Below are 144,179 nucleotides of genomic sequence, written 5' to 3' on the forward strand. Positions count from 1 at the left end.
ATCATGCGACATCACTCATCATGCGACATCACTCATCATGTGACATCACTCATCATGTGACATCACTCATCACGTGACATCACTCATCAGGTGACATCACTCACCATGTGACATCACTCACCATGTGACATCACTCATCATGTGACATCACTCATCATGTGATGTGAATGTTCTCCCCACACTCACTGCCAGGTGTCCACGCCACAGTCACACAACCCCATGTACCCTCTGTACACAAGAGCAGACCCAGGAGGTAAGGGAGTGAAGAGGAAGAAGAGGATGTGAAGGAAGAGACAAGGCCTGGTCCAGCTCTTCCGTTGGCTGGAGCTCCCTTACGCTTCCCTGATCCTGCTCCTTCCCTTCAGGTTACCTAAGAGCAACTACAAACCTGAGCACTGTGTTTAGATATACAGTGATAATGGTCACTGGTCACTTCAGAGTGACAGGGGCACATCCAACAGGCTCCAGAGCACCAGGTACATTGTGTCTACAGCGGGGAGGCCAGGATAGAGTGGTCCGGGGACTTAGGGGGACTTCTGAGATTCCCCTGGGCCCTCTTACCAGCTGAGGTCCTTCTGTTCTTGTCACCATCTGACAGATTACAATCAAAGCATTGGACAACGGACATTTGTGTGCCATCACCCATGTCATGCCAGATGACACCATCGGTTATGACGTCATCTCACGTGATGCTACCTCCCCTGATATCACCGTTTGTGGTGCCGTACCATTTGATACCATCTCTGTGACAGCATCCTGTGTCATATTGTCTTGTCTCATGTGACGTTGCTTCCATGTTTGGTGCTGTTTCGTGCGATGTCATCCTGTATGACATGACTAGTTATTTCTGTGGGGTTCAGACCGTCCTCAGGGTGACTGTAGGATTTCCCTGTACCCCGATGTATGCCTCCCCACTTAGTAACATTTGTGAATGATTTGGTCGCCACTCAAAGACCTAAAGAAATTATTTTTTTATTACATTAAAAAATTTTAGTGTGTGTGTGTGTGTGTGTGTGTGTGTGTGCGTGTGTGTGTGCTCACGCGTGCGCACACATGTATGTATGCCATGCCACATATGTGGAGGTCAGAGGACAACTTGTGGAAGTTATGCTAGTTGGTTCTCCACAATGTGCATCCTGAGGATTTGAACTCAGGGCTTGGCAGAGGTGACTTTACCCATTAAGCCATGTCACTGACTTGGAAAGTCTTTTTTTTTTTTTTTTTTTCCGTTTTTGCATCTGAAGGAATGTTAATTCCAGGTGTGCTTTGATGATAACATTGTATTTGATTGCTGTTACAATAGCAACAATGTACTGGTTAGTTTTTATCAACTTGATACAAACCAGAGTCACTTGAAAAAGAGAGAAACTATAGAATTTCTACGGGACATTTTCTTTTTAAAGATTTATTTATTTTGTTTTGCGTAGTGAGTGTTTGCCCACACACATGTTATTTGAAAGGTCTAAAAGAAGGGATTAGAACCCCTGGAATGGGCTGTGCACTGCCACACAGGTGCTGAGAACTGAACCTGGGTCCTTGGTCAAGAGCACCAACTGCTCTTAAACCACTGAACCATCTCGCCAGCCCAAGTGAGGCAGCTTCTTAATTGCTAATCGCCAGGCCATGGTGGGCAGGGCTCTCCTCATCAGGCAGTCCTGGCTGTGTGGGAAAGCTCACTGAGTGTGAGCTGGTGGGTGCAAGCTGGTAAGCAACTTTCCTCCACGGTTTCTGCTTTGAGCTTCTGCCCTGGCTTCCCTGATAAGCTGTACTGGTGGCTGAAATAAGCCCTTTACTCCCCAAGTTGCTTTTGGTCAGAGTGTTGTGTTTTTGTTTCTTTGTTTTTTTGAGGGGGGTTGTTCTTTGTTCATTTGGTTGGTTGGGTTTTGTTGTTGTTCTTTAATCATAGCAAAGAAAGCCAGCTGGAACAAGCAATGAGTCACTCTTTTAAAAGACCACAGTGGGGGTCCCCATTGGAGGAGTTCGAGAAAGGATCGAAGGAGCTGAAGGAACTTGCAACCCCATAAGAACAACAATACCAACCAACCAGAGCTCCCAGGGACTAAGCCACCACCCAAAGACTACACATGGACAGACCCATGGCTCCGGATGCATATGTAGCAGAGGATGGCCTTGTTGGGCACCAATGGGAGGAGAAGCCCTTAGTCCTGCCAAGGCTGGATCCCCCCAGTGCAGCGGAATGTCAGGGTGGGGAGGCGAGAAGGAGTGGGTGGTTGTGGGGGGACACCCTTATAGAAGAAGGGGGAGGGAGAATGTCCTAGGGGGTTTATGGATGGGAAACCAGGAAAGGGGATAACATTTGAAATGTAAATAAAAAATCTAATAATAATAAAAAGAAGAAGAAGAGGAGGAGGAAGAGGAGGAAGAGGAAGGAGGAGGAGAAGAAGAAGAGGAAGAGGGGGAAGAGGAAGGAGGAGGAGGAGAAGAAGAAGGAGAAGAAGAAGAAGAAGAAGAAGAAGAAGAAGAAGAAGAAGAAGAAGAAGAAGAAGAAGAAGAAGAAGAAGAAGACAATGACAGTGTTTAAGAAAACCAGAATGGTTTCCATGAAACCCAAGGCAGGAGCTCTTTGACTCTTTTTGTTATTTTGTCTTTTTTTTTTCCAGAGCTGAGGACAGACAGGGCCTTGCACTTGCCAGGCAAGCTCTACCACTGAGCTAAATCCCCAGCCCCACTCTTTGGCTCTTTAAGGAAACAGCATCACCAATGGGTTTAATATGAGGACTGGCCTGGTGGGCCATGGACACAGCCTCAAGAGCACATGTTGATGGATTAATAATGGCTGAGCTCTGGTTAAATGCACTGAAGAGGTTTTTCTAATGGGAAGAACTGAGGGGTAGGCTTTCAGCAGGCATCTTTGAGGAGTGTAAACCATGGTCAGTCAGGAGGATCTGCTGATTGGGATCATAAGCCCCCAGGCAGCCTATGGCTACAGATCTTGGACAAGCCAGGGCCTTGCCTGTTCCTACAATGCCTCTTGAAGAATCAGCAACAGCAGCGATGGTTGTCTACTGGGCAGTTTCGGTACCTTGATTCTGACAAGCACTGCTACCACAGCGGTCCCTTGGATATGAATTTAGTTTGAGCATCTGAGTAGCTGAGGCTTGGACAACCCAATGAGCTACCCACAGCTCACAGGCAGGAGGAACAACTCCTCGATGGAGAGTCCAGCCACCATCAGCGGGAGCACGAGGAAAGCCTTTGTTCAGATTGGCCAAGGGTTGGTCATCTGCCTTCTTGTTTCCTCTTCTAGCAAATGGTAATCAAGACCCCCTCCTCGCCATGCCAGGCCCTGTGTCGCCTGCTGTGACTAATTTGGCCACCAAACAGTAGGCTGTGTGACCTTAAGGGCTTGGCTAACAACAGGTCAGTATGCGGATTTTGAAAATGTTTATTTTAAGAGCAGTTGTGCGGCTAGACAGGCAGAGTTCTGAGAGAGAAAAGGACCCCGTGGCAGGAGGGTAGCGCTTAAGCTTGGATTGTGACCCGGCTTAATTGTCCTGTATTTGCAGTGGAGCGGCTGGAAAATTCCTTATCCCTCAACACCTACAAGCCAGAGATTACTAGGACCAAAAATAAAAAGACGCCCCACAGCTTTCCAAACAGGTACAACCTTGATTGAAGGCTCCCCCGAGACTCCCCCAGTGTGCCTGGCAGGAACTCCGAGAAGACAGCCGCAATTACAGAAGCATTTGCTAGCGAGAGGAAAGAAAAAAAATCAAATGCTGCTGGCTTTAAAATGCTCTTGTCAGATTGGATTCGAGCCAAGTTATAAATGTGTGGATTTGGATTTTAGAAGGAAATTCAGCAGCCCAGGGCTGCAAGAGTAAAAGCCAGTCCCACAGAAGGGAGAGTGTGGATATCAACAGGGAGAGGACGTCTTTCCAGATATAACGAGTACACACACCCGGCCTTGAAACACGAGGGAGAGTCTTCTCAATGGGAGACGGGTCCAGAAACTGCACCTCCCCACCAGAGACAGACCCGGCCAGCCCAGAGCAGCTGCTGTTACTCACAGAGGCCTCTGGTTTCCTTCAAGGTAGAACAGGAGTTTGTCCCCAGCTGAGGTACTGTCCTACCTCTTACACTCCAGCAGAGGACAAGGCTGCTCGCACCCCAGCCACATGGAGGGGTGAGCCTGGTGTGCGGGCCTGGATTCTTCCCAGCACAGGAGCTCAGCTGTCATTGCTGCTGCCTGCTCTCCACACAGCTACACAGCAGCACCGTGGAGAAGGGGCTACCTCTGGAGAGAAAAAGTCAGAGACCAAGCAGCCCAATACTTAGGACAGTGGTTCTCAACCTGTGGGTCTTGACCCCTTTGGGTCAAATGACCCTTTCACAGGGGTCGCCAAATACCATTCTGCATATCCAATGCTTACATTCTAATTCAAAATGGCAGGAAAATTACAGTCATGAAGTCGAAATAAAAATAATTTTATGACTACAAAGCTTCTGAAAGGCAAATGACACTGTTGTTAGGACAAAACGGCAACGAACAGATTGGGAAAAGATCTTTACCAATCCTACAACTGATAGAGGGCTTATATCCAAAATACACAAAGAACACAAGAAGTTAGACTGCACAGAGACAAATAACCCTATTAAAAATGGGGTTCAGAGCTAAACAAAGAATTCACAGCTGAGGAATGCTGTATGGCTGAGAAGCACCTAAAGAAATGTTCAACATCTTTAGTCATAAGGGAAATGCAAATCAAAACAACCCTGAGATTTCACCTCACACCAGTGAGAATGGCTAAGATCAAAAACTCAGGGGACAGCAGATGCTGGCGAGGATGCGGAGAAAGAGGAACACTCCTCCATTGTTGGTGGGATTGCAGACTGTACAACCATTCTGGAAATCAGTCTGGAGGTTCCTCAGAAAATTGGACATTGAACTACCTGAGGACCCAGCTATACCTCTCTTGGGCATATACCCAAAAGATGCCCCAACATATAACAAAGACACGTGCTCCACTATGTTCATCGCAGCCTTATTTATAATAGCCAGAAGCTGGAAAGAACCCAGATGCCCTTCAACAGAGGAATGGATACAGAAAATGTGGTACATCTACACAATGGAATATTACTCAGCTATCAAAAACAATGACTTTATGAAATTCATAGGCAAATGGAGGGAACTGGAAAATATCATCCTGAGTGAGGTAACCCAATCACAGAAAAACACACATGGTATGTACTCATTGATAAGTGGATATTAGCCCAAATGCTCGAATTACCCTAGATGCACAGAACACATGAAACTCAAGAAGGATGACCAAAATGTGAATGCTTCACTCCTTCTTTAAAAGGGGAACAAGAATACCCTTGACAGGGAATAGGGAGGCAAAGTTTAGAACAGAGGCTGAAGGAACACCCATTCAGAGCCTGCCCCACATGTGGCCCATACATATACAGCCACCAAACTAGGTAAGATGGATAAAGCAAAGAAGTGCAGGCTGACAGGAGCTGGATGTAGATCGCTCCTGACACACACAGCCAGAATACAGCAAATACAGAGGTGAATGCCAGCAGCAAACCACTGAACTGAGAATAGGACCCCCGTTGAAGGAATCAGAGAAAGAACTGGAAGAGCTTGAAGGGGCTCGAGACCCCATATGTACAACAATGCCAACCAACCAGAGCTTTCAGGGACTAAGCCACTACCTAAAGACTATACATGGACTGACCCTGGACTCTGACCCCATAGGTAGCAATGAATATCCTAGTAAGAGCACCAGTGGAAGGGTCCTGCCAAGACTGAACCCCCAGTGAACATGATTGTTGGGGGGAGGGTGGTAATGGAGGGAGGATGAGGAGGGGAACACCCATATAGAAGAGGAGGGGGAGGGGTTAGGGGAATGTTGGCCCGGAAACCCGGAAAGGGAATAACAATTGAAATGTAAATAAGAAACACCCAATTTAATAAAGATGGAGAAAAAAATAATTTTATGGTTGGGGGTCACCACAACATGAGGAACTGTATTAAAGGGTAGCAGCCTTAGGACGGCTGGGAGACACTGCTCTAGGAGGTTTGGAGAGAGTGGCTGAGCAGGGGTTTGGCACGTGGCAGGGAGAGAGGCATGGTTTCGCTTGCCAGAGCCCTTTGCTATATTTTGGTGCCAGGCATCCACGAGGGATGTTGCCCTCCCAGTTCTGGAAGCAAAGACATTTGCCGGTTTATTGGCCCAAGGTGACGGCCAAGAATGGGTGCCAGAGGGCAGTAAGCCTTGGGATTGAGAGCAGCTGTCTTAAAAGTGTCGCCAACACAGGACAAGGCTGCGATGGCAAATTCTCACTATCTGCAGAGGCCTGGAGACCCCGTGCCTGTGGGATGTGACGCGTGGGGGATCACCCTCCTTAGCTGTTCTTAGCTGTTTACCATCATGGAATTAACCAAGTACTGTGGGGCGTTTTGTCCATAGAGTGATTCCTTACGGTTTATTTAACACGCATACCCACACGTGCATGTGCAGGTCAGGGAAATTCCAGAGAACCTTCATCGAATTCAATAGGAAGAAAGCTATCCCGGTAGATGGATGCAAGCTCACAGGTCTCTGTGAGGAACAGTGGATCCACCAGCACTGCCCGTGGGCTGTGGAGGCTTGGGGACACCTTCCTGAATCCTCAATTGCAGGCCTTTAGCCGGTTTCGCTCCTTGCAACGTGGTCTGGCTACTCCTGTGGACAGCGTTAGGAATGCAGGCTGAGTCCCAGCCCCGCCCCCTCCATCCCCTCCCCCACCCCTAATCCGGGATCAGGATCTCTGGCTGATTCCAAACAATGAAGGTGTGAGGAGCTTGAGCTCAGGGTCTCCGAGGGCTCATCTGACTGTGGGTTCGTTTTATTTTTGAGAAAGGAGGGGCGGGCTCTTCAAAGGCCATAAAGGGACCTCGCAAAGCTCCACGGAGTGGTTCTGGTCAGTGAGCAGAGGGCTGTTACTATTGGATGCTAGCTCAGAGGGATACACAAGCGGCTAGGGCAGGCGCGGTCAGAGTGTTGGAGGCTCTCCCGAGTCAGAGAGCTATTATTATTAAAACTGAGCACTCATAAACTTCCAATTAAATATATTAAGAACAAAACTCATCGATTCCTAATTACTCCTCTAAGCCTTCTGAACGTAGCTACACTCCAGGGGGTCACTGAACAGTCGCACCGGTGTATGGAAGCTATGGAGTATGAACGAGGTTGGCTGCAGGACCCACGGGCGCCACCAGGCATGTGAGGTGCTGCCCAACAATGTTTGGTGAAGGAGTCTTGTGCATACATACATCTCGACACACACACCTACCTCCGATATGAGCAGTGACCAGCCACCCTGTGTTTTCTCTGCATCCATGGGATATGCTTCTAGACAGACCTGCTACGGCCTGGTGTACTGGCTGGTTCTGTGTGTCAACTTGACCCAAGCTGGAGTTGTCACAGAGGAAGGAGCCTCGCTTGAGGAAATGCCTCCATGAGACCCAGCTGTAAGGCATTTTCTCAACTAGTGATCAAGGGTGGGAGAACCCAGACCATTATGGGTGGTGCCATCCCTGGGCTGGTGGTCTTGGGTTCTATAAGAGAGCAAGCTGAGCAAGCCAGGGGAAGCAAGCCAGTAAGTAACATCCCTCCATGGCCTCTGCATCAGCTCCTGCTTCCTGACCTGCTTGAGTTCCAGTCCTGACTTCCTTTGGTGATGAGCAGCAATGTGGAAGTGTAAGCTGAATAAACCCTTTCCTCCCCAACTTGCTTCTTGGTCCTGATATTTGTGCAGGAATAGGAAGCCTGACTAAGACACCTGGGGAAGAGAGAAAAGCTCTCCTTTTATTGCTGAAGTCCCCAACCATGGCGTGGGCACCTTACACAACCAAGAATGTCCTCGAAATGTTCAAGAGGGTCATGAGTACTTGGGAGAGTGTGTGGATGGCCACAGTAGAGCAATTCAGAGGTCACAGGGACAGGTCGACCTTATGGCCTGAGCTCTACAGGTAGGATAGCATCTGGCATGGGACCCTCAGCTGTCTCCGTTACATGTCCCCACTTCCTATCAGTGCCACATACTCTCAACTCCATGGGTGAATATAAATGTCATGTTTCCATCTTCAATAGACCATGTAAGACGACTTCCTCATGTCTAGCATGCCAATGGCAAAGGAAACAATTGGCTGCTTGTGATGGTTTGCATATGCTTGGCCCAGGGAGTGGCACTATTAGAAGCTGAGGTCTTGTTGGAGGAAGTGTGTCACTGTGGGGTGGGCTTGCAGACCCTCCTCCTGGCTGCCTGAGGATGCTCAGCCTGTTCCTGGCTTCCTTCGGGTGAGGATGTAGAACTCAGCTCCTCCTGCACCATGCCTGCCTGGATGCTGCCGTGCTCCTGCCTAGATAATGGACTGAACCTCTGAACCTGTAAGCCAGCCCCAATTAAATGTCCTTTATAAGAGTTGCCTTGGTCACGGTGTCTGTTCACAGCAAGAGGACCCTAACTAAGACACTGCTTGGATCCACGAGGACAGACCTGCTCACAAGGACAGTGGGCTTCCCACACCGAGGGCTGAGTGCTTCTGAAGCAGAGAAGCCAGGCTCGGGGGGGTATCCTCCCGTGTACCTGCTGGTGGGCAAGCCTGTTCACTCATCCTTTACCTGAAAGCTCCTCAGGCTGTGTGAGTGAAGCATCCTCAGAGAGCTCATTCCGCTTGCCCTGTGCCCCTCGGTGTCGAGCAAAGCTAGTCCCATCAGAACTCTTGACACGGCACAGTAAGCATCATGGCCCATCCCTGGGTTGTTAGAAGCCATGTCCTGCAAGTCCCGTGCCTGGACTGACCTGGTTTCACTGGCAGCTGCAGCTCCTAGGAAGGACGCAGCCTGGAGCCCAGCAGCTCCAAGAGCATCCAGGGACAGAGAGGACCACAGATCCCACCAGAAGCCAAGGGAGCCTCCTTGCTTTGTACCAGATATTAGCCCAAGCCAGCAGGGTGAGGGCAGGGAGTGAAACCGTGCACATGGGCTTCTGAGCCTCCCGCATCTCTCAGTGGAAAGATCAGAAGGATCTTCTGCCCCCTGATGTATGTCTGGGGTCAACTTCGTAACCAGCACTAACTGAACCTGTATTAAACATGCTGACGAATGAGACAGTAGCCTTCTGCAGAAGCCAGAGGCCTGAATGTAATCCGGTGTACACCAGCCATTGAACTTAGAATGTATGCAGTGCACAATGCATGAAGCCACTGGCTTGGCCTGCCAGTCAGGCTGGGTGAGCAGGGTCTAACACAGTGAAATCCTAGCTGAAGCAGGAAATGGCTGGGGCTAACACCGGGGTTGCTGAGCACTGAGATGCAGGCTTCACGCAACTCTACCTTTTTTCTATCATTGCTATTGAACTGGAACCCCTGTGTGTGCCAGCGAGTGCTTGCCTGGCTATCCCCCGGGGCCTCTGGCTCTGGGTGTCCTGAAGTGGACTCTCTTTCCTCGGTAAAGAGCAAACTCGGGATTTTTCTCCCTTGGGGTCTCCTCTGACTTCCACGGTCGGGTTGTACATCGTGGAGCGGAGAGACTCCGTTTTTTTCTGACTCCAGATCATGCAGGTATTGTAGCATCCGCACTACTCCTAGGGGAATCACATCTCCATCAAACTGTGTATTTACACCGGCAGAAAGTTTCTCCTTCCTGGGTGGGCATGCTTACGGTCAAAGACCAGACAACAGACAACTATCACTGAGGAAACAAACTGGGATCTTCTGTTGAAGGTTTAAGACATCCGTGGGCTTGGTTCTATTTTATTCTGCCCTGGAAGAAGTGGGGCAAACAGAAAAAGAGGCAGTTTCTATGCAGAAACGCAAAGGTGCTTGAGTTGGATACGGCCGTTCCTGATGCTCACCTCAGACTCTCTCTGTCTTTTTAGCTCTAGTCATAAGGTAAGAGCGTCTCTTGGCTTAAACTAAGTACTGTTGGGTCCTGGTTCATCATCTGGTGTCCTTCCTCTGAGGGTGAACAGCTGGGCACGCTTGTGGAGTTAGCATTTGACACTATATTCAAATCATTTCTTTTGTCCCCAGCTCTCCACTCTGGCTCTCGAGTTTCTCTGGCTCTTAGCACGGTGCCCAGGAGTAATCATATTTTCTGAGTGTGCGGAACTCCGTGTTGGCACACACATCTCCCTGTGGAGGTCATGGATCTGTGTGTCCAGAGAAGGTAAGAGAGCTCTGATGTGACAACAGCCACCTCAATACCCTTCCAGCCGTATTCAGTCCAAATCCCAGGCCTTGGCTATGGTTCCGTCGTCACTGTGGGATGCCTCCAGTGGAGCTGAGGGTGCAGCCTCTCTTGAGCAGCATTTTTTTTTCTCCTGCTCTCAGCACTGACTTCCTGTAGAGGCCCATGCAATTCAGGGCTAATCCATGCTGCCACGCTGGTTGGCAGGCATGGACTCCACTTCCCAGAAGAAGAGCCTAGTGCCAGCTGCAAGTGGGAAGTGGACCTGTTATCCACACTGGGGGATTCTGGGTCTTGTAGTCTGGTGTGGTGGCCATGGGTATTTGTACCCCAGGATTTATCCAGTGAACTGGGACACTTCAGAAGTTGTGGGTCACGGTGAGAAGGAGGTCCGTGGGACTACACATGCTGTGCTACTTAGAGGGGGTGTTGCCCCCCAGCCCACCATCGATTGTCTTCAAAGCTGGACATTGTGTTTCACATTATTTCCACTGCGTACGTACAACCAGAGGCCTACCCGCCGCCTGCAAGGATAAAGGACTGGCATTGCGTTGACCTCAACACTGTGGGAGAGGACTAATCCATGTGGATAAAGTAACAGATCATTTAGATGCCGCTGGTGGGCATGGCTGGATCCAGCGAACGCTTTTTCTCAAAATGCACAAATGTGTTTATGAAGGAATAAATGCAAACGAAAGGCAAGTCCCTGTGCCTGTGCGTTTTGTATTTATATCTTTTTCTGTGGCTGAAATGGAAAAACCACGGCTAACTGTACATGCATGATTTGTGTTGTATACAGTGTGCATTTTTCATATTCAGTTTTCTAAACGGGCTGCAAATATTGAATGTGTTCACTGGCAAACATCAGGATGGATGTTTGCTGCTGCTGCATTTCTTAGAGCTCATTCTCTCAGCTCAGAAGGGGCCTCTGATTCTGTTTTTTCCCCTCGGTTATCAGCCCCAGTGGTCCCCAGAGTGGACAAACAACTCTTCCCGTCTAGGGCACACGGAGGGTGTACAGCATTAGGCTTTCCCTACGGGATGTTTTCAATAAGACCAAGGGCCACAGCTCCAGGCAGGATGGAGAAGCCCCTGGGCCACCAGCTACTGGAAGGAAACGAGAAACCCAGACGGTTAATGTCATGACTCGTAGGTGGCAGTCCCATGAGCTCCCATAATAACCAGCAGCAGGTCTTAGGCAACGTGATCTAAAAGCTCAGCCCTTCGCCGCACCAGCCTGCCCTTGGCCGACCCTCCTAGCTGCTCCGAACCCCTCATCACTTCATTATATAAAATTTACAGAGAGCAGAGATCACTGTACTGCGCCATCCCTCCTGGGAGGGTTCAATTACCGGGTGAGCAAAGTCCTAAATGTGTGCTGTCAACATGGGCACGGCCATGAATCCCATAACCTCAGACTTCACAGGCAAATGGCAGTCTTCCCCACAGAGTAAGAGGCTCAGAAACAGGACAAAGCTTTCCTTCAATTCATGTATGGTTGTCGATAGAATATGCAGAAAATGTCAGGGTAGCTTGCTCCACTGTGTTTACTGCTCCAAGAACGCTCGCCTACAGAGATAGCCCTGCACACATTTGATAAACTTCCCTCCTGACCCAGCTATCACAAGCCCTGCCTCCTTGTTTATCTGTAATAACCGGCTTCCTCGTTCAGCTGTGTGTAATGACTTCCCCGTCCCCACCTCTGTCCAACTGCCTAGAATAAACACATTAAGCTTCTGGGGTTCCTCAGTCTATCAGGGAGCCCAGAACATGTGACCCCAGTTTTTCCTTTCCATCTGTCTACCCTCGTTCCCTCCATACCACAGTCAGATCCAGCCATGGTCCAGGGCTCAGCAGGAATGTCCGCCCAGCAATGAAGAAACAGCTACCCGGCGGAGGCTGGTTATAAACCACAGAGGCTTGGACGAGAGAGAATCCCGTTGGCTTCCACAAATGGAACAACACACTGTGTCCTGATTGCTTCAGCTGTCAACTGGACACAGCCTAGCGTTGGCCTAAGGAGGGCCCAAGTCATATGGTCTTGTCTGTAAGGAATTGTCTTGATTGTTGGTGTGGAAAGGACCGTCCAGCCCACTGGGCGTGGTGACACTGCTAAGTGTGTTGTCCAAGAAATCTAGCTGAGTGTGGGCCTGGGAGAAAGTCAGTCAGAGCCATTCCTACGTGGCTTTTACTTTAGCACCAGACTTCTCTCAAGGTTAGTTAGATTATGACCTGGACTGGTATGCCAAAATAAAACTCTTCTTCCTATTTTAACTAGGCTTTCTGTTGCTGTGGTAAAACACCCTGACCAGAGGCAACTTGGGAAGGAAAAGGTTTATTTTACCTCCAATTTCACATCACAGTCCATCACTGAAGGAAGTCAGGACAGGAACTCAAACAGGTTAGGAACCTGAAGGCAGGAGCTGAAGCAGAGGCCATGGAGGTGAAAGACCCCCGGAGTGGGGAGACCCTCACTCAAGTCTCGGGATGACGCGACCCCCCAAGAACTCACACAAGACCGCCCTTGTTGTAATCACATGAGGTTTATCGATAGCAACCAGTGCACTGGGGTCGAGACTCGTATCCCACGCAGGGGCAGTGGAGTTCGACCCTGAGAGGCTGGGAGAAAGGGTATTTAAAGGGAGAAACCACAACTTGAGGGGGCAGGGATGGCGTCATTGAAAGGTGTGAAGAATAACAGTGAAAAATCGCAAGGAAAAACTCTCTGTTTTTCAAGATTGTTTCCTAGGAGAAGCTGTCTCCTACTTCTCAGATTGTTTAACTTCATTGTCCGCTAGTTCCTAGGAGAAGTTGCTTCGTGCTTCTCAAGATCGTTCTCTAAGATTTATGGTCAACTAGTTTCTGGGAGAAAGCTGTTGAGCCGGCCAATGTAATTACCCATTCTATAGCCCTAGGAGAGGCTTCTTGGAACATACAATTCTGGGGCCTAATCTGTTTTTTTTTTTTTCTTCTGGTCTAAACTTTGTGTCCTGGGTTGCTCTCACAGTTCGCTCAGCCCTCTTTCTTGTAGACCACAGAACTGCCAGTCAGGGAAGGCACCACCCATAAAGAGGTGGGTCCTCCCACATCAGTCACTAATTAAGAAAATGCCCTACAGGCTTGCCTATAGCCTGGTCTCATGGAGACATTTCCTCAGTTGGGGTTCCTTCTCAGATAACTCTAGCTTGTGTCAGGTTGATGTAAAAACCAGCCAGCACACCTCTTGTACTGGCTGGTTCTGTATGTCAACTTGACACAAGCTGGAGTTATCACAGAGGAAGGAGCCTCGCTTGAGGAAATGCCTCCATGAGACCCAGCTGTAAGGCATTTTCTCAACTAGTGATCAAAGGTGGGAGGACCCAGACCATTGTGGGTGGAGCCATCCCTGGGGTGGTGGTCTTGGGTTCTATAAGAGAGCAAGCTGAGCAAGCCAGGGGAAGCAAGCCAGTAAGTAACATCCCTCCATGGCCTCTGCATCAGCTCCTGCTTCCTGACCTGCTTGAGTTCCAGTCCTGACATCCTTTGGTGATGAACAGCAATGTGGAAGTGTAAGCTGAATAAACCCTTTCCTCCCCAACTTGCTTCTTGGTCATGATGTTTGTGCAGGAATAGGAAGCCTGACTAAGACACCTCTCAAGTTGCTTTTGGTCACAGTGTTCACCACAGCATCAGAGAGCAAAATAGAACAGATTGGTTTTGTTCTCCACTTGAGAAAAAAAAAAAAGTAAAGCCAAGATTATTTAGATTATTTATCACTACTAATACTATTATTATTGTGAATTGCTCAATAAAGTGTGCTGCCATTTTATCAAGACATTGCAAGCAAACATTACCGATGACCATGGTTGGTAGTATGCTCTCACGGATACAACATTAACTCTGTCACAGATGTCACAAGGCTGCTCCAAGATGTGTAAAGGCTCCTGCTCTAATGACAGCTGCCTAGCATTCCAGATGTGAGAAGACCTGTGTGAACTGAAGTTCCCAGAAAACACACACATGCACGCACCACACAGTACACACTACGCACCACACACACACACACACACACACCTCCACCTCACAATACACACACACACACCTCACAATACACACACCTCCACCTCACAATATACACACACATACACACTCACACACTACACACCACACACACACCTCCACCTCACAATACACACACACCTCCACCTCACAATACACACACACACACACACACACACACACGCACAGGCACAGGCACACCTGTATGATAGCCTCCATGAGAATGAGCAATTGATTAGAACTGTGTTGTTGTGGAGAGTTGAAAGGTCGCAACTCTGAGCCAATTATCTTGGTTTATCTTTAGTCCCTTCAATGACTGTTCATCAGACATCTAGGTGTCTGACCTGCATCCTTTAAGAACTATCAGGTAAAACTTTTGGAGTGCACTAACTTAGCAGTCCACTCGCTTCCACCAACCCAAACTCTAAAGTGTCTTTACGTAGCACCTGAGACTTAAAGCAGAGTTTCCCCAGCTTGCTTGAAACCCGTCCACCTGACGTCCCCACAAAGGCATTTGGAATTATGATTTTTGTTTTATAACATGTGACCACCTCCATGTTGGAATGTGCCATTTGGTACACTCTCACCCAGGTCCCTGGCCATGGCTACTTTTATTCAGCTGGAGATAAGCTGTCTTGCTCCCTTTGACAGCTGCGCTGGGCTCGATACCTGAAAGCGGCTCACGCCGGAGTCATCCTCTCCCCAGGGAAAGCCACCTACCGCCCAGCCATTGATTTCGAGGCTGGAAGGTAGGGATTTTTCAGAGCACAGCACACTGCCATCCTGTAGAAGCAGTTCTCAGGCTTTGTTGAGTAGGTCAACCAGCAGGTAATAACTTTCTTCTGAAGATGAGCAGGTGTAGATCAAGCCACAGGCCCTACACTTTCAAGCAGGATGGGGGAGGTTGTTTACAGTTAGAGACAGCCTTAAAAGTCAGGACCCCTGTCTCAGCCTCTCTCATCCACCCACCCCCACTCACGACGCCTCTCCTAGCGTACGCTCACACGCATATCCCTTCAGCACAACCACAGACGCTCAGGGGTTTGGGAGGAAGAGAGGTAGTGTGTATCTGCCCACTGCCCATCCTGGGGGCCCATCGCCATGCTGGAGCTGAGCCAGGTGTCTCAGCTGTGGTCATGGACATGTTGCATTCACCGCTAGGGGCGTTCAGGGCATGTTCAGTGGCACCCCTGCCTTGCAGGATCCCTCACCCCAAAATGAGACCACCAGATATCTGTTCAGAATACTAGCTGCCCCTGAGGAACAGAGTCACTTTGCAGTCTCAGGGCTGGGCATCCGGGCACATAGCTTGGCAGCAGGGTGCCTGCCCATCATGTGTGAAGCTATGAGTTCGATTCCAGTGCCCCTCCCGCAAGGGCATAAAAGAACAAAATGACCACATACACAGTTCTGCTGGATCCCAAGAAGGAATCCACTAAGGTTGGGTCACAGCAGAGTAGACTAGTAGAGTGTCACCACCCTGGGAAGTAGACATGAAGAGCACAGTCCTAACAAGACTAGACCCAGGCTGGTGACAGATTTACCTATGGGAAGGTTTGGTCCTGGGAAAGAAGCCAGCCATCAAGGGGATCTTACCCCATCTACAAACCTACTGACTCCCATGCCTTCCAGCTTCGCCAAGGAGGAAAGTACATGCTTCATCTGGCACAGGCCTCTCTGCATGGCACCTAGTAATAAGCAAGCCCAAGGCCACCATCAGGCAGCTGGGGCGCAGTGCTTGGGTGGCCAGAGCAGGCTGGAGCATTTGCACGTAGATGTCAGGAAAGAGATCCCAACACTCACCCCGGGATTCTGAAGAACAGGCTCGCTGCAGGGCTGCTTCTCACCAGGGGGCATCCAGCCTTCCAGGCAAACATCTCACTCCCCATAGAGAGGCTCCTAATTCTACCCCACTCAGGCTGAGGGAGGGAGTGCGTGGGATGCTTCCTTCCTCATTCATTAAGTGCCTGTGGTGACATCCTGAGACTGAGCTCCCTTACCCTGTTTACAGGGAGGCTCCCACCTGCCGATGCAGATTGACTTCTTTGTGTCAACTGTGTGTGGGGGGATGTATGTGTGTGTGTGTACCTGCGTATGTTTGTGTATGGTGTGTGTGTGTGCCTCTGTGTGTTTGTGTGAATATATATGTGTGTGTTGGTGTGTGTGTGTATTCGTGTTTCTGTATGTGTCTGGTTTTTGTTTGTGTGTGTATGAGTGTGTATATGTGTGTATATGTGTGTTTGCGTGCATATATGTGTATGTCTGTGTGTATGTGTGTGTAGGTGTATGCTTGTGTGTGTGTCTGTTTGTGCGTATCTGTGTGTGTGTTTGTATATGTGTATCTGTGTGTTTGTATATGTATATCTGTATGTTTGTGTGTTTATCTGTGTGCATGAATGTGTTTGTGTGTGTGTTTGTATGTGTGTATGTGTCTGTGTATGTTTTTGTGCATGTGTTTGTATTTGTGCATGTGTTTATATGTGTGTGTATATATCTGTGTGTGTTTGTGTGTATATGTATATATGTGTGGTTTTTGTGTATTCCTGTGTGTATGTGTGTGTTAGGGTGTATGTGTGTTTGTGTGTATATCTGTGTGTGTCTATGTGTGCTTGTGTGCATATCTATGTGTATGTGTGCGTTTTGTGTATACATCTGTGTGTATGTGTGTGTTTTATGTGTATATCTGTGTATGTGTGTGTTTGTATGTGTGCATGTGTGTGTATTGGGAGGGGAAAGTGTGGAGTGTGTGTGTGTGTGTATCTCTGTGTGTATATCTGTGTGTGTGTATGTGTGTGTGATCATCATTTTCTTTTTCCCTGTTAGAAGCGTCATATTTAGCCCCATTCACCTTCCGATCTTATGACCTTCATCACTGCAGTCACTGTTTCTTTTATCTTCAGGAAACTGTCAAATGTGGAAGTGGGGTGTGTTACAGAGAGCTGCCTCTGGTTGAGTCTGAGGGGTCTAGTAGAAGAGGCCCTTCCATCCCTGTCTTCTTTCCTGCGTCATGCAGCCCCAGGGCTGTACCCATCATGCTCTCTTGAAGTCTGGAACACTTTTGTCCCTGCAATTGAGGGGCAACTGCTAGCACCTGCTGAGTGCAGGACCACAGGGGCCACTACTGATCACTCAGTAGGAAAGCAGGCTGGAAGATGAATGATGCTGCGTGCTCCATGAGGAGGCCGGGTCCCTCAGGAAGACCAAGCCTGTGAGCTACAGGAGCATGCAGGGATCACCACAGCTACAGTCTCAGGCCTGTGCTTCCAGGAGCCTGCTGGACTCAGGATTAGCATGTTGAGCCTGACCTGGGCCCAGCAGTCAGGGTCACACTCATTTGAATCAACTTCCGGAGAGACACACCACTGCTCCACACTGAAGCCTCCCTAGCTCTCAGAGCTTTCCCAGGAGAACGGCCTCGGTGGCTTTTCACAGCCCGTGTCCGCTGTATCACACCACAGTGCGGACTCTGGCTGCAGAGCCACTGCACAGGGGTATGTATATGTAGATATGCACACAAGCACACATAGACACACACAGATATACACACAAACACACATACACCCTAACACACACATACACACAGGAATACACAAAAACCACACATATATACATATACACACATCATATACATATACATATACATATACACAGGGGCATGACCCTCTCGCTCCAAGTTTAGAAACCACCAATGTGAGTATTAGAGGGAGAATTGACCCTGACGAATCTAATCTGTTAGAGTGTCATCATCCCAGGCCACGCGATGGGAGGAAGCACAGCCTTCAAGAGTAAAAGTGATCCAGGGGGTGCCCAGCTGTTAGGGTTTAAATCTCAGTCCATGCCGGGACAGAACACACCGAGCCAACATGGTTCCACATGGAGAGGTTTAACGAGAGAAGAGTGGAGGAGAGGAAAAGAGGCCCACCATGGGCATGTAGAGGGAAGGGGGAGGGTTGGGGAGAGAAGGGACAGGGAAAGAGGGGAAGAGAGAGCAAGAGGGGAGTAAGAGGGAGAGGAGGGGCAAGCAACTCTCTTTATAGTCAGGTCAAGCACAGCTGGCTGTTGCTAAGCAGCCGTGGGGCGGAGCATACCTGGCTGTTCCCAGGTAGCTGTGGGGGTGGAGCTTAGACAGATTACCAACACCAGCTACTTTTTAAAAAAGTTATTAATTAATTAATATTTATTTATTTATTTATTTTTACCAGGCAGTGATGGTGCAGTCCCAGCACTCAAGAAGCAGAGCAAGCAAATCTCTGAGTTCAAGGCCAGCCTGGTCTAAAGAGTGAGTTCCAGGACAGCCAGGACTATACAGAGAAACCCTGCCTCAAAAACTCTTGTTGTTGTTATTATTATTATTGTTGCTATTACTGTTACTGTTATTATTTTTTTACAAGTATTTTGTGTGTACTCATACCCACACATGCCACAGGACATATGTGGAACTCAGAGAACAACTTGAGGCAGTTGGCTCTCTCCTTCCACCACACGGGCTCCAGGTTTGGCAGGCATCTGTGCCGTCTCACCTGGCCCCCCAAACTACTCTTCGTCATGCGAACTGAGCCTTACCATTCAGTGAGGCTCTGAATTCCAGAGTTGTCTGTGGGTCAAGGCTGGTGGCAGCCAGTCACGGAGATGACAAAGAGCTGTTAGCACTGCGGTCAGCGCCGAGGTCAGTGAGTAGGAAGGAGAGAAGACCTCTTTGTCCCTGCTGGGAAAGGTTACCTCACGGCTGTCTGACTTCTCCGAATTGTGTACGGCTTCGTATTAGAACAGGCAAACACCTTCAAGATCATGCGACACCCCACCCCCCACTTTGAGCGTCTTTACAGGAAATTTGCACACAGAACCGGGCGCCCGTGACTTCATGGTGAGAGCTTCTAATTTGTTATCTGTTCCCTGTAGGTTTGGGATTCAGGGCATGTATGAAAAGACACACAAACACATTCCCACTGAGACATCAGGGCTAGCCAGCCAGCAGAGTGGGCCCTTCACTGAGCTCCCCGTGCAGCCCACGGCCGGGAACAAACACCGCCACATGGCGTTCTGTGAGCAAAACCGACACATGGTGCAATCTGTAGTCGCCGATGCCAGCACTAATTGAACGGATGCTTTCCGAACACTTGTTCACGAGTCACAGATGCCACAGAAAAACATTCCTTACGCTCAGGCAGTGTCTTCAGGAGGCCTGGGGGCGGGGTTGGGGGTCCTGAAGCTGAGAGCAGCCATTACGTCATCACCCCTTCGCCTGGCCTTTGTGATGTCAAACAGCCACGTGGGGTTTCCGTTCGATTTAGTCTTTGAATGAGCCTGCATTGGTTCCCTGGTGTGCTGGCTCTGCAGCTTTGGTGTGTCTGGGGCTGCAGCTCCTCTAGGGTCTGGGTGAAGGGAGCTTCCTTTCCCGGTAAGGGGATCTCGCGGTAGATCGGTCTCCTTCTCTTGAGCTCTCGGCACTTGCTCCCCAAGTGCCCCAATCCACACACCTCTCGTTACGTCATAAACAGTGGCTGCTCACATGGATAGCTTCGAGGTGAAGACACACACACCATGCCTATTGGGTGACCAGTGCCTCGGGCAGGGGTATCGATAGGTGGTTTCAGGCTGACTGTGCACATGGGACCTGCCCTCCAGAAGAAGAGTAAAGGAGGCTTCCTCAAGGCCCCTCCTGCCCCAGGGTGACATGAGACCAGGCCTGAGCCCTTGGCCAGCCCTGACCTTGAGGCCCATGCAGCTAGGCCTGTGGTAAGCAGGAAGCCACGCCGTACCACGTCCTTGTTCCCCAGGTACAAATCTGGACTGACTTTTCTGGAACACACCGTCATCTCCAGGGAAGTGGGAAGTCAGGAAGCAGCATCCTGGAGAGTGACCAGGATTCTCTAGAGCCTCTCCAGGGACAGGCTGACGGGGTTTATCCCGTCATCCCACACTGTGGTGAGCTCTCAGCCTAGAACCAGTCCTAGGAAGACGTTCATTTCATCACGTGTTATTCCAGTGTAGAGAACAAGGAGCCAGACAGCTCCAGGCTCTGTGTCCTGGGGCGGGACACTGGCCAGCTTATATCGTGTCAGCATTGGCCACAGAGTTCAAGCTCCACTGGGCCGTCTGGGGTCAGAAGCCAAGAGCAATGGAAAAGTGAAATTATCAACACGGGAGAGGAGAGGCACCTGCCTGTTCCCTCCCTGAGCAGACACCTGAGGACACTGACCTAGCTGGTGCCATGGGCTCAGAGTCCGTGTGCTTAGGTGCTGTGAGCGCACACTCTAAATACACACACACGCACACGTGCACACACACAGAGACACATACACACACACACTCTAAATACACACACACGTACACACACTAAATACACACACACGCACACGTGCACACACACAGAGACACATACACACACACACACTCTAAATACACACACACAAACACACACACGTACGTTGGGTGCAGATTCCAAGAACAATGTCCCACGTTGGACGTTTTCCAAGCCAAAAATAAAAATACTAAAAGAGACTAAAGCAAGGAGACCAAGCTTGGATTTGCGGTCAACTTCAGTGAGCCAAGGTATGGGAGGTGGATGTTGGTGACTAGCGTGCACCAAAGTTTAGATAGATGGAACCAGGACTTGAATTGTCTTTTGGGTCCTGGTCTCCCTGGGTGTCATGTGCCCTCCTGTGGTCAAGCCTTGCATCTATCAGAGACCACAGTGTCTGCGGCTCCCCTGAGAAGGAGACCTGTGGTGGCAAGTTTGGCGTTTAGGTTTCTTAAAAAAAAAACAAAAAACAAAACAAACAAACAAAAAAACCAAGAAAACCCAAAAATATTATAAGAACGTTTTCACTTGAACCCCAGGTGTGGGATACGGGGCTGCTTCAGACCGTCCACAGCTGCTGACTGATTTGCCTCGTGCTCTAACAGGGGTGTGATTTGGCCAGCTGCAGACAGCTTCTACGATTGGGTGATGAACCGTGGGACTTTTCAGAGGGTGTATACATGCTAGGGCCCCGAGAGGCACCGTGGGTTGTTGTTGGTTCACCGTTGGTCATGGTTTGTTAAGTAGTCATTTACAAAGAATAAACAAGAAGAAGTTAGATATCCTGACAATGAAGATTAAACTTGCCCCAAGGAACTCAATGCCCTTCGCCAGTCCTCTCCTATCTAGTGTTAGGGGGCTTGAAAGGGTAGAAAAGGATGGTGGTGGTGGGGAGGAGAACCTACAAAGAAGTAAAAGACAGAAACACCCACCTTCTTCTGCAGCTACAGACCAACAACCTGCAGTCATTCGCGTTTCCTAGCAGAATGCCCAGGTCCCATGGACTCTTAGATTAGTCCAGCTAGTCCTAGAGCTGGGACAGCCAGGGGCTCTGTGTCCCTGGGTCGGGGGGGGTGTCTTGGGTATGAAAACAGATCCCCTGAATCCTGCCTTGGGGGCTGTGTCCTAGGACCTAAGAGGTATACATGACGGGCGGCCTGTCTGATGGCTTTAGAAGCAGAGGAACGGAAGAGGCCGCCCGATTTTGTGTTACTGGCCTTGTGGCTTAGTTGTTGATCAAAGACTAAAGAGTCCTCACCCTGTTCCTTCAGGATACTCTGTGCTAGTGGCCCTAGCGCCAACTGAGTCCTGAGGGAAATACAAACCCTCCACCTTAACCCACTGATGATTCATGCACAGGTTTGAGAAGCCGTGCCCCATAACTAAACTCACCTTCGTGAAGCACAGATTGACGCCTGAGGGAAAATATCTGTGGAGCCTAAGGTAAATCGAACCTCTCCGCTTTGCCTTGAGAGCTCCACTCCTGGGGTCTTGCGCCACTCCTGACTGGAGAATGCAGTGACCTTTGTCCAGCCTGTACAATGATGCCAGTCCGAAGGCCGTAGTTTCTCTGTAGTCTGCCACAGAGAAGAGCACATCACTGTAATGGTTGACTGTGTCTTGCTAGATGTGGCAGTAATGGGGACAAGTGTCCTTAGCCCTGTAATCAGACTTCCAGGAGGACATCCACAGCTCCTCGCTGGCCTCCTTGAAGTTACCTATCTACTTCAGTTGTACGTCTCTTCCACTGGCTGACCTGTTGTTATAGCTTCTTTATATCCTTGAGGGCAACCAAAAGTGAAGTCCCGTGTGAGAGGGAATAGCAACTTTCTCCTCATGGGGACATCCTGTGTCCCTGGACTCATGCTAACACAGCCTCTGATCCAGGGGTTGGGTAGTCTGCCTACAGAGAGCTTTTGTAGAGATGTTCAATGTCTAGCCACAAGCCAGGGTTCCCTCTCTGGCCCACCCTCGCTGTATGTTTAATGAGGAGGGCAGTGACTTAACTGTGTGGTGCCACATGGCACACAGGTGGCATACTGTAACCAACCGTGCCCACCTAGAGCCTGGCGTGACTGGACTTAGACCAGTCCTGGCTAGAGCTGACTGGAAATACCTGGCATGGGACTGCATTTGTCAATTGCTCATGAGAACTTAGGCTCCTGGTCAGTACTATGTAAGCTTTGAAGCTTTGGATGGATAAAATTATTTCAGGGTCACTCATCCATCAAGTCGTCTGCCTCTCAAGAGCTGTGCTAACTGCTTTGTTTGTGACCTATAAAATACTGCACATGTGGTGCTTTGAATGAGAACAGTTCCCATAGGCTCCTATAGCTTATGTATCTGAATGCTTAGTCTGGAGTTGGTGCAACTGTTTTGGAAGGATTAAGAGGTGTGTCCTTGTTGGAAGAGGTGCCACTGGGTATGAGTTTTTGTGGAGGGGGGATGTAGAGGTCAACCTTGTGAAGGAAAGAAGTGGGATGGAGAACGAGGTGCCATAGGCTCTTTGAAGAGGCCTGATCGGCCATGCATTAGATCTAAACTAGCTCCGAGCACACTGGTGAGACAGCAGAAGGGAATCCAGGCCAGGGAGGTGGCTGCTTCCCGCATTTTCACAGAAGTCCTCCCAGGTGATGATACTCCCTACACTCCTGAGTTACCTCATTAGGCAGGGCTTTCAATGTTGACCTATGATTGGCTAAGGATTTAGGGACTGGGCAGTACACTCAGATCTGCACTCTGATGTCTCTGGGATACATCACATGACTCTGTCGCCTCTCACCCTCCACCCTCGGTCCTATCACCACAGGCTTTGAGGTTCTAAGAGACCCTTGTTGTTCCCAGTGAGCTCTCATTCTCTGCCTCATTCTTTGCCTCAGCTACTGTTCGGGCTCAACGTCCGCCTGCTGCCTTGCTGCTCACCAAGATGGTTGGCCATGGGCCTTACCGCCCGCCGGAACCTTGAGCTCCAGTTAAATACTTTGTTGCTGCTGCTGCTGTTGCCTTGGAGATGGCCTCTCTTCACAGCAACTGAAAAGCGAAGGTGGAAATCCTTATAAACAGAAAATGGAGTTGCGCCCATTGTTCCGCGAGGCTCCCGGGGGCCACCTGAAGTCAGATCCTGAAAGCTGGGCCGTAGCTTTTCCAGCTGGAGGAGGTTACCACATCTCAGTAGGTAATGGCGCACTTGGGAGTATGGACGTACAAAGCTGGGTGCCACTTCAGGGGACCGACCAGGTACTGGGAGAGAAGGACGGAAGGAGGCAGGAGGTCTTAGGCGATCTTATCCCTGCAGGAAGGGACATGGAGCCACCGAGGGCTGACAGGGTGATGTTAGTGACACAGAATTAACAAGGGTAATGGGAGCAGGTAACATCTGAAATACAAGAGAGAGAAGTCTTGCCTCAGTAGGACCCCAGACTTACGGCCATTGGCATGTTCTCACTTTGGTTCCGGCCAATTTGTGTCTGAAAACCTGGCTGGGCCAGTGAGGGAATGAAGAAAGGACAGACATGTATAGAAAAGCTGGGCTGGGGTGGGTTGTGCTCACTCTGATGGACAGACCAACCACCACCACAACGCAGGACTTCGGTGTGTTTGTTGGGAACAGCCCAGGAGGAGGAGTAGAGTGGTTCTGACAGGAGGGGTCTGTAGGTGAGCAGTCTCAAGCCGTAAGCACCCAGGAGGAAGAAGCTGCAGCTGCTAATATTTGTACACGCTTGTCAGTTGCTCACCGGTGGACCCCAGAGGAAGGCTTGTTACCCCTGAGTCTCACCTGGGGAAGGCTTGGTCATTTGCATGGGTCTGAGGCATTGGGCTGTGCCCAAGTCAAAAGTATATATATTCACACAGGACTTCACTCCCCAAGGGCCTCCTCTGCTCTGTTCTAGGGGTGCCTCATTTCCTGAACTTAGTGGACAGACCAATATTGCTGCTAATGTGCCCATTCTGCAGATTGGAATGTTGTGTGCTCAGTTTCACCCTAGTTCCTTTATTATTTTTTTTTATTTATATGAGTACACTGTGGCTGTCTTCAGACACACCAGAAGAGGGCACCAGATCTCATTACAGATGGTTTTGAGCCACCATGTGGTTGCTGGGAATTGAACTCAGGACCTCTGGAAATGGGGTCAGTGTTCTTAATCGCTGAGCCATCTCTCCAGCTCCTTCACCCTAGTTCCTGCGGAGACCCTTGAGTCATAGGCTGGGAGAAGATGGTCCTTTCAGGACTTCTGGTGTCTAGGGAGACGGAGGCAAAGACTCCATTACCGGAGAGGGGAAATAAACTAATTTGGCAGGAATGGGGTGGGTGAGCTCTGCTAAAGGAAGTACTACTTCTTGTCCCACTTGGCGCAGAGGTAGAGGTCACCTGGGTGTGTGGCTAACTCCCCAACATAACTAGACAAGCCCCAGTGCTTAGGGTAGATCTGGGGTCCCGGGATAGCCTGCTGCCAAGGGTCTAGAGGCATTACCTAGGGACGCTGCCCAGATAGCAAGAGTCCTTCACGGAGGTTTGAGGCTCGTTTGCTGATCTTCAATGAGGCTCCACTTGCGTGGACGCTATTGCTCTAGTTCTGGGAAATGCAGAATGGATCCGCACAGTCTCTTCTTCTGATTGGACAGGCAGCTGGAAAGTCTCAGCAATCTGTGGTGGCGCAGAAGTGACAAGGCATCAGCCACGGAGACAGCTGCTGTGGATGATCAAGGTGCGCCTTCCCGGGAACCGCTCTGAATAGAGACTGAAGTGGCGGCGTTCATTCCCACACTTTCCTCCTGCCTTGGGCTCGAGCTGCGAGTTATCGCTTTGCTTTTCCTCGACTTTTAAGATATCTGACACTTTCTGGAGAACTGAGCCATTTAAAGAAAGCACCCGCGAACAGTTCCCGGCAGACACTATGGTAACCCCGAGGGGGTTTGCCTTTGCCCAGGTGGCCCACTTTGGTACCACGCATCCGGGAACCCCTTTCTGACTGCGGACCTTTCTTCCCCCCGGGCTCCGAGATTCCCTGTGAGCCTCCCAGCCATGCCGGATCCAGACATCCAGAGCCTCCTGGCTTCAAGTGCCCGCTGCCAGCTTCTCCTTTTCCATGGCAAAACATAAACCATGAATTTTTAGAAACTAGTAACAACCAAATGATCTCGGAGCTAAAACGCTGCCAGGGCCTGCAGAAACTCTGGGATGTGGGAGGAACCACCCACGTAGGGGACGCGTAGGCTGAGATGACACACCCTCTGTTCTCAGCCATCTCTCAAAAAAGAAACGAATCTCAAGCGCACCATATATAATTTCATTTATATGACTTTCTGGAAAAAAAATCAAAACAATAAGAGACAGAAGCAGATGGTTACTAGGAGCTGGAAAATGAAAGACAAGAACTTTACTTAAACATCATCATTAAGAAAAAAATCTTAAAGTCTCTAGAATAAAACCACCGGGCAGATGTAACTACTTGACTGCTGTAGCTAAGGTTAAGTAAGATGGCCCATTGCGTTTCTCTGAGGGACGGGACATCTGTATCACCGTTAGCACAGAGTCATTGTACAGCCTGGTCTCTTAATGACCTCATCACCAAGTGTACCGTTCATACTGAGCAGAGTCATCCACTGCTCGCTCCCGTTCGCTCTCTGTCCTCCCGCTAGTCCTTAGCATGTTGTATGTAGGAGAGGGAAACAGGAAATAGGTGAGACTGGTTCACTCCACTCAGTGGGACGGTTTCCAGCTCTGTTTGTTTTCATTCTTGTGTTAGTAAGGTCGTATTCTCTATTGTGAAACGGGGTCTATTGGGTATAACTGCCACACTTTCTTTACCTTTCTATTTTTATTTTATTTTATTTTATTTATTGGTACTTGGGATTGGATCTGGGGGCCATGCATCTGTGTAGGGTACCCAGGTTGACGGCAGTACGTTGGTGTTGTAAATAGCGCTGTAATGTGCATGGGTGTGTGTGAGTATCTCTTGTGGTGTGCCTCCATTTCTTTGGGAACACAGCCAGGTGTGGGATAGCTGAGCCATAGGATATTTAAGGGGGAGAGACCGACATTATGTCCATGGCTGCCACACTACTTTACCTTCGCCCCAACGATGGATTCGTGTGTCTTTTTTTTTTTTTTTTTTTTTTGTTCTCCTCCACGTGCTCTTCAACATTTGTTGTTTCCCTAGGCAAAATTCACTGAGGCACCATCTTGGAGCTTACCCACTCCCTTGTTGTTAGCCGTTCTGATTAAGGTTCTTTTCATGGGCGTCAGATGGCTCAAGACACTGGGCACTGCCTCTGCTTTCGAGAACTGTGCGTTCATTTTTATCTGTTCATGTATTGGACTGTTTCGTTAGAATTTATTTTGTCTGAGTTTTTTTTGGGGGGGGTAGAACTTTTTTTTTTCTGAGTTCTTTATATATTGTAGATACTAATTCTGTCAGACGTATGGGTGCCAAAGCTTTTCTTCCATTCTGTGGTCACTCTGATTTCTGCTGGTTGTCACTGGCTGTGCACAAGCTCTTACACTTCGTGCAGCCCCATTTGTCAACTCTTGTGAGTGTGATAAGGAGTGTGTGTGTGTGTGTGTGAGAGAGAGAGAGAGAGAGAGAGAGAGAGAGAGAGAGATTGTGTGCATATAGAGCCCAGAAATGGCATGGGATCGCTCAGAGCCAGAGTTGCAGGTGTCTGTGAAATGCCTGGTTTATTATGTGGGATTCAAACCAGTCCTCATGATTTTGTCAGGAAGCAGCTCTAACCACTGAACGATCTCTTGAGCCCCCTAGTCTTCTTGGGTTAATGGTATTGAGTCTTGTTTAATCTGTCCATTAGTCATGTGTGTGTGTGTGTGTGTGTGTGTGTGTGTGTGTGTGTCTATTATTTCATATACATTTCAAAAAATACATTTTAAAAATGACTAGATCCATCAATTATTCTTATATTGGATTGCCTTTTTATAGTTGAGTTGTAAGATAGTTCACAAATTCTAGACACTATATTCTTATAAAAGATATGCCTTGCATTCCTCCTGTTCTATAGACTGCGTTTTAATTTCTTGATGGTATATTTTGTACAAATCTTGTGGGCTTGATGAGGCCCCACTTAACCATTACTCTGTGGTTTCAGGTGCGGTAGTAACCACACTTACATCTTTGATGCAGTGCATGAAGGTTTATACCTATGTTTCTCTCACGTCTCGATGTTTCAGGTCTACATTTAGGCCTTTGTTCCATTTTGAGTGAGGGAGAGGTCTTCATTGCTTTCCATATACAGTCCAACTTTCCCAGTACCATTTGTTAAGACCTTGTTCGCAGAGGGTCTGGCTTTGTCATCCAGGCTGCCCTTGAATTCATTACACGACCCAGATGGGCCTCAAGTATGCTCTTCAAGCCCAGTGCCTGAGTGTTGGGATTACAGGGGAGGGCCACCATGCCTCTCACAACTTGCTTTTCTTTTTCTTTTTTTTTTTTTTTTTTTTTTTTTGGAGCTGGGGATCGAACCCAGGGCCTTGCGCTTCCTAGGCAAGCGCTCTACCACTGAGCTAAATCCCCAACCCCACAACTTGCTTTTCTATACTGATATTATATCCTGCAACCTGGCTGAACTTGCATCCATTTTAGGCTACTCAGAATTTTTCCTATATAAAAGTGTCCGGGTTGGGGATTTAGCTCAGTGGTAGAGCGCTTGCCTAGCAAGCGCAAAGCCCTGGGTTTGGTCCCCAGCTCTGAAAAAAACAAAAAACAAAAAACAAAAACAAAAACAAAAAACAAAACAAAAATAAAAGTGTCACCTGGGAAAAGTGTGTGTGTGTGTGTGTGTGTGTGTGTGTGTGTGTGTGTGTGTAGACTTGGTGGATGTTGTCCAGTCTGAATCGTCATGACCAGGGAAGAACACTTCTAAAGAGTTTCGCCTTCTCCACAGGATGCAGAAAGGCAGCAGGAGTGTCATGAAGACAAGGGTGGAGGGGTCAGGCAGAGGGAGCTCCCAATCCTGCCTGGGAGGAAGAGCCCTCATGGCCCTCCCATTAAGTGTAAGGAGAAATGTCCTGGGATGTCCTCCCAGGACCTGGGGGCAGAGCACATGGAGAGGAAGATGTGAGACGTGACAGACAGTGGGAACTGAGCTTCTCCATCAAGGCCCAGGAAAACCCAGCTGAAGCAACGGCAAGGGCAATTTATGCTAAAAGGATTCATGTATGCAGGCTTGTTCTCAAACAAAAATCAGCACGAAGACGTTACATCCAAAGAAATCCTGAAGTAAAATTATAAAAACAATGCTAAAAATGTCCTAGATGATCTGAAACATCATCTTTCACAGTCATGGCACCCATGCTGCCTTGAGGCTGGACTGACGGCTGGGCCGGTAGTCATTCTGATTTGAGAAGACCACAGTCATCTGTCTAGTCCACGGGGCTCGGAAGACAGACCAAACCAATGGCATGCAGATGAAGTGGAATTCCTGTCCCAAGAATCACGAAGTTGTGGCCCACCGAAGAGTCTTCTCTGTGTGGGCAGAACTGTGAATCCTATGGCGGCGGCCACTGCTGAGCCCACCCTCCTCTGCCCCAGCACTGGCAAAGGTTCCTAAGTTTGTCTGTCGGAGACCGTGTCTTTCCAGAAGTCTATCCGAAGGTGGCACCACGTGCTTCCAGACTTCACACAGTTCCAGTGACTTTAAAGGATTATCTGGATTGGCACGGGACAGTCTCATCCATTTGATTGCAAAGGCTTGCTCTTACCTAGTTTTATGAATTTAAAACTCATAGCCCGGAGGTGGTGGCACACACCTTTAATCTCAGTACTTGGGAGGTAGAGGTAGGAGGACCTCAGAGTTCGAGGCTAGCCTAGTTTACAGATCAAGTTCCAGGACAGCCTGGGCTACACCGAGAAATCCTGACTCACAGAACCAACCAACTCACATGGCTACTATCTTCTTCCTATGGATCATTTCAAATCCCAAGATAGACAGGATTTCTGCTGTTCATGAACCAACTTTCAGAAGGCCGGCACTCTGCCTGCTCCTGCGTTGTGTTTTAATGCAAAATCAGACATTTTATCCATAGATGCCTCAATATTTAAAATAAAAACCCTTAAAGTACAGCTGTACCTAAAAGAAATGAACCCTTTTTTTTTTCTTTTTTTTCGGGGCTGGGGACCGAACCCAGGATCTAGCAAGCGCTCTACCACTGAGCTAAATCCCCAACCCCAGAAATGAACTCTTTAATTAATCAAATACCCACCTGCTTAAAATTCTGTTAGTGTGACATCACACTGTATCTTTCCTTAGACATTTTACACACACACACACACACACACACACACACACACACACACACACACACGCACGCACAATTACATTTGGTCTAATCCCCTAGAAAACCCAGGAGGAAGATACACTGCTGGAAGCGAGTGATAAAAACCAGACCTCTTCAAAGATAGTATGTATGTGTGTTTATATATGTAATATTATGTGTATGTGTATGTATACATCCATATTTAAAATATTATAATGGCCTACAGGCTGTGGTCTGGCCAGTTCTAGCAATAGCTGTTCATGGGAAGGCCAAGAACCTGGCAGTTGTTCCATCCACGAGGCTGGTTGTCTCAGCTGGGCTCACAGAGAAGTCATGACTTTGCTAGGGAGCGTGAGGGCAAGCTGGCAGAAGGCATGACCTAGATTTAGGGAAGACCGTCTTCCGTCTTCAGATGATCCAATCAAGAAGAACCCCTTGCAGGTGTGCCGTGCCCTGTGTGGGTTTCAGTTGACTCCAGGTGCAGTCATTGACATAGGGATCCGCAGGCAACTCGGCCTTGCAGGGCTGCTTACCAGAGTTGATTGTTTACTGGCAGAGGGCATGGGACCTTAATCAGATCAGATTCATCTTGTGATTTTCCACTAGGAGGGACACACCGTGTGTTTTTGCTGAAGCTTGGTGCCCAGACTCCCACAACCTGAAGGTGGTCAAGAAAGTCTTCCAACTTGGCCAGCAGTTACACTCCCAAGGTAAGATGAGAAATGTCTTAGTTTTCAAAATAGATTGTTAACCCGTGTACTGAGGGTCCATTCCACCGCGCAGGGAAGGTGTGGTAGCCAGAGCGGCTCCAGCTCCATGGGTAGGAGTGGGGGTGAACCGGTCACATTGCATTAGCAGCGAGGGGGCCCAGAGATGATTTTGGTCAGTTAGTTTTATTTCTCTTTTGTTCAGTCTAAGACCCCAGCCCATATTCAGGGTGGCTCTCTTCTCTGTAGTTAAACCTTTCTTAGGAAAAAAATCCCTCCCCAGGACACTAACAAAGAAGTACCTCCTAGGTAAATTCAGTCTCGTTGAGAATGAAGATTAACTGTGACAGTAGCATTCCCTAAAGGTGAGCAATTTGGTGTATAGGAAAACCACTTCAGAGAGCTGAGTCTCAGGAGAAAATTAGGCTCAAAGCCTCCACTTGTGACTCTGAATGCTCCTTAGAGTGTAAAGGTATGGTTGATGTGATAATTTCAACTCCACTTAGACAACCTGGTGGGAATTGTGTGTGTATTGGGGGGCGGGTGTGGGATTCAGTGGCAGAGTACTTGCCTATCATGTACAAAGCTCTGGGTTTGGTCCTATTACTGAAATGCAACAACAGAACAACGTGGGATTGAGTGTTTTCAGGTGTGACACATTCCATGCCCTTGAGGCAAGGTCTCCTTCATGCAACGTGAACTCGAACCTGGCCTGGCAAGTTGGATGTTAAGGTGGAAAGCTCACCGTGAAGACACAATGAAGTGCAAGGGACTGTGACCGACAGGAAGATCTCCAAACCACTGCTGGGACACAGAGTGGTTTCCCAGCATCAAAACTAAGTCCTTGAAAACCAGAAAAGCAATGCTGAACAATTGTACAGAATACACACACACACACACACACACACACACACACACACACACACGGACACACCTGGCTTGGTGCCAGGCTTTTATTGTTATTTGACAAGTGTGCAGCCAGCTCTAGCTTGGTCTCCAAGACGATTGCAGATCAGGGGACTAGTGGGCAGTGGCACCTACCAGAGGACATGCCTAGTTCTGACAGGTGGGAGTCAGTATGGAATTCTTAAAAACCTTGTGGAAACCACTTTTGTGCTTGGTCCAGTCATGGCATTGATGTGCGAAGGCAGCTAGAACTGAAATGGGCCGAGTTTAAGCGGCTCCAGTCCGTCAGTGTGTGTTGCCTTGGTGTTAGGCCCCACCTCCAATAGGACAGTGAAGCCATGGGTGTAGCTATAAACAGGTGGTGGTGGGCTGAGTCAGCCGTGCCCGGGCTCATCACCTGCGGCAGGTCCATGCTCCTCAGCTTCAGACAAAGCCTAGCCCCCTGCTACAGCAGATTTCCTACTCGCTTTCCTGGGCCAGGAGGGGTTGGGGCCATGTTAAAGGGGTTTTGGTCATCTGGTGCATGCTGGGAATGGATGAAATTATATGCATAGTTAATGTCAACATTTATATACCAAAGGCCCTGGCTTCCGTTTTCAGCTCTAGATTCCTGACCACAACCAGTGGTTGATAGCCAGGACATGGCCTGGGGGTTGGAGTTAACAGTAGCTGACAGCCCAGCTGGGTGCACCAGCAAGGCAGAAAGATACTATGTGTATCAACATGGCACAGAAAGCCAGGAGAGCTGGTCTGGCATGTGCCAAGATGATCTTAATGGTCTGTCCTCACCTGCATCCCAGTGTCCGTCTGCCAACGAGGCTTCCTGCCCCATTTACTGTTTCCTAGGAGGCACTGACTGGAAGACACAAGAGGTTTTGGTACTGCTGTGGGAGTAAACGAAGGCACCCAGTGAGCCGGGCAGGAGGCTCTGGCGAGGGTGAGGCCCACTTCCTTGTCCACATCGCTCAGGGTAGAGCATGGCCATCTTAGCGGGGGAACGGGGAAGCCTAGCAGAGTGGAAGCTAAACCAGAGGGAGCTCTAGTCTGTGACGCCGCCTGGAGCTGGCAGCTTGCACCCTGCTCTGCAGAGACTAAGAGCCTCTCACGGCTGCAGTCGGCTGTCCTTCCTGCGTGGTAGGCAGTTGTCTTCTTGGAGCAAACGGTCCACGGTCTGGAGCATCCACGTGACCTCACGGACACAATGTGCATCTGGACTTCTTCCACGAGCACAGCTTAGCAGGACAGGCTGTGAAGAGACGACCGCGGCTCTTCTGCTCAGACAGCTTTGAAGACAGGGCCGCTGTGTTCTACCAACTCTGACAAGCTCAGGCTTGGTAAACCAACCCAACACGGCATTCAGCTGCTGAGAGAGAACCTGAAGAGAGGGCCGCTGCTCACTGCTGCCACACACCAGACAACACAACTTACAAAAAGGATTTTATTAAATGGAAGAAGAATCTGGTGGGCGGAATATGAAATATACAAAAACTTTACATCAGACCTCTTTCAGGGCGGTACAGACCAGCTCTTATCACACTGCCCGCACTGGCAGGCTATGGATGGCCCAGGCAGCCCAGGCTGCAGACAAGGACGAGCCGGGACCTCCAGGCCATCCGCGGAGCCGCCGAGGGACTGAAGGGGGCTGGGGCTCTCAGGCCTGCCTGTGAGTCTCGGTGTTCTGTACACACATATGTACACTGCTGCTTTACTTAAAAATCCTTCAAAATTCTGACAGCATCAGCTGTGGAAAAGGCCCAAGGTGCCAGGTTTTGCTCTATTGCTCTTTAAATCTTCCTGGGTTCCCAGTCCTCACACTAAATATGCTTAGTATTCAAAGGGAAGCCCCCAAGGCCCTCACCACACGACCAGACATCACATATCCATGCTTGCGTGGGAGGCCCTGTGAGCTCTTTGGCATCGCACACCAACTCCTCAGAACACTGTCACTTAAAAAAGTAGATTTTCCTATAGTAAAACTTCTTACAAACACTTATTTCTGCAAAATAATGTGTTTCTGTATGTGGAGCTCTGCAAAATATATGTTTTTCTGGAGAAAAAGGACCCAAGCCAAGGGCTGGTATGGGGCGGGTCCAAGTCACATGAGGTCATTAAGCTCCGCCTCCAGAGCAGCGGCCATCTCGTCTGCTTCCGAACTGCTGCCCTCCTCATCATCGTTGCTGGACTCCCCACTGGACTCGCTGGCCGCGTCTTCCTCATTCAGTTTTCTCTTGTGGCCTCTGAAGAGAGAAGAGAAGCAGCTACTGTGAGACACTGGCAAGCCTGCAGCCCTTAATCACCGCAGCACAAACAGACGCCATGGCCACTGCCTTGGGCAGGGCATGCTATGAGGACACACTGCACTTGGCTACATCTCGAGGGGAGGGAATGAACACATCTCCATCCTCAGGAACATGCACGGATGCATGAAGCTACGACGCTGACAGGAATTCTGCAGGTGACGGCTCTGGAACAGCAGAGACCACAGCGAGGAGAGTAGGCCAGACCTACATACGCAGCTGCCTCTAACCCAACAAGCCATAAGGGGTGGGTGGCTCCCACACTACAGAGGAGAGAGCACGATGCTTATGAGCATGGAGAGCTGGAGCAACACCACACAGTGACAAGGGATGACACTGTGGTGCCATGCCACGTTCTACAAAGACTGAGTCACAGAAATGGCCAACGCTGTCAGTCGGCGGCCTTGTGACATGTGTAAGATCCACAGAGGAACAACCAGATAAAGGCTCAAAGCCGGATTCTTTTACCACAACCACTCAAGGTGAAGCCACTGAAAAGGAATCCAAAGTCACTCCAGGCAACCAAGTGCAGCCTGAGCCTTGTTTTAAAACCCATTTCCTCAGGCCAGTGACTTCACTAAACAGTCACCCGCACCTTGTATGACTATCCAACAGCAGTGCGTTTCCAAGCCCTGAGCCCTGTTCCCAGGGAGTCTGCAGACCAGAACTAGCGTGCGACTGCGCCCTCAGCAGGCTGCTTTCCTTAGCCTGAGACAGGGTGACCCGATCTCTGAGGTTTACCTCTGTATAGCCTATATACATATATATACATATATACACATATGAGAGACAGACAGACAGACAGACAGGTAACTATAAACACACACACACAGGGACCTAACTGATCTGACCCTGATAGAGGGAACAGCAACATCAGCCCCCAGTTCCATCCCTGGGAGGAAGAGAAAACACGCTGTACTCGTGGCCACAGAACAAGTTTCTTTGAACATCCACACATGTATGTAGCACATCTCTAACATGTACAGTGGCAGCAAACACACCTAGACTGCAGCATGTGACCTTGCTGATGCTAGTGTTAGGGAAGTGAGGCAGGTACAGTGAGATGGTGAGTGGAAGGAGGCATTAGACAAGACCGTCCTTGACTGTCTAAATACAGAGCCCATTCCAGCTGGCTCACAGGATCTGTGTTAGTGACTTCAACACTAACAACCATGACACTTCAGTCAACCGTAAACCTCCATGAGACTCTTGACTTATCCAAGGTCATCTGCCAGTTCAGCTGCACCCTGCACCTCTGGTCCCATGCAGCCATGCTGACTGAGTGACAGAGAAGCCTGCTGTGTGGGCAGGACACCTTGGCAGGGTGGGGTGGGGTGGGGCCTGTGGAGACAAGGGAACACTCGGCCCTGCCGACACCTAGCTGTGTTCTACACATGGGGTACAGCCCAAGAACACAGAGCACTCACTCCCAGGCTCAGGCCTTCGAGGTCACACAGCATGCTCTCAGGTGGTTTCCATGCAGCAGACACAGGAACACAGAGCTGCCAGGCACACCTCAAACTCTGCCCACCTGTGGGAGCTGCCTGATGCTCCCTACAAAACCCACCAATCCACTTCCATTGTGGCTGGGGCGTACAGCTTGGTTTCTGTCTCTGCTATTCTAACCAGTGTGTACCAAGTCTCACGGTGGCTTTCCTGTACCCAGTGACTATGGCTGCATTTCCCACCTCTGCGGATATTAGGCTGTGCACAGGTTCTCAGTGCTCGGGTCTGGGGACCCACCTTGTTGGAAGACTGGAGGCTCTCAGGTCTGCATCCCTGTAACCGTCCATCCGGAGCTAGCCACCTTCTTGGTTTCTTACAGTTCCTTTTTACAAACAAAGGTTACCCATTGATTTATGGCCAGTACTTTCTATGTAGCTGCCAAAGTCTCAGGGTGTAACACATGGCTACAAAGGCTGCCTCCTGAAAGCTTCAGTCCTCTTTAGGTCTGTTCTACTCTGAGTTACTTTTTCCTGTCGGGAGTAAGGTATGAGCTGGGATTTCTTTCTTTGGCAGTTGCAGAGATCACGGCACAGCACCATTTGTGAAGTCTGAGGGACGATCAGGACCCACTGTTCAAAAAGAAACCTTTTGAAGCACAAGAAGAAACCTCCTCAACACCGTATTTAGCTGTAGGAAAGTGAGTATTTGTTTAACCAAACAGATCACAAAGTTGCAAACACTGGATTTACAAGACAGATGGTGCACACTTGGCCATGTATGTGACACAGTATATGAGACACTAAAAATGGCAGGACAACAATTAAGCCAGAGGACAAACACTACAAGTGAACAAAGCCACCAAAATTCAAAGCAGCAGCAAGCATCAGTTGTTGAGAAATGTAAATCAGAGCAACTTAGGCACAGAACACCTCACTCCCCATGTAGGAGGCTCCTCTTCAAGCTGGGTGGAAGAGCTCAATGCCAACAGGCCCAGCGGCATGCTGACACACAACTGCTTTGACCCACGTCTGCTCTGTCCCACCTGCAGGACATCCTGTGATGGAAATGTTGGTCTAGGATGAACACCTAGGAGGCTGCAGGACAGGACAGGTCAGAGAGTAAAGTGCAGAAGGAGGACCTGAGTTTGGACCCCTAGCTGTAGTGTAAAGTTTGTCACAATGGCGCACATCTATAATCCCAGCCAGGGGTGGGCTGGGGAGGAGGACAGGGGATCCTGGGGACATGCTTGCCCACGAGCCTGGCTGAAATCAGTGTAGTGTTGACCACATGTGTAGACACAGGCTAACAGTGGGCATGTGTACACACACATGAAGACAAGCCAGAGGGGAGGTCACTCAGTCTTGTGGCAATAGAGAAGGAGGTACAGAGCCCATGATTCTGAAGTTCAGAGCCGGCAGAAGTTGGCACAACTTTCACCAGATTCTGAAATACATTTTAAACTCGTTCTTGCCATCCATGCTCAAAAAGCTTTAAATAGTTTTTATTCACCCTCACAAGTGTCTTGTTCTTTTCATGCTCCTTGTCCCAACAGCATCTTCAGATGAAGTAAGCACAAGGATGGGCAGCCCCAGCTGTGACCGTGTGGCCAATGACGGGGGCACAGCACAGAACAGCCGCCTCCCCACTTTCAGGGCCTGCTGCATTTTTCTGTTTAAATGAGTGCCCAGTGCTCAGGCAGGAGGAGACGCTGGGCAGATGGGCTGACACGGAAGCCACGTGGCTGTGCTCTGGAGTACACGAGAGCGTGCAAGTCCACTGGTAAGATCCTTACTCTGCTAATGTCATCGGCAGTAAAACTGACAGCTCAGCGCACACTGTCTGCAGCTCAGAGCCTAGAGGGTCCTGACTGTTGTCTATGCTCGGCCCAGGGACTGGCACAATTAGAAGGTGTGGCTGTGCTGGAGGAGGTGTGACACTGTGACACTGTGGGCATGTACTCCCTCATCCTAGCTGTCTGAGAGCCAGTATTCTGCTAGCAGCCTTCAGATGAAGATGTAGAACTCTCAGCTCAGCCTGTACCATGCCTGCTTGGATGTCGCCATGTTCCCACATTGATGATAATGGACTGAACCCGTGACCCTAGAAGCCAGCCCCAAATATATGCTGTCCTTTAGAAGACTGCCTTGGTCACGGTGTCTGTTCATAGCAGTAAAACCCTAACTAAGACACTGAGTAAATGTGAGGGGGAGAGGTCCCTGGTAGGATCCAGGAAGGATCAGGAGAAATAAGGTTAGAGAAATACAGCAAAAGATACAAGAACAGGTCCTTACAACACCTTTCTAAAGCCAGGGAGAGATAGCCTCGCGGCAGGCAAGCATTCTAGTGGTGGCCCACAGAGCACTCAGGAGAACACAGAATGGTCAATACCTCAACATGGCAACTTCAGTGAATCTAACAGACCCAGTACGTCTTGACAGTAGGTACATTAAAAAAACCAGGAATGGCTGGGAAGAAGTCTACAGTAAAAAGCTGATGGCCCAACCCTCAGGTGTTAGAACCTAAGACTGCAAAGTGCCTTAGAGGCCACTGCACAGGCTGAAGCCCCAGCTCACAAGCTACGTCAGGCTCTTTTGAAGACACCGCTTCCAGCAAACAACGCTGATGCTTAACCAGAAGCCGGTCACAATACACTTACATGGAAAGACATTTTACTACCTAAAAACTAAAGACAGAAACATCAAAGATGCGCACGTGAAGCACCCATGCCTTTAATCCTAGCACTGGGAGACAGACAGGTAGATAGATCTCTGAGTGTGTCAGGCAGTGAAGGCTACGCAGTGAGACTCGACTCCAGAACAAAACCCGAACCCAACCACCAGACGAGAATGCCACAGAAACCCACGTCAAAGACAGTGACAAAGTGATCTAAAGGCTAAAAATGTGGAAGGTACCTGAGCCTGTTTCCAGTGTTACTGTCCACATCCTGGAGACCACACAGGGGAGGACAGCAGCACCACATGTGCCTCCACTGGGTGCCTGCTACAGTGAGGGGGAGACTGCGGGAAGCGGGCAACACTGACCGAAGGAGGACCTTCACTCTTTGTGAGAAAAGCTCACACAGACAGAGATGGCTACTGTCAAATGCTGGTGCCATCTGGTGACTTTCCACTGTCAAGCAGCAACACACACTTCATGACTCCTGGACTGCCATCAGTCACAAGTGTAGTTCTGTATGGGAACTGACTCCCAGTGAGTTCAAGGGTCAGCACTGTTGGGCCTCCTCCTTTCTCTAGTGCCAACCCCTATTCCCCAGCCCACCCCCGAGAAGGCAGGGAAATTTGGTTTATACTTTGGAAAATTTTCCTACTTCCTCCTGGAATTTGCTGCACAGACTTCAGCCACACAGCCTGGTTTTGCTGTGGAGAGTTTATTCCCTTAAGCACTTTTTTTTTTTTTTTTTTTTTTAATACAAACTTCTTCATGGGGAGAGGTCATGAGATAGGATATCAAGTAGCCAAGGCTGCTCTGGGACTCTCAGTCCTCTGGCCTTTGCCTCCCTGGAATTACTCATATGCCACCACACTAAGCTTAACTCTGATAACAGTAGGCAGAGTATAAACACCACTTTTTTCTGTCCTTTAGAAAATCCTGTGAAGGTCAAATTGTTTTTTAAAATTTTTACTGTTTTAACTGGTTTTAAAAGTTATGCGTATAAGTAAAAGGAATGTAAAGGTGGAGTACTGTTTCTGACCAAAAGCCAAAAGATGAACTAATTTAAATTTTAAATGAGAAAGGATAGACACTGGAGGCAATCTGTAAACAGGCTTCTTCTCACTTGCAGGGCACTGGCTTGATAAGACTCTTTCCACACAGTCTCTGGGCAGCCTAGGGCGGCCTAAGCTGTAGCACCCACACCACTGGCCCCACGAGAGTGCAGGCAGTCACCGCTCAGCTCTAGTGGGCGCTATCTCCTGTAATGCCCACAGGAAGCACACTGGTGGGTGCTGTTTTATTTGTCTGAATCTCGAGGAGTTGACTCTCATAGGCTCTAAGCACAGGGGCAGTGTCTGAGCCATGGTGACAGATCAGAGGGACTGCATTACCTTTAGAATAAGTGACTCTTCCTGAAACACAGGGATCAGGCAGCACACGAGGACATGTGTCTGGGATGTGACTCCATGGACACAAAGCAGCAGAGCACATGGCTTCCCCAGAGATGGTAAGACCAGAAGAGGACAGACAGATTGAACCAACAAGACCACAAGGGAAACAGACAGGCCCATGGGAGGAGGAGACAGACAGATGGCGAGCAGGTCCACAGTGAGAACAGCAGGCCAGATCTTCAGTGAGGATTCCTAGCATGGACAGCCGGACTAGGCCAGCATGAGAGACCCAGGCAGAGCTTCATAGGAAGTGAAGCGCAGGCTCCACTCGGCTAAAGCAATGTTTGCAGCACTACAGTTTAAAATACACCACAAGAAAATTTAGGTTAATTAAAAATTACCTCAAAAATTACAAACAGACAGCTGTAGGCCACAGCAATAAATGTCTACAACTGAGATGTTTCGCTTCCTCTTAGTGTAACATCCAATATTTATATTTTGTTCTTACAACCAGCTGCACAATTCCATAGAGAAATATTAGCAGATTTAATTCTGGAACATCTGAAAGCTTGAAAACAGCATATCAAATTCAATGTGGTAGAAGGATATAAATATGAATAATAGATGTAAATTTCCTCCCCAATATTTCAGCTTTCTGGATTCACTGTTGTCACAGCATACATGGACCAGTACCAAGGTTTATTATTCAAAAAGATGCAGAACTATTTTAATAAACACAGTGCTGCTTTACAGCACGTCGAATGCTTTAAGAGTCACTGGCATCTCAAGTGTGCACTGACGACGCCCTGATCACACCTTGTGTGGTTTCTTTGGCAGAGAGGGCGGCAGTAGTCCATGGTGGTGTGTATTAGCCAGTTTACTCCTGTCTTCACTGAGCAGGGATGGGTCTGGGCCTGCTGCACAAGCAGATGCAAGGGTTTCTAACACAAATCAAAAGATTGGTTCCTGTGGCTATGCACGCACGAAAGAGTGTGACTTGGCGCACAGATAAAACTTTGTAGAGAACAAATGTGTGCCTTCTCTTACATACACATTCACACACACTTTGAGAGGTGCGTCCTAGCATGTGGAGGTCCAGTTCTGAACAGGTAGAGCATGGAAGCTGCTGTCGGGAAGCACGACATGGTTCGCGTGTGTTATAAGACATTCGCCTTTCAGCTCTGGAGAGCCTGGACGCTCAGACACGAGCGCAGGGGATGCAGGTCTCCTGGGTAGAAGCGCTTCTGAGTGGTTCTTGCCCCTCCTCCCTGCTAGCCCAGATACTCTGACTCAGGCCAGACTTCTCCATACACAGCAGTCCAAAGACCCGGAGCTTCCTTCCGCCCTCCCCCACAGGGGGAGCAACGTGGGCAAGCCAGCATCACACGTGAGGCTACAGCTACGAGCTCATGGCTGCAGGTCCCCACCCACCTCCTCTACGGCATGCAGCACTTCAGTGTGCCGTGGGCCCGCGGGCACAGCTGTGTGCACGGGTAACTGCCAGGGAGAAGGAAGAACTGTACAGCACTCTGACCACGGCTGCCATGTACTTCCTTCTGCCTGAGGGTTTATAATACTGTTGGAGAAGTATGCTCTTGGTCTAAAGGGCCAGGGCTTCCTGCTGGCAAGGAAGTCTTCCCCTGCCTGAAAGCACCTTCACCTCACTGGACAGCTTCTGGCCATCCTTCCTGCCCTATGTTTCCTCCAAATCTTCCATGTTCACACTTTTGCTGTGCTGTGTCTGTGTGGATTTCTTATCTTACATGGGGCACGTTGAACTTTTGGGTCATATAAATCAGTGCCGGCAAGTCTAGGGAAGTCGTTAGACATTTATTCCAGAGAATCTTCTTCTGCCGAAACTAGTTCTGTGTGAGCATCTCCGTAGCAGTGCTTACTGAGGTCCATCTAAATGTGGGAGTTGGGGCTAACGGAAGCCTCCAGAGAAAGGAAGGGATGGGGGAGGCTTGGTCAACTGTCTTAGCCATGGTAACCACATGCTCTCAATGAGGAAGACAAGACCAGGAGAGGGAACTTGTATATGGAATTATTCCTTTATAAGGTAGGGCTATATTCTGTGTTCGCTCCGTCTGTGCTGTCATTCCTAGGGCAGTGGCAGATAAGAAGCAGGGCCTGCCTGGGGCTTTGTGTCCATTTGGCATATCCCAGGCTGCTTCCAGGTCCTCAGAGCCAGCATGTGTGGAGCACCAACAGAGAAGTCACCTTGAGATCAACATGCCCTAGACTCTATCACCCTAGGTGATAACCCAAGGGTTACGTGTGGTCTGCAAAGCTGCTGTGGGCTTTGCCTTCACTTCCCCAGGACCTCCAGGAACAGACTACCATCACGCTGCACTTCAAACCTGACAGCTGATGGCCATAGACCCTCACACACCCCCAAAAACGCTCCTGCTGGAAGGGAAGGGAGCCATGAGGGGCCACACCTGAGAGGTCATGAGAGGTCATGGTGCACCGCGTGATCACCCTACTGGGTGGCAGACACCTAGCAAGCTCGTGCTGGATCTCTCACCTAGGGAATGTGTACAGAGAGTGCAAGGGCCCTGCCTGCTGTGAGATGGGAAGGAGCACTTCTCGGTAGAGAGGAACATAATATGGCCTCCTTCCTCTGCTAGTCATCTTCAAGTTCAAATGGTGCTGATTCTGAACAGCGTGGCGGCATGAGTCTGACAGGAAGTGCTGCCAAGCTGGGAACCACATGACACACCAAACCTGCACCTCAGCTGCAAGGGTTCATCACACACAGGAGCAGAAGTACTAGGACACTGGCAGAGATGTGAGACCCCTAAGCTGATGGGAGCTGGACCCATCCAGAGTGCCACCTTCCTGTCCAGTTTCTAAGAGGCTGGGCTGGCTCTGTTGGCCACCATATCCATCAGAGGCAGCTCGTGCACGATGGCATCAAAGGGAACTTGCAGCGCTCCCTGCAAGACCTGCTGTGGATGACATGGGTCTTGGGGGTGAGGAATGAGCAGAGGAGGTGAGGGGTGTCCTGTGTGTTTGCTAGCAGACTCTCCTTCAGACTGTGGGCTATTTGTTCTTCTGCCCCCTCTAAGTTCCAAAATAATTAGTCACAATCAGAGTAGCAATGACAGAAACAGGAGCTCTTACCCAAGGAGCTAGTGAGTTGACAGGCCTGTTCCCTAGTGATCACGTGAGCAAATGCCAGCCCAGTCCATCTTGAATGCTGTACCACAGGCCAGCTACACCCAAATGCCTTTTCCTAAATCAGGTGGGTTTTGCTTAGAGGACTCATCCTGACCCTGGCCAGCCTGGGTTCATTGAATAATGTTAAAATGGGGGTGTAGAGTAGATAAAATACAGGCAGGGATGTGCCCAAGAGCCCAGTGAGCAAGGGACAGAGCAGGGGCCAGAGCCTTGCCCACCCCACTCCCCCCGGGAAACATTCTGTGGTTCTCTTCAGCTTAAGGGAAGAGCGTCCCCTATACCCAAGACTGAGAATCTAGAGCTTCCTTAATTCCAGATCCACACAGAATTAAGACTAGAGATGCAGCTTGGATGTGACCTCTCTAACCAGAGGTGGCAACCATGAGCAGGACAAGTAGGGAGAGCACGGCTCCAGCAGGTCTATGGAAACAGCTCCATGTCTTTCTGTCTAGACTGAAAGTCCAGCAGAGACTGTTAGAACATGTAGCCCACTTACATTCAGGCTCACCTGGGGGCAAGGGGTCTAACCCTAAGAGCAGACTAATCCGCCATGATTCCCTCCCCACGGCTGGCCCCAACGTTCCCTAAGACCCTACTGTCTTCCCAGACACGAAGACATATCTACCAAAACACATGACTCCTGCACAAAGACCTAGTACAGAACCTGCTCGTCTCTCTGAGTGTGACGTGACTGCAGCATTTCAGTGAGTCTGGAAAGTTCTCCTTCCTAACTGCACAGCCAACCCTGAATCCTGCTCAGCCGAGATCCCAGCTATCCCAAGCCACTAACCATGGGGCTAGGACTAGCCCTCTACAAGCCACCCCATCTCCAGTTGCTGCTGGTAACTGGACCTCAGTCACAGCATTCTTTCTGAGTGCTGCACTCACTACAGAATGGTCAAAGGGCAGGCCAGATGAGAGCGCACCGATGTAAACACCACTACTGCTACTCTCACTCCGCTTTCTCACGCCGAAGCCAGGAGCCTCATGTCAGTCTGCACATCACACAGCCGCTGGAAACAGCACCAGAAACTGAGCTCTAGATGAGAGCCTGAGGATGTATCTCGCTTGCATTTCTTTGTGAACGGAGGCTCTGCCAGACTGCTGAGCTCGGTACTTCTCTCAGATGAGCTGGTTTATGGACAAAGCATGCTGGTGAGGTGGTACAGCCAGCAGCACACTCTGGGCTGTGAGGACCACACAAAGGACAATGCTAGGGATAAGACAAGACCCTGAGAGAGGGGATAGGGCAAGGCATCTGGGTTGAAGGGCCTACTGTAATGGAATTCTTGGACAAGGACACAGGACAGCACGATATTCTCTGCCAGAAAGCAGCTGTACTCACGTGGGCTTAGTGGATTCACATCCAAGGGCTGAGCGCCGAGTGCAGTGGGGCTTAGTCCCTTTGTCCCCTAATATGGTAGCATGCACTTTCACTGGGTATTTTATGGCTATGGGGCTACGTCACCAAGGCTACATGGATGCAGTAGGTCACATGACATCAAGCCCACAGGAATGCCATATGGCTGTGTATGTATACACCGACACTGAGGAAGCCATGTTTTTGTTTTTTTCTATTTTTTCTAAAAGGGCCCTTAGCACATTGTTTCTGAGAGGACAACAGACACATGTGACCTTGTTCTCAGCTATTCTCTGCACAGGCAGGCACACACATTACGCAAATACAAGTCAGAGAATTATCAGGTCAAGAAGAGACCAAAGGTGGTTATGGAATGATTTAGGTCAGAATAAATGCTACACAGTCCCATAATTTAACCCTGAAATGGCTACACTGGCAGGACTGAGCAAGGAAACGCTTAAAGCACAGTCTTTCTCTCTTAACAGTGAAAATGTAACTCAGGAGTTAGAGAATGTCAACAGGGCAAGGCCAGGGCTGGGACACTTGACTTGGTTATCTTCTAGTCCATACCTTGTAGTGTTTTTCTGAGTTTTACATAAATCCACGTCAATCTGCTAAAGCACACTTTAAAGGCTGGCTAACTCGCTGAGGATGCGTCCTACCACCACCCAGTAACAGCATACGAGGCTCAACAGAGCAGACCAGGAAGCCCACCACATATCCAGAGACTCACTTCAAATTAGTGGCGAATAAGGGACCTCCCATTAGTAGGTCCCTCATTTGTTTACTAAAATAGGTGAACTTTTACACTGTGACGCCAGGAACCCAGCTCCCTCCACAGCTATGCACGCGGGCTATTTAGCAGCCGTGCAGTGGAACGAGGCAAACCAGGTGACAGGCTAAAGAAACACTTCGCAGAGATGAGACCATTTTGTCAACTGAAAAAGCACCAACTAGTCATTAAGAGGAGGGTGAAAAGACATGCATGGCTCCCAAACACTTGACCAGGTACCACATGCTATTCTGACAGCAGCAGATGGAGCCGCTCGAGTCTTGCTCCACCACTAGACTGCCCACTAACTAGTGACAGACACCCACTGCCCAGCTGGGAACTCGGCATCACGATGACCCCTAGATTTAGGGAGCGTTTCCCCCGGCAGCAGCTCCCCCATGGGCTCGAGAGTGGACTCTTGGAACATGAGGACCATGCTCCTACAAGCAGGGCCAAGGGTGCACTTGAGGCCTCTCCTTCATCCTGAGGTGGGGCAGCCAGAGCTCTCAGTGCAGAACTGAGAACCTAGTCGCCATGGATGTCGGACAATTTGACAGTGAGGAGGATGCCAACAAAGGTGGGGTTTCTTCTCTCCCTCTCCACTGCTGTGACAGTGACCTACATGATGCGATGTGTGGTGCTGCCTGCTGTTTGCCTCCCCTTGAGCTTCTCCATGGTCTCTCCACTGTCCAGACCCTTGGCCCCTCCTTACCTGGGCGCACGCGTGCCAGCGGCGCTCCTCTCGCCAGGTGAGGGCAGCCCTGCCGGCTGCTCTCTTCGGGTGCCTGGGGCCCTGGGCTTCCTGGGCTTGCGTGCTCTCTCCTGCTCACTGTCTTGGTCTTCTGCCTTCTTCTTCTCGCTCTCACTGTCATCACTGCCTTCTCCAAGGATGTCGTCCACCTGACAAAAGGTGCAGAGTCAGTGACTGAGCTGTTTTGCAAGTTAGCGTTCTGTAGGGGTCACATGACCCACACCCACCCAGGAAGAACTCAACAGATTCACACTGTCTTCATGCAAGAGCAGGCACTCTGCAGTGCCACTCTGCAGGGGTTGGGTATTCACTTCTGCTTTCTACTTGAACGCTGGGGACTGAAACTAAGCTTAAACGACAGCGGGAGAGCAGAGGAGCACTGACATGTATCCAGGATGCCCACGGAGCCTGCACACGTGAGTCCTCAGAAGGGTGGCAGCTTCCATCCACAGGGACACGCTCTCACACAGTGCTAGGATTTCTCTAAGTTGCCCGTCCTTTCCTAGATCAGTGAGACCCACAGCCTGAACATGGGCTTCCCAGGAGGAAGTAGCTCTGAGATACTGGCATTTGGAGTGCAATTGTGTTCAGGACGGTTGAGCTGGCTTTTCTCTCTTTCCCACCTACCTCAAGCTGGGGACCTGACATGAGGTTGATGGGTAGGAGGAACCGGCCGGCCTGCTAGTCTGCCTGCCTGGGATTCTTGCTGATATTGGAGGGCAGGCAGAGGAAAGTGAGGTGTCATAGTCAGAGAACTTGGGGATGGGGCGAACGACAGTAAATAAAAGCCAGATGACAAGCAGGCATTTGGGGAACCTCACTTGGGTCCAACACTACAGTGAACCACCTTGTACCTCAGTACCAGAGAGGAGAGGCTGGTGTTACTCTGTTGTGCACATGGGAGCCAATGCTATGTAGAGAAGGCCCAGAGCAAGCACCTGACTTTGGCATTCTGGCCCCAGCTCTTAGCTCTACTCCTGCACGGAAGAGATGGGCAAAGGAAAACCTCAGCGTAGAATGGGTCTGCGTCCCACTGTACCAGGGAAATGCTTACTGAATTTTAGCAATGATAATGAATCCTGCCCGTCAGTCCTGGGGAGTAGCTCCACTGTGGGCTTCTACCCACGGCATAGCTTTGCTGGGCAACCTGGGCGAGATACATGGCCACCCGTCTTTGTGGTCGATTGCACCTATATCCCAATCAGAAAGGCATTGTAAACATCTATGCCAGCATCCTGTGTGGCAGACAGCTAACCTGAGCATTCATTAACTCGGCTGGCTGTCCAAAGACCTAGAAACACCTACCTTAAAAGCCAAACCACAACTGTGGACATACACTGAGTCTGGCCTCATTTCAATCAAGTTTCTGTTTGGGAATGACATGAATTTTCCAAAGACATTCTTTTACAAATGTGTCAACTGCCCTTTGAAAGTTATTTGTGATAAGCTGAACTTAAAATATGCAACAGAAAAAGTTGTTTTAAATGTTAAGGCAAAACTTATGAGACATGGAAAGAAATCAATATACACCCCATTGAGTTTTCAAATGTACAAAAAATGGCAGCACAGCACAGCACATCAACTGTGTTGTCCTCAGCACACAGCCTCATGTGGCTCCAGCAGCCACCTTCAGAAGACAGCTCTCTGAGAATCTGCCTTTTCTCAACGTTGCAGCCAAAGGGTATGGTGGGAGGGCAAGAGTACAAGGTAGACAGTGACACCTGAACACAAGGGACAGGAGACAGCAGCCAGCCCACAGCACAGAGGCCTGGTGGCCCTTCCTCCTCTGCAGAGATGGACAGAGAGCCTCTTCCTAGCCTGGTACGGAAGCCAGAGGGCAAGCATGCAGAGCCGATGTCCCGGAGAGCAGCTCCACACCAGCTTCACCACACAGCTAGGGCTGCCTTAAAGGTGCCACCATTCACAAGACTGTCCAGGAGATGGCCTCCAAGGAACATGTTTCTATTAACCTTAAACCTTATCAATGGATAAGGTTTTGGAACCCACATATATATTTATTTCTTTGTTCCAAAGAAACGATATTCTGAGTGGTAGAACTTTCTGACAGAAAGACTGAATGCATTATAGATGCAGGAAGTCACTCTTTTCTGGAAGTTTCTTGATGATGTTACGAAGGATAGAGGGGACTCCACACAATTTTTTCCTGTTGGACAAGGCCTTGTATTTTACAGAGATGGCAGTGGAAGCTCCTCAGTGTTGGGCACTTGAAGGTCAGTGGGACCAAGCACTCCACTGAGAGCAGGAGTCTGTAGCTCACTCCAAGGGCAGATGTCATTTCTACCGAGGACACTGTCAGACAAGGCTGCTTTGGCTACCTAGAAGAGACCCTCCCACTGTGGTCCAGTAGCCTAGTGATCATACCAAGTAGAGTGTCAGCCCAGCCCTCTGGACTGCACTCCTACAACAGTAAGAATTAACCTGTACCAGCAGAAGCAGGGAAGACACTGAGCTTGTTGGCTGACAAGAATGCTCTGAGGCCCTTGCACTTGACTCCTGACCCCGTGAACATGCAGGAGAGGAAGAGAGTGGCTCCTTTAATCTTCTGCATCTGCAATCCTTGTTATGCACCACAGAGAACTAATACCGTGGTAGGATGTATTTTAAGGGGAATGATGTCAACCGAGAAGCTATTTTTATGAACAGAAAATACTTTGAAGGCCAAAGAGAAACTTAAATGACATGTGAAAAATCCCAAACTTGGAAAACAAACTTAAGGTGTTCTGAAACTGCTTGAGAGGATTAAAAACTGTCACACAACGATGGCCTACGGCAGCACATATGTTCTGAAAGTGACTTATGCAAATTACACTCCAAACTCCCAGAAAGTTCTTTACCCCAGAGCAAGGAAAACAAACAATAACCCCGAGTCTCTCTCACAGATAAAGAAGCCATCTTCTCACTGAAACTCTAGGGACCAACAGGGAACTCTAGGGAAATAGAGGGCCAAAGACACAAGATCATTCTTTCAAACATCTATCAACTTAAAAAAAACAAAAACAAAAAACCAAGCACAAACGCCCGATGGTGACCTTTTAAATCACCATACCATCAAAGAACATCTGTGTAGGACAGCTTTGCTTAACTAGGATAACTCTCTAAGATCCAGTCACAAGGTGACGAGAGGTGGCTACTGTTTAATAACAGAATATCCACAAACACTGCCTTGACATGTCTGCTGTGCATCCTGATACTAATCATCAGATGTGTACACAGTACATGGCCACGGCTGAGGTGTTCCCCAGTGTTCCAGACAGTGTCTAATTCAGTGTGAATTACTACTGTTGTTGATCTTAGCCAAATGCTAATTGATTATATGTAAATCAAATATAGACACAAGCAGTAGTAATTACTGTTATGCTAAGAATGGGAGCAGACCTGAGCAGATGAGTGCTGAGAACAGGAGCAGACCTGAGCAGATGAGTGCTGAGTTCTCCGGAACACACCCACTCTCACTGCGTCAGCTGTTAATTAGGGTGCAAACACTGGTGATCGGGATGTTGTTTTCAACACATCCTGTTGCAACAACACACAACCCAGCCTTCACCTGGCAAGCACCAGCCACAGTGCTTAGATTCTCTACCTAGGAGGAGCAAACCTTGGGGGCTGGGGATGGCCTGAAGGTGGGCAGTCTGCCAAGGAGAGCGGTGACAAGTGTGGCGCTTGGCTGCTGGCCACTCTGCTCTTCTCCCCGGCCGGCCACTGAAGGCACTGAAGGCCTTGCTTCCTCTGCTGAGGGTCTTCCCCAGGAGCAGGCAGGCCCAGAGATGATAGCGCTCCAATCGCCCACAGTGCCCTCTACCATTTCTTCAGCTCTCAACTCCGCCTGCTGGGTTTTTAAGTTATTATTTATTAATATCTGAAGAGAAACAGCTGTCCACAACAGTAACGCAGAAAGATGAAATCACAGACACAGAATTCTCTATCACTGATCTGGGAAGCCTGCAAACTCAGGCACGTCAAGAGTCTCCTGGTCTCATGGCTGACCAAACACATTCTGTCCAAGAGAGTATATAACACAGGGGGACCATGAGACAGAAGATGGGAACCGTGCCTGCTGAAATCACAAGATAAACTCACAAACCAGCAAACAGGTTGGGAATAATACACACAAGAATTTACATTTTGACCTGCACAACATCTCTCCTGATCCATAGGAGTCCATGGGGTCACTGACAGTCATAGACAAGAGTCCATGGGGTCAGTCAGGCCTTGGATAATCCCCCTCCTCTCTCTCCACACATTAAGGAGAGAGTCTACACAAGTCTAGCTAGTGACCATGTGACAAAGGATCCCCCACCTCATGTGCACAAGCAAACACAACGAGCCATGGTCTCTCTGACCCCAGCAGAAGGTACTGGAATGTCTGAAGCTGAAGCAGACACAGTGTGGATTTAACTCGTCCGCCTCCACGCCTGGTCAGACCAATCTGTACAGAGAGGCTGTTGTCTGCCTCCTCCTCCTCCTCCGTTCTGATACTCCAGCCGCCATTTCTTCTAGAATTGTCCTGCTCCAGCCCCCTTCCTCAGTCAGATTCCCTGTGAGCACTACTCCAAGGTTCCTGAACCTCTGTCTGTTCCCTTCCATGGTTCTTAGGTGGTCTTCAGGATGAATCACTCCTGAGATTATGTCTTGCAGGATCCATGTCATTTCCCTGTCACCTTGCCCATGATGGTTCCACTGGTGGGTTTCACTGGTCTGCCGCACTTCCTGCAGCGCTGCTTCTGGTTCCACTTCTGCAGTCACCGAGGGACAGCTCACCTTCCAGTGGCCACATCGGGGGCACTGACGTTTCTGTTTGACCGTTTCACTGCCACAGTCCTGCCTCTCATGGTCTAGGACTGACTTAGCAGATGACTTTGCCTTCTGTGGACAAGCTCCAAGGGAAGCCTGGAGACCCTGTAATGCTATACACGGCCTCAGGCCCTGGGGGGTGGGCTCAGGTATCTCCTTCACCTGCACTCTATCTGTTCTAAAAGCCGCTGGTCCCTGTCCTTTTCCTGTTGACCCTGTGACAGGCTTGGGCTCATAACCTGCACAGAGGATTCCTTCCCAGGTCCCCCTCTGAAACTGACCCTCAACCCCACTCTGCGCTGGGCAGTAACATGAAGAGTTTTGGGACCAGAGTTGCCCTTAACAGAGTGACGAGAGTCATGAGCAACGGCACGCTACACCCCACCCCACCCACCAAACTCTCAAACCACAGGGCTGGTTTTGATGAAAACACTGACATTTTACTGGGACCACCAGATGTCCAATGGCGAAGAAGAAGCTCGGCATCCCTGCCTTTACCGTAGCCATCCCCTTACCACAGCCATCCTTCCCTGGGAAGCTGGGTCAGTCTGCACATAGACACGCATGACTCCAGGAGTGCCTGTGCAAACTGGTAACCCTCCTTGGAGACTGACAGTCCTCAGATACACATAAAGAGATATTTTCAAGATTTATAAGGACATCAGAAGAAATGGGACTGTCAACGGTCACTGTTCTACAACCCACATCCTTGGTGTGGCAGGACAAAGGCTGTCTGTCTGTCCTGCCTACTTTGCCCAGAAAACTTCACACTGCTTTTCCATCAGCTCAGTGCTCCTGGTATGGGGGATGGTATGGTTCCACACTGTCAGTGCAGCCAGTGCTGTCAACGAGACCAGCAGAGGTCTCAAGAGAGTGTGCTCTTAGCTGCTTCCCGCCCTCATGTACAAAGTGGCCTGACTTTTACAAAGTGAAGGCACGGTAGAGCGGCTCAGGCATGAGATGATGCCAAGGATGGGAGGTTCTACTAGCAATGCTCACTACACTGCGTGAGGGCTTGTATCTGTGCCCTGTCCCCGGGGACTGTTACAGCTCCCCAAGAAAATTCTTAACTCTTGCAGGGCAATGGAAAAGAACCAGTTTCCCTCAGAAAATACTAAGTGCTGGACAATTTGCCTCCAGCAGAGGACATGTCGTATGCAGTAGGCATGTGACACGGTACCCAGCAGGAGTGGGGAAAGCGTGATGTGCAGCAGCACAGCCCCACACTGACAACAGCCATCACCACCAAAGGGACAAAGTGCCATGTCACATGATACCTGCCACTGCTGGGTTCCCCAGAGCTGCAGGTGCCTAGACGGGGACTGTGCAGACCAGTCTGTACAGAACAGCTTGCAGGCTCACTCTGGGGTGTCTGTAGGACCCAGCAGTCACTCCCCTAAATAAGCTCTCAACAAAGAGGCTTTAGACAACCAGGTAATAATGAAGATGCCTCAGGGTTTCCATTGTCTCCAATCACCTTTAACTCTTAAGCATGAACCGAGCATACAACCATTAAGCTTACAGCTTGTACACATCCTAACCAAGTGTATAAACGTTCAATAGAAACAAACCTCCAAGACCAGCATAGGACTCAGCTATAAAGGTGTTTGCTGCCACACCCGACAACCTGAGTCCTGTCCCCTGGCCCACATGGTAGGAGAAAACCCACTCCTGTTACTTCTCCTCTGGTCTTCAGTATGCATGCTGTGACATGCTCCCTGCCCCCAAACAAAAACCAGTAACAACACAACACAAAACAAGATGACCTTCAGACTACAACCTTGCACTGGGGTGGCTCAGTAGTGAAGCTTATGCTCAGGTAAGGTAAGCTCGATCCCCACCCACTTAACAAGGAACTCAATCTTTCTTTGAGAGAAGGTGCTATATACTGGGAGTGGGAGTGGCTAACAGTGCAGTCATAATGCACACAGGCTGTGACTGAGGGCAGCCTGATCAGAGCTGCTGGCTCCGCAGAACTGACCTGTATCAACGCCTCCTGCACGGATGCTCACCCACACACACACCTCACACACATGGTGCTCACCTTCCACCCGACCACATCTATGTCCACATGCACTCGTGTCTGCCTTCCATTTGCAGATGCTCAGCGCATACAGGACAAAAGCAGCACACACAACCCTCACTGGATCTGCTTATATTTTAACTCTCTCAACAAAGAGTTGAGACTGTTTTCTAGAACTTCTGACTCTGCTGAAGGCAATGGAGTATTCAGGTGCTGCCCACATGGCAGGGCACCAGTCAGGCCCAGCAAAGGACCAGGCCAGAGGGGCTTTGGAGCCATGTTAACAGTGACCCCTCGGCAGTATTCAGAGAGGCACTGGGAGGCAAGCTGCTGGGAACCACCTTTGGGAACCACCTTGAAGACCACAACTCAGAACATGCTCAGGGACATAGCCTGCCTTCAGAATTTCCTCTGTGGGGCCACAGCACACACGAGTGACTCACTGTCCCAGGTATTCTAGGATCTCCGGGGACTTCCAGGTGGAAGGCAGAGAGCTGCAGAGACAGCAGGAGTGAAATGAGCAGTGGAGCCTCACAGACCTTTAGTTCAAGAAACTATACGCCATATTTAAAGTACTTTTACTGGCAAAACAAAAACAAAACAAAACAAAACACCCACCAAAGAACTGGGGGGGGGGTTATCTTTTAATGGAACAAAAACCTGCTGATAAGACAAGACAGAATTCACATCCTGGCAAGGAACTATGTCACCAGAAGAGGAAGAGGTAAATGATTCTCATCTTTGTTATGGATGACAGCTGTTATATCTGAGCAGGGACTCCGGTCTTCTTCCCACGCACCAGGAAAGCCGGGGCGTTGTACTATGCTGAGCAACCTTCCCTCGTTCTGTGCTTCACAGGAGATGAGTCACAGGACAGGAGTCACTGCAGTCAAGACTTAAGAGATTCAGGCAGCTTAGGGTTATGAAGTGCTGTTGCACCTGCACCAAGCTCGACTGTCCCTGCATAATGTGACAGGGGATTGTGCATCTCCATGCTTAAAACGACACACAGGCATCTTCCATGAGAAACACGTCTTTTAAATAATTCAATAGTGTCTGCGAAGGCTAGAGGAACCATGACCTGCAATCCAAGAGACGACAGTGGGCCTTCATGAGAGACCTAACTTAGCGAGAGCCTTGCTGCATGTGCTAGGGGAGCCAGAGGAGAAAAGGCAACTATGTGCTGGGTATGTGTCCTCCCTCTGACTGCCTGTAAGGGAGGTACTGGGCACAGGCCCATCATGTAGAACCTCTGGGACAGAGGAGGGACTGGTGGCCTCCTGTGGCTCTATAGGTTTCTCTGAACTACTTGGCTAGGCCTGGGATGCACGGGCACTTGGCCTCAATTGTTAGCCATGGCCATGGGTGGTCAGGGTTGTTGGTAGCACGCTAACAATTACATCACAGGAGTGTGGACTGCCAGCACCCCTCTCAAGGGTGGAGATCTTGCCCATCAGGTCAGCTAGAAAGGCCATGGCTGGGTTCTGCTCAAGGGAGGAGTGTGACTGCTTCACTGTTATGATGTGCCTCTTCTCTCCAGCATGGACTCAGGAGGCTGAGGCCATATATTGGTGCCTAGACTGTTCTCATTTTTCCTTGTAGCTGGCAAACTGAATAAATTAGGAGTGTAAATTAGAGTGTAAATTCTGACCATAAGCCGGACTGACTGAGGTAGTCTCTGCCTCCAAGAGGTCTGTCAGACTAGCTGCAAAACTCTTGGTTCTGATAAACACTTAGGCGGTCAAGTTCATGCTGTTCTGAGACAGCTGAGAAGCCCCTTTGCAACAGCATCTTGGTAATGTAATGCATATTACGTTGGTAAACTGGCATGTGTTATTTAAGCTCACTGAGAAGCTGGCTCAGACCCACACACGTTGTTCCAAAGTGTCCTCCAAGACTTCCTATCTAAGGATTAGCTAGCCCACCTCAACTCTTGACAGGGAGTGAAGAGAACAACAAGCAGCTCAAGAGTTAAGTGTCATGTCCTCAGGACACCTAGGAGCCTTTCTATCAGTGGCTAGTGTTATTCAGTCTACGGTAGAGCAGTGCCTACAGCGGGAAAGGGAAATCAAGTTCAGCCTAGGAAGCTCTTCCACAGAGAGAACAATCAAGAACCCCAGCCGACTGCTTCAACTTAACATGCATTGCTGCTGGGTGAGTCACAGTGCCTGGTCCCATGACAGTCTATGTGCTGTTTGCTGAATGCTCTTTCCCATGGAATCGGTATCCAAGGGGACCCTGTGCTCTACCCGAAACCTGGATTGGTAATTCTACCTTACGCCCCTACAGGGCTTCCAGTTGATTTCTGGGCATGTTTGTAAGCACCTGACTGGTGATGCTACTTTCTGTTTGCTCTCGTAATTGGGCCACTCCAGTCATCTCTGCTAGATGTTTTAAGTACTTGATTTGATGGTTATCTACTGACACTTCTATCTGCTATTCATTTTTCTACATTTGCTTGCTGTGTACTCAATAAATTCACCCACTCAAAACCAGGACAGCTACCAAAGACCATGGTCTGGACTGTACCGAGCAAGTAACTATTAGTTAATTAGTGATTAAGGTCTGGGCAGTCTAATTAGTCTGGTGACTTACCCAGTGCTACTAGTGATGCAGCAGCCCACATCCTGCAAGCCTGCTTGTTCTGACACAGAAAAGCAGCCTGCAGGTAGCCCTGCCCCCTCTTCATGCTGGTCCTACCTTGGGGGCTATACTTGATTATCAAGAACCTTTGGCTTCTACATGTTCCTAGAAATACACACAGGATTAAAGCAGCTAAGAGAAAGCACAGTGTTGGCTTTTATTAGCTTTGCACATTTCTGTCGTACCTTTTTTGGCCCATCCCAATCTCTAACTTGCTTTCTAAGGTTGTGGTTCTCTGTGGTTCTGGACGGAGAACGCCACCCTCAGTGCAGTGCTTGGAAGAGTACTGGCTCTGTCCCAGCTCACAGCGGTGGCAGCGGAGGTTCCATTAGGTGTTTGGACTCGGGGCAATACATCTTCACCAAAACCTCTGTAAATCGAGTCAGGAGTGAGGGGTGACATGGGGAATCCTGCCTACCAGGTCAGGGAGAACGGACACAGTGGGGAGAAATGGAAAGTAACACTCCTGAGTCTCCTTTTTCTGTAAGCAGGCCCTCCCTCACCACAGGTATAGTGACCCTGTCACAAGCACCATGCCTCAGCCATTCACCATGGCTCCCTTATTCTTGTGTCTTTCATGCCTTCAAAACCAGTATGATGTGGACAATACTCATACATTGCTAGGTTCCGCTGGAAGCACAAGATGTAGCCTGACCCCCTTGGCAGCCATCTGTCTGCTGACCCAGAGGAAACATGTTCCTCTTGTCCCAGTGAAGCCTAGAACATTTCACCTCTGGTGCTCAGCTCTGACAATCAGACGCTTCTCAGCCCCAGGCACACAAATTTGCAGCAAAAACATCCACAAATAACCCCAATCCAGGTAAGGGCAAAAATCCTGGTTCCCCTCTGAAACATTTCTCCATTGTTTGCATTATTCTTACCATACTTATCTTCCAAGCTCCTACCAAAAGGCCACTAAACAATTAGCACTCATAAGCTTTTTTGGCCCAAAGATCCAAAATCTCCCACAATCTGCCAATAAAACAGTCCACAGCACCAGAAGGCACGTGGTCAGGTTCTCTAGTAACAATCCTGTTGCTATGATAAACACCTCGACCAAAGCAGGCCTGAGGGGAAGAGAGGGCTTACTTGGTTCTGATTCTAGGCCAGTCCATCACTGAGGAAAAACCATGGTGCCAGGACAAAACAGCTAATCACAGCACACCCAGCGAAGGTGGAGACAAGTGATTTCACCAGGGCCTGCCTGCTTGCCACTATGCTGGGCAGACTTTCTTCACTCTTAGACAGTTTAGGGCTCTGTCTGTGAATTGGTGCTGCCCACATTCAGGGTGGGCCTTCTTGACTCAATTAACAATCTAGAAAATACCCCATAGACATACCCACAGGCAACCTGATCAAGGTCATTCCTTGCTAAGATTCACTTTCTGGGTTATGTCAAGTTGACAGTTAAAACTAACTAACAGAGTTATGGACAGACGTGTACATTTTGTACCCTGCCATTACACACAGTGCCAATGGATGCTGTCTGAAATGCCTTGGCTCAGAGTGGAGGCTGATGTCTGTCATGAACTGCAGTGCTGTTCATACAAGACTGTCTGCTCTTAAAGAAACACAACAGTATAGAAAACAATGAATATTTTCCTATCGTTAGGAAACAAATATGAAATTAGTGTATTGCTTTCATGTGTATTGTATTAAAATGCTGATTTTTAAATTGCTGTTTTGAGTTGCTGATTTGAATTACATTAAAAAAAATCATCAAATGAACATTGGTTGGGATTAACACATAATTTCCCAACAATTTTTGAAATGGCTCTGAGTATATTACTGCTATCTTCTATGATTTTTATTTTTTATAAAATGGTACCATCAGAATTGATGATTACAAAAGCAAAATATCAACTAAAATGAAAAATGCTAAGAAAGTTCCATGTTCTGCAGTATCAAATATTTAATCGAGATTTAATGTTTTAGAAGGAAAATCATCTTTTCCTTAAAAAAGAAGACGTTCTGAATTAAATCCCTAGAACTTACTCAAAGAGCCAGGCACAGTGGTACACATTATAAGCCTAGCTCTGTAGGCAGACAGGTGAACCACTGGGTTTACTGGCCTGGCCAGTCAGCCTAGCCCAGCTGGTGAGTTCTAAACTGGTGAGACCCTCCCTTTCTCAAAAACCAAGGTGGACAGCACTGTAGGAACAATGTCCAAGGCTGTCCTCTGGCATTCACATGCATGACAACATGTATTTATGAACACTTACTGAATAAGCATATTATTAGAATACAAGTTTGCTTTGACTGTTAATAAGCGACAAGGTTATTGGTATACCAAAGAATTCTTTTAAAATAAATTTCTTCATGATTCACTACAAGTAACTGTGTGGTTTGCACACCTAGTCTATAAACCAGGTTAAAATATCTCAGGAAAACCCCACTCCAGCTCACCCAAGGAAGCACCTGGGCAGCAACATGGATGGAGGGGACTGTGTGCTTCTTGTCAAGCTCCCGGGAGACTGATCACGCAGGTTGATGCCTCTCCCCATCCCAAGGCCTTGCACCGGTCCTCGTGTCTATGGTTTTATTGGAGATCAGGGTCTCTGTAGATGTGACAGGCCCCTGAGTAATGACCACTGTCTACTGGAAGCGGGACAGACACCGATACAGAAGACAGTTAGAGCACCCACGTGGCTTATCACTACCTAACGGATGTGGACGTGTCATGAGGATCCTAAGTGGACAGAGGCTAATGTTTTGTGAGACTACCTGCAGCCCACTTTGTCCCCAAGAAAACTGGACAAATAGTCCAAGGTGATCCAGGACCCATGAACTCAGAAGGCATCTCCCTTATGCCCACACGGAAAGCCTGGCTCTGGCTCTGTTGAAGGCCAAGGATGCTTTATTTATGGTCTCAGGACATAGGAAGGATCAAAGCCCGTGTAGGAATGTGAAGCTGCCAATCTTCTCCCCCCAGCTTTGCAAGATCAGCAAGCCAGAGCTGCAGCTCCTCCCCAGGAGGAGGAGCTTCTGTAGGCCTGAGGTTAGGCAGAGGTAAAGGCTGGCTTCTATGGCTAAAAGCATAAGATTTTAGAGTAAGTAAAATTTGCTGTTTCACAGCACAATTTGAGGTCTTAGGACATGAAGGGAATAAAAGCCAACAATAAGGCCAAGTAGTGTCAAATGGACTGCAAGGGAATTCCTGTGAAGTCAGAAGGGAAGCAGCAACATGGCAGGCCCCCGGGTGGGGAGAGCCAAGTGTGCTCACAGGAGCCAGCACTGCTCTCAGATCCAAGACAGCTGGGACTGAGGACAGGGAAGCAGTGACCGAGAAAACACTCATGAAATGACAACTGTTAGTTCAAAACCCACAGAACATGGTAGACAGTTCAGAAAAGAAGCTACCATCTGAGAGAGAATCTGAGTTCTGATGAGATTTCATCTTAAAAACAAATGTATTTTCTTGCTTTTGCTAAAAACGTACATAAGAGCCATGGTTTCTTCTTCCTTGAGCACTCTGCTGCATGGTCAATAGCGAGGAAGCCTTTCTGTCCTCACAGCAGAGCAGTGTCAGGTGGATGCACTCACCCGCAGCTGTAGGAGGCATGCAGAGGGCAGCTCCTGTCCCCGTGACCTGTAGCCCATCTCTAGAGTGCACTTGGCTCTCCCCACCCTGGGGCCCGCCATGCTGCTGTTTCCTCCCAAAGCAGTCTGCAGAGCAAATGACTGCACAGACCACACCACAAAAACCCCTGGAGCAAAAGCCCAGAGGAAGATGTGTAAGGCCAAGGGACACAGGAATACCCTGGTCTAAGGTGGTATAAGAACATGAGTCTAGAATACAGACAATACTGACCTGTGGCACAGCTTTGCTTTTAGCTCTAAGGGATAACCTGCCCCACTCCATATCAATTAGGCTGTAATTAAAACACACCTGTAGTCAGGGTATTCAATTCTCCATATTGAGCATTTGAAAAAACTAACTTCACATTATGAACTTAAACATGGTGGTGTAAAAATGACAGAAGAAACTGGTCTTAATTTATCTGAATTAATGTATTTAAAAAAAACTATGACTGAATGCAAGCTAATTAAGCCTTTCTTCTCTCGACTCCTCTCAGCTTTCTGTCTGGACAGCTCCTTCAGCAGGGTACCCTAAAAACTCCTGTGGCTCCTGTACCTCAAAATGCCAGAAGCGCCCTCTTTTTATGCCAACTTGGAACACCTGCAGATACGATCACGCACCCTGGGAGTGGCGGCTGTGTGCTCTTGTTGCCAAACACACGGGCACGTCATTTCACATGGTTACAAATCCTTCGGAATAGGAAACCGGAAGCTGGCTCACCACACCTGCGCCTACCCTGCATGGAAGGAAGCCCAGCTTCCGGGATCTGGGATGTGCTTGTGCACAGCAGCCTCTGGAGACTGGGGCCTGCAGCACGTTCTCACCTCTTTGTCCATACTCTCTAAGTCCTCCTTACAGAGAGTGTACAGCGGCATTGTCTCTGACATACTGGGCTGTCGCTTTCTTCTAGCAGGGCCAGGCTGCTCTCCATCTTGGGATTCTGGCAGCTCTTCACCAAACATTTGCTGCTGATGTGGCTGAACAGCTCTGTAAGGAATGTTACAGTCCCGCGTGAGGAAGGCAGTTCCACAGTACCTTTCCAGCTCGGTAGCAGACACCTGACTCTTGCATGGGTGAGACACACAGAGAACACTTGTAGGGAAGTCAAGGCAGCCCGTCCATGCTACCCACTTGCTATCTCTGCTTGTGTAGCAGACCCAGCATCTCCTCCTGGGACATGTCCTGAGCCTTGAGGACACCCACACTCACCTCCTTTACAGAGAAACCACCTTGTCTACAGGCCATCACCTGACTAACTGCTGGAAATCATCAGGGAGTGCCATTTACCCTTGAGTAAAGCTAAGAACCATTAAAAACCAAAAGGAAGCAGAAGTGGCGTTTACATTCTGTTCAGAGCACAGAACAGAAGCCAGACAGGAATGGGGAGCTAAGAGGTGGACCTCAGTGGGGTGGAATTAATCTGCCTACAAAGGAAGAAACATTAGATTGCGGGTGCACAGCTTCACCGAGTACTACAGTAACCAATCAGCTGCCAGGATCAAAGTCAAGACACTTCCAACCTGGACACCTAAGATGCTAACGTTACCAGCAAAACTGCAGCTCTGTTGAAAAAGTTTCTATCTGCAATGTGCATCTGCGTGTGCCAAACCTCACTGAATATATTTTATTCATGTTTAAATTGGTGTCAAAGTTTAAGGTACACCAGGCAAAGTGGCTCCCATGCACAATTCTAGGACTTAGAAGGCTGAAGCAGGAACACTGTTGTGAGTTTGAGGCCAGCCTGTGCTAGAGAGTAAAACAGTTGTTTCTAGAACAAGTCCTTCCTGAGGTGAGGAATGAAACGAGAAGCTGAGCACCACTGGCCACGGGATCCCAGGCTGGCCATTACAGACACTGCGCATAAGGTGACAAGCCCTCATTACCTCAAGGAGAAGTGTGGCACCTGACAAGACAGTGGGGCTGATAAAGGCACTCTCAGGCAGGCCGGACCACCTGGATCAGCTCCCCAGGATCCACAAGATGGAAACAAAGAACTGACGCCCACAAGTCCCCTGACCTCCACAAGGATGTGATACCATATACACACACACACACACACACACTCTCTCTCTCTCTCTCTCTCTCTCTCTCTCTCTCTCTCACACACACACACACACACACACAAAATGTAATAACAAAGAATAATGGGGCATTAATTCTAAGTCACAAAATTAAAAAGAAATTATATTAGGTTAACTGAATGTTATTTATTGAGGGCAAAAGATTTTCTACCCAGAAATCTAAAAAGTGCACTCTCTGCTTTTCCAAAAGTAAGACTCCATGTTCCTAGCTTTGGAACTCAGTGTGACCTCAGACAGACAGCTCAGCGGAAAGCAGGAAGAGGATGTGTGTAGCCAAGGCCCAGCACTGCCCTATAAGACAGATGAGGACTTGAACAGTGAGACACCAGGATTACTGGTAAATGGGCTACAGTAAAACCCTCATGCTATTTTTTGTAAATAAATTTGTAAGGGATTTGGGGATGAGGCAAGTAGACCCTCACGGGCAGCTGTCGGACTCTCTGTTGCTTGGTTACCTTAAATAGTCAGCTGAGCTATCTCTACACAACACTGGCCATCCCTGAACACTCCACAGACACTGTAGGAAAGCTACAGGGCAACCTCAGCTGCTTGCCCAGAGCTGTTCAAACCCTCTCAGATTTTGATATCATGAGACAAGCCTAAGTAAGTTCTAGATGACCCTAAAACAATTTCCCAGTAGACTCAAGGGACAACACTTCCTCTGGTGACCTACCATAGACTCTACCGACTGGTACCAAAGGGCAGTGCTTTGAGTGCTGTGAAAGCCCCTCCTCTGGCTATCACAGAGCAGACCGATGGTTCTCTTGGTGAGCTAAAGGGCGACGCTCTCCTAAGAGGCAACATTAGGCTTCTCTTTAATCTTTATTTGCTTATTGCTAGTAGAGTGGGCTAAGAGACTGCAGTCCAGCCACGCTGGAGGCAGCAGAGACTGCTGAGTGTCAGCAGGGCTGTCCAAGTGCCCAGGCTTCAGTGCCAGCTCAAGAGGGAGCTCGAGAAGGGAAGCCAGGGGCCGTGGTGGCTGGAAGACTTTCACGAGTACTGCTAGCCCTTGGAGTCCGAACCATCTCAGGCTTGGACGCTGTGATACTAGCTATAGTCAAGAGGTAGGGAATCCTCCAATGTCAACTCCTGCCAGCATCTTAAGGAATTCCAAATCTCCTAGGCTTGCAGGGAGCTGTTCTCTTGTAGAACCTTTATAAACACTTAGAGATGGAGGGCCTGGGCATTTGAGGCTTGCAGGAGAACTGTAACACCAGAGGGTGCCACCTCCTGCCACTGTTGCTCCTGTCCAGTGCTGAGTAACAAGCCCTGGAAGGAGCCTCTCCCTCCTTATGCTTTCTAACCATGTTCAGCAACAGGATCTGAAACATCTGACTGACCATGTTTACAACTGCTCAAAGTACCACCCTTTGCTCCTGCCAACACCCACAGAAAACAGGGAAAGGGCTCATGTAAGTTTTCCTTTCACTAAAAATAATACTATAGTTCTCTTTAAGGTTGTCTAAAAGTTTCAACCAAATCTGAAGTGTAAGAACAAGACCTCTCTACCAAGAGCTTAAGGTTAATCTTTAAAGGTCAGCACTGCCAAGGCCACGCCAAGTTCATAGCCACCCTGGTCTGACAGCGCCAGGAGAGTTCTATAAAGGGTGACAGGCTTGAGGTGCATGAAAAATGCAAAACCACTTTCTTTGACCTATAAGACATTACAGATCAGTCACTACACGGAAGCTCTCAGGTACCTTCTGAAACACCTGTGACCCCCTGCTCTTCCAGGGCTGTCCTGGTGCAAGGTCAGTTACTCTAAGAACTACCTACCACCAAGAGAGAAAGTCTGACAGAGCCATAAAAATGGAAAGCACTCTCATTCTACTCCTTCTCAATTTGAAGAAGTAAATAAATGAAATGAAACGTGTATTAACAATGATTAATATGCTAAATGAGTGGATAAAACAACACTGAGACAATTCCAATTCTACTATAACCAAACAAAGCAAAGACCCAGCTTGCCTAGCTTGTGCCATCCGGTGCCAGCAGGGAGGAGACGGTAGAAAGCCTAGAGTCTAACAGTGCTGTCTTTGCAGGCAGACCACTCCATGATGGGCACCAGAAGCAGCCAGGGGAGACGAGGTTCATGTCCCAGTTACTTGCCGCCCCTCCCCCACCTCAATATCAGTTGTCAGTTAAGACACAGGATGCTCCAGACCAGATTCTTAACACGATGGGAAACAGCCAAGCTTCTGTCGCATTTACTGGTGCAAGAACAGGACAACCTCTACTGGAAAGGACAACAGCAGAGGGCTGTTAATTCCAAGGTGACAGTTTATCTTACAAAGATTTTAGACCATCCATGATGAAAAAACTTTAATCATCAATTACAAATATATCCTTCACTCCAGTCTCAAAATCCACAGCAGCACACAGTGATAGATCTTGCAATTAAAGACAAAAGCAGACAAACAAAAGAACATCGTGGAAGCTGTGTGAGGAAAGATGCCTCCCTACTCCTGTAGGAGAAAGAAAGCCAACAGAGAACCTGCCTGTCAAATTCAGAGACCAGGAGGAATCCGATGCAGTCAAGGTATGGAAATGGAGCTGTTAGGGAACAGAGTCCACCACAGGTCTTTCTTAGGGAAAGGAATGGAGTCCGAAGCCCACACGGGACAGAAGCCTGCCCGAACCCTCCCCAGGAAGGACACAGGGTCTGAGGGAGACTCTCAACTGCATGACCACACACCATCTAGGCTGGCCTGAGGATGACAGTGAACTTTTGATCTTCTTGCCTCTGCTTCCCAAGTGTAAGTAACCAGATTTTAGAAGAGATCTCCAGAAGAACTGTAGGTTCTGCAAAAAAAGGTAAGACTCATGGTGTCAGGGTCAGTCAGAATCAGGGACATCCAGACACTCCAAAGTATGGCACTAGCTCTCTACAGGCTCAGTGAAGGAAGGGGAGAGGAGAGGACACTACTCACGCCATCCTGTGAAGAAAGCCACATTGGGCATGTGACAATGCACACAGTGGGAAAGAGATCATAAGATTCATGGCTACCGTGCCTGCCGACATAACACAAGCCAACAGCAACAGCTCCATTCCAAGAGTTCAACCACGTTGTTTTGTTTTAAACCAACCAACGGGGCAGGGAGACACTCTGAGTAAAGGTGCCAGCTGCCAAGCTTGCTGTCCTGAGCCCTGAGTTTGGACTTACATGGTGGGAGGAGAAAAATACGCTTGTAAGTTGTCCTCTGACCTTCCTAATCACTCTGGCATACCTCGCAAGTCCACACCTTCCCTCCAAAAAAAGTGAGTACGTAAATGTAATAAAATCCAAATAAGGTAACTACCCATGTAGAAGCAGGTTCAAGAAAAAGATTGTTTATAATACATGCAACCACTGAAAACACCCAGTCACCAGTAACGAAACTTCACATATGAGGGAGGGAGGAGGGACGGTCTCCAGTGGGACAAGGAAGATGCCACAAACTCCACAAGCTCCCCAGAGACAGTATTTCACTCAAGACTGAAGGAAAGGTGCCACTCAAGTCCTCTGGTCAGTGCAACTGACAGAGCCAGGAACCAGATCCAGAAAGATGTACTTGCTTGACTTGGAAACAAGCGCCATCAAAGTCCAGGGTCTCTGAGGAGCAAGGAGAGGTTCACAATGCAGTGACACACGCCTGTGACCCAGCAGGGGGGAAGCTGCGGCAGGAGGACTGCAGGCTTCATCCCACATGGGCTAAATAGAGACTGTCTCAAAGATCTAACCAATCCATCCTTCTCCGCATGCCCCTCTGTGGTAGGACAGGGCTGAAAAAGACCTCAGTAAACTGTCATGCAAGCATGGATGCTGGGATTGGGATCCTCAGATCCCTGTAAAAGCCTGGTGTGGCCACACATGCTCCTTTCATCCCGGTGCAGGAAGGCAAACAGGCACATCCTGTGGAATTCAGTGAGCAGCCTGTTTGCTTACTAAGTTGGTCAGCTCCGACTCTGTCTTAAACTATAAAGTTATGAGCACATAAGGCTGCCAGGGGCACACTAACCTTGGCCGGTCTGTCTCCACATGCACATGTGTGTGCACACACCCACACACCTCTTCATATCACCCTCCTCCCAGAAACAAATGACAGCAAACAGACCGCATGTAAGCCTATGTAAATGTGAGGAAGAGAGCATGCTCAGAGAAACAGTGAAATGGTGAGACACTGGAAGGTGAGGGTGTCGGTAACAACTCAACATGAAAACACAGTTCACAACAAAAACACTGCTAAGTAGAACTCCACAAAACTCATGGAGTAAAAACTTACTATTCTATCAAAGGCCAGTTAGGAGGTAAACAGACAAACTACAGTAAACTGAGAAAATGCTTGTTTCGGTGGAAAACACACAAAGACAAGTTAGCAGTAATAACCAAAAAGCTCAATTAGAGAATGGGAAAACCACAGTTATTTCACCAGAGTAACCATCTCCAATAGATGCTCCGTGCTCAGTGAACCCTTAAGAGGGCCATGTTTGGCTCTCTGGCTCTACCTTCCAGATGGACCTCTATCATCTTAAGTTCAGTCAGGCCAAGGGGTCAGCCCCTGAATTCACCTGGCCAGGGGAACCTGTATCTCACCCTGCTTCAGGCACCAAGAGTGGGATCAGATGACATCACCCACCAACTGGACACAGTCGGCTCTCAAGCCACACATTTACTGAGCCTGAGTCTCATTAAGTAGCCTGCAGATTTCCCTGACTTCACTTACTGACAAGTCTAGGGGACTCCACTGTACTTCTAGCCCCCAAGTACAAAGCAAAAGTTACAACTTCACAGCCAGGGCGACAATGCTCACCCAGGATGATGCCTGGTGCTGTTGCCAAGCACCCTGTCACAATGGGTCTGCAGAGTTCCAGGCCCAGCAAGGGCTGGCTGTCACTCTCATAGAGCTACAAGGCTGAGCTCCCAGACGTATAGCAGGCATGGGAGTCCTGGGACAGGCAAAGCAGGAGCCACACGAGTTGTAGGATGGCTGGAAGAGTGTCCCTGCCACTATGCTAGGGGTCTGGCATGGGCCGAGGATTCTCTACTGTGTTCCAAGGCCACTGTGAATGGCTGCACCTGTGGTGGGTATGAGTACAGACGAGGAAGCCACCAGTGCCAAGCATGGAGCACTGAAGCAGAGCACATGAGACTCAGCAGAGAGGAAGCAAAGTCCAACGCATAAGGGAAGAGGTCTCTAGTAAATCAAAAGGGAGTGGAAACATGGGGGTAGTCTGACCAAGGTGGGATAACAGCTCTCAGCTACATTCCTTGGGTGACACGGACAAGGAATATATTCCTCACCATGTGATGCGCCTGGCTCCCCAGACACAGTTCTCTGCACTCAGACATAGGCAGTGAGAAGGGAGGGGTGGGGCCCCACTTTTCCCTATGTAGACGGGTCAGTTCATCAGCTGTGGAATCAGGGTCATGACTCTAGTTCTCACACTGGCGACCTCGCAGCATTTCTAAGGCTCCTGTGCATTCCAGCAAGGCAGCAGAGTATGGTTTCCTGACACGGTCCCTGGCAGCCTCCAAAGTGAACTAGGCTAAGGTGACATGTTGGTGTCCATTGTCAAGTGTATACAGGGACAGAGTGATGACTGCCATCCTCTTATGTACCAAGACAGGTCGGCAACCTGGATGCACCAGATACTTGCAGGTCTAAAAGAAAACATCGCCTCCCCAGAAAGCACCGCAAGAAACTGGCTCCTGCAGCTGCATGAGGCAGCGCCCGCCACGTTTCAGATATGGCTTCCTCTGCTGCCGTATTAAAAGCTTTATTGAGCTCAGCCTGCCAGATGCAAATTATTTTCAGACAACACTTTCTTTTCACTTGTCTCGGAAATCCCTAGTCTACTGACACACACTTAAACAAAGTGGAATAATTACAGAAAGATCGTACCTAACGCTGTACTCACCTTAGGACAAGGTGCCTTTGCTTTTTATTTAAGGAAAAATAAGTGGGAGGCTGGGTTGGCTCCGCAGTGTGGAAGGCAGACTGCGCAGGTGTTACGCAGGTGCACACCAGCACATACTGACTTTGCGGCTGCTTTAAACTCTGGAGGCACTGCTGTCCAACTGCAATTTAGAAACTGAATTTCAGAGATAGCCTTCAACGCACAGCTCCTTCTATTCTAACCCTTAACAGGTCATAATGACACTGCAGAACAGCCAGCGGCAGAAACGTGAACTCCTTCACCACTGGGACTGTGTGCTCAAAGGGGAAGTCTTAGGGTGCTGCTTGTTCCTGACAGTAAAGTCAAAACCTTGCTGTCTCCATCACGTGTGAGATGGCTTCATAACAGGGTTGCTTCTTACAAAGACCCAGACCTGAACTTCAAAACCCAACCTCTGACCTCCAGAAAGCCAATCACTTAGAAGCAGGGATTTAACCTAGTACGCCCATGTGAAGGGACCTCCACAAACCCCCAGAGTCGGTTCACAGAGATTTAGAGTGTGTCCCAACTTCGTAGGTGCTGAGGCTCTTCTGACAGTGTCCACTATCCCAGAAAGGCCCAGACCTTCCCGACTCCTGCGTGAGTTCTCCATTGTTTCACCTTTTTCCCATATCTGCCTCTCTGGCTGACCAAAGCACACCCCTCCACAGCTACTACTGGCTGGCACGATGTGGAAGGACTCAACATCCAGAATAAAAAGGAAGTCTGTAGTCACCAGGCTCCTTGCTCCTCCCCTCTCTTGGTTTTGATTCTCAAATCCTGGATGCTGTGGTGACCTCAACTCCCCCCGTGTCACTCGAGATGAGAAGAATACAGCCTGTATGGCCTCCTAGAACACCACTTGGGTCCCAACACGGTCCGTTACTGTTACACGTGACGGCTTTATGACCATGTTCAGCAGGAAAGAAACAGAGTTTCAAATCTTGCATCTCACTCCACTGCCCTCAGACTACTGCTAGCTCACGCCTCCTAAAGCAAAACCTGGGTCACAGAGCCTGCATTCTCAGTAAACACTGCCAGGGATCAACCAATGCTCAACCCACCAGACCTTCCTCAGCAAAACCCAAGCACACATCGCCTCAGAATGAACAGGCGGCCCTAGAATGAAGCCTTTGTACTTAGTGATGTGTGGAGCTAGTGTTCGTCACACCCCAATACCTACAACCTGAACACTTCATCTCTCTCCACTGCTAGTCTCCTCCTGAGATCACCTAGCATCATGCATGACATGGGCCCCAGGTATCTAGCTCAGTCCCAAGACCACACTTGCCGACCTCCATGTGTGCCTTCGTCCCACACGAAGGAGGCGTAGACTTACGGCCTCACCTGGTTCTGAGCTCTTTGGTACCACGTGTTTGACTTCTGGTACGAACTTTGCTCTGTGGCTTTCCTAGAAGACTTCAGAACATTCCCACTCCACCTTCCACACTGCCCTACACCTGTGCCTCTGGCTTTCATGTGCCAGAGAAGCAGAGATGACAGAGGTGACAGAGCAGAGGCCTCGGCACTGCTGCCCATCTCTCCATTATAATGTATGTAGCATGCACATGTCCATACGAGTTATGTGCACGTCAGGCCTGAGGCTACCATCATGTGTCTTCTCAAGCACCCTCCACTTTCTATGTCTCAGGCAGGACATTTCTCTCCCTGACTCAGGCAGGCGGCCGCTCACTGGATTTCACCATCTGCCTGGCTCCACCCGCCCGGGTACCAGTGAGACTGCACATGCCCTCCACTGTGGCCCACAGCCATGTGCACTCTAGGTGCACCACCCACCCACCTCACTCGTGTCCCCACACACTCCTCCTCTCTATTTGCAAACCAAGACCTCAGAGATGAGGACAGCGTTACCATGGTAAAAAACACGTTGGCAAAAAGGTAAATGTTTACCTGAGATATTTGATGATAGTAAAATAAATCCAGTGCTCTGAACCAAACTCAAGATTTCTCATACTGTAACACTGTGACACGAGTGTGACTGTTACCTCACACCTGCTCTGACTAGGTTTCTCATACTGTGACACGAGTGTGACTGTTACCTCACACCTGCTCTGACTAGGTTTCTCATACTGTGACACTGAGCGTGACAGTTACCTCACACCTGCTCTGACTAGGTTTCTCATACTGTGACACGAGTGTGACAGTTACCTCACACCTGCTCTGACTAGGTTTCTCATACTGTGACACGAGTGTGACAGTTACCTCACACCTGCTCTGACTAGGTTTCTCATACTGTGACACGAGTGTGACAGTTACCTCACACCTGCTCTGACTAGGTTTCTCATACTGTAACACTGTGACACGAGTGTGACAGTTACCTCACACCTGCTCTGACTAGGTTTCTCATACTGTGACACTGAGTGTGACAGTTACCTCACACCTGCTCTGACTAGGTTTCTCATACTGTGACACGAGTGTGACTGTTATCTCACACCTGCTCTGACTAGGTTTCTCATACTGTGACACGAGTGTGACTGTTACCTCACACCTGCTCTGACTAGGCTCTGCATAGCAGCCAAAATTGGCTGTGGCTATGGCAGGAGGTGCCAAAACTTCTGTCCTTGTGTTCTGGGATCAGGTTACACTTGATAACAGTATAGAATTTGCCAAATAGTATTGATCACAACAGAATCTGAAAGGAGGCTCAGTCTGAATTGTGAATAATTTCCTGAAAAAAAGAGAGTGAATTTATACTGAATGTAATTTTATAGACACCGAATGAATGAATGAATGAATGAATGAATGAATGAATGTCTATCATAGGTACCTGCTGCAGAGGAAAAGAGCTAGTACTCCATACCACTGGGAACTGAGGATAGATACACACAGCCAGGGAAAGCTCTGGCAGCATGGTGTGCACCAAGGCATCTCTGGTAAGCACGCAGGCGGGCAAGCTGCACTGTCCTTTTTTACGACCCCTCCCCAGAGAAGAACCCAGCAGAGAAGGAGCAGAAGTGAGGAGGCATTTGCTGCCGTGACTAACAGTGAGCCACACAGGCAGAGGCTGCCTTCACAAACCCATTCGCTCCCCAGGACCAGCACACAGGTCACCAGGAACACAGGTCTACTCTTCTGGGCATCTGGGAAACTGCAGCATGGTTTGTCAAAGCGGCTGCTATACTGTACCACAGTTAAAAGTAGTCACAACCGTCAACTCAGTGACTTCGTAACGTGACGGTCCAGGCTAAAGCAGCAGCACGTGACACACTCCAGCACATGGTGGCTACCGGGAAGAAACCCAGCTGCAGTGATGATGACCTTTCCCTTTCACACTGCGAAGCCGCAGGTGCATTCCAAGGGGCATCGAGGAAGCAGAGCCACTTCAGACCAGTCCTGAACGAACATCCGGCTGTCCGTGCCGATCCTGCTTCCCGCTGCCTGTGTGTCACTGAGCTGGGCACAGTGTGGACACAGGACTAAGCTCTTGCTTAGCTCTAAAACACTCTGCTGAAAACATGCAAACCGCTCAGGCCTGCCAAAGAGCACTTGTAGTCGGAGCAGAACCAGCAGCTCTACAGCTCTGGGTGGCTGACCCCAGGCTGACCCCAGGCTGACCCCCAGGCCGATCCCCAGGCTGACCCCCAGGGCTGTGTTGGTGCTTGTGGAAGAGCAGAGGTTGGGCAGTGGCTGTGTCCTGACTGCAAGTTGAACATGGTATCTACCGCCCCAAATCTCTAAGCTCTGTTTAAATAAACAGGACGTGCATCGGCTCCAGAAGGGTGGTCCGAGGGTTCAAAGGAGTGGTGGACCTAGACTGCACAGTAGGGACTGATAAGGGTCTGTCACCTGTGGGGCATCACTAAACCCACCATCGGATGACTTTTGATCTACTCCAGTGTGTCTGACAAAACATCTCTTCTCAGTGAATGGAAGAGTCCAGGTGGCTAAGGCCGAGTGCCTGTGAGCAGAGACCTAGGAGGGCGGTAAGAGTGCCCTGGACCTCCTCTTCAAGGCACCCCTGGACTCTCTTGGGTACTCTATGGGCATTGAGCATCCTGTACACACGGCTCATGGAGATGTCCTATGCACTGGAAATCACCACTGTCAGGCAGGCAGCCCAGCACCAACTCAGGACTGACGAGAACCTCAGCTATCACTTGTCTATACAGTAGCCCAATAAAACCATCTTAACAGGTTCAGAAAACTAATGTTCAACACTTTAGACACCCATTTTCTCAGCAAAGGAGGCTTCCATGTGCTCTAACATACCTGAAGGAGGAGGGCTCTCCATGGATAAGTGGGGCACTGGAAAGAGCTGGTGCAGGACCCTGGGTGCCCATCCGGATGAGCTTGCCTGTGTTAGAGTCATAGATCCGAACCTCAGGACCAGGATGGGCCTTGGAATGGATGGGTGTTGGGTGGAACAAGGCTGTGGGAAGCATACTGTGTCTGTCTGGAAAGACTGCAGGGCTGTTATCCCTGTGGGATGAGATGGGACATGAATTATTAGTTATTAGTAACACATGGCCCAGGGACACAGGATCAAAGGGAGGCACAGCAATGTGAATGGCATGGATTGAGGAATGGGCACAATGAATTAGGGACAATAGACACCACAAGCTAGGCACCGAATGAGATGCTCTTTCAAATCCTTCACTGATGTTTCCGACGAAGATTGGCAACTCTGAGTTGTAGAACACAGTGACGTGTAAAAATAGCATCATACTTAACCACCGCACCACCAGTGGGCCCTGCCTAGAGGAGCCCTCTGCCTTGGCAGGGCAACCTTTGTACTTTGTGGCTCTCTGTGATCTCTACTTGAACTGAAGATGGCCACAGCTCCCCTCAGAAACTAGCGTTTGTACTGACTGCCACTTGTCCCCAACGACCAAGTTTCTCACAAATACACAAAAGATGAGAGACTCCATTTTCCAATATGCCTCCCTTTGAGTAATCTTGTATTCCGGTGCCATGGCCTCTATCCCATACCGTTTCTTTGGTTCTGAGATCTAAACCAGCCTTTCTATGTGTGTGATGTTATCAACCCTGAAGAAACACATGCAAGCTAGAACTTACTACTGAGTACCGCCACTGAGTCTTATTATGAGAAAGTCCAGTTCTAACGCTTCTCTGGCTGTTAACAGTCACTCGTCTCGGACACAGAGGAACTGCAGCATCACTCTGCAAAGGCCAAGACCAGGGTGGACAGAGCTGACCCCCTCTCAGGCTCTGCAGCCTTGGGAGACGGGTAGCATTTGTAATGGTTAATACAAGGCTCTGGCCGTGCCTGTGAGGATTATTCTGATTAAATTTATTAAAGGAAGATATCCTAGAAGTAGGTGGGGGTACCATTCTCTGGGCCTGGGGAGGATGGGGGTGTCCTGACACTACCCAAAGAAGAGCTGAGCATCAGTATTAATCATTCCCTCTTCCTAAATCCTGCTACAATGTGACTAGCTACCTCAAGCTCCTGTCACCACAACTTTCTACCAGGATAGAAAATAAACCCCTTCCTCCTTTCAATTGTTGTCAGGGCATTGTGTCACAGCACCAGGACAAGTAGCTGACACGTGACGGGTCTTGGACGAACGCCTCAGCAATAAGGCTCTCAGCACTGTACCCAGCCGGAACTCAAGCTGTCCTGCTGGCAGCACCGCTCGACACAAGAACAACTGAGGTTACAGAAGCTCCTGGCCCAGCTCGGGAAGATCACAGGGGACGGGGGTGGGGCTCAGGGAGGGGAGAGTGCATTAGATGTCTAGTTGTGGCTGGGTACTTCAGGGAACTGGAAGGAGAGAGGCAGTGTGGGACAGGATAGATGGGAGGGACCTACCTATGTGTCCGGGTATCCTCATCCATGAGCGGGAAGAGCTGCTCCTCTACCTTGTCCCAGCGCTCCAGGCAGCTCCACAGCCATTCAGGGCTGACCACATGCAGGTGTTTGCACTCCTGTGCCTGGCGCACCTTCTCTGTGCCTGCAGAGACAACATGTCAGCCTGCAACCATGAAGTACCAGAGCGGGGTCTTCTGTTCCTCTTAGGAAGGAGCCCACATCAGGCTTACAGACAAGCATCCTCCTCACCACTGGGGCAGAACTTCTTGTCAACAAGGTTTCTGTTCACCTACTTCCTAATCCTTGAGCCTTCCCTGCAAACAGCCTGAGGTCTGCCTTCCACCTGCCGATCAAGCCGGGTTCTGGTACCAGCCACGGCAAGAGATCCCTCAGGAGTCCTGCTGACTCTCCCTGCATGGAGGCACACCATCTAACTTCTGAACTCGGGGCTTCCTTAACCAGCTTGGCACCTGTCTGGTCTTGTTCCCTGCCTCACACTCTTCTCTTCTTGTCCTTCTGGGTCCTAAGGGCCCCTGGAAGGCTACTGACTCTCCACTGAGTGGCTCCTCACCCATCTTTCAGCTGATCCTGCCCTGTCCCAGTGTCTTATAGCCATTTTATACGCCATGCTGTAGGATGGCCAACCGAGTCCCAGCCCAGCCGAGTTTTCAAGGAAGTCACTCTCTTCAAAGGAAAAGGTAAAATGAGAACACGTCTCACATCTCAGAGCATCCCTAAGGCTGCAGTGTCCACAGAGAAAAAGCTTCAAAACCAGGCAAAATAGACATGGACACTAGTTACTACAACAGTCTCTCTATGACAGAGACTGTAACACCTGTATGACAAGCACTTCGCCTACTGATTCATTTCCCTAGTAAGGCAGCCTGTTTTTAAACCATCGTGCGTATAAAGACGCACGTGCACGGCACTGTGGCCTGGCCTGGAAAGAGGGACGGAGCTGAAGCACTCCTAGCTGCATTTCCCTACCCACAGGAGCAGGGATGGTGGCACATACCGGCCCGCGCTGCAATGAGGTGAGTGGCCCTGTCTGGAGCGTCAGGGCTCAGCACTAGCTGGGTGAGGACCTTGGCTCCCAGAGCTGTGGCATGATAGTGCTCACGAGTCTTCTCCACAGGAAAGTTTGTTGGGTGCAGCCCACTGAAAATGACGGCCACATCTGCTAGCACCTTGCTCTTGAGCTCTGGCACAATTTTCCGTATATCTGGAGCTTCCTCAAGCTCCTTGTTGAGGTATCTGTCATATTTTGTGTAATAGTCAGTGTGTACTCGCACTAGGATCTCCTCGAGGTGTATCAAGTGGTCATCGTCATCTGTGTCCTCTTCCTCTTCCTCCCCAACACTCTGGTCTAGGGACTCGCCTGCAGTGACACCTGACTGTTCACTGTTCTGTGACTCTGTCTCAGCCTCCTTCCGGTCCACACTGCCGTTGCCCAGGCCACAGAGGCTGTCTCGCTCACCCTCCTCCTGAGTATCTGGGTCGGACACTTTGTCATGTGGGTGGAGAGGCCCAGACTCTCCCGAGGGGCTTGCTGCAGACCTCCCCCCACTCGTGTCATGGGGCCCACTGTGCTGTGGAACTTTTGTTCTATCCTGGGTGGCTGGAGACTTCTTTCTGCGTCTCCTCTCCTCATTCTCCCCATCGGAAGCAGAGGAGAAGGACTTCTGGCCTTCTGACCTGCTGCTCTCACTGCTCTCACTGTCACTGGACAGGTCGAAGTCCAAACCTTGGGTGGCATCTCCCTGAGTAGGGTGCGCTCCTGGTGCTGTCCGACTGTCCCACTCACAAGACACAGGGAGCTCTGGAGCTTCTGTCAGCTCTCGGCCACCAGAGCTGCTGGCAGGAGAGGCACGGGTGAGGGACCAGGTTTCCTTCTCATCTGTTTTACTGGAAAAAACTCCTGGCACAGCCTCACCACCATTGAGCTCCCGGGAGGCCTTCCCAAGGCCATTGCTCTGTTCCACCCCAGGAGGTTTGCCTTCCTCAGGGTCCTTGACTGGCAGAGCTTGTTCCAAGATGTCCGCTCCTTTGGAAGAATGATTTACTAAATATACATACAAAAGGAAAAGTTACGGTTATTTAATGGTAAATAACTTTTGAACCTAAACCTCACCCTTCTCCAGGACAGTCTGAACTGTCTGTCCTCTCTGGCTCAGGCCTAGGGAAATTTCTGATCTAAGAGCTGACAATAACCAGCTCATGTCTGTGGCCATGAACAGACCTTCTGCCTTTGCAGCCTATATGGGCGGGTGATCCGAGGCAATGTCCTCATCTATGAAAAGTTTACCCTCGTTGTCTACTTCAGTGCCTACAGAAGCAATATATGCCTCTAAACATTCTATTTCAGTTCACCATAAAAACTTAAAACCAAAACTTGCAAACTGAACTTGGTGGTGCACACCTGTACCCCCATAGTTGGGAGGCTGAAGGAAGGGCCTGTGCTACATAGACAGACTACGTCTTAAAAGCTCCATAGAGAGAAATGTAATTTCCTTCAGACAACCTCTGGCTCCTGTGTGCCTCAGACTCGATTCCCTGCAGTTTTCACGCAGGCAACATAGACTGAGTCCCGGCTGTTTTCTAAGAATCTGCTGGTTCTTACAGGGGAACCACTGCACCCCACCTGTATCTCACACACACCTTCCTCCCTCCCTCCATGGGTGTACAATCCAAACTCCCGGGATGGAATGCGGTGGCATCACACTCAGACCAGTGTGGCGTCTCCCACCACTCCCCCCCCTTCCCCTCCAGCACCAGGGACTGATTGTGGTAGACACAGATACAGCACCAGCCCCGATATGATTTTTAAATATCCTACTTCTCATTACGGAAACCCAACTGCTTCAGGAAAGTTGAAATACAAATAAGAAGCAAAACAGAATGAAGTGAATATTCCATTACAGAGATTAAAAATAAAAGATAGACATTTACCAAAATGCTATTTTCACCCACCTTTTTTCCTTGTCTGAGATTCCCGGGCCCCAGGGGGTGCGTTCACATCACCTGTGCCTGGGAAATAGACATACTTCTTCACAGTTATAAGGTTAGGGGCGAACTTCCACACATCCTCTCGGTCATCAATGATGCAAACCATTGAATCTCCACAGGGAAAGAGATTTCTATGAGCAAACACATACAGTTTACACAGAAAGTGGTTTGCCAGTTACAATAATCTTTTATTCTGCTAAAAAGAACAATCGAGGACTTTCAGCTATCTATGAAGAGCAGAGAGCAGAGTCCGTAAAAGGAAGCACGCTATAACAGGGGGCTTTCATATGTTTGTAATTTATTGTTTTCCAGAGAAAGTAAAATTAAAATATTTTTCTCCATTGCTTGATTCTCCTTAACAAAACTTTAAAAAATGGGTAAATATTTCAGTCACAGGTCAGAACACAGCCCTGAAAACTCAGTTTTTATAAACAATTGGGTCAGACCACATTAATAAACATAATAACAAACAGCGCAAAGGCCAAGTGCTCACCGGGCACCCTTACAGTGGACCTCGGCTGACCCTGAGCACAGCACAGGGACGTCTATTCCTGCGCAGTGCTTCCAGTAGACTCTATCACCCAGCCCTCAGACAGCTTTGCACTGAGGAAGCACCAATGCTACCTCCTGCCTTGCTTTGCCCCCAGTTTGCTCCCTCTATACTATCTAGCAATAGTATTCTTCTAGTTAATAATAACGTGCACAATTTTCAAATCTCCATGGATCTCTTAATCTAAAAATGAAACTTCAAAGGAAGATGTCTGTACATCCACACCCCGTTCACTGCTATACAGAACTGCTATGGTCCAGGTCTTAAGAGAAACACACTATAGAAACAAATGCCACTTGACACATGAGAACGGTGGACACAGCTCTCTACTGGTAGGAATGGGACACATCTTGTGCAAAATGACAAATTTCAGACATAGGGCTGCTTCCCAAGCAGGACTGAGGAAGAGCAAGCCCGGTCACAGAGCTTAGAGAAAGACAGAAAACAGACAGATGACAAAAAAGGAAGATGGGAAACAGCAAAGATAAAGCAAGTTTGGCTGTTTATTGGGTGTTATTCACTAGAGGAATGTACACCAGGCAAATTCCTAGGAAACTGTAACTCTGAGAGGCTGGCACTGGTGTCCTCATCTTTCAACCCAGAAAGTTGTGTGGAACGAAAACGGGACCTTCTGGCAGCTGCTGTGCTCACAATGCTGTGTGCATCCTACAGGCCCCGCACCTTCTCTGGCCTGCGCCTTCCTTCTCTAGGCTACTTTGCCTTCTCAGCCCTAAACCTTCACCTGTGTGGTCAGTGCTTCACCTCTGCAGCAGTGAGCTCTACCCTGAGGCCTAATCTCTGAGGCCAGCTGGTAAAGGGCGACATGGAAGGCAATGGCTGAGGTGGAGAGAAGCTAACACCCAGCATGTGTGGGGAAGACGACCATCGCGCCTCTTCTGAACCACACAAAGGTAGTTTCAGATCAATATGGCCTGGAATAGGGAACAGGACAGGAGGACACAGAAAGGGTTGGGTTCTCTCGGGGCCTGTGGTGCTCTGAATGAGAATGGACCCCATAGGCTCACATTTCCATATGCTCCCTACAATGACAGACTCACACTCTGAAACTGTGAGCAAGCCCCTAATTAAATTCTTTCTTTTATAAGTTGTTTCCGTCATGGTGTCTTATTACAGCGACAGGACATTAGCAGAGGCAGGGCCCAAGCATCCAGAGCAGGAACAGGACCCACGTGGGAGGAATGCAATGCAGGGTCTAATCTAGAAACGACCTGTCTGAGTACTCTACGGGTTATGCTGAAAGTTGGAGGTTACATTCGTAGAAAATGTTAATCACAGAACTATTACGCTACTTCTCAAAATTCCATTTTTAAAGAGGAAAGTGAGTAGTAAGTTGTCTCCATGGAAATTCAGCCAAGTACTTACCTAAGGTTTCCTGTTTTAGAAAACGGGTCAATACATTCATCTCTAGATAATATTCGATGAGAAAAAAGCTTCTTCTCAGGGTCCAAAAAGCCTGTAGAAAGATGGGACAGAGGTCATGCTGTGCACACAGCACCCCACACCATGCCTTGTGCAGTTTGGGTCTGTTCTTCTTGACCCACGGATCTAGAAGTTTCAGTCCATGGTTATCTGACCCTCTGTTTGAGGCCTTTAACAACATAGTACATCAAAGCTGGTACACGAACTTTGGGGAAACTGCCCACTCCACAGCAATGAGGATTTAAACAGGAGGGGCATAGCCCCAGTATTCCCTTTAATGACACTGCCCTAACTTCCTCCCACTAGACCCTACTTCCTAAAGGCTGAACTAATTCCTACTCCCAGTAGTGTCCACAGTCACTGTGCTGTGTCCCGTGAAGCAGCACACGTAGGACTTAGTTCTTTGGGTGTGACTAGCACTGATACCTTGTCCACAGCTGTCCCCAGGCCTGCCTGGGAGAATTTATACTCATGTTCTTGAAGGTACGTCTGGAGCTCTAGTGGATACTGCGTCCCACTCTGTCCAACACTCTCTGGATGAACTAGATACTAGACGTTTCCACAAAGCCACAGCTAGAAACGGAGTAGGTGCCTAAGGCCTTGAGTGCTTGACTCGCCCAGGAAGACACAGCAGCAGGACTTGCTTTTGGCAGCCCCACAAAGCCAGGGCTGTTAGCAGACTCTTGTGGCGTGGCCCTGCCGATGACATCATCAGCACAGATACTATGAAAGCAGCAGGCAACAACATGCTCTCTCATGCTTCAGGTCTGAAAGCAGACTGGCACCCTTCCCTTTCCTCTTACTTTACCCTTCTCACTGGGGCCTCTCTGACAAGAACTGAGTGTCAAAAGGACTAATGATGGTCTGACCTACAACAAACTCAGGGATGTGGCCTCTTACTCAGTACTGACGCAGTCTCCAAGCCTCCTTCATGCTGGACCTTGTTGTGTTCATGAGGTCACATCAACAGAACAGTTTCTACAAGGAAGAGTGAGTGACTCTAGAGCAGTGGTTCTCACCCTTCCTAATGCTGTGACCTTTAATGCTATGCTTCATGCTGTGGTGGCTCTGGACCATAAAACTATTCTTGTGGCTACTGTAATTTTGCTACTGTTATAAATCATAATGTAAGCATCTGATATTTATAATATCTGATATGCAACCTCTGTAAAGGGCTCTTCAGCCCACAGGTTGAGACCTCCTGCTTTAGGATGTGTCCAGCGACTGTCTCAAATACCTATGGTCAAGATGATCTGAAAGACCCAAATAGGACATACTGGCATTGCCACTAGATGGACAGGATGTTCGTCCAGAATCCAAATCAAGACGTCTATTCATGCTTAATCTCAGTGGGTGTTTATCTTGTGATGAAAGAGGAGAATGGGCACAACTGTTCAAAAGGAAATCACTACGCTGTAGTTTTGTGACACAGAACTATTAATGACTACGATGATATACAAATCCTATATGATAAGAACTCTGCATGGATGTGCACGGACACAGACAAGCTATGCAGACTATGCAAACACACACACTCAGCATGAGGAGAGGGAACATGTGCATGTGACAAGAGGAGGGAGTACACATGCACGTGACAGCGCAGAGTCTTTTCTAATTTTTAATGTTTCTGATACCTTTAACGGAAAGTATCAAAGTACTCATTTAACTGGGATGTTTTCTTCATTAGACTCTGCTGGTGCCTCTCCCAGTCACCTGTCTAAAGCTTGCCCCATTATCACTATTAGCCTGCGTCACTAATCAGCACCCAGAGAGGCGAGGTTTCAATGGGAAAGCCACAGCCTGGGTGTGGATCTGCCGTTTAATAGGGAGGCCTCGGCTGTTGGAGCTGGTAATTTACAACCCACAGGGAGCTACTCATCACCGCTCTGCAGGCTGTAAGCCCAAGATGAAGGCATCAGCAGCTTCCCTGACAGGTGGTGGCTGTTCTGCTGATGGTACCTCCCAAGGTCACCTCCTAATAATCACCTTGCTGATTAAAGGTTAGAATATTAAGTCAGTGCACAGGGCTCTTCTTTATTGGTCTGAGATGCCTTACCTTCCCATTATACAATTACACACCTTCAAATCCTTCGTCCCACCCAGATACACACGAGTGACAAACCTAAACCCTGAAACTCAGACAAAGGGAGTCAGCTTTAACACATGGCCTGGATGTTCATGACAAACACCGTCAGCGTAGGCTGACAAATTATAAAAAGTACACATTCTGGTGGGAGCCATTGACAGTGGGGAGGCAGGGAGCACTGTGTGGGGTGTGCACAGCAGGCCAGAGTATAAGGAGGGAAGAGTGTATACGGGAAACCTCTGTAATTCTGCTGTGAGCCTAAAGCTGTCCTAAAAAACACTGTTTTAAAAACATAGGCTGCAGAGATTCTAAACTACCAACTGCACCAGATTTCTTCCTCTATCACCTTTGGCATTGCTTCTTTTGTTGTTTTCTGGTTTTGGTATTTTTTTGAAACAGGTTATTTGATCTCACTGATTCAGAAATTGGCTGGCCATTTTGATTTTTAGTGGGTACTAGGGATCTGGGGATCTGAACTCTGGTCCTCACGCTTGCACAGGAGGGGCTGTGCTCATCGACCTTTGAATTTTAAACTGCTCAGATGACCAAGTTCTGCACCTGCTATTTAGGTGCCGCAGCCTGCTGGGCTGCAATGTGTCCCCCTTATTCAGGCAGTGACTGGAACATACTCAGAGGTAATTTCCCAACTGGCTGCAGCCAGCACTAATTCCCCAGTCAGTGCTGCCACCAGGTGGCCACTGCACACAAAGCACATGGAAGGGATTGCCAGTGCAGCAGTTCATGTCCACCCAAGACAAGCACGAGTCACTAGGTCTTAAGGACTCACTGTGGCTGTTAAAGTGTTTGGCACAAACACACGCGGACCACAGAGCACCAAGGCCATCTTTAGTCAGCTAAAGAAGCCACCTTTGAAAACACCCACATAAGTTTTCTTTCCATCTATCTATGGTCCCAGACACTGTTCCCTCTGCAGCTGCCGGTCCTAAGCCCGGGTTCCATTCTGCACCACCCCTCAGACTGTGCCAGACTGACCCGCGATGGTGTGGGCATACAGACGGCTGCCGAAAGTGAAAACATGCAGCTCATACAGCTTGGCGATTTTCTCCAGGAAGTCCTTGCAGTGAGGCCTCAGGCGGGTGTGCAGCATGGGCTCCCCTCGGCCCAGCTGGAAGTGGAAGATGCCCTGTGGACAAGAGTCGAGGGTGAGGAGAGGATGAGGGACAAGTGCCCAGCCAGCACCTGAGCTGTGGGCCCAGCAAGGGATGGCAGACGCAGTCAGATGTGGAACCACAGGACACATGAGCTCCACATAGTGCATGAGTGAAGCACGGGAGGGTCCATGATGATGGATGCACTCCACTAACTACCGTGACTATGCCAACCAGCCTCGTAAGAAGAGGCTGCAGTAGCTACCTCTCATAAGTACAACTGTCCATGACGCCACTTCCTATAAACTGCCCGGTAACCACCAGTCACTATAACCTGTCACTACTCAGGACCAACCACCTCAATAACTGTCTGTGATAACCACAACCAAGATAACCCAATAATGGCTGTAGTGACTGTCCAGTCATTTAACACCTCAGGACAGTGGGTGGTGTCTTGGGATCAGTGCTGTTATCTTGGTGACATCACTGTTCTGAGCATCCCCATGGTGACTGCTGGGCTTCTAATGAGGGTAACAATCACTAATGGTGAGGCAGCTTCATTCAGTACATGTGAGTGCAGAAACAGTGCTCTAGGTCACCTTGCAGGCTGGTGACACCGGTTTTACTCCCATTAATTTTCAGCTAGAGATGCTTGTTTCTCATAGGAAACTCAGCTGTCATCCTTCTATTTCCCATTATTTTCCCTGCAAAATATACTGATTTCTTTAACAATTAAAAAGATTAATGACTTAGGCCAGATGTTGATTAGCTCTAAAAACAAAACACCCAAAACCCAAAAAACCAACCAACCAACCAAACCAGCAGGATGCTGAACCTGAGCCATCCGAGTTAGAACAGGAAACTCTAGGGTTGGCTTTCCTCTTCTCAACAGTGGAGTCCAACAGCCGCCATGTCCACTTCCACAATGGTACAGGCATGGATGGTGCTCAGAGCAAGAACTAAATACCCTTCCCTAAGTGTCCAGACACCAGGAACTCAACCCAGAGGCTGAGCCCCAAGGCCTGCAATTATGTTTCATGGCGGCCCAAGCCCAGGCCAAATCCTCAGACATTGACTAGAGGCTTCCTAGCAGCACCGATATTAGTAGAGGAAGGGTCCTACTTAAATCATCCCACACCAGTGCTTCTCAGCCTTCCTAACGCTAACGCTGTGACCCTTTAACACAGTCCCTCATGGTGTGCTGACCCGACCATAAGTTATTCTTCTTGCTACTCATCAGTTTGCTACTGTCACGAGTCATGATGTAAGTCTGTGTTTCCTATCGTCTGGGGGGCCCCTGTGAGGAGGTTGAGAACCACTCACTGCCCTATACTGATGGGGAGACACTAGCTCCCTGGATCCTTTACAAGTGACAACTGTTCCCAACTATCTCACTGAACTAATTTAAAATGCGCAACTCCAACAGAAACAACTTAGGCTCACACACCGAGTGCAGAACCTCTTCCATCTATGTGCCCTCCAAGGTGCTGTCTCTGGGCAGGCTGTGACTGAAATAATAGAATGTTTGGAAGAGCTGACCCCAAATGGAGTGGACGGCTCTGTTGGACCCCACGACACAGAGACACCTAACATAAGTGTATCAGCTGTGCCGTCCGTGCATGGAGTTCGAGCTCTAGCCATGTTAGGGTGCTCTTCACAAGTCTACCAGCACAGGTCGTCACCCATATCACCATCACAGCCACAGTGGCTCACTCAAAGCAAAGGCATTTGGCTCTGTGGTAAACCCTACCCTAGGCTGTGATCAGCTTCTAGCATCTTCCTGTCCCTAGACCTGGGCACAGCAGGACACATGAGACCTGTAGTGGTACCCAAAGTCTAAAATAGTCTGTGGGTAATTTGCTCAACAGCTAGCATTTAAAAACATGGCAACGTGACACCATCCAGGTCTTCCTTGTTAGTGGTCTCTGTCACCACAGGGTTTAGGCCACCATCCTCTAATAGGCACTGAACGCTTTCTGCTCCTGACTCCCAGGGTGTGGTTCGTCTCCCATTCAGGCTTAACTTGCATGGGACTCTACACTTGGCCACGTCTATGTCACCCTGGAGACTTCAAGTCCTTCATGGTGACTCCCAGGTTCCCTTTAACACAGACCCAGATATCTTCTTGTTCCAGACATCTACAAGGCACCACCTCTTCCCAGGACCATGTTCCCAGCAGCGTTCCTTGTGCTCCCGGCTGCTGTCTTTACGGGCCTCTGAACTCTTCTATCTAGTGTGACCCTCACACAAAAGCTCAATGCCAACAGTAAGAGAGCAGGTCTACCACCTGGACCAGCACAAACAGCTATGTGCGATCATGCCCACAGCAGCTGACTGACCTGTTCCCCACACCTAGGTGGTCACAGGAACCCACTTACCACACGACCGTGTACTTTGGAATGGAGTCATGGGGTCTAACACTGCTGTGAGAGCTACCAAGGGACAAGCTGGAGTCACTCACTTTGTTGGACATCTGGGGACAATGCTGCTCAGTCGTATGAATCAGGGTCTGGTCCAAGTCTACCATGAGAACCAGCTTTCTGTTTCGATGTAGTCGCTGCTGATCTTCTCTTCCTAGTTTTTCAGCTTGCTAAAGTCAAAAAGTAAAAGAGAAAAATGACAAAGTATGTATATTTGGATTCAGAATGAAATTCAACTTTACTAAGGAAAAAGAGCACAGACGAGTCCTAGCCACACACTGCTTCCACGATAGGAGCCTATTACAGCATCTCTGAGGGAGGTCTGGCTCGTGCGGAGCTCAGGCCACCCCTGCTGCCGGATTGGCAATGCCAAGAAGGTGGCTGATATACAAAACTAAGAGCTGTGGGGCTTCAAAGCATCCACGGAGAGACAGCTGTTTAAGAGCAGAAGAAAGGAAAATGGCAGCTAGTGGAGCCCCATCTTAGAAAGCCGTACTCCAGATGGGGGCTGCCCATACAACTGCCTGCTAACCCATGCGCCAGAGTTCCCACATAGCCCAGGAGTGCTATTCTTCTCACCTCAGAGCTCACCATCAACTCCGGCACACTGTGCACCATGGAAACAGTCGCTGTAGAAAGTGGTACCTGCTGCTTTCCGTTTTTACTCTGCAACCTGTAAGTGTGGAGAGTGTTTGGTTAACTGTGTGTGGAAAGGCGCATCTGTCTAACTGTAAATGGAGGGGTATGATTTCAGCAAGTGGTTACCAACGCTGCTCTCTTAGCACACAACTCTCTTGTGCAGACAGCTACGTGAATGCTTTCTTTAAAAAAAAAAAAAAAGAAAGAAAGAAAATATGAGAAACTGGGCTCTAGGTCACACCTGCAGTCAGATATGGTAGTCAGTACAAGAGTCAATTCTCCATGTAAACCGACTGCAGTAAGGTGGGAACAATTACAAGTAGCAGCAACTACCCACCACCTACACTGAGGAAGGGACAGAGGTCTTTTAAGATCAGTATCATCTACACAGAGCATTAGAAACAGGCTCACTGTCAACGCGGCAGGGGATTTGCCATCTTCACAGTGAAGACAGAAAGCACCATGTCCTCCAGAGATACTGGGGAAGAAACTCAGCATAATCTAGGGTGTGAGGAAATGACAGCCTGAAAGCAAAGGGTTACTGCTCAAGGTCCTGCCCAAGGCAAAGGTTTCCAGGCAAAGGCAACAGGACCCTGTGTCATGCCTCAGTGTCCACAGGCTCAACCACCTGAGAGCCAAAGACACAGCCTCGTCCCAGGTACTCACTGGGTCAGGTCCTGGCCACACTCAGCACACAGGCCCTTCATGACAACAGGGTGGCTACATCCTTCCAACCGCACCAGAAGTGCCCTGCAAAAACAAAAGCAAACATTAAAATCTCTCCATGGGCCACATGGTATGAGAAAGGGCACCCAAACGGGAACAGAGTCCCAAAAGAGCCTTCAGGCTAGCTCTAACTGACTCTCAAATCACTCTGGCCGGGACAGCCATGCACTGCATAGGATAATGAAAGAAGTGCAGTGTCTGCACACATGTCTCCATGAGTATGTGCACAAGATTCTCACACTTCTGATAAGAACACACCAAAGCCAAAGCTCCCCCACAAGTACTGTAAGCACATGTGGTGTAACTCCAATACACTTCTGTCCCCTCCCACAGATGCTTCCCAGTCTAGACTGGCTTATATTCATCAATGTTTTTCTGACAGAACTACCATAATTTCCCTAGTTGTTTGTTTTACCCTTTAAAACAATACTTGACCACGTAGCCCACGTTGACCTTGAACCTTCTGCCCTCAGCCTCTCAAGTACTGGGTTCACAGGTGAGTGCCACCATGCCTACTTTCTAGTTTTTAAATCAGCAGAAACTATTTTTCTTGTTATGGCCACAAAACTCAATGCCTTAAGGATTTATTATATATCAATCAAGATCATAAAATAGAGGCTGTCGCCTGCCCCCAGCAGGCCTCTCCTATCATACTATAATCCAGAGCACTCGCTCTCCCAGGGACCTGGCTAGAGGAGACTTCCATTGTTCCCCTCATGCACTTGGAAAGAGAAGAAGGGAAGCAGGAAGAAGATTGGACCAAAGCACAGCCTTGCAGGCACAACAGAGTGCACTTCCCTGGTATGTCACAGAACTAGAAGGCGGAGACCTAAGACTCATGCACACAGCCTGTGTCCAGCGTCAGCTGACAGGGTCTTGAGTTCAGGGTGCTCTGGCTTGTACCCGCCTCCTCCCTTGTTGTTGTGCATGAGGTTTCAAAGAGGGACCCACCTGACCTGAGCATATACCCAAGGGTCTACACTGCAATCCAGTAAAGCCAGGAGAGACGTCTACTAATGCTGTGAGATACCACAGCCAAGAAAAAGCAACACAAAAGGACATTTAAAGGCTCACACCTTATACAAAACCTGACTTAAAACAGGTAACAACTAAACATAAAGGCCAGTGCTAGGTACCTAGCAGGACCTCTGAGTTTTTAGTCAGGGAGGCCCCATGACAGTCCTAACAAAAAGATACCACCGAGCATGAAGAGATCTCATATCTCAACAGTAAAAATGGATGAGGTCTTGATTGTTGTAGCTCTAAAATAAGTCTAAACCAGTTAATACAAGCTCAATTCTATTCTTTTTTCCAAGTGGCTGTTCTAGGTTTCCTGTATTTTTGTACAAACATCAGGACCAGACCGACATTTTGCACAAGCACAGCTGCTAAGCTCTGCTGGAGTAGCAAGTCAGCATCTTCCACACACCCAGTGGCCACACCGACCACAAGGCTGACAAGGAAGCATGTGCTGTGCAACCTCCTCCCCACCCACCAGCGGTGGTCACCCAAGTCCTACCTTACTGAGGTTAAGTCAGACATACCACAAGCTCCTTTAAGTACCCCGCCCAGCAGCCTGTGTGGACTCAGCCGGGCTTTCTACTTCCTGTCCCTGTCTAGAAACCTTGTGCCATTTTACAAGGTAGCACTGAGCTGCCATCAAGGACATGGGTAAGATTATGAAGGAAGTCTGCTGTAAGGGCAGAGCTAGTAACAAAACCAACTGTCTCAGTGGGTTACCTGCCCAGTTGGGTCTTCCCTGGAGCGTGGGCCTAATATCAGTTTTGCCATAGGCAAAAATTCCTCTGAGAGTAGCCTCAGCTTCATAAACAGGAAAGCACAACCATGATCCAAGCAGTGGGCTACACAGTCTTGCTCTCAAAGCCTTGATGAAAAGGAAAGCTCAGTCAAACTCCCATGAATTAAAGGACGACATGAAGCACCAGAAGCAAGGATTCCTCCAGCACAGATGGTGAATTCTCAGCAGTACCACGAGGCTGTGAGAGGGAGTGAGGACAGCCATGCAGTAGTCTGACCTCTGCACTTTGGACACTATGAACTCAACATCCTCCCTGTATGAACAAATTATGTTTTTGTACTAGATTCAATTCTACAAGCAGATTTTGCCCTGGAACACGTGACCATGCTTACAGACACTCTAGATGTCGCTCAGTCATCCCACAGGGTGAAGGAGAGGCGCAGCACAGTCACCCGACCCAGAGAGTCCCTGTGCTGAGACTGGAAACCGAGGCAGAGACAGGAGACCAAGGGCACAGCCGAGCGTTCACTACTGGGCTCACCTAGTTTACGATGCTCTCAGTTCTAGAGACGCCATCCCTGATGAACAGCTGCCGGTCGATACGCTCATCTACATGGATGGCTGTCTGTGACCACTTACATCACCAAAATGACCTGGGACCATACACAGGTGACACTTATCTTTGCATCCCTCATAGCATGCCCTGGATTTAAAAATCTCAGTGGGCAAAGGGCAGAGCTCATTGGTAGAGCACTTGGCTGCCATATACACCAGCCTGTGTTCCATCTCCAGAACTGCAAAAAACCCAACCCTAAACCTCATCTGTGGAGTTCTGACATGTGACTTTCCTTTTTCTAAAGAGGTAATACACAAATTATATTCATTAAAAATATTAAAAGTTTCCAAATTCAAATTTGATCTCCCCAACTCCAAGTGACTTTAAGAACTCTTGTTCTTTGCCATCTGATGTCTTGAGGATTTATGAGAAAAAGCCATACTTAGACACTAAGACGTAGGCAGTAAGTGCCTCCTCCCCTCTGAACTCATGGCTGACGGCACCTCAGAGAGTTGGAAAATTCGAGGCACAAAGCACGAAGTTATGATCCAGCAAGGTGACCACTAATCTAAAGTCCACTCTGAGGCATATCTGGAGCCCTACCATAGGACAAAAAGAATGCTCATGCCACAGGTACCAGTTTAAGAAAAAAAGTGACTCCTCAGTAGAGCAGGAGACCCTGGTTCTCTGCAAGCCGCTGAGGTCTGGACGATGTCAGCTAAAGCTAAGCAAATCCCACATGGCGTCTCCTGCCATACTCTTGTTGCCTGTGTCCACTTGATGAACCCCAACCCTTTCTGTTTCTGGAACCTGGAAGACGCAGGTGTTTGGGGCTGGGCCTGTGGTAAAACATACCATGATGGCCCAGAGAGCACACCTGCACGCACTTCCAAGAAACTCAGCACTGCAGCAAAGGCTTAAATGCATGCGGCTGGGTAAGGCCGAGCTGCTCCTTAAGCCCCAAAGCTGCGGGGTGCACCTACAGCCTGATGGCAGGCACAAGACCCTATCCCCACTTCACAAGCACACACACTTGCACACAGTGCATAAGTGGGTGAAATTCACATCATTCACATTTTCATGTGCCACAGGAAAACTGAGACTTTTACAAAACTACTATGAAACAAAATATTTAATAAAATTAAAAATAAGTCAAGTTTTTAAAGTTAAATCGATTAAGATCTTGGTTTTTAAACTTTAAGATGTATATCTTTATTTTCTAAACATTTTGAAATTTATTTGTTCTATTTTCTCTTCCCCAATATCAAATGTTTTTCTCCTGAGACAATACACATTTTCACTTCTTATATGTTGTTCAATTTATGGGTGACTTAAATACATATGAAATTAACTTATCCATTCCTCCACATCAATATGAGTATTTCTTTTGATCTTTTTAAAAAAAGGATTTATGGGATGTGTTTGGGCATTTTGCCTGCATGTATGTCTGTGTACCACATATTCCTGCTGCTGGCAGAGGCCAGAGAGGGTGCTGGCTCCCCTGGCACTGGAGTTACAGATGGCTGTGAGCCACCCCGCAGAGCAGCGAGTGCTCTTGACCTCTGAACCCTCTCTGCAGCCCCCTCATTTAATCTCTTTGAAGATGAAATAAAGGAAACATGAAGGGAAAGAAACGTTTTATAACCACATACCCTTCTTATGACTTAAATGCTGTTCCTAAGCAGACACAGGTCAAAGCCCTCCTCAGAGGCTTTTTAAAAGCTACTTAAGTCTACACACGTACAAAAAATAAATAAATAAATATAAAGAAAGAAAGAAAATAAATAGATTTTCCTAAATCTATCTTTAGGGAAAAAAAACCCTCAACACACAGAACTCAGGAACCAAAAAGGCCTTTGAGTTCTTCCAAACTAGGAGCACAGCACAGTATGGCCCAACGCCATCTAAGATAGATCACCTGACTCCGCCTCTTACAATTCTCTTAAGCTTCAGGAAAGACCGTCTTCTAACCAAGTAATCATTTAGATAGGGCAGATAGATGCCAACAATGAGTGCTTGGCCAAAGAACATTCATCACAAAAATTCTGGGCACCGGAGTGTAAAGAAATCTAATTCCTAAAGCCAAACTGTGTAGACAACAGCTTCTGTGGCACCTGTGATGGGCGCCTGTGACTCTGAGCCTCCCTCCCCATCTAACCTTCCAACACTGAAAGGGGAGGAAGGCACAGGAGCCACTGAGTTACTTTGTTACAGACTTTCTAAGATGGGTTTCCTCCTCTAGGCCCTGCTTTTTAGCAGGGTGCTCCTGCCAGAGCTGGCTAAGCAAATGCTCTTCTCCCAGTGAGCCACAGGGGCTGAATGTCCTCCACACACTGCCTCTACTGGCTCATGGTTTTTGTTTTATAGATTACATACTTAAAAATTACTTCTTTAAAATTTTTTAAGATTATAATATACTGTTTCTCCCTTCCAAACCTTCCTGGTTACCCTTCCTTCTCAAAAACTGTTGCTACACACATACATATATTGCCTAATTATGTAAGTACAACCGGGTCAATCTGTATGATGTTACTCGAATATATGTCTCCAGGGTTCACCATTTGGTACTGGATAATCAAATGGTGAGCTCTCCCCCGTGGAAGACTATTTCTGCCACTGTCCACATTCTTAAGTTGCCTGTAGTTTTTTTTAAGGACTCCCTTATCTAGTAGTGTTATTTTATAAGTGTGTTGCAGTTTTCCTCTATCCCAGCTAGTGCCCAAATAATTGAATCTGGACTATTACATTTATTTAACAAGCTTTAAGGGCACAATGACCGAGCAGTATTACTCTATATTAATCCTCCAAACTAATCTGGCAACCTCTCAGTGATATCTGCATTTTAGTACTGATCTGGCTCTCTGGGCTCCAGATGTTTTCTCACGGTGTCTCCTGGGTTCTCTCTTCCAGTGGCTAATCCTCACTTCCTCCTCCGTCTCTGTCCCTCTCCCCCTCCTGGCGGACAGGAAGTCCAGTCCTATTCTCTCCTCTGTTCAGTCACTGCTGATCAGCTACTGTATTGACCGATTACAGGATAACTGAGGAGCAATGTTTATATGACATTGAGACAGGAGAGTAAGGACTATAACCAGATGCAGGGCATAGAAACCAGCATCTGAATACAAGGCTAAGCTTTACTCAGGGTACAAGAACACTCACCCATGCTCCTATGCTTACTGTTGTCCTTGCTCCGCTCAAACTTAGGCGTCAAGGTCTTAGGAGATAGACTCTGACGTCACTTGGAGGCACAACCTTGCAGCAAACTCCTGCTCTTACCCCACCCTACTCCCGCTTCCACAATGGCCCTGAACCTAGTACTGGAGATGTATTGTAAATGTGTCCATTTGGACTGTGCTCCACAACTCTGCACTTTGATTGGTTGCAGCTTTCAGTAATGGTCTCTACTGCAAAGTGAAGTCTCCTTGATGTGGGGTGAGCTTCTCTACTGGTTCTTATTACCTCCTTCCACCCTACTCTCCCAGTAATTACACGTTCAACCCGCTCTGGGAACTGAAATCCCTGCAGATGATCAGGGTCATATGACAAACCAATTCAAGGGTTTGTTTCTAACAGATGGTGAATGACAGTGTTTTTAACCTCAGGAACTGTAAACTGAACACTACAAAAAGGCCAAGTCACCAACACACAATATCACCCTCCCTATAAACTGGTAAGGAGTATCACTCTCCTGGTTTGCTACTGAGCTCTAGCTTTATGATAGGCTTAAAGAGCACACTAGGTGGCACTGGCAACACCTTATACTCCACAGCCTACCACGCAGCTCGCCACACGTGTGCACCTCCCGCTCCCCACAGAGTTCCTTCTCTCGTCCAGGAGGATGAAGTGCAGTGGAAACAGCCTTGCACAGCTCAAAAGCACTCTATTCCAGCTTCAACCTCACACAGATTTTTGGGAACAAACACAGATGAGGCAAGACTGGATGGTGCTAATGACCAAGACAACAGTGACAACTACAACCACAGGGTCTCATTTTTGTTAGCACACAAGCCACCAACTCTGCTCAGCTTCATGGTCTCAGCAAAACAAGTTAGCATCAAGCAACCTGTCAATGCGGTCTGCTGTCTGCCACCAAGTGTGCACTCTGGGCTCGGCTGTGCCACAGCACCCAGGCGTGGAAGATCATCCTTCAAAACATGGTGCAGCCAACACTGGGAGGGATCAGGAGGATGACAAAGGGAAGGGAAACCAAAGATTTACAAGTGGCCTGATCAGCCTCAGAAGAGATATCACTGAAGACCAAGTAGTGTGGCACACATATGAAGACTCTGGTCCACGTGGCCCCAGAAGCAAGCTTTAGGTTTTGGCAGACCAGCTCAGCTAGCATTGTTTAGACAGTCGTATAAGACTGCCACTCTAACACGGGCTTCTCAGCAGTGTGGTGGGCCTGCTGCTGCTCATACAGCCACAGAATCCACTGCTCGTGTGTGTGTGTGTGTGTGTGTGTGTGTGTGTGTGTCCTCCTGCAAATGTCTCCTCTGCCCACAGGCAAGCTGAAGGTGGGCAAGACCCTCCTCAAAACAGTTCTGAATCCACCAATCATAAGTCTATATAAAGTGCATGTTGTGGGTGGAGGTTAAGAACCACCATACAATAATCACTCTACAAAGGTTTAATGCAAATGTCAGTAAATGTTGGCTCTCCCATGTGATGTTAAGAATATGAATCTGCAATCCAGCACTGACAGAAGTGGTGCTGCTAGACGAACAGAACTTAGATCATGAGCAAACTTCCAGGACTGCTCAGATGAGTTCATTATAAAGTAGTCTTGAGTGTGATTCTGAGACATGCTCAGAAAGAAGCAAACTTCTAGGGCTATCAGGCTTGGTTGCTCCTTCCTGACACCCTCCCTTCCTGCCCCCACCTGGGGTGAAGAAGTTCTGTGATGGAACAGATGCTGGATGAGGCTGCACCAAAGCCAGACACAGAAATCTAAAAACGGAAGGCTTTGGCTCAGCGTACGCGGTGTGTATGAGCCAGACGGGTCTTTGCTGACCAAGGTCTACCAGTCATGGCAAGTCCAATTCAACACCAGGATCCAATGGTATCTACTACTCTCTGTTTTCTCAAATAGAGACATACGGATGCCTTTTAGAAAGACTTCCTAATATTCAAATCCCTCATTCGAAATGCTGGAGACCAGAAGTGCTGCTGTTTCAGGACTATTTGGAGTGTGGCGTGTTTGCACAGGACTCACATGCCAAGCACTAGAAAACACAAGAGCATCTATGCCCTAGTTTTAGACCTTGGAATATTTTAGATTTTGAATGTAAGATCAAGGACACTTGGCCTGTATAGCGAAGTTGTGGGGGAAAGGCCTACTTAGGTGTAACTGTGTGCTACAGAAAGCCTGTAGGGACCATGGATGATGAACTCTGTTGACCGACCGCTGCCTGCCCTGCACAGATCTGCTCAGTGGGATGCTGCTCTTCAGGCTGTGCCTTGTGAAGACAATTCTGTGCATGGTGATCTTTGTACAAAGTGACTCAATCCAGTGATTTCTTTTTAAACTTTGTTCCGCAAAAGTATGACAGGCATTTTGGGGGAGGCCTAATTGGTGTCCGGAAGAGCCAGTGGCTGGGGAAGAAAGTACTACCCTTCTTATGAGCCCTGGGTCCACGCCCAGACACCTATGAACGCCCTTGACATTTATTACAGAGAAACTATCAGGACTGACACAGGGAATACAAATGGAGCTAAGTCCAGGCCTTGGAACTTGCTTCTTCCTGTCACCCACGTACCTTCAGGTATACAGGAACAGTACAGGAAGCACACATGTCAACTCACTACACTCCTCCCCAGAATGCTGACAAGATGCTGTCCACAAATGCACATAACAGGAAAAGGGAGGGAAGCATTTTAAATAAAGTGATGCTGCTAGTGACTGTCCCAGAAGCAGGAACTCACTTGACACCACTGGACTGGTAGCCACTGTGAGTCACCCAGGATCCCAAGAATCACTTCCAGAGGAAGCCAGACAGACAGGTCCCTCAGAGTCAGTCCCAAAGAAGCAAGTTTTCCTGGTGGTTGTGCAATCCAGCAAACCAGTGGGCAGGGGTACGGATAGGGTCCACAAACCAAGAACCCAGGCAGTATCTCCAAGAAGCACTAGGGGGAGTTGACCAGGAAGACAGCCAGGCGGGGTTCTCGGTCTATGACAAGATCAGTGGAAAATAGAAATTTTCCTTGTGGAGAATGCTAGACAGGAAATACTCAATAAAGAAGAGACTTGACCAGTCCAAGAAGTGAGCAGTGGGCATCAGAAAAGGAGCAGAAAGAATAGTCTTCAAAGAGAAGTTCTCAGCCCAACCCACAGTAGGCAGGAGCATTCACTTCTCCCAGTAGTTTTTGTTCTTAGCAATCAAAACAATCACAGCCACGTGACCCACATGCCCACGTGTTAATTTAGGTTCAAAACACAACCCTGGCAAAACTCGAACATAAAACTGGACAGTGGCAGATCGAACCGAACCAAACCAAGATCCTACAGAGACAGGACACAAGTTTGACAACTAAAGAGTCCTCACAGGACTTCGAGGACCAAGTACATCACCCGATACAGTCTGGGTTCTGCCCTCTCGGTGGCTATGTTGCAGAACCACCGGGTTTTTACAACGGCGTTTCACAAAGTTTTATAAGCGTTTGTAGAAACACACACGCCCGACAGCTTCTATTTCTGTAACGAGCCTGGAACCTGCCTGAGTAGTCCCGCGGCCACAGCCACCCAAGTTGCCTTCACTTTACAAAGGTGGAGTCCACCAATTACAGAAGAGGGACGAAGGCAAAAGATATCCCAAAGGGAGTAGTAACCTTGGGTCACCGAGAAGTTTTCAAACTCAAAATATCTCAGGGCTGGCAAAATCACTAATGGTGACAATTCTTTCTATGGTCTCACCCCGCAGCCCCTTAGCGTAGCTTTCACGCCCACTGGGCGTGAAAATGCTTCCCTCCCTTTTCCCGCCCTCCCCCGACATCCTGAGAGCCCGGGTGTCCCTTTTCTCAGTACACTCACCCAGGGGCCACCACCTGGCCTGGCTGCGCACACAGTTCACGGACCACGCCGGCGCGCTCCGACCTGAGCCTGCGCTCTGTCCGCGAGGCGCGCACGCAGCCCCCAGAGGCCGCGCGAGCCGGGGCTGGCCCTGCGGGCTGCGCGGAGACTGCGGCTTCGTACACTGCCAGCACCGAGCCAATGCGCACGGTCGCGCCCGCCGTCACCTTCCACTCCAGCAGACGCAGCGGCGCGGGGCCCGGGCAGCGCACCTCTGCCCCGGCCACCGCCGGAGTGCACTCGGTGGGAACGCCGGCCAAGGGCGGCGCTTCCATCGTGACCCAGCGAGCGGCACGGACGGTCACAACAGAGGTGAGAAACGAAAACACCGGGCGCTCAGGGCGCGGCGCCCACCGCGGGCGGCGGCGACACTGCTGTTCCCGCTCCGACACCGGCTTCACCCGCCGCTCGCTGCGCACCCACTTCCGGGGGGCGTGCTGCGTCATGGAGGGCGGGACAGGCGACGTGCATCCGCGTGACTGCGTGCGCTCAAGACAAGGATAAACACTCGGCCCTCGCGGAGCCAAGAGGCGCTGGTCCACACCTACGGGGCGCCAGTCCGTGGTATGTAGACTACAGCCATGTCACGCGGACCGCTGTCACAAGACTTTTGTCACACACTGCTAGTCCTGACGCATCAAGACTACCAGTTCCGGCATACAGTGCGTGTCTACGGCAACTCCCGTCGTACACTGCGAGTTCCAACCACAGGAGTCTTCTGACGCCGGCATTCGGCGCGGACCGCTGTATTGGATAGTACATTGTAGTCCTGACGTCAAGAGAGACTACCAGTCCCAGCATGCATCACGAAACTCGGTCCCACCTTTCCCGTCGTGCACTGCGAGGTTTTCATGGAGAAACTATAGGTCTCCCTCCGCAGAGCGGTCCGTACGCCTGGAGACTTTGGGTCCGGGTCTTGCTCATCCTCCCGTCAAGCACTGCGAATGCTGGACTTAACGAGACCGAGTTCCAGCGCAGGTCGCGGCCTAGACTCGATCCTTCTTTAGCCGGCTACGCAGCAGAGAAGTGTGCACAGTGGCTGCTTGCAACTGCGGCGCTTTTCAGAGTGGAGTTTCTAGCATTAGACTGTGGATTAAGGATGTCCACCTCGCCTGCTCGCTCCTCCTGGGGCTGCTGTGCACTAATTACTCATCAGATCCTGCTTGATGCACATATCAAGCCTACAAATGGGAGCCAAGAGACACTCTGACTGGGGATTTCGCAATTCCTGAAACCTTTAAAATAGCATTCTCATAAAACTTGAGTGGATGACCTGAGGTGTGAACATGTTTGTATCAAGATGCGTATACTCGTGACTGCGTCTTCTGCAAATCCAACAGGCCTTTGTTGTTACGGGTTGTTTCAATGAATTGCCTAAACTGTAGCCTATAGCGTCCAAGGTGCCTGGTTTTCTAGGGAGAGGGCTCAGGTGCCACGCCTGGGCTGGTAGTCCTGAGTTCTAAGATGGCCGACTGAGTTAGCCAGGAGAAACAAGACAGTAAACAAGACCCACCGTGGCCTCTGCATCAGCTCCTGGCCCTGGTTCCTGTCCTGACTTCATTAAATGTGGATATATATGCCAAATAAACCCTTCCCTCCCCAATCTTTCTGTTTCACCAACTCTAACCCTATATATGCACACGTGTAGCAATAGTTACCTTAACTAAGACAGGCAGCCATGTGGAAGTGTAAGCAAAATAGACCCTTTCCCTCCCCAGTTGCGTTCAGGCTTAGTGTTTTATCCCTAACCATCCCAAAGACACCAAGTAAGGATTGCAGTTTGCAGTAGTAAAGAGCTCTCCGAGTTATCATTAGTCTACCAGTAAATATCTGAGGAACTGAGTTGTGTGACCAGACATCCAGAGATGTGACTGCTGTCCTAATGCCCAAATCTACCAGGCAGTTATTTTGTTTGTAGGAGTTTGAGGCCAAACATGAGCATTAAGCAAACTGTTAAGAATTGTTACTCCTTGGAAAGAAAGATAGCTGTTTTGCATATGGTAGGGCCATAGCCTAGAGAGCTCATCATAAGCTACAACCCTTTATCCTAGAATCTTAGGAATGGATGGTCTCAGAGTCTACAATTTTCCAGATTTTAAGAAAGGTTGTGCAAATGTGGATGTGCAAAGCCAGCTATCCAACTGATCATGGAATCCAATGGAGGAATTAGGGGAGGGACTGAAGGAGCTGAAAGGGCCTTGTCTGGCATCAATGGGAGGGGAGGCCCTTGGTCCTGTGAAGGCTTGATGCCCCAGTGTAGGGGAGTACTAGGGTGGTGAGGCAGGAGTGGGTGGGTGGGTGAGTGGTAGAGCACCCTCATAGAAGCAGTGTAAGGGGGATGGCATAGGAGGTTTGCAGAGGGGAGACCAGGAAAGGGGATAACATTTGAAATGTAAATAAATGTCCAATTAAAAAAAGAAAGTGTATGTGTATAGCATATGCAAGGCCTTCATGAAGCAGTATAGGAAAATGTAGGTGAAATGAAACCATGCCATGCCCAGTCACATCAGATTCTGCTGTCAAATAAGCCACATGAAAGTTTCTTTCTTTTAAACTGTGGCTTTGGGGTCCACAGGGAATGATGTAACTGCTATGAATAATAAATAAAGAAGGAAATAAAAGGAGAACTAGACTGCTCCTGGGTATGATGGAGAAGGTTTATTGCACATACAGGGAAGGCATGGACAGAGGCATCGCCAAGGGTCCAGACTCAACATGACCAGCTAACTGAACTGGGCCATATGAAGAGAGGGTAGAGGGAAGAGGGAACCAGGGAACCAGGAGCAGCAATCAAGCAGCCAAAAAAGGACCCACGTAGCCAAAATGGCTGGGCTATACAGGGAAGAGCAGCCAGAGGAAGGGCAGCCCAGCCCCGTACCTGGGCTTGGAGAGTCAAGGGTGGGGTATGCCAGTCAGGAGGACCTTATAACAGGTAGGGACTCAGGGAGACTGGGAGAACATGGCGGCTATTGTTAGCTTTGCTATGCTCATAGGCAACTGTGTTTGAGACGTAACAGATCACACATCTGATGTAGTAACCTTTATGACCAAGGGGAAGAAGGCCCCACCTCTCTTGAATTCCAACCTGATTTGCTTTACCTAGACTGTTTTTCAAAAGCCAGAACATTACCTCATCCATTTTCCTGGCTGAGATACGCTCCTTTCAGACTCGACTTTGTTCTCTGATGAGCAGACTCTGGTCAATGTTAGTGAGGCCAAAACTAAGAGGCAGCTGAGAGGAGAGATAAGACGACTACCAGGGCCAGGGTAACCCCTCAGGAAGGCTAGATTTCCTACACTCGCAGACCTTCATCTGCAAGTTTGTATGCCACAGGCTGTTTCATGCACCAATTGTGGCTTTAAGAAACGCTATGAGCGGGGTTGGGGATTTAGCTTAGTGGTAGAGCGCTTGCCTAGGAAGCACAAGGCCCTGGGTTTGGTCTCCAGCTCTGAAAAAAAAAAACCAAAAAAAAAAAAAAAACCCACTATGAGCACACATCTTCACGAGGTAAGTGAACTCGAGCTTGGACTGGGTTGTGATAGACGTAAAGCTACAACATTTCTAAAATAGGAGAAGCTTCGGAACATCGGGCTTAGCATTGATTTCTAACCATGACACCGATCAACAGGCAATAGCAGGAAAGACAGACGAAATTACATCAAGCCTTAAAAATGTCTGCTATCAGAGGACACAGCCATGAAAATGCAGCCAGCAAAATTAGAAAGCCTTTGCAATTAGGGGCCAATATTCAGAACATGCAAAGGATTTCTACAACTCAAAGGAAATCAAAGCAAAAATCAACCTAATTTTAAAATGGGCGGGGGGTGGGGTGGGGTTAGGGGATTGATCTCCAGAACTGAGTGCAAAAAGAGGCATAGTAGGCATTTTCTCCAAGGTAGTATATATTATAAAATGATCAAAAATCACATGGGATAGTGATATAACTGAGCTGTAGACTTCTTAGCTAGGAGGATGTTCAAAGGTCCTGCCTTTGCCCCCTCGAACCACAGAGGGAAGAGAGAAAAGGATTCATTATTTCGATGTGCCGGGAGGCACATCCCGTGATCCAAGTACTCCAGGGGATGTGGGATGATTACAAGTTCAAGGCCGAAGAGACACATACAACCCGTCTCAGAAACCCCAGATGATAATAAATGAAAGTGTGCTTACAGTTACTAATGATGCCACAGCGAGCTGCCTTGACCGGTTGTTAACAGGTTCCTGGAATCTTATTTAAAAGCACACAGCACACGAGAGCAAGGAGTTTTATTCAGAAGCAAAACAAAAGAACAGAGCAGACGAACAGCAAGGGAGCCTTGAGCTACCTGAACTAGAGTGCTCAGGAATACTGGGCTACTGTTTGAACCTTTCTTTTTATAGAATCTAAAAGGAGGAGGGGTTGGTTACTAGGGGCAGGTGGTTTTCTGTTTTGATCGACTGGACTTGTGGGAACCTCTTCACTGTGCATGATCTTTGCTTTGATGTAGCTGATTTCTAATCAAATGAATGCCTAGGCATGCCTAGACATAAGTAAGGGACCCCCCCCCAAAGTTAATTTTGAAGACACGGTTAGCCTTACCTACACTGAAAACCAATATAAGTTGGATTAGCCACTGTCCTTAGATTCAAGAGGAGAGATTATGGTGGTTCTGGCTTTGGAGTCATGGAGGATGAAGGAAAGGAAGGGTTGTGGAATCTTCCTTCCCAGTTAAGGAAAGCTGCTGAGGCCATGTGGCAAGGGAGGCCATGGTTGGAGACCCTGAGACCATGAGTGAATCTGTGAAACTGACTTCTGAATTATGCTGTAGACCCTGAGGTGTGTGATCCCTGCCAAGGAGAGCTGCACATGGGAAGTGGAACCAGCGTAAGAGAAGTGTGTTGCAGTCAGCAAAGCTAGAAGGACAAAGCCATCTGAGTGCTTTGACGTGAGACACATAGTTACAGGATTTTGTCCTGCTGGGGTTTCAGTCTTTCTTTAGTCCAGAATTTTCTCAGTATGCCCCAATTCCTCCATTTTGGAATGGTAATGTATATTCTGTGCCTTGAATGTTGGAAGGATGCAATTGACTTCTTGACTTGCAGGGGGTTACAGCTAAGAATTGCTTTGAGTCTCAGAAGAGACTAGACTTCTAGACAGTCTTGAGACGGAAAGACTACAGACACTTTTGAAGTTGGACTAAATGAATTTTGCATTATGATATGGCCATAAACCCATGGAGGCCAGGGAGTGGAATAGAGTAGTTTGAATGAAAATGGCCCCCATAAACTCACATATTTGAATACTTAGTCCAAAGTTGGTAGAACTGTTCGAGAAGGATTAGAAGGTATAGCCTTGTGGAGAGAGGTATGCCACTGGAGATTGGCTTTGAGATTTCAAAAGCCAGCACCAGTTCCAAGTTAGTGCCCTCTTTCTCTCCACTTCACGTTTGCTATCTTGATGTGCAAGTTCTCAGCTCCAGTTTGCCACATGTGCCTCCCTGCTGCCATGCCGTCCGTCACGATGGCCATGGCCTTACCCTCTGGAACTGTAAGCCCAATAAACTCCTTCTTCCATAGTGGCCTTGCTCATGGTGTCTCTTCACAGCAATAGAGAGGCAACTAAGACAGGGAACTATTAGAGGTGGCCAGGGATGCGTCAGACTGCGGATTAATTATTCTTTGTTTCTGTGATAAAAATACCACGACCCAAAGCAGTTTCTGGAAGAAAGGGTTTATTTTGCCTTAGAGGTATAGAAAGAGACTCTAACGGTAGGAGCAGTATGGCAGCAGGTACCAGAGCAGGAGACTAGAGAAAACCTCCTCGACCTCAATGGGAAGCAGAGAGTCCACTGGAAATGACTAGGTGAAAAGCCTGCCTGCAGTAGCATATATCCTCCAGCAAGACTCCACATGCTAAGGGTTCCATAACCTCTCCATATAGCACCAGCAGCCAGGAAATGCATTCAAACACCTGAACCTATGGCATACTGCATCGCCCTGCTTGCTATGATACCGTGGATTTCCAGAACTCTGTATCTGCTAGACCATGCCTACCTCCCTTCTTGCAACCATTGCATAAGCAGGGTGTACATTTCTTGTTCAAAACACAATCGACATCGTAACACAGTTGCTTTTGTCTGGAGAGGGATGTGCATGCAGCCTAGTGAAGAAGTCTTTGGTTTCTAAGTGCATTGTTAAGAAAGGTAGGGGTGTGTGTGTGTGTGTGTGTGTGTGTGTGTGTGTGTGTGTGTGTCAAGCCAAACAGGGCCACAGGTTGCTAACTTCTCTCTATGCTTGCAAGCCTCAATTAGAGGAATGCAAATGAGCGCTTTATTGGACTATCTCCCATACCCATTAGGGCAGCCATTATCAAAACAAAATCAGTGTTGGAAAAGGTATGAGAAATTGAAAGCCCGCTTACCAATAGCAGGTATGTAAAATGTCACCATGGAGGCCCCTTGGGATTCCTGTGTACCCCAATGATCCTAAAAATGGTCAGGGAGTGTACTCGCCCAGGGGAATTAGAAGCAGTGTTTAGAAGAGATACTTTGATGCCCAGGCTGGTAGAGCCATTATCCACGGCAGCCAAACAGAAGCAACCAAAGAGCCTGTGTTTGCAGTGACGCTGAACAAAGGGTAGTATATCCATGCTGTGGGGCACAGCCTTACAGATACCGAAGGCCTGGCTCCTATTATAATGTGGTGACTGCTAAAGGTAGAATACATGAACTAAGCTACTCACAAAAGGACACATAAGTCCACCTGGGGTGTGCCCAAAGTAATCAGTTCCTAAAGAAAAGGCTGACGTGTTAGTTAATGGTTGCAAGAAGGGATGTAGGCCTGGTCTAGCAGATACAGAGTTCTGGAAATCCACGGTATCATAGGAAGCAGGGTGATAGTGTTTGCAGGTTTATCGTGGGTGTATGGTTCTCTGTGAATTTTTTTATTATAACAATTACCAGTGGAATGTGATGATCTTCTCTTAGACTCTTTAGAAAAAAAATCCCTTTGCATGGTTTCAGTTAATTCTTGGCACAGTAAAATAGATAATGTAAGAATATTTTTGGGAGTGCCGGGAATTGAATCTAGGGCCTCGTACATGCAAAACCAGTGATCCACCGCTGAGCTATCTCCCATAAAGTTAGTATTAATTTTTGTGAATCAAATACTCTAATAATACACTTGTTTTTATTTCATAATATAAAGTAGAATTGCTGGAAAAGCATGAAAACAGATCAGGGGAGTTAGTTACACAGAATAAAGAAAGCACCCCTCCATTTAGATCCTTTATAAATTAAGAACAAAACATGAAACTTTACTTAGTGTGTGATGTGTGGGTATACAGAAGCATGCGTACCGCAGCGCTCACGTGGTTGCCAGTGGACGGTGTGAAGAGACCTGGTTCCCTCCTTCTACTATCTGGGTCTTGGGGAGTGGGCTGGAAACATCAGTCTTGGCAGCAAGCGTCTTTACATGCTGAGCCATCTTGCTGGCCCTCAATGCTCCTGAAGGGTTACTTCTTGTTGTTGTATACTTCTAAGAAATGAGTATTTCTAAGCAAGAAAGTAAGACAATGAATGTCGCTTTCCACTGTGCTAGATTGCTTTTCTTAAAAAATCTTTTTCTTCTCCCAAGTAATACATAGCTTTGGATTTTAGTTACATGACGCGAATACTAATCTTTTTTTTTTTTTTTTTTTTTTTGGTTCTTTTTTTCAGAGCTGGGGACCGAACCCAGGGCCTTGCGCTTCCTAGGTAAGGGCTCTACCACTGAGCTAAATCCCCAGCCCCGCGAATACTAATCTTAATTGCCAACTCGTTGGGACCGATGTCCACTAGGAAGGCCCTAAGAATGATTGACAGATGGAGAAAGAACACCCTCCTCCAGAGTGGGCGGCACCTTCCTGCCGACGTCCTAAATATAAAGAGGCCTGGGCAAAAGAAGCAGTGTTCCTTGCCTTCCTGACTTTGCTTCTTAATGGCAAGTATGTCTATTCTGTAGCTGTTGTGGCCACACTTCTGACATCCCATTACAGCTTTCTTGGCCTTCCAATGTGGACCGAACACCAGAGGCTTTCCAGGAATCTTCTAGGCCATCTGCATTAGCTTGGAACTGGCCAGGCACCCAGCCTCATGGACTGAGCAGCTACTGGGATCTCAGGCTCTCTTTCCAACATGGGGGCAGCCATTGTTGGGCTACATAGCCTTTCTGCTGTGGCAGACTGTATCTCTCACTAAATCCTGAGCCAAAATAAATCCTTAAATTGCTTCTGTCAGATATTTTCTTACAGTGACAGGAAAAGTAAGTGAGAAAATTGGTGTTGAGGGAGTGGAGCTGTTGCCATGACTACAGGACCGCATGGTTTGTAGGACTTTGGAACTGGTGTGCGGGAGGAATTTGGGAAAGCTTAGTCCGGTAGAGTAGAAGCTCCCAGAATGTTTGGTGAGGAGGGTGTAAAGAGAAAAAAAAGCAAGTAGATAAGACTGCTACAGAGTTTCATAGGAGAACAAAGGCTGTGTTAAGGAATGGAATGAGAGGCCATTCTTACACTCTGGGGGGAAGGGGGGTGGGAATCTGGTCGCATTCTGCTTGTGTCCTAAAACTTGAATGAGGCTGAATTCGAAAGGAACAGACCAAGTTGTTTTGCAGAGGAACATTTGAGGCAGAGCAGCATTAAGTCTGTGCAAGGGTTAGCATTCACTGTACTTGAGAATGTTAAGCATACGAAAAGTATGCAGTTTGACAAGGAAAGATCAAGCAGAGTTTAAAGTTGCAAGCAATGTAGGGGAGGAGGAAACAGCAGTCCTTAAGGACATTAGTGTAAATAAAGTGGAAACCCTGGGCTCTGCACTGAAGGCTCCACTGGCGTGCAAACACAAATTCCTTTGAAGGAGGAGAGGCTGAGCTGAGAGTGCTGTTTGGGGCTGTTTGGTTCCTAAACACTGGATAGGAAAGTGTTCTCCCAGGTTCAGAAATGAAAGCTGCAGAAGGCATTACTGTGGTGGTAGAAGGACGCCAACTATACCATGACCCAGCAACGGAACTTGTCAATATCACATGGTGATGGCTTTATAGGCATTCAGAGTGCAAGCATGGACTGGAGAGATGGCTCGGAGGTCAAGAGGAAAGGTGGCTACTCTTCCAGAAGACCAGGGTTCAGCATTCAGTAACCACGTGGTGCCTAACAACCGTCTGTAACTCCAGTTCCAGGGCGTCTGACATCCTCTTCTGTCCTGCAGACATGTGCTACAGAGACACGTGCAGGCAAAACATGCATATGTCTAACAGAAAAGTAAAACTCAAAATGCAAAAGCAAGAGGGCTGTGGAGGCTTGCACCAAAGTTTCATGGCAGCGCTGGTGGCAGGCAATGCTGACAGGGTCAGAGTCCTCACAGAGAGGCCGTGGAAGACCATTGTGTGAAACACGTAAGGTGAAACTTAAATTACAGTGGAGACCCCAGAGTGTTGGAGATGTCCGAAGCATGATACATCCACCAGGAAAGTTACAGGTATTGGATGAAGCTGCCTTCACTGCCACGTGTGCTATAGGCAGTGAAGGTATAGATAGGGTGGGCTACCCAGAGGTCACTGGAAATTAAATGATTTTATTACGAATTCCAGATGCTGGCAATGGAGATGAGTGTTGGATGTTTTCCTTGCAGGGTTTCAGCTTGCTCTGGGTTCCGTTTTCTTTGCTAGTCCTCCATTCCTCCCTTTGGGAATAACAATGTTTATTTTGTCCCATTGCATATTGGTAGATATGCAATTTTAAAAATCTAAATGGGTTCATACATAAGGGATTGCCTTGAGTCACAGAAGATACATTGAACTTTTGAAAGGTTTTGAAATTGTTAAGACTTTGGGGACTTTTGAAGATAAAACTAAATGCCTTTTGTAACTTGAGATGGGGTGTCAAGTTGACAGGGGCGGACCTGCGATGTTCAACATCTATTGTCAGCCTGACAGGATTAGGAATCACCTCATGGATAGATCTCTAGGGCTTTTCAGAGAGGGTTAACTTAGGGTGGATGATCTACCTGGAATGCAGTCTGTGCTGTCCCATGGGCTAGGGAAAAAGGAATAATTCAGCTGAACACCAGGACGTTATCTGTCTCCACTTACTGACTGTGTGCCAAGCTGCATACTGGGGAGCAGTCAGCCAAAAATCCTTAGCCTGGCTGGCGGGAATGAAAGGTTTCTTGGGGATACAGCTCTCCAAGAGGAAGCTGGGTCAAGGCAGGCTAGGAGCTAGTCAGACACCAAGCAGGAAGTGGCTGCAGTCAAGCATCTGCACCTGGCCTGTCGGGTGGGGTGGAGGCCCAACATGAACGCTTCTTGACAAAAAACTCATCCCTGGAGTATTACAGCTCAGTAAGACAGGCACCCCCCGCCCCCAGACGATCTTTGATGAAATAACTCATGCTCTTTATTCTTTGTGGACAGGGACCTTATAAACATCTTTGGGGTGGGATTCGGAGATAAATCTTCCTATTGGCTCAATCTGTGAAGGTAGGGACCCCGCTATTTGCGTGGGGAAGCATTTCAGGTGCCGGCCCTACACGACTGATTGCTACGCTCCTCTTAGTGGGGTGGTCACGTGCTCCAGGACTGGAATCTGATTGGGAGCTAGTGCGAAATCCTGCCGTTCTCAATCCGGGTTCTGAACTTCGCTACTATCTTACCAGTTCTTCTGTCTCGTGGCACAGTCCACTGCCCCACAACTGTGGACCACAATGTGACCAGCCACCTCATGTTCCTACCCAGACCTTGGGGACTTTTGAAGTCTCTCTCCTGGCCTCACTATTGCCGTTTTCTAGCTCCTTAGCCATAGACTGTAGCCGGCCACTCGGCAACACTGCCTCTGAGCTTCCTGTGTGTGACCCTCCTGAATGCCAGTTACTGTGTTAGCTACTTTTCTTGCTGATGTCACCAAACACCTAACAAAAAGCAATGTAAGGGCGGAAAGGTTTATTTTGGCTTACTGTATGAAGGGATGAAATCTATGCCTGTCATGAAGGCATCCGGTCACGTTGCAGCTCTAGTCAGGAAGCAGGGCAGGAAGTGGGCTGGATTATTAAAAGCTCAAGACCCACTCGTTCCTGGTAACCCACTTTCTCTAGTGAGGCTCCACTTTCTGAAGGCTCCATAGCCATGGAAAACAGCACCACCAGCCAGGGACCAAGTATGCAAATCCGTGAGCCCATGGAAGACATTTTACATTCCATCACATTCCGCCCTTGCTCCCCCCTACCCCACAGGTCCCCTCATAAAGCAAACTGCACTTATCCCAACTTCAGAAGTTCCTAGACTTTAACAGCCCCAACACGATGAAAAGTCAGACGCTAAGTTTTCCAGTGCAGATTCAGCTTGATTATCATAGCTTCAGGTCTTGCACTCTTCCTGTCTACTCCAGTCCCGCTGTGCACTGCCTGGCTCCTCAGCCTTTCCTTTGCAATCTGGATGGAAGCCTCAATGACTGTAAATGTTATCTGCTGTATGCCGGAAAAACTAATAGGACATTACATTTAGTTAGGTTTTTGTTGTTGTTATGACAAACACTTGTCAGAAAACAAAACAAAACAAAACAAAACAAAACAAAACAAAAACCACAGGGACCAGAAGCTGGTTTTGGCTCATAATTTCAGGGTTATTGGTATCCTTGGTGGGGGATGTGTAGTATCTAGCGTGGGTCACATCTTGGCAACTGGAAAGCAAAGGTCTTGGGTTGGAATAAGGTCCAGGTTATAACCTTATGACCCACTTAGTGACACTTAGTGACAACACTTTTGCTGGCCATTCACAAGCTCCCCAAACTGTTCTGTTGGTGGGGACCAAGACCTTAAAGGTAAGTTGCTGGGAGATGTTTTTACACTCAAGCCACAAAATTCTATCCAACTCCCATATGCTCACGACCAACCTCCTTGTAACAGCTTGACTTTAAGAGTCTTCACAGGGTTGGGGATTTAGCTCAGTGGTAGAGCGCTTGCCTAGGAAGCACAAGGCCCTGGTTTCGGTCCCCAGCTCCAAAAAAAAAAAAAAAAAAAAAACAAACAAACAAACAAAAAAAAAAGAACAACAACAAAAAAAAAGACCAAAAAAAAAAAAGTCTTCACGTTCTTTTGTTTGTCTTGTTTTGTTTTGTTTTTCAAGACAGGGCTTCTCTGTGTTGCCCTGGCTGTCCTGGAACTTCCTTTGTATTCCAGACTGGCCTCGAACTCACAGAGATCCATCTGGCTGCGCTTACCAACTAATGGGATTGTAAGCATATGCCACCACGCCCAGCAAACGTCCTCACATGCTTAACAGTTCCAGCACTGCTCAAAAGCCCAAAGTCCTTTCTGAGGCTCAAGGGTCTTAACTACCAGCGTCAAACCAAAACCAAACTAAATACCTCCAATATACAATAGCACAAAGGAAGCCTTCAGTAGTAGTTAATTTGCCCATCACGGTGACAGAATACCTAACAAAAGCAGTTTAAGCAGGAAAGGGTTTATTTCGGGTCACACATAGAGGATAAATTTCACGTGACCCCTGATGGGAGAGGAGTGGCAGCAACAAAGGAGGACAGCTCTTCAGGTGGCATCTAGAGTCTAGAGGCAGAGATGGGCGGGGGTGGGGGATGCGGGGGCAAGGATGCTGGTACTCAGCTCACTGTCTCGCTTTACTCCGACCAGAACCCCAGCCCATTCGATGGTGCTGTCCAGAGTCCATCTGGGTTTTCGTACTTAGTTAAACATTGTAGAAACACCCTCATAGGCACACCCAGAGGTGTGTCTCCATGGTCATTCTAAATCCAGTTTAGTTGACAATTAAAATTAACCATTGCTTATTCCTATTTTAAAAAAGGAAGAGGAGGGGAGGAGGATGGGGGAGGAGGAAGGGTAGGGGAGGGGGAGAGGGGAGGAGGATGAGGATGAGGATGAGGGGGAGGAGGAGGGGAGGAGAAGGAGGAGAAGGAGGAGAAGGAGGGGGGAGGATGAGGAGAAGGAGGAGGAGGGGGAGGAGGAGGAAGAGAAGGAGGAGGAGCAGGAGGAGGAAGGGGAAGAGGAGGAGGGGGAGGAGGAGGAGAACAAGAGGATAGGAAGAAAAACCAAGACCAGACCATGGCAAAATCCCATCGAGCAAACCTTAAACCCCTCAGCTAGCTCTAAGTGTGACATCTGGGAGACACAGTGGCACCACCTAGGTTCTGACGATCTTAGACAGTTGTATATGTGTTGGGGACCAGCTGTGGTTCCGAGTCCTCTATTTTCTCCCTCGGGTATCCAGGTGCTGCTGAACAGCACCAGGCTGCAAGGATGAAGCAGAGCCCAGATCAGGTAGGGTCTGTGGGTTCCCCGCCTGGCTGGGAGTGGGTGCAGGGGGAGGAGGGAGGTCTTCTCCGAGGATTTTAGAGTTACAGCTGTTTCAGAAGATAGTCGATGAAACAGCTCTCTTAGTCTTCCCTGAACAGCTGGTGCTCATACACTCTATTCGGCGAGACCCAGGGCTGTACATGAACCTCAGAGAGTGGGAAGGAGTTCTTAGGGTGACTGTAAAATCCTTGACTGGAGCTTAATCATACCTCGAGCCAATGCCTCGTTTGTATGGAGAGGCATTTCAGGAATCCCGGGTACTTGCTGGGTGGGTTCTTAGTTGGGAAAGCAGAAGTTGAACTCCACGCTGGTTTTCCAAGGACTATGTGACAGTTCTCAGGGGTCGGGCTCCCCAGGTCAGGCAGAGAAGAGGAGGCCCTGCTAAGAAAAAGGAGTCCTCCATTTTGCACTGAACTCAGAGGAGTTCATGTCTATCCAGACACCGTAGACTTCGAACTTAAGTGTCGAGGTGCGGACAGACGTCACTCTGACCTCATCGCCTGAAGCATCAGGGATCTTTCCTGAACAGGGTCCACTCAGTGTCTACAGATTTCTGACAGATGGACCACATTCCAGGCAGTGCCAAAATCTTGGGATTCCCATGACAGCTTGGGCTAAACCTTCATTGCTCCCTTCTTTCCTCCAGGTCCCTGCCTTAGCTCCTGCCTTGGCTTCCTTTGACAATGGACTACGATGTGGAACCGTAAACTGAAACAAACCTTTCCCTCCCAAAGTCGCCTTGGATCATGGTGTTTAGCACAGCGATAGGGACTGTATTGCTTGTATTTGAAACTTCAGTCAGGTTTTGTGACTGACCGTCCATCACACTGAGACCTTTCATATCAACATGGCTAAGTCTCGGTGGTGGTGGTAAAACCCTTGCCTAGTGAGGCCTGGATTCAATCTCTAGGACTGCGAGGACAAAGACCTTTTATTTCTAGTGGCATCAGTAGAATCTGTGGCATTTGCTATGAAAAGTCATATCATTTACAAACAGTAGCACTTCTCCCCAACTTCGTCGCTTGGCCTGCCGTCTTAGTCTACTCTCTATACACAAGTGACCAGGGTTAGCCCGGCGGGATCCCCACTTCATTCTAGATGTTAAAAGGAGAATTCAAGCACGTTCTTACTGTGGGCAGTGTCTGCTAAGACAGACGTTATTTTCCAAGTGAGCGAAACCAGAATCCTGTCTTAGTTATTTTTCTACTGCTGGGAAGAGACATCTTGGCCTAGGCAACTTATTGAAAACAACACTTGACTACGGACCCTATTACAGTTTCATGGCATGGATCTTGGATCACCGTGGTTCAGAGCGCGGCAGCAGACGGGCAAACCCAAAGCTGAGAGCTTGCTTTGGATCCACAAGCCCAAGGCAGGGAGAGAGAGAGCTAAGTGGAGTGGTGTGGGCTTTTGAAACCTCAACCCTCACCCCCATTGAGATACCTTCCCCAATAAGGTCATGCCTCCTAATCCTTACCAAACAGTTCCAACGACTAAGGACCAACCACTCAAACATATGCTCCTCTGGGGTTGGGGATGGGAGCATCCTCACTCAAACCACCATAAATCTATCCCTCGTCTCCTGAAATGTTCTTATGGCTATTTTAGAATATTATCAAATACCAGCCTTCGTCAGCCGACAGACTAGCTTACATGCACACATGCGTACTTGAATATACACTTGTATGCGATTCTGTCTAAGTAAAACTGGGTGTTCCTGAGACACGCTCACTTAGTTCCAGATAGTATTCTTCCTAGAATCTCCTGCTTCTAAGTGAGATTACCTCTGGCGTCTCCTCTCTGGCGTATCCAGGCTTAATTTGGCATCACAGTTTCACCCATCTTGTTGAACAGCTTGGGGGAACTCCCCCTTATTTTCTGTCTCTGTTTCTGTTTTGAAAGATCTCCAGTAAGTTTTGGAAGTTCGGTGGAATAAGTCTTTCCTCCGTGTCTTGAGGAATTGCTGATTTTAGATCAGGGGCCCCATGCTCTTATGTCTCTACCAGCTTTAAACAAGTGTTTTGATTTCCTCACACACACACACACCCCAACCCTCAACTCCTGTGATTTTCTGTTTTTAAATATAGCCATTGTCAGATCGGTGACAGAGCTCGGGAATAGAACCTGGGTCCTCTGAGAGAGCAGCCTCTGCCCCTAACTGTCGATCTGTCTCTCCAGTGCCCATTCTATTTGTGACACGAGGGTGGCTCTCCTCCCACCTACTCAGCGTGGAATATAATATTGTGGATTTACCAATTTTCCATCCGTGCTTGAAAGCCTTCAAGCCAGAAGTCGGGGGCTTGAAGTCTCCTTTGCTTGCAGCGTCTCTGGAACGCTGAGCAAGCCGTTTGTTAGTTAGCACTTCCGAGTCTCTGATTTGTCCTCCTAGTTCCGTGAGTCCCGTTTCCCTGCCTGACTTCTTTATAAGCAGAAGTTCAGATTCTTCGGGCCCACACTCTGTGCTCGTCAGCCTGTTGTCCCCTCTTGTGAGATTTTAATTTGACAATTGATCTTTGCATTTATAAATCTATTCAGGTTTTTTTTTTCTCTTTTTTTAAAGTGCTTCTTCACTGGCACTCAGTTTTTCTCACCTTGGTGACTTTTTCTGTCTTGGTAATGACTTGAATTTGACTTTTAAAGTAATGTGCTTCACACACTTTTGAGCAGTTGGTGTTCCGTGATCCGTCTGCTCAGTGTCCTCGGCCTTCGGCTCCGATCCCCGGAGTCCGTCGTGTATCTGTGCTCTCCTTATGAGCACATTTTTGGTTGGTGTTATTTGGTGGAAATTTGGTAGCATTTACTGCTGGCAAGGGCTAGGGGCCAAAGGGGAGCAATCCTGCTGTACCCTGTGGCCGTCTGGGTGGGTCCGGGAGAGCCTGTCTTCTGGGTCAGCTTCTTCTCTCATTTCCTTCTCTCATAGGCTTGCCTCTCCTTCCTTGACTGGCAGGCGACAAGGGTTTTCTTGGTTGGGCGTTTCTTCAAGCCCAATGAGGACGCCAAAAACTGAATCCTAAGTTGGAGTTTAGATATTGTGCTGCATGAGGCCTTCAGAGTGTCTAGGATGCTTTCTTGTCAGAAGCAGACATTCTCTTTGATCTTCCAGCTCTGTTTGAAACAGGCTTGCAAAGATTCAAAGGGTCGCTGACTCCTCCCCTCCCATCCATGTCCGCCCATGCCTACCCCCCATCCTGTTCCTGTCTTCTGATTTTTCTCTTCCCTTTGGCCTGATTTCTTTTTCCTTCTTCCTGCCTCCCTCCCTCCTTCCCTCCCTCCCTCCTTCTCTCCCTCTCTCCCTCCCTTCTTCCCTTCCTTCCTTCTGTCATACCTGGATTGTGTCCTTTTTTGAAAAAAAGATTTTTAATGTACTTGTACTCTATTTGCATGTACACCTGCATGCCAGTAGATGGCATCAGATCACATTATACACAGTTGTGCGTCACCATGTGGTTGCTGGGAACTGAACTCAGGACCTCTGGAAGAGCAGCCAGTGTCCTTAACCACCGAGCCATCTTTCCAGCCTGACTTCTAAGACACAGTCCTAGCCTCAAAGGTGATGGGCACTCACAGCCCTCTTATTTTGAAGAATGGGTTGGAAGACAAAGGAGGACGTAGAGAAGGTTCCTGCTAGGAAGGAGGTCTGGAGGAAGAGATACTTTTTGGTATGGGCTTTAGAGAGAGAGAAGCAAGGACCATAGGATGTCCACAAACACAGCAGGCTTCGCGTCAGGGGTTGTTACCTAATGGATTAACTCAGGATGGCTGGGCTCTGAGACAGGATGATGCAGCCTTTCTAGACCTTTCCATTTGCCCATGGCCCGCTGTGTCCTGACACTTCCCTGTAGGTTGAGCCACGCAGCACTGAACTTTCAAGGGAAGTGTCTTTTGGGGAACAGAAGAATCTTGCAAAGATGCATTTTGGCTAAAAGGGATATGCCACATTTTCCGTTTTTGTTTTTCAAGGAGGCAGTATGAACTGACTTTTGTTTTTCAAGGAGCCGTACGCTGTGTGAACCTGGGATAGCGCCACGGGGAAGGTGGAGACACGAAGGGATGTGACAACTGTTGAAGTTTGTCACTATGAGGGTGGCTGCTGTGCTGTGTAGGGCAGATGTGAGTGGAGGGGAGAGCATGATGGTCTCTGTCACTTCTGTGGTGCGCGGGAGTCATCAGGGCAGACAGAAGACAGGGGCAGCTTTCATGACTCAGCCACCCTCCTCTGCATCCTCTAAGCGGCAGTCTCTTCACGATTGGGATTCCGGTGTCTTTCGACGGTGAGAAAGGTTTGATTTCAGCGCAGAACCACCACAGTGTGTATGTTAATACTGCCAGAGATGAGGGCGTGGTCAATTGCAGCACTCTGAGCATTTGCACTCAGCCTGGGTCTAATTTCCCACTGTTATTACAAGTCAGGCATTAAGAAAAGGAAACAAGGAATTTTGGTGACTCTGATTCATGCTTGCAGCCTACAGACTTCCATTCGGTGCTTCACTTTGCCAGGTGTGGAACTGGGTCTCTGTCCCCCAGAAACCCTCAGCACGAGGAGAGCAAGCGGTCAGGCAGATCCTACCACTGTTTATTCCAGCAGCCCAACTGCCACAGGCTGCCAACCACTGCATATGACAATGTGTGCCTCCCAGCCGGGACTGGTAAAATTCTGCACAACGGTGCAAAACTTACTTGCCAGGTCTTTTCCTATGTGTCTGCGAGGCCCTGTTGGAGACCTCTGGCTTCCTAGGCTGAATGTAGCTAGTCCATGCAGCCCCAGGAAGGTGTCCATTTATATGAGGAAACCAACAGGAGCTTGCTGGTGGCTTAAACCTTGATTTTAGAGCCCTTATCGGTAAGAGGTGCGAGCCAGAATTCTCGAAGACGGATAGCATTGCCCTCTGGGATTTGCCTCGGGATAGTCTGGATTGGAGAGCTGTCAGGTAACTGGAACCAGGTGGGTTTGCGCTTGTGACTCTTGGAGGAGGGGGAGGACTGTCAACCTTTTTGCATCGTGTTTGAAAGTTTTCATAACGAACAACTTTAAAGGTCAGAGGCAACAGTCTCCACGAACAAAGTTGCTCGTGACTTAAGTGCAAATTACCGCCCAATTTGCTTCTTGTCTCATTTTTCTTTCGATTCACTGGGGAGTTTATAGAAAGTAGGTCTCTAGGTGGACCATTCTAGCATAATACAAAACAGAGCAGGCTATCGTCCTAGACAAAGACTGCAGGGCACATGACCACGACGCCGGAACTTCATAACGAGTTCGAGATCGAGCGGTGTGTTCCCCGAATTCTTTTCTTCTTCATGCTGTTCTGATTGTTCTCTCTTCTCACCCACATGCAGGGACAGCTTGGCTTTACCTATTTCCACAAAGGCATACGGACATTTTAACAGTGATTTCGCTGGATCTGTAGCAATTAGCAGAGGACTGACATATCAACATGGCTAAACCTTTCATCTGCGGGCGTAGGCTGTCTCTATCTAGGGTTATGTTGGGCATGTGAAGCAGTTGCAGGCCCAGCTCTCGTGTTTCTGCAATTTTCCGAGAATAAACGGTACACGCTTTTGTTGCATTTAATAAGAAGCATATCCTTTTACGATTACTTTCTTGACCTGATCTCGCTCCGTAGCCCTGGCTGGATTGGAATTCATGGTGCAGCTGTAGCTGGCCCCGAATCTCACGGAGATCTCCCTGCTTCAGAGTCCTGAGTGTTCAGATTGAAGGCAGTTGCTTACCGTGCCAGGCATTCTATTCTTGCTGGGGCTGTTTTTAGTGGAATTGTTTTCTTTTTTCTTTTCTTTTTTTTTTTTTTTTTGAGAATTTTTTCCATCTTTATTAAATTGGGTATTCCTTATTTACATTTCAAATGTTATTCCCTTTCCCTGTTTCCAGGCCAACATCCTCCTAGCCCCTCCCCCTCCCCTTCTCTATGGGTGTTCCCCTCCCAACCCTCCCCCCATTGCCGCCCTCCCCCCAACAGTCTAGTTCACTGGGGGTTCAGTCTTAGCAGGACCCAGGGCTTCCCCCTACACTGGTGCTCTTACTAGGATATTCATTGCTACCTATGAGGTCAGAGTCCAGGGTCAGTCCATGTATAGTCTTTGGGTAGTGCCTTAGTCCCTGGAAGCTCTGGTTGCTTGGCATTGTTGTACATATGGGGCCTCGAGCCCCTTCAAGCTCTTCCAGTTCTTTCTCTGATTCCTTCAACGGGGGTCCTATTCTCAGTTCAGTGGTTTGCTGCTGGCATTCGCCTCTGTGTTTGCCGTATTCTGGCTGTGTCTCTCAGGAGCGATCTACATCCGGTTCCTGTCAGCCTGCACTTTTTTTTTTTTTTTTTTTTTTTTTTTGCTTGCTATAGGCTGTGAAGGTATTTTATTTCTTCTCGAGACACTTGTGATTATTTGCATCTTTCTGGTTTTCCCACATGAACTTGTGTTCAGGGATTGGTGTGCTCACACAGTAATTTCATTGTTGGTTTAGTTGACAGTGAGGTCCCTTTACCTCCTGACTCCTGCCTTCTTTGCTTCCGGTGCCTTTCCTTGGTCGGTCTGTCTCAGGGCTCTCAGGGGTTCTATAATGCTCTGGCTGGGTGATTCTTTGCCTCCTATGCTGCCCCTTGCATCATTGATTAGGTCTGGCTTGCAGGTGGACTTCTGGGTGGGATCCGTTTAGGAGTCATAGCTCTGAAGGGCAAGGCAAGCAAGTAGGACCAGACAGGAAGGAGGGGTGTAAAAGGGGAGGTAGGCAGAGCATCCCAGACTGTGGCCTAGGGCCCCATGTGGAAGCAACTCCCTAGTTCATCCCCAGTGGCTGCACACACTTTGCATTCCAGCCCTGGAGGCAGTACCATCTGCCTCTTGCTTCGGACAGTACTTCAGGTTTGCTGGTGAAGAGACTTCCTGATCTGACAGAGGAGGACCCGTCAGGGTAGGGGTAACATATACTTGCCAAGCCTAGGGGTGGGGGGGGTCACCCTGGGTCCCCGGAGACCCCTGTAGCAGCATCTTGAACATTTGTACAGGCAGCTTCTTCTCGTACACAGAGCTGCAAGGAGCTGTTCTCAGGATTCCTTCTGAAGACGCGAAGCTATGCTTCCCTCAGACAACTTTGTTTGCCTTCCGATCCACACCTGTAGCTGTGTGTGTGGCTAAAGCTGCATCTCAGCTGGAAAATTAGCACTTGAATCCTAGATAATAATAATTATTGTTTCTGGTTATTTTGAATCCACTGACAAAGACCTTCGCAGCATAATTGCACTGATCAATCCCACGGAGGTGCAGAGGAAGATCCTCGAGTTGGTGTGTGATGAGAACATTAGTGGGAATTCTGCGTCGGGATTCTGTGTGGCGAGTCTAATTGCGAGGAATATATCGTGTTAAAATGCCTGACGTAAGGGTCTTGTAATAACACACAGCTCCCATCAAGGAGCAGATGTTTCTTACTCCCCTAGAATAAAACATCATAATTTAACCACACCCACCAGCCCAGTGGAGCAGGAGTGAAGGCCTGTGTGCACGGTTCGGATCTGTAATTGCAGCCCTGGAGTCTCAGTGGGGGAAGGTGGCCTTAAAAAGAAACATCTCGGGCTGGAGAGATGGCTCAGCAGATAAGAGCACTGACTGCTCTTCCAGAGGTCCTGAGTTCAAATCCCAGCAACCACATGGTGGCTCACAACCATCTGTAATGGGATCTCATGTGACTGAAGACAGTGACAGTGTACCCACATACATAAAATAAATAAATGTTTAAAAAAAAAAAAAAGAAACATCTCAGAGAAGGGGTCCTAGTCCGACTGCCTTTCCAGAAACTGAAACACTGTTTCCAAACACACATGAAACAACTGTTTCTGTTTTCAGACCTGTGATCCCTGGGTGTCAGACTTCACATTCCCACTACCATGTGAGGATAACAGTCTCCCTGGGCTTCTGGTCACGTAAGTCTACCATAGATACGGACCATTCCTTTCTGTTCGTAAGACACTTCACACTATTCTTTTTATAACTCGAAAAACAAACTGTCCATATTATAGCCTCCTTAAAATGTTCATATAAATGATTCTCATCGTATTCGAACAGTCATGAAACCATCACCCTCATTTTATTTCACTAAAGATCCCAGGAAAACCTCTTGGGTCTCCCGGACCCATGGGGACAGAAGGAACTTGCCTCTCCGATGTAATGAGAGAAGTAACCACTAGATGGCGACCGCTCTCCATAGCCTTGTGGGCTGTGTGGCCTGGGTTGTGGTCCTATAGAGGCAAGCTTTGTCTTCTCAAGTGCCCAGAACACACCACACCTGCCGCCGTGGCCCTGGAATGGCATTTTAGGAAGTGTGTGAACCATAGTGTTTACTTGATTACAAATATGTTATGCTTGACTGATTACGTATATATTTTGAATGTGCGAAAGAATCATTTGGCTAGTGGTGTTAAGCGTACTTTAGGAAGAGACTAAATTCCATTAAAGAAAAGACTGTTAAGGGCTAATATAATGAAGGATAGATCTGGTGGCATACACCTTTAATTCTAGCATTCAGGAGGCAGAGGCTGGGGAAATCTCTGTGAGTTTAAGGCCAGCCTGGTCAACCTACTTAGTTCCAGGCCAGTCACAGTTACATTGTAAAACATTGTTTCAAAACAGCAACAAACTAATTAAGGGGCGAGAGATACAATGGACAGCCTTCTGGTTGTATGAGGGGCAAGGTTGAGGCGGGGAGGTGCAGGTGTCAGTGGTCGACAATGCAGGGGTCAGGGGTACAGAAGTCTCTTAACTCAGAGTGGGCGGGAATTCTGATACTGAAAACAAGGAGCAATTAGTGTCTACCGTGGTGTTTGGGGATCTTTTACGGTGGAGGGAGGGATAATTTGCTGCTCTCAGGCCTCTGAAGCAGGCGGCCTTTGATTTACTTCATGCCATCAGATAAGCAAAGGGAAGGCCTGCCCAAGGATGAGAAGGAAGTTCATCTTGCAGATAATGCAATCAGGAAGCAGCTCTTTATGGAATTAGGGGCCCGTCCATGTGGGCTAGGAGTTATGGGTGTCACTAGGTGCTCAGTGGGTGTGGAAGAGGAGAGAGCCAGGATCTTTGGGACACACAGCCATCCACGAGGCTTAGCTAGCTTTTCTGAAACTTGACAGTCAGGTTAGTGAACCCCTTGGGTTTTCTGGCTTTATTCTACTGAGATATATCTCAGGGCTAGGAAGAGTAGGGAGGTCTCTCTTTTTCCCCCAAGTGCCTCTCTCTTTCCATGCAATGTTGATAGATATGTGAGTGTACACCTGTACGTGCATGTGAGTATGCATGTGTGGGCTCCCAAGGCTTCTGGACTTCTTGATTTTAGCGACCAGAGGTCCAACTCTCCTATGATCCTCATTTTCCGAAGATATCCTACATTCTGAGTAGCTACGTGAGTGGTTACCAAAGAGGTTGCCTAAGGTATTCAAAGGTTACATTGTAGACATTGTTTCAAAACAACAACAACAAACTTTAGGTCATCTATAGATCTTTGGGTCTGTTACCAGAATCATTCTGCCCTTGCTCGCACACATCGCAGGCCAGCCACCGCTTTCTCCTAGAGAAGCTGAGATGGACGGAGTGTGAGCTTCCCAGGGATGCTTCTCAGCATAGCTGCGGGCTCCTGGGTAGGAGTGCCCACACTTCCTCTCATGTTCATGTGGACAGGCATAGTGTTGCACAGCACTGTTCCACAGAAGGAGTTTGTCCTATTATTAAGCATCTGCTGGCAGTGCTTGGGGGCGAATAGAAAGACGTTTAAGAAACATTTACCAAGGGACCAAGCCGATGGCTAAATAAGCAGAGCATCTGGTCCTGGTGCAGCTCCTCTCAGGCACCCCATAAACCACAGCCTGCAGGGAGCTGAGGGGGGGTATCTCTGTCACTTCCTTACCATGCGCAGGGCTCTGTGCAAGTTTGTCACACCCACACTGATGGGTGCTCTCCAGTCTGCATTCTTTTTTTTTTTTTTTTTTTTTTTTGGTTCTTTTTTTTCCGGAGCTGGGGACCGAACCCAGGGCCTTGCGCTTCCTAGGTAAGCGCTCTACCACTGAGCTAAATCCCCAGCCCCTCCGGTCTGCATTCTTAACTGTCACCACACCGGGGCACAATTGCCTCTTCAGAGACTACGAGTACAAAGTGAAGTTTATTTTTCTATACTTAATGCATCCTCCAGCCAAACCTGCGCCCCCCCCCCCCCCTGCTTAGTGAGCGTGGTGAGGATTAGCCTTGGGACGGTGACATCCTGTCCTGGTAAGAGTGGACAGTTTCAGAGGAGCCTAAGGTTGACTGGAAGACAGAAAGACTTGGTGTGTCCTAAAGAACAGGAAAGTGGGAAGAAAGAGAGTTATTGATGGTGGAGGAAGAGGAGAGGCCACAGCAGGAGAAACCTCCAACAGAGCTCAGCCCTGGAACATGGGTCAGGGTTTTACAGCTCCCCTCCTCCCTTACCTACCCTGCCTCTTCTTTCCCTGTGTCTCTCCTCCCTTCCTTTCCATGTCTTTTAGATCCCGGAGTACTTATTAGCAGAGATCTTATTTAGAGGCAGCTGTAGTTACAGATGTGAAAATATTTGCCACAAATTCATCTCAACTAAATAAATGTAAGAGTTTAACGAATGAGTATGAAAGCGTCTTAAGGAAAGACACAACCATTTCTTGAGATACAGTGAAGACCGGGTGTAGATCCGAAGCTGGAAGCCTGGGTTGTGCAGGTTGCCCACTCGTCACAGCAGCCGAGAGGGAAACAACCTGCCCACTGCTTGATTGCTGAGTGGGTAGGCCCCCGATATGGAGTAGCACTCCTTTCTAACATGGGAGACAACACACAGGCCACATAGGCAACACACGGTTGAGCCTTGAGAACTCTGGGATGAGCCTGCCAAGAAAGGGGGGCACACATATGTGACACCCCCAAACCCGCAGAGACAGAGTGTGATGGTGGGCGCTGGCTGGAGAGGCTGGAGCTGCAGTTCCATGAGGCCAGCGTTTCATCTGTACACGAGGGAAGAGTTCTCTGGCTGCGGTCGATGATGGCTGAACTGTATCCCCAGAGCTGGTTAGATGGTAAGGCGGACAGTCTGTTTTACCATGGTTCCCCAAAGCCTGACGAAGGTGCGACTTTTCATTTCAGGAAGGGTTAGTCCTAGGTGACTTGGTTTTGGAATTCTGGGTGTTTCACTCTACTTAATTGTTTCTAGTCAATAAGAACCTTTATTCCTTCTTAAAAACCTCCAATGTTTTCTTGTCAGATACGTTTGGAGCGTGTGCTTTCTAGGCTGGAATATTCTGATCCTCCTGAGCTTTTGGAAGAGGCACTGCCTCTGGTCTGAGGCCTTCTGGATAGGTGCCTTCTTGCCTGGCCTTGTTGCCCTTATTGGGCAGTAGTTCATCATCACTATCATCACCACCACCACCATTATCACCATCACCATCACCACCACCACCACCACCACCACCACCACCACCACCACCACCACCACCATCATCACCACTCCCACCATCACCACCACCACTACAACTACCACCACCATCATCACCACCACCACTACCACTACCACCACCACCATCATCACCAGCACCACCATTATCACCACCACCACCATCACCACCACCACCACCATCACCACCATCACCACCATCACCATCACCACCATCACCATCATCACATCATCATCACCAGCAGCAGCAGCAGCAGCAGCAGCAGCAGCAGCAGCAGCAGCAGCAGCAGCAGCAGCACGATCTGTTGCTACAGCCGTAATGGCAGCTTTAGCAACTGACACTTTTGGGGGGGGGGGTGTGTGGAGAGAAGCTTCCAGCACAGCCTCTTTTTGATGTTTCTTAGCTTCATTCCTTACTAATCTGTTCATGGTTTTCTCTTCCTTCATGACTTTGAAACAGTCACAACCCATCACCTTGGCTCTCCTTTCTCTTCCATCAATCCTCTTGGTCCCTCCTGTGGCTGTCCATTTTGCATTGATACCCGCCTTCTCCTAAGCCTTTCCCTACATGCTTCTGGGAGGGGGTGGGCACTGTGGGGGAGCTTGGAGATAAAGTCAGCGAGCAGCTTGCATTTGAAGGGGGTGGCCTGCCCCCTTAGCCCACCAAAGCCATGTTGTGACAATGTCTACAGTCATGCTTTTCCAGCACGAAGCTCAGAGGAGAAGCTCGCAGGCCAGTGAGCCAAACTCCACAAAATACCTGAATATCGTGTCAGCGGTGAGAAGGGTTTATTTATTTCTGGTTGACACAGAGTCTCACTCTGTAGCCCAGGCTAGCCTGAAACTTACTGTATAGCTTAGGGGATCTCTCAATACTCATCTTGCCTTGGCCTCACGAGGGCACCAGCCACTGTACCTATCTCTGGTTATTTTTCAAGTGACAGAATCCTGGTAGGTAGGGAGTGAGGCAGAGGGATTGCCCATGAACTCTGTCTGTTCCACAGACTGCCAGATGAGCAGAGGTTCAAAGCATCTCCTGACCACTGATTCCCAGCTCCCACCGCACTGCGCGTCCTTCAGGAGGGAGCGAAGTCTGAACATCTCGGGCGATGGACTCCTTTTCCTTAAACTAAAATAAATGCATATATGTGTGTGTGTGTGTGTGTGTGTGTGTGTGTGTGTGTCAAACTTCTTAAGAAATAACACTTTAAAAGTATTTTAACCAAGATGTTAAAGGTTTTATAAAAATGTTTAAATTATATATTAAAAAATGTTTAAATTGGGGTTGGGGATTTAGCTCAGTGGTAGAGCACTTGGGTTCGGTCCCCAGCTCCGAAAAAAAAATGTCTAAACTATATATGGACTTGGTGTCTCATGCCTGTGAATTCAGAAATTGGGAGATGGGCAGGAGGATTGCCCTGGGTTCTAGGCCAGCCAGGTTCACATACATTCTGATGTGTTTCTCAGGCAATCGAAACCCAAATTTTGACGCCAACGCCCACTTGACAGTGATAAGGTTTGCCTTTGTACGGATGCCAGACAAGGACAGAAGTCAGCAGAACCTTCTCGGTTCATAATAAACCCCGGGGAGTCACTCGCCTGCCCTTTCTGAACGGGGGCGGCGTTTTGTTGTGGTGGTTGTTGCTTTTTTCCTAAACCTCATGGGAGACCCTCCCCGCTCCCAAGAATTTTAGAGCTTTTAAAACTGTGGTTCGAGACCCCTTTGGGGTCGCCTCAGATATCCTGCATAGGATATATATTATATTGCAGTTCATAACAGCAGCAAAATCGCAGTCATGACGTAACAGTGAAATAACGTTATGGCTGGGGAACTGTACTAAAGGGTTGCAGCCGTGGGAAGGTTGAGACTTGCTGCTTTAAGGACTTGGGTCACTGACGACCAGTCAGCCGAGAGCCTGGCTGTGTCTCACTGCTTCTGCAGGATTGACATAGACCCTGGTCCACTTGGACTCTGTAGGGCCATTTAGGAAGCACCCTCCTGGGGTTCTGCAGGACATCAATCAGGACCACCATCTTGTGAGATCCTGTTGCCCCTGTTTCTAGGAGAGGTGGCCCCCTCCGCTGCCCAGGCTCCACCCACAGGGCCCAGGAGGACGGGAGCTCTTCCCACGGGTGCTTAGAGCCTTTCCAGAACATGAACCTCCTCCAGCAGTGGAAACCTGCTCTCGGCTCCTGTTCCGCTGTCGCCCACAGGATGGCAGCCCGAGCGCTGGAGGAGAGCGAGAGCGTCGGTTAATTTCACAGAAAATTAGAGCCAGTAATGCTGTTTCCAATTTGAAAACAGAAGTCTGAGGTTTTCTCTAGAGACGACTTGTCTTCACCATCCCTACTGCCACAGGAAAAGAAAGTGTGGCTGACAGTGGGCGGCTCCGGGGCTGGCGTGGACTGGAGTTTTTGCTGGCCTGTCAACATTATGGTTCTGTAGGGCCCTGCCTTGGGAGTCTGGACCCACACTATTCAAATTCATAGCCTGGAGGCAGCGCCCTTCCTAAAGATGTCTCTGGGATTCTGTTTCAGGTACTGAGAGCTGCCTCTTGACCGGATGGTGTCTCACTGTCTCAGCCCCTGCTCGCGGGGGATTGTGGTCTGGGGGTTCTCTCGTACTGGCGAGCCTCCAACAGCTGCTTGCTGTTCTGTTCCTTCATGGTCACCCCTGTCCACAGCAGCGCCCTGAATGGTGCTTTAACCTCAGCCGTTTGCATTTCGGAACATTAAGAACCAGACCCACATCCCCAGCCCATTGAAAACAGAGACCCTCCAGGATTGAGTGGGCAGCACTTATGACTCTCTGCCAGTGCTTAGGGACGGGGGACAGAGTCTGCTTCCTTAAGAACACAGGCTGCCATTGCTTTTGGAGGTCAGAAGTGCCTGAGAGTACTGTCCAGTGGTCAGTCCCCGACAGGGACTAAAACGTTGACGCTCAGCTGATCACAGAAAGGCATCAAGGTGATTGCTGAGGTGGTGAGGGGCTGTGATGGCTGCCTTGGTGCCACATTTTTCACCAGACCCAGCTCGGGACTCTGCATGCAGCAGAGGTTAACAGATCTGGCCTTTGGGCTTCAGGCTGTGAAGCAAATGATATGTGTCTAACAGGGAGAGCCCAGTGACATCTTCAGCTTTAAAAGCCACAGGCAGTGGAGCGTTCCAAACTTGCTGTTAGACAGAAAGAGATGCTTGGCTGCCCGGATGCAAGTCTGCTGGGCAGGGAGGACATGTCTCTGCTGTGGGAGGGGATGGTAAACAGAGCTCTGTGTGTGTGACTCTGCCTTCTGACACTGACACCACAGGAGGCTCAGGAAGTCCTATGTCCTTTCTGGGACAGGAAGTGGTCATACACGGGCAATGGTTTTAGGGCACAGTTGGTTTCTCCAGCTGTTCTCTTCCCTTCGTGGGTCTGCCTTCTCACTCTGCAGAGGAGAGACCATTTCTAAAGACACCTAGTGCATAGAGGGAGAGCCAAAGGCCCCTTGGCCTCATTCTCTCAGGGACCAGTCTTTGAGTAGGATTTGGCCTGGGACTAGAGACAAGAGATTGTTACCTTTTGAAGGCTGTCATCACCGACTAGTCTGTTTAGTTTTGGGGTGGTAAGGGCACTTATACCCCTATTAAGAGGGAAAATATAGCAACATGGTATGGTGCGGGTCCCAGGAAGGCTTGTGTGGGATAATCCAGTTCCCTGAAGAATACTAGAATGGGGCAGCCTGTGAGGGGAGGGGTGAGTAGAAGTAAGCAGGAGGGGAATCCTGGGGATGTGGTGGGGCCTGGCTGGGGTTAGTGTGGGGACTCTCAAGGTGCTGGCAAGCTTGGGATGACCCTCAGGATGGTTGAAGAGAGGGGTTAGTGGGCAGAGGGACAGGATCCATCCTTCTCACCCCGACCTCTGTCATCCAGCAGGGGGAGGGCTTAGGGTTAAGGAGGTAGTGGGTGGAGGAGCACGTGAGCTGTCAGTTGGCGTGTGTGAAGGGATAGCAGGGTGGACTAGGCAGGACTACCAGGGCCAGAGTCTGAGCACCACAGGCCAGGGAGGAACCCCAGCTTGGCAGCCTGATCCAGCCCCACCAGGGCTCAGTTTACAGATGACAACCTTGGAAGCAGCTTTTGCTCCAGGCCTGGGAATTCATGCCGCCACACTAATGTCCCAGTTGCATATATCTCTGAATTAAAAAGAGAATTAGCTGCTGCATGTGGGGGTAATTACAACGGATATTTTTATTTTCCTTAAATGACTTCTTAGTAAAAGTCAGTCTCTTAGTCTGGCTACTCTCCTATTGGTTATAATGTTTATTTCAGCCTATAAATTTTTTTAAAATGGGGTGGCAGAAAAGAAAACAAGCTAGTCTACTCTCAGACTGGTAGGTCTATTGATTACCGGCTTATACTGCACTGGAAATGTTAATCCTGACCCTACACGATAGGCACATTCTCCTTCCCCTCCACACACGAAGACGAGAAAGCTGAGAGCATGGCGCGTGCATGCATGTGTGTGTACATGTGTGTGTGTGTGTGTGTGTGTATGTATGTGTGTGTGATGTGTGTGTGGTGTATGTATGTATGTATGTATGTGTGTGTGTATGTGTGTGTGTATGTATGTGTGTGTGGTATATGTGTGTGTGGTGTATGTATGTATGTGTGTATGTGTGTGTGGTATATGTATATATGTGTGTGTATGTATGTGTGTGCATGTATGTGTGTGCGTGTGCATGTGTGTGTGCATGTATGTGTATGTGGTATATGTATGTGTGTGGTATATGTATGTATGTGTGTATGTGTGTATGGTATTTGTATGTATGTGTGTATGTGTGTGAGAGAGAGGGGGAAGGAGAGGGAGGAAAGCAGATAGATAGATAGATAGATAGATAGATAGATAGATAGATAGATAGATAGATGATAGGTAGATAGAGATGAGAGAGCGCTGTAGTGGTCACCAGTGTCTGTGGAACAAAGGTTACAAGACATCCTCCTATTCTTTGGTGATTCTCCTCTCTTAGGGGCTCATAACTTTCTCAGGAATCTGCCTATTTCCTGGGGTTCCACTGATTTCCTTGGGATCTGTCCACTCTCTCGAGATTCCCTAGGGATCCTACCTATCTATGTTCTGGGGATCCACCTCTCAGGGGCTGAGAGTCCCAACATACTAAACTGAAACACAAGCTGCTGAGGACCTTAGAGCCCCCATTCCCTGGGGGATTCACCATTCCCCCAGGGAATAGTCACCTGGCCATCACTTCTCTGTTTGTCCCTCCACTGTCTCTTACCTGCCACTTGTCTTCCCTGGAGTGGCATAAAGCAAACAACAAGTTCACAGTCACCCTTTTCCTGGATAGAGCGTGGTTCTTTCTTCACAAGGACCCTGAGAAGTTGAGGTTAGTGTCCATCTCCCTGGCCTGTGGTCCAGATGTCTAACTAGCCTGTTCTACAGATTCAGTTTCCTCAAAAGAACAAACTGTGGGGTTTTTTTTTTATCATAATGGTCATGGAGAAGGGAAGATTGAAGAGTGTGCCTGATATTGGCCTCAGTACCGTTCATAACTCTCACCCTTATTCTTTTAGAGAGGGCCTGTGTGTTGGTTAACCTTGATTGTCAACTCGATGGGCTCTAGAATCAGATAAGAAACAAGCCTCTACCACCCCTGCGAGGGATTACGTAGATTAGTTTAGGTGGGGCGGGAAGACTCCCTTTCACTATGGGAGGCACCAGACCGTGGGATGGAAGCCTGGATTGAACACACAGAAGGAGCTGAGGTCAGTCGCTCTGTGCTTAGATGTAGTGTGACCAGCTGCCTCATGGAACCACCACCACACTGTTCCTGTCACGATAGACTCTACCATTCAGCGCCTGTCCCCAGATAAACCCTCCCTTAAGAGGTTCTTATCAGGCATTTGTCTCTGCAACAAATCACTAATGCTGTCCACATATCAGGCACTGGGATGCCTAACTCCGTCACAGTTGGTGCTACAACTGTCAGGGTTACAGCATTTGGATTCTCAGCCCTTGACAAGTGTCACAGCTCTTGGCCACTCACAGCTCCGTGTGGCTCTGTTGTCTCTGCTCTCATCATTTCTGCCCCAGACACTTTCCAGAACTCCTCATCTGCCCTCACCTTGTTACTGCCTGTTGCTACTGCTGCTGACCTTGGGGCAGAGGCCGAGGTCGCCTCCGTTCAGCCACTGCTAGGCTGCTGGTGTAGTCCTGTCTTTGTGTTCCTGGTTCAGCTTCTTATAAATGAGAAAGGCCAAAGGCAGCGGAGGAAAGGCCGCTCTATACAAACCTTTTATTGGGCCTAAAGTTGCTGCATCATGGTAAACACAAGAGAGTTTCCTGGCTGGCTGGCTGGAAGAGTGAGAAGAGTGGCCTGCTTATTGAGTCAGAATGGGGTGTGGCACAGCCCCTCGTGCAAATGAAGGACTGTGTTTGCACCAGTCACAGGCCTTTGCTGGGTCACTAGGGAAAGTGCCCCTCCTCTGGCCAGGGTGAAATGGCCATTTAGAGTTTTCTCAAACGAGGCCCATCTTGCTTTGAATGCTGTTTCCAAAGCTAGATGTCTGAAGGGTATCTTCAGCAGAGGGAACGGTGGTCCTCTGCAGCTGCAGAAGTGACCGTGAAGTGTCCACAGCAGCCCAGGTGTCACAGGGCAACCTGGCTGGTAGTCAGTATTAGGGTCTGCTTGGCTGACAGCTCTCTGCTGTTGGCTGCCAGGTATAAGGGAAGGGCTTGTCAAAAAAAGCTCTTGCCAGCTATCTTAGGGTTTTTACTGCCCCAGTGAAACACCATTGACCAAAGAGAAATTTGTGGAGGAAAGTGTTGACTTACACTTCCAGATCATAACCCATCACTGGAGGAAGTTAAGACAGGAAATCAAACAGGGCAGGAAACTGATGCAGAGGCCATGGAAGGGCGCTGCTCACTGGCTTGCTTCTCCTGGCTTGCTCAGCTTGCTTTCTTATAGAACCCAAGATCACCAGCCCAGGAATGGCACCACCCACAATGGGCTGGACCCTCCCAGCCTTGATCACTAATTGAGAAAATGCCTTACAGCTGGGTCTCATGGAGTCATTTCCTCAACGGAGGCTCCTTTCTCTTTGGTGATTCTAGCTTGTGTCACGTTGACACAAAACCAGACAGTACAACAGTTTCACCATTCACAAAAAAGCATTAAAAAAGCGTTTACAGATAAAAGACTTACGGTTGACATGAGCGGAGCTCCAACTACATTTAACAGTGCTCTCATAATGCATGCTCCCCGTAATCCAGAAAGAGGTACGTCCCTCTAATCTCCCCCCACTAATGCTCTTATCTACCTGCTAATAACGAACAGTTTGAGGATGAGCGATTTTTTTTTTAATTTTGTATTTTGTATTTTGCATTTGCCAGATCCAGGTTAAGTAATGTGTGGTCTTCTGCAGTTGTTAAGTGACCGGTTGGTTGAAGGAGGAGTGGAGCAAGAAGGAACACACACATGTACTCGCACATGCTACCTGCGTATAATTGAGTTCTTATAGAGAGAAAACCCACTCTAAACACAGGGAGAGGGGATGACCCATACCAGCATTTGAAGAGACCTAATGTTTTATCAAGGCTGCTTGGCAGGTGTGACTTTTTTGGGCCACTTTGTTGGGTTCTTATACCTACCACCTTATACCTACCACCCACCCAAACCTTGTCCCACCCTAATCCCTTCTAAACCCTCAGCACTAGGTAGGAGAGAAAGAAGGGCAGGGGGAGAGAGGGCATAGACCTTTTTAGACCACTTCCTGCTGATTTATGGCCTTGGGTTTCTTAGGGCAAATCAAATCTTTGTCATCAGGATATCTGATTTCTTCTTCTCATCTCTTTGCTCACAACCCCTTGACAAACGGCAGCAACAGGAACCAGTAGCAGCAGGGGGAGCCGCAGCCTCCTCGGAGGGTATGTGTGGCTTCTCTCATGGCTCTGGCATTTATAACTTCTGGAGAGTTCCCAGAATTCCAAACTTCACATACTCGCACAAATCGCAGAAACCATATCCAGCTGGTAAAACCACGCCCCTGCTAGAGTGCGAGGCAAATCATAGTCACCTGCTGGGAAGCAGCCTCTTATCCCACACCTGGGATCAAAACAAAAAAATACTCATATAACTGGGTTTTAAAAGAAACCCAAATTCTCACTACCCTGCACCTCATGCCTTATTGGACTGCAGCATGAAATTCCTTCCTCTGTAGTAGGGTTTATATCCTTGGTCAAATGAGCTGTGTTTTTGGGTAGAGGCATGACAAAGTTGGGTTCCATCTCCTGATCCTGTGGTGGCCAGTTGTGTGACAGTCACACTGGCAGAGAGCAGGTCACTTAGAGAGGGCTGTGGTCAAGTGGTCCGTATTAGCTTCCACTTTTAGACTTGGGTATCTAGTGACGAATTCTCATGCAACTTGTCATACCTTTTATTTTAGATAGTTTATGCTTTATGAAGTTTATAAATTGCTTTAGATCTAATATAATGTTCACTTTAAAAAAGATTTAAGTTTAAGTAGAAACTTAAAGTAGAAACTTAGTGGCTTTAGCTGCCTACCAAGTTCCAAGATAATGTAGTTCTGTCAACATCTGGTGTCCTTTGAACCCTGTGAAGGTGACAGTCCATGGTTCAGCAGCCTTTACAATGTAACTGTACCATGGGAAAGGGGAATAAATCGTAGTGATGTCCCTTGTCACATGCCCTAGGACCTCAGTGTATTCACAAAACAGTCATCAAATTCCCAGCATAGCCCCCCGACCCCCTTGGCTGTTCCTGGACCTGCAGGTTTCTCCTGTTACAACTGGGTGAGGGTCTTGCCTTTGCCTTTTTGTGTTAAGATTTATACCTTTCCTGAGTCCAAAAAGGACAAGGAATTTACAATGCTAAGTCAGACGTGAGGCAACATAGGTAAAAACCCAGGTAGCACTAAGCATGAGGAAAAACAGACAGAGACAGGTTTGTTCAGTGGTTTGACTTGGGTACATGTGTTCCTCAGGCACAGTGAATGATGCCATGCTATACTCTTGCCCCAGTGGGACTAGGACTGTTGTCTGAGAAGGGAGGGCTCCCTGAAGACTTCTGGAAAGGAGGCTGAGGCTCCAGATCAGGAGGAGTGCAGACGCAGGAGACGTCTCCAAGGAGAACGAGCAGCATTCTCCCTCCATCCTCTCCTTGGTCACCAACTTGCTGTCTAACACTTACCTTTGCTTTTGAATGTGGAGCTCTGCCAACCTCAGGAGCTGGCAGGTGTCGAGAATGGGGAGTGAGTGCTCCAGGGACTCTCCTCAGACGTCACGTGACTGGTTTACATGACCAAGTGTGCCTTTATACTTTATAAAACCACAACGGTACGTCTATACTCGTCCTAAGGAAGTGAGTGCAGACGTTCTCGCCTGGCCTCACACAGGAGGCTTCGGCCATAGTACCACTATAATCAGGAGCAGCACGGGCTTCCGACAATAAACAGCATGTTGGATGGAAGTCATGTTTTCAGGTCGGGGAGATGGCTAAGTTGGTAAAGCCCTTGCTATCAAAGCACGATGACTTGAGTTCAAATGCCCAGCACGTGCATGTAAAGCGAGGTATGGTGTGTCTATGTAATCCCAGCATTGAAGGGTGGAGTCAGATGGATCCCCCCTAAGCATGCCGACTGCCTGGTCTAGCTCAGCAAGCTCTGGATTCCATGGGAGACACTGTCTCAAAAAATCAAGGTGGAGATTGACTGAAAAAAGATGGCGGATGTTGACCTCTGGCCTCTGTATGGCACACGAACACACACATGAGAATGTGTACGTATTCATACACCAGGCATGCTCACGCAGTCAGAGACAGCACTGCCACGGGATTGTGATGGGACTGTGTAAAAGGGCAGGCCTGGTGCCCATATGGTGTGTACAGTGGCTCTACAATCAACTGTTAAAAAACACCTTCTGGGTGCTGAACCCTGTTGCTGGGACCTACCTGTAGATCTACATGGGCCTCACAGACAGTTTTCCTTTTCCCTCTGTGCAATGCTCAGGAGACCAGTATTTTGAGAGAAGCCGTCTCAGCTAAGTCTCTTCAGACCCTGACTGATCTACACACGCATGCACACACACACACACGCACGTGCACACACACCCCCACACACGCACACACACATACACATACCTGCATACACACATGCACACATGCACACACGCACACACATGCACACACACATACCCACACACATGCACACACATGCACACACACCCACACACAGGCATGCACACAGGCATGCACACACACACATCTTCACACTCACACAATCAGAAGGGCATATACAAAAGTGTCAACATCAGCTACATTTCCATGCATTAACACCCAGCTTTTCTTTCTTCTATTTTTTGTGAGCTTTCCAAAATCTGGATAATGTCCCTGTCTTACTTTTCTGAGGAAAGAAAAAAGTGGTTTAATGGGAGTGCACATGAGATGCTTATGGCTATGCAGAGTCCTCAGCTGGGTGCCTTCCCGCCACCAAAGCCATGACAGTACGTATTTTAAGTGGCCTTGATTTGCTGTAGGTCAGCCCTTAGGTGAAAACAGTCTCTGGCCACTGCAGGGTTTCCTGAGAGCAGAGGAGAGAGCATGATGGGAGGCAAAGACCTCGCATCTGCAGCTCGTCGCAGCCATCGGACCAGACCAGCGGTCAGATGCCACATCTGATGCCCTGTGGACACCAGCCCCTTCAAGAACCGAGGACATGGGCTTCCTGTAGCATGTAGGACACCCATGAGGGGATGTGGCTTGTGCTCAACTCATTCCCAGCCTGTGACAGGTCGTTCTATTGAGAAAATGGCTCGATTTTATATTCAGTTTTTAAGGTCAGGGACACTTAAGGAAACCCTTTCCTCTTGTCCAATGATCTTAGTGTTCTCTGATGTGAAACGTCACAGCCTGAGGCCTTACCTGTGGCGTATAAAGGGAAATTTGCTCATGGAATGGCCTGGCCAGGTGTTGCCTAGTACAGGTGCTCTGATGTCCTTGAGCTTGCTGCTCATAGCACACACGCACAATAGTTCACATGCCTGTGCGCGCGCACACACACACACACACACACACACACACACACACACAGAGACAGAGACAGAGAGAGACAGAGAGAGACACATGCACACACACACAGAGACACACACACAGAGACACACTCACACAGACATACACACAAAGACACACACACACACACACACACACATACACACACACACACTGCACCCATCCACTGCATGTGACTGGCTGTCCTCAGACCAGTGAGTTTATTTCCCCCCCCAAAGCGTCACAAACAGCAAGTAAACGCCAACTGCGTCCTGACTCAGTTCCCAGTTAGCCTGAGTTAAGGGTGAGTCACAGCTAGAACCGGGAGTCAGAGTCTCAGACTCAGCTCCAGAGGGTTAAAATCACATAGTCTTCATCTCTACAGCTCTCTTTATTTCTCGTTGGCTTAAAGCACCCACTCTCACACCTTACTCTGAGACACTGAGGCTCAACAAATGTTCTGTGATTTGGTGTGCCAGACCTGAGCTTCAGTTTGGTTGGTGCTCAAATGGCTGATGCCGTGGGTACAATGTGGCCAAGGAATCACTTCTGCTTTTCTTTTTGAAGAATCTCAAGAAAGGGTCTTCCTGCCCACAAATGCCATTGGTGGATGGACATCTGGTTTTAGGGGCAAACCTCTTGGGATTCCCCCAAGGAATCCTTTGATGATGATACGGTGGCCATAGAAGAAGGCTTGCAGAGCTCACAAAAGCCACTTGGTGCTTTCTCTAAACCGAGCTGGTGGCTGAGCAGGACTCCAAACCAAGTTTCCACAAGTGAGGCAGCACCTCCCATTGCTAGACGCTATATGGTAAATATGGCTGTGCGAGAAAACAGCAGGGACAACTGCGGTTTCCATAAAGGCCCTGCGACTAGCACGAGAAACAACTTGTAGTTACCTGGACTGGCCACTGCCTGTGCCTAGGATGCTCTAGGGACACAGCTTATCTCATGCCCACACCCTCTGCTGGGACAGGCCCTCATAAGGGTCATGTTGGATGTTGGGATTAGTTTTCATTATGGAACATTCTGCAAGCTGGAGCCTGGGTTCTCACTCTATAAGACATTCTCCCCGAGTCTCTAGGCTGTTTTGTATTTAGCATTTGGGGGTCTCTCATCATTGGCCACAAAGCCAAATGCTGTGTTCTCAGCTACTTCGGAGGCTGAGATGGGAGGGTTCGAAGTTCAAGACCAGCTTGGGCAGTACAGAGAGACTTGGAATAAAAAGTAGACAAAAAACCACTACTGAAGCTAACGGACCACAGGGTCCAAAACCCTCCTTGTCTTTTCATATATGTCCTGCCAGCTTTATCTCCCTAAGAACCCTGCCATTATTCCTTGAATCCCCATGCCTCAAATCACAACACTCCAACTTCCCCATACCTTGACTCATGGGCTCACCTCACATTTTGGCTTCCAGTGTGTCAGCTCTGTCTGCGATGTAGCATCTTGGGCTCACTGGGTGTGGCCCAGGGCTTTTCTCCTATAGTTTTCTCCATGAGATGTGACCATGTGGATGTTCCACCCTGCAGAGAGCCAGACAGATGGTTTGGATAGGTGGGTGTGTCTGGGATGTGAGGTCCTACCATCTGCTATCTTCCTGGGATGATCTGGAGATATCAGAAGCCATTGTGTCCCTGGAGACCTGAGGGTTTCTATCTTTCTAATGAGGTGTGGGACTAAGAAGAATGCATGTGGGGTCTTTGTTTGGGGTGGGCTTTCCTGCCAAGGGAGGAGTCTTCAGTTCCATGGATTTCTCTTCACTTCTTGGTTGGTGGTGTCCTTTCCCATCTTTGGTCTTCTCTGGAACGTCCATCGGAACCGTCCCTGGCCTCTCCCTTGTGACTTCTCTCTTATTGATCCTGATGTCTCTTACCTGTATTTTCTCCATGTGTCAACTCTTGTGACTTTCCCCCATCACCAGGGACTTCTTGTGTCTTCTTGTTTTGCGTGTTCTGAAGTGTTTTCTCCGTACGTCATGGAGAAGGTTAAGGCTTCTTTCCACACAGCTCCTGCTTCCTCCAGTCACTCCTAGTTCATGCATTTCCTCCGCTCAGGTGCTGTCTGCATTTCAGGACTCCGTGTAGACCGGCCAGCTTCCTCAACAGAGCTGTATTTGCTTGAGTATCTGTCCTAGTCCCCGGACAGGCAGACAAGAAGCCAGAACTGTTGTCTGTGCTTATGCTGCTCCAACTTGGCTGGACTGCCTGGGCCAGTCTTAGAGGTTATGTCATGGTGTTTGCAGAGACACGAGCTTCTTGGGGCGCACAGATTACAGGTTACAGCACCTGGTCCTGACCATGCCTTCAGTTGGAAGGTATCTCACCCTTGTCAAGGGTTTCAGGGATCTGGGTTTCTGGGTTCGTAGTAAGGCATCCTCTGAGTCTCTCAGCTATGGGGACAAGGACTTTCTGGGCCTCCTCTTTATTCCTTATTTGTGCTGTTCTGTTTAAGGAAATCCTTGAATTATAGTATGATTGAGTTTTAGGAGAAAACAAAATAGATCTCTCTCTCTCTCTCTCTCTCTCTCTCTCTCTCTCTGTCTCTCTGCTATTTTTATACATCTGTTAGTCCCAACAACATTTAAAAAAATACAATATTAGGGCCTGCAAGATATCACAGTGTATAAAATCACTTGCTGGCAAACCAGATGGCCTGAATTCAATCCCAGGAATGACACAGTGGAAGGAGAGAACCACCTCCTGAAAATGGGACCCTCCCATGCCACATCAACCTCTCCATCTAGCCAGATAAATCCCCACACTCTAGGCTTGGACAAGACTTACATCCTGCATGCCAGCATGACCCTCTCTGTCCACCAGATTTCATTCTATTTAAACCATTTCCAAAGTTAAGGCCCAACCTGCCCACACATACTCTCTTCTCCTCAACCTGCTTTGTCCATATCAGACACAGAACTAACCAAAGAAATCCACATGCCCAGATCACATTCCCAAAATACAAAACAATATACAAATGAAGTGTGATCATGTGCACACACACGTGCACACACAGTATATAAATAAAATGTAGTCACATGCACGCACATGCATGTGCACAAACAATATGTAAGTAGAAACATGATCACATGTGCTCACACACATGTGCACACACAACATATAAATAGAAACATGATCACATGCACACACACATGTGCACACACAATATATAAGTAAAATGTAGTCACATGCACGCACATGCATGTGCACACACAATATGTAAGTAGAAACATGATCACATGTGCTCACACACATGTGCACACACAACATATAAATAGAAACATGATCACGTGCACACACACATGTGCACACACAGTATATAAATAAAATGTAGTCACATGCACGCACATGCATGTGCACAAACAATATATAAATAGAAACATGATCACATGCGCTCACACACATGTGCACACACAACATATAAATAGAAACATGATCACGTGCACACACAATATATAAAGATCTGAGAACATATAATATTTTTATTAATTCTTTGAGAAATCCATACATGTTCAGAGTTTCTTTTGATCTTACTTATCCTCCACTCCTTCCCTAACCACTCTTGGGTTTACTCCCATCCTCTCTCAACATCTTATCCTTTTAAAAAAATTGATCAGAGTCCAATTTGTCCTGCCCATAAACTAAAGGACTTGGGCCCACTGACTGGATCATGGTTGACCTACCTGGAGCTACACCCTTGGAGAAAATTGGCTCTCCTTCCTTAAGAGCCCATGCACTGCCCATAGCTTCTCAGTTAGAGGTAGGGGCTCACGAGTCCTGACCCACTCTATGCTGGAATGCTGACTGGCTTGGTGTTGTGTGGGTCTTATGCTGACAACCAGAGCTACTGTGGTTGGTGATCGTAGTGGTCTTGTGGAGTCCAGAAGTCAGAGTTTTGCTCTGGTTGGATTCAGTCTCTGACTCTTACAGTCTTCCCATCTGGTCATCCGTGATGGCCTCTGAGTGTTGTGAGAGGAGGTGTGGTACAGAGACCCCATGCGCAGCAGAGAACTCCTTGGACATTTGTTTCTGCATCAGTTGTGACTTTTTGCCTTTAGTAACATTTCTAGGACTTTACTCAACCTAGGATTAGGCGTTTAATAAAAAATCAATTGGCCCTGCTCCATGCCATCTACAAGGTCATAGGCCCTTTTGTTTTGCCCATGCATTTCTTCCTTGGTTCCCTCCCAGCTCCTGGGTCTGAAGACCCACCAAGGCTACTGTCTAAGAAGCCTCTCCCCTCAGCCCTCACCTACATCCTCTCTCAGCTCTATTCACTTTATCCTGGGTGTCTGGCCATCTGCCAGCCTCCAGTCATGGTGATACACTTACACCAGGCTGGCTGTAGTTCGGGTCTCCACAGCAGGCAGTCAGTTAACAGTTGCTATATGAACTCATTATGAAGAACTTTAGGCATGAGGGTAAGTAAGCTAAGGGCAGCCTCGCCCAGAAGCTTCAGGGCAGCAACCGCAGATGTTAACGCCCTCAGAGATATCCCTCAGGTGTGGAAACCCTTATTTAGATTCAGGTAAGAACACTGAGCCTTGCGTGGATCCTTATATTTGGAGCCAAAAGTAGGCCTTTGGGCTCTGAGGGTGTGGCTCACGGCGGGAGGGATCATGCTGGGATGTTGGAAACATGGCGGGAAGAAGCAGAGCTCTGCTGGATTCGGGCTTTTTGCATCTTCATCCACTTCCCCCTTTGAGAACAGCTGGGTAGCAACCTGCAGCCTGTGCCTCCCTCAATGGCACAGAGAAGGAAACTGCACCTGGGCCTCCTGCTTATCTGAACTGGCAGCTGTTCTCAGGGCCTGAGGCCCTCCTGTGGTAACAGTCCTTGGCCACGCCTGTCCTGTGCCAGGTGGCCCTGCTAACATCAGGTGTTCGTTAGGAGGTTGGGTTGTCTGAGCTACTGAAGCATCACCCTCTTGGTGGCCCCACAGGTGCCCTGTTAGCCTCTAATGCTGGTTCCCGGTGTGACTACTCTTTCACTTGTGCCCCAGTCTCATGAACTGCTCTCCAAGAGTCCCTTCCACCTTCCGGGAGCTGGCCCTCCTTCTCCCACGGATAGCATAACCTCGCAGAGACGCCACTGGCCCACTCTGCTGACATGGAGCAGGGCAGGAGAGAGATGTGAACGAAGGCTGTGATTTAGGGTTCCACTGGGGAAGAGTGACACCTGCTTATTTGGACGTGACAAATGAGCGTCCCCCTCTGCATGGTCACTGCGCTCGCTATCTCGCAAATCGAGCGTCTCTTAGCTCCCTCTCTCGCCTCCACATGACCAGCTGAGCAAATGACCACTGCAACAGGCAGGCAGTTTCCATAGGAGCAGGACCGGGCACCTCAGGAACAGCCAGCTGCCACCTGCCTGTTAGGGTCTCTAAACACAGGCCTTCTCTTAACTGTGGACCCGGAAGTGGGTGGAACGCTCTAGACTATCTGACAGCTGTGGCCACGGGACTTGATAGGTTATACTTAGCTTTCAGATGGCGGCTCCCAGAACAGGGTACGCGGCTGGCGTGGGCCCTGCTGGGGATCTGCAGTAGCTGCCTCTGCGGCAGCTGAGGAGAGAGGTGTCAGGGGACTGACTCAGCTCCTGAGGCTGCACGACATCTCTGTGACCTCCTGTGAGCTGCTGCTCCTGGAGTATGTGGCAGTATCTGTCCCCAGACCCGTACATTTCAGGACGCATGAAGTGACTGCCTTCAGGTGGGAACGACCAGGACTTGCTAATTGATTTCAACCTGGACAAACTCCGGAAAGGGTGAGAGGTAGGGTCACGTCGGGGTGGAATACACAAAGCAAACAAAGCCCAATAAATGATGACCAGAGAAAACAGGGTAGAATGAGGCTCAAACCCAGGGGAAATGCAGAATAGGAGAGCACACTGCAGTGTGGCCGTCCATGGGTGAAGCTCTGGAGAAGGACCCTGATCCGTTCCTAGAGTAACGGCTGTATGGGACTCCGGACGTTGAGGAAGGAGTGGAGCTGTGGGTACCCGCATGCCACTGCTCTCTCTGGCTGCAGATTTCCCAGAACTCACTGTGCTGGCTGGCAAGACTCTTTTGGGGAAGTCTAGTAGTTACCAAAAGATTTAGTGTGGACTTTCCACCGTGTTCTGTGCTTTGGCTGCTGCAGAGACCTGCCTGAAGACAGTGACAATGACCTCTGCAATTGGGTAGGCTCTGGGTATATGCTAAGAACAGTGAGGATGCAATGGAACCGTGTGACCACATTGGGACCGAGCCTCCAGATACCCAGTGACCTTTGGAGAACCTGAAGTGAGCTGGTTTGGGAAGCCCTGTTATTCCAAATCTTAGCTTCTCGGCATGTGTACCATCTCATGAGCTTCTAAACAAACGTTCAAACGGCCCCTGCATTGCTAGAGAACTCTGCCCACCCCAACACACGCCGTGTTTGCGTACATGTGAGTGGATGTGCGTGGTGCAGAGGTCAGAGGTCGACATCAAACGTCTTCGGTGTCTCTCCGCCTTGAGACAAGGTCTTGCACTGAACCGGGCACTCATCTGATTCCCTTAGACTGACTGGCCAGCAAGCCCTAGGGACACTCTTGTCTCTGCTCCCCTGGTGATGGGATGATGGTCATATTTCTCTCCCCTCAGCTTCCCAGCTGGGAATCTGAATTCTCATGCTTGTACATCGAGCGCTTTACCACTGGAGCATCAATTCAGCCCTAGAATCCTTTAAAAAAAAAAGTTACTTGAGTAACATCCTACCTGCTATAGATGTCTGATTTGGGGCGTACAGACCCTCTCCTTCCTTTTTTTATATCTTGTTTTTCTTGCTATTTGTCGAAGAGAAAAATTGCGCCTTCCCTCCCCCCAGTGCCAATGGGAAGGAAGAGCCCGCTGCCATGTTAATCACTGTCTCCCAGTGCTGGACAGTCAGGACTCACACGCTGTGACTCTGGGGATTATTCATCAGCAGACTGGCTGCCCCCTTCACCACCAGGAGGGCTCCTCTTTAGCCACTGGCCGCACATCCCTGCACCTGCATTGGTTCCCACAAGAACACAAAGAGGAAACCTCTGCTCGCTCTTTGAAAGGGGAAGCATGGATGGATCCTGGGTGCTTTTTAGAGAATTGATTGTTTCTGCTTTCCCAGAAATAGCTCTCTGCGGGCAAGACAGTCAGTGTTGCTCAGGGACATTTGCAATAGGAAAGTCCCACTACTCAGCGCTCAGATCAGCCTAGGGTCTCAGCTCCCTCACATGTAGGGATAAGTCACTGTCTGCCTCCTGTATCAGAGATGGACAGAGAATGAGGCTTTTATTACTGTATAAACATTTATGTTAAAGAGAAGTAAGCTATGAGAAGGATCCAGTCTTATAAAACTATATTCCTGGTGAAGGATCCATAGCCCTGAAGGTAGTCAGCTTCATCCACAGAAATATGAAAATGGCAGCCTGTGGAAGCCATAAAGAGAGCCACCAGTAAGGGTTCTATAAACTAGGAAACCTATTCCATGGGCATGGCTGGCATCCCTTGAGTGTGCCATTTAGTGCTATGTTTTATCTAGGCAGGGTTTTCTTTTTTCTTTTTTAAAAATTTTTATTGGATATTTTTTATTTACATTTCAAATGTTATCCCCTTTCCTGATTTCCCATCCAGAATCCCCTATCTCATCAGTGGAGCCTTGGCAGGCTTCTCCTCCCATTGGTGCCCAACATGGCCATCCTTTGCTACATATGCAGCTTGGAGCCATGGGTCTGTCCATGTGTACTCTTTGGATGGTGGTTTAGTCCCTGGGAGCTCTGGTTGGTTGGCATTGTTGTTCTTATGGGTTTGCAAACCCCTTCAGCTCCTTCAATCCTTTCTATAACTCCTCCAATGGGGACCCCATTCTCAGTTGAATGGTTTGCTACTAGCATTCACCTCTGTATTTGTCAGGCTCTGACTGAGCCTCTCAGGAGACAGCTATATCAGGCTCCTGTCAGTATGTACTTCTTGGTTTTATCAATATTGTCTAAGTTTGGTAACTGTATATATATATATGGGCTGGATCCCCAGGTGGGGCAGGTTCTGGATGACCTTTCCTTCAGTCTCTGCTCCAAACTTTGTCTCTATATTTCCTCTTATGAATATTTTTGTTCCCCTTTTTAAGAAGGAGTGAAGCATCCACACTTTGGCCGTCCTTCTTCTTGAGCTTCATGTGGTCTGTGAATTGTATCTTGGGTAATCCGAGCTTTTGGGCTAATATCCACTTATCAATGAGTGTGTACCATGTAGTTTTTATGTTTTTTGTTTTTTTGTGATTGGGTTACCTCACTTAGGATGATAGGAAAGGTTTTCAAGACTACATGAAATAGAACTGAAATTTCAACATGCACCTAGCAAGACCTGTTACTATATACTTATATAGAATCACCTAATAACTGGGCTGACTAAGCACACAGATCCATGGGGTCAGAATTTAGGGACGATTTGACCCAGCAGCAAACACTTGATCTCCTTTTGAATCTTGTATTGTCACCTATCCTGAGGCTGGTTCTACGAGTCACTAACTTGTTTTTTCTGACATAGCAAGGGTCATGAGCATGAAGGCACTGAACCAGGGGCCAGAGCCGAGGGGTGGTCCCACTGAACTAATTTGTGACAGATGTCCATCAACATGTCCTTTGAAGGCAAGTGGATGCCATGTTGCTGAACAGTATCCTGACTTAAGGCTGGGGTCAGCTACTGTGTGACGCCAAGGCTACCACAGAGAGCAAACTGGGTATTTGTGGGGAAAAGGAAAAGGCTTGCCCAAGGTTGGTGGGTGGTACAATCAGAGACAATCTTACAGAGACAAACAAAGCTTAGGAAGTGTATTCCATGAAAGAAGACCACACACGCAGAAAGGTCGAAATAGCCTTTAGGTGTGTCCATGCTGAACGCTCTCGTGCTGACTAGCACGATCTCGTAGCCAACTCTTCTGTTTCCATGCATCTGCCCCTCCCATCCCTGTTACCCAGTATCCACCTTGTCCTTTGATTTCCAGGTCAGGTTCACATCATAGAAGTCTACGTGTGTTTTAATTTTTTTAAATGAAGGCACATATGCAGTGAGATACCTACGTCTTAAGAATGTCATTCAATAAGTTCTATGTGTCCATGTGTGTGGGGCACATTGCTCCAGGGGCCCCATTGCTACCTCCCTGGATACCCTTCTGTTTTCTTCTCTTTATTACCACAAGTGCAAGAGGGAATCACAAGTGCACCGGACTCCCCTCATGCCTTCCTCACAGCATGGCCTCCCTGAGGTTCTCCACGTCTTTGTGAATTGCAAGTTGTTCTTCGTGAATGCCATGGTGAGTGTTTCTGAGTCACTCCCTGTTCAGCACGTATGTAACTTTTTATTTAGAAAGCAGCCAGGACAGCAGGCAAACGAGGTTGAATTCTTTGGAGGAACTTTTGAGTCCAACCACCCCTTTGGGTCTATCGTGACACCGAGTGGCAGTGACTCCATTCTAGCTAAATGATTTGAGCTCCAAGAGAGCAGAACCTGGGCCCATACCTGAAAGCCCAAGTTCAGGAAGGCATAGCCTCATGTCGGTATTCTGGGGCTTACAGGGATGAGCCAGACATCTGAGGCCTTTCGGATAGAGCCTATGGAATTTGAACCATGATTTTTCCACAAGAGACTGACTCGGTCCAGTTTACACAGAAGGGATTGATCAGCACCACTTTATTTACGAGCCTCGGCTGGAAACCCTGCCACATGGTTCTGCCTCATGGAGACAGCGGTTAGTTCTGCATACCAAACCACACTTGAGACTTAACACCCTTCACATGTACAGACATACTCAGGCAGACACCCAGAGACACAGCCCCCAACCCCAGCACCATACATGTCCATATGTGACATTTGCATCCACAAGCACAATTAACACAGTGTGTGTGCAAACACAGACAAGCACATATGCATATATACATACATACATACATTTCACATGCCTGTCGATGATACACACAGAAATATTAACATATAATGCACACACACATAATCATAGGCATGCACAAACATATATATATCTATGTCACATACCCTCACTGAAGTACACACGTCAGTCTGCACCATCAAACACACTTATAACACGCACAAACACACATACAAGCAATCATATATATATATATACATATATATATATATATATATATATATATATATATATATATCCCTAATCCCTGAGGTGGGCTTGGAATCAAGACCTGGGCAGGTGATTCCATGAAGTGACTTGGAATGCAACCCCGGTTCACCTTTCCTACCTCATGCAGTCCCTAGAGGCCAGCAAGATGGAGCTGTATCCTCTGGGGTCAGTGGATGTGACACCAGGACAGACCTCAGCAGCCTCTGAATTCTGGTCAACAGTTGCAGAAAACAAAAGCAAAAAGCAGACGGGGAATCTCGGGCTCATCAGAGATATCGATCAGTACTCATCAGACATGAGACCAAAGGGCAGTGCTCTTTCTGTCCCTGGGGTGTCTGGCCTCCAGTCCCTATTGCTGGGAAGCGTAGACATACAACGCAGACCGGTGTTCCTGCGAGCGTACCACCCTCTCACATTCCCAGCAAGGTGTCTCAGTCACCCAGAGACTTCCCTTTGCAGTTCTGACCAGCTCCAGACGCTCGGACAGCAGCACCCAGATCCAGGGCCTGACCACTGTGCGCTTCTATCAGGGCAGAGCTTCCTCCAAACCCAGGGGGGCCCAGCCCAGACTCAGAACTGAGTGGACACATGGTGCGAACACAGTGCCAGCGGTATGCAATGACAATATGACAGTTAACGATGACAATGACAGCAGACGACACCAGTGCTGAAGAGGCTGAGGCTGACGGTGATGACCTTGACAACCACATCAGAGATGCCGATGACGACGGTGACGGTGGTAATGGCGGTGCCGAGGACAGAGCAGGATGGTGTTGACTGACTACGGCGATGAAAGTGATGATCACAATGTTGGTACTGAGGCTGAGGAGGGTGGGAATGATACCTACGACGCTGGCAGCGTGAGGTTGTCTCTGCAGGCATGTAGCAAGCTCCAGTTATGTGTGGTGGTTAATATTGACTAAGAGGGATTAGGATCACCGTGGAAACGAACTTTTGAGCATGTCTGCGAGGGGTGTCTAGAGATTGATTAGGCTAATCGAGGTGGGCAGATTCGTCCTAAAATAAAAAGTGTGGTGGGAGCTGACCACCAGCATCAGTCTCTGCTTCCTGACTGTGGATATGATGCGACCCGCTGCTGTACATTTCTGCCATTGGGCCTTCCCTGCCTTTGTGAATGCGCTCTCTCAGACTGTGGGTGCAAACAAGCCTTCCTTCTCTAAGCTGAGGCTGTCAAGTCACATGCCATGCCACGGAGAAAAGCCACTAACTCCACGGATACTCACTTGTGTGTAAACTTGCCATTTCGAAGTCTAGCAACCACGTGCCGGGTGGCTACCTTCAGTCCTGCTGCCGTTGTCTTCGTAACGACCGCACCACTGGCATGTGTTTGCACCGTGTGTCTGGGCTGGGTCCCCTGGGTTTAGAGGAAGCTCTGCCCTGATAGAATGGCACGGTCGTCAGGCTCTGGGTCTAGGTCTTACTGTTGTCAGTAAGTCATTCCTTCCATCCCTGGGACACCATACCCACCTCTGAATATTGGTCAGAGGCTGAAAACTTGTTCAAGACCCAGCCTGATGTCGGGCCGTTCCATAGTGCCTTTCCGGCGTTCACCTGAGGTGATGGGCTACCTAGAGAGGCTGCACTGGGCTTCCGTAAATGCAGGATACAGCATTAGCTCTTCCGTAGGAGTGCTACAGAAATGGCATCCAGACTGCTGCCTGCCTGACGGTGCAGGCCCATGTGAGACAGAGCAGACAGGATAAAGAGCTAGCCCTAGACCTGATGACGTGGCTTGTCAAATGGCTACTGGGGATGGAAGCACACGCTATTCATGGAGACCAGCGCATGTTTTCCAGCTCTCCTTTTTACTAAATTAACGTATAGAGAGGGATAAAACCAAAGCAGGTGATCTAGGCCAGGCACCTCTAGACGACTGAGCTTAGAGACGGCATTCGACGTTGCCCATAGGGTGGTCTCAGGGCTGGCCACCGCCCCCCTGCTGTATCTTTATATCCCCAGGCCTCTGCTGCACGTCCCTTGTCCCTGATGCTGTGCAAGGGCCCTGCGTCTGTGCGGAGCCAGCTCTCCTGGCTGCTCTTCCCTCGTCTCTCCAGGCAAATCATCTCTACCTCCTCTGGTGTCCTCAGCACTGCTGGGTTTGCCTCTTCCTCTCCTTGGTAGATAATTTTGAAGGTGCTGCAGCAGCTCCCTAAGAAAACTCTCAGCCAGACACTGGTGGCACAGTAGTCGGGTCTCTGACTTCGAGGCCAGCCAGATCTACAGGGCAAATCCCAGGGCAGCCAGGGCTATGGCTACACAGAGAGATCCTGTCTCAAGAAAAAAGAAAGAATGAACCAATGGGGGAAAAAAAAAGAAAGGAAGTCCCGGTGAAAAGGTGGGTCTGATTCTCAAACTTCTTCAGACACACCAGAAGAGGGCATCAGCTCTCATTACAGATGGTTGTGAGCCACCATGTGGTTGCTGGGAATTAAACTCAGGACCTCTGGAAGAGCAGTCAATGCTCTTAACCACTGAGCCATCTCTCCAGCCCATCAAACTAAGGTTTTAAACAAAGTGGAACCATGGTGCAGGGCTGCAATGTCATTAGACACCCTTGTGTAGACCATGGCAAAGTATGATATGAATCTACAGTCTACATACACACCTATGCTAGAGTCCATGAACCTTAGGGACACACACACACACACACACACACACACACACTTTACACACACACTTCACACACACTTTACACACACACACTTCACACACATACTTCACACACACTTTACACACACACTTCACACACATACACTTCACACACACTTTACATCCATACTTTACACACACACTTTACACACACACACCTTACGTACACACACTTTACACACACACTTCACACACATACACTTCACACACACTTTACATCCATACTTTACACACACACTTACTTTACACACACTTTACACACACACCTTACATACACACACTTTACACACACACATACACACACACACACACACACTTTAGTGTGTTGAAGTTCTTTATGGTTTCCTGACTTAAGGGCACCAAAGAGAGAATTACAAAATTAGAAATATTTGTTATCTAAATAAACATTTTGGTCACCGATTTTTGCCTAAAAAGCCCCCTTTAAGCTGTGGAGGTGTCCACATTAGAGATTAAAAGGCAGTTTTGCGAGCTGTCATTCGCAGATAGTCTCCAGTTCACGTTGGTTGGAGCAGGGAAGTTTTGACTTCCCAATGCTATAGAGATGCTATGCATCCACTGAAGCCATCTGTGGCAATAACCAGTCAGTACTCTCTCCGGTGGCACCAAGAGACAGTAAAGAACCCCAGCTCCTGTCAGCTACACATCCGTGAGGAAAAAGCTGACTATCCACATTGAACGGGTGTGATGTACTGAATCTATTCCAGATTGTGACAACTTTAATTGACAAGGGGCTTATGAGCTTTGACTGGTAAGAAATACCAATCCAATGTCACCTTTGTTCTCATATGTACTTCTGTTCTTCATTTCCTTAGAGTCTCTCTTAGAGCCATTTTGAGACTCTCCACAGGGCAATAGAGTCACCCCAGCCTTGCTCAACAGTCCTGAATGTGCATCTCAAGTACAGGTCCTGACTTGGGCACCTCTCTCTCCGTTGCTCATGCGGCAAAGCCACAGCATATCCCATGGGGCCTTGTTCCCCTCAGCCACATGTCATTTTTTTTTTGTCCCCTGAGGATCTGTCTGGGATGCTTGATCTGGGTGGTCTGTGCTCTCTGATCACAGAAAGTGCAACAGATGCGGTCTCCATCACAGTAGAGGCTAACTGGTCAACCCATGCCTACCTCTCCTCAGGGGTCGGCACAACGAAAGTAAGGTGAAGTTTCTACCATGGGGTCTCATTGCCCTTGACAGCTCGGATGTCTGAAATCATTAAAATCCAAAGATCTTTTGGGTTTGGAAACATGTCAGATATCCTGTGTCACCCTTTTCTGTGCCTGTAACACCAGAGGGGACACTGTGGAGATTTGCTGAGTCATGCTTTGTTCAGACTTGGACATGGAAGGACCAGGCATGGAGATTGCTGACAACATTGGGGGTAATGAGGCAAGGAACCAATGTGGGAGGATCTGGAGAGAGTTCTATCTTCCCGTGTGGGAGAAGGTTGGCAGAAGTACGTAAGAAGATGCTGCCAAGGGCTGAGGGCTTGGTCCTTTGGATCGTGTGGTTAGGGACTCAGACCTGGCTTCAAGTCTGTTCCTATATACTCCAGAGCACATGGGGCAGAGACTGAACCCAGCTGATTGGGTGGAAAACTGATTTGTGCTTAGCCACTTTCCCAAGCAGGTCTCCATCTGTCTGGTGTCAAGATGTCCATGCTCTTTAAAGCTGTCGAAAGGCCCCAAGCACTGTCCTTACCTGGCGGGATATGTCATATTAGGATGAAAACCCAGAAACAGAGCATGGGCCGACTGAGTCCCTTGAAAACCACTCTACCAAGTGTTAATATGAACACAATTTTCAGGAGACATAGCCAACACTAGCAAGAACAGAGCAAGGGTCTCTCATCTGGCCTAGGGCCCACTGGATTCTCTGCAGACTGTGCACCCTGCTTCTGTGCCTGTGTATCCGACTGCACAGACTGAGCTGAAAGAGGGGTGGATGGCAGTGCTGTCTTCTCTGCTATCACAGGGCGCTAACAAGGGCAGCTTCCTC

At 48.7% G+C, this 144,179-nt stretch overlaps 1 protein-coding gene and 2 long non-coding RNA genes across 4 annotated transcripts; 2 read left to right on the forward strand and 1 right to left on the reverse strand.

Moving 5' to 3' along the window:
- The first annotated feature begins 30,289 nt into the window (after positions 1 to 30,289).
- LOC103694249 (uncharacterized) lies at positions 30,290 to 40,004 on the forward strand. The gene is made up of 4 exons (XR_015643095.1): positions 30,290 to 30,519; positions 35,739 to 35,862; positions 36,718 to 36,944; positions 37,055 to 40,004. It is a non-coding gene; the product is annotated as an uncharacterized LOC103694249 (long non-coding RNA).
- On the reverse strand, positions 32,843 to 93,926 carry Ctdp1 (CTD phosphatase subunit 1). 2 transcript variants are annotated; one of them, NM_001414395.1, is made up of 13 exons: positions 93,467 to 93,926; positions 84,062 to 84,145; positions 83,336 to 83,429; positions 82,798 to 82,926; positions 80,221 to 80,371; positions 77,085 to 77,175; positions 75,116 to 75,282; positions 73,161 to 74,207; positions 72,146 to 72,287; positions 70,582 to 70,791; positions 59,178 to 59,340; positions 45,257 to 45,444; positions 32,843 to 33,659 (listed from the first exon to the last, which is right to left on the reverse strand). In NM_001414395.1, the coding sequence occupies exons 1-13, from the start codon at positions 93,778 to 93,780 to the stop codon at positions 33,518 to 33,520; spliced, it is 2,922 nt and encodes a 973-aa protein (NP_001401324.1). In that variant the 5' UTR covers positions 93,781 to 93,926; the 3' UTR covers positions 32,843 to 33,517. The 2 variants fall into 2 exon arrangements, with proteins under 2 accessions (NP_001401324.1, XP_087448413.1); XM_087592287.1 differs by lacking the exon at positions 59,178 to 59,340 and having other exon boundaries at positions 32,847 to 33,659.
- LOC134482963 (uncharacterized) lies at positions 65,289 to 66,204 on the forward strand. The gene is made up of 2 exons (XR_015643094.1): positions 65,289 to 65,496; positions 66,043 to 66,204. It is a non-coding gene; the product is annotated as an uncharacterized LOC134482963 (long non-coding RNA).
- Positions 93,927 to 144,179: the final 50,253 nt, after the last annotated feature.

This window comes from Rattus norvegicus, chromosome 18 (genome assembly GCF_021556685.1).
Source record: "Rattus norvegicus strain SHRSP/BbbUtx chromosome 18, alternate assembly SHRSP_T2T, whole genome shotgun sequence".
NCBI lineage: Eukaryota > Metazoa > Chordata > Mammalia > Rodentia > Muridae > Rattus > Rattus norvegicus.

What these genes read in the sequence shown, in the direction of transcription:
- Ctdp1 (NM_001414395.1), bottom strand. Translation starts at nt 93,780, where the DNA reads ATGGAAGCGCCGCCCTTGGCCGGCGTTCCCACCGAGTGCACTCCGGCG. An exon ending in TGTGGCCAGGACCTGACCCA is followed by an intron (nt 83,430 to 84,061) that starts GTGAGTACCTGG and finishes CCACACTTACAG; the next exon opens with GTTGCAGAGTAAAAACGGAA. An exon ending in ATCTCAGACAAGGAAAAAAG is followed by an intron (nt 74,208 to 75,115) that starts GTGGGTGAAAAT and finishes ATGTATATTTAG; the next exon opens with TAAATCATTCTTCCAAAGGA.